Raw genomic sequence first — 144,179 nt, forward strand, 5'->3', positions numbered from 1 at the left:
TTAGTGAAGAATTCATTGATTCATCAGAAGATTCGTCGCTGAAAAATAGTTTTAATCGTAAAGAGATATAGAAATTCTGGCTCTCAGTTGATGATAACTATCCTTGCATGTTTGATGAAGCTATGAAATTCTTCCTCCTCTGTATTTGCTCATATCTATGGGAAAACGGATTTTCGGTTATAGTTTACTTTAAAACTAAGCTCAGAAATAAATTATATGTCAAACTCACTCCGATTAAAAGTAAATAAAGTTAAAGTTGATATTGTAACTGTAACGAAGAAAAGTCGGGAACAGATACATCTTTCCCATTGAAATAAAAAATATTAAGTCGTGTTTCAAATTACACTTTGGAATTTGAGCATTATCAATATTAATGTTCACGACCCCGACCCAGTCAATATTCTACCTTTCAGAAAATGTACTTTATTTTATGACTCTAAAATTTTCAAAAGAATTTATGGTTATTGGAAGTCCGTTCAGCCTCTTACCCACTGCTCGTCAGCATTACAAATCGGTACCTGTGAGGTTTCTTTTTTGGACAAAAAGTGTTGATTTATCTTTTCTTTTTCAGTTCCGTTCTATTCTAGTGAGGACACTTGCTGCTGATGTCATTTTATCCTTTTTAATAGACCGTATATGTCTCGCTCTCTGTGGAGAGGGTAGACCGAAACTTTAGTTGATGATCTCCGTGTGGAAGCTGGTTTAGCTTGTCATTGTTTCAATCAGTATTTTTTTGACTTGAATAAATTTCTGCTATTTATGTGTTTGATTCTTGTCAGTCTTTTATTTGATGTTAGCCCTTAAAGGTAGTAAAGTCAGTTTAATATAGAATCACTGTACATAAGTATAAACATTTTATGGGTGCTCCTGGCTTCCTATCAAAAATATTGAAAAATCCAAAGCATAAAATAAAACTTTGTTTTTAGGAAATGATTATAGAATGTTTTTATGTTTGATAGTTTTATTTTATTCTTGTTGCTGAAGTTGCAACTACTATTTCAAATTTTTGCTGGTTTTTTAAGGTTGTATTTTGAAACAAATAGTAAATTTTATAACCCAGTAAAACTGCTGTTAATACATGCTGCAACAATTTGGGTCGGGGGAAACATTCCTATAGCGACTATTGGCTCTAAAATGTAGAGCCAATAGTAGAGTAGAGTCTACATTTTAACTTTTTCTATAATAAGTAGTGGTATCTTATTCATACTCTGGGAATATACTCCAGTCGAGTACATAGTACATAATTTGCACTCGCGTACAGTTTCCGACATCAAGTTTGAGCTCCAGATTTGGTATTCAAAAACCATTGCTTGTATGAACAAATATAATCGTTTATCACTAGTGAAACTGTACTCGGCCTGCTGCAACCGCTTCGTTTTATTTTTACCGTTTTAGTTTTGCAGAATTTGAATGCTTCAGATGTAACAGTAAAACTGGTCTTGTTGCACAAGGACTTGTCTGAGTCTGCTATTTCAAAGTTTCTACCATTTCATGGTCTTATCCGATGTTTCTATTCTAGTTTATTGTTGTTGTTTTTGTCTCTTTTCTTTTTTTGTCACCACTTTGCTTATGTCTTGTTGTTTATAGTGGGTTAAAAATAAATTATTATTACTATAGTACTCCATTTCTGGCCGCATGTTTGGAAAGTAGATTTGAAATTAATATAAAATGATGCGAATTATCAATGGGGACATATTGACCTTACTTAGTACTAAATGAAAAACCAAGTATTTTTAACTGAAAGTAAGGAGCAACATTAAAACTTAAAACGAACAGAAACTATTCCGTATGTGAAAGGGGCTGCTCCCTCCTCAACGCCCTGCTCTTTGCGCTAAAGTTTAAACTCTTGCTCTCAAATCTACTTTTTAAAATAACTCCTTACTGTCGCTGTTTTTTTAAAACTCCTTACTGTCGCTTGTCTCCCAATCGAAGATTTCAATACGTCATTTTCACTCGTGATTCGTTGTCATGCTTGTCGTTGCGTGTCTTGTAACAGCAGTTTTCTTTGTGGTTCATTTTTGTTTATCAGGATTTTTAAATTAATGTATATTCAGGAGCAAAGTGTTGATAAGTTCTTCGTATATATATATATATATATATATATATATATATATATATATATATATATATATATATATATATAGAGTGTGTTGGAAAATATGGGGAAACACCCCCTAAAAGTCATTTAACGAAAATCACACAATCACATTCAGCGTATCAGAGAACCCTACTGTAGAATTTTCAAGCTCCTATCTACAAAAATGTGGAATTTCGTATTTTTTACCAGAAGACCAATCACGGGTGCTTGTTTATTTGTTTGTTTTTTTCCCAGGGGTGATCTTATCGATCCAGTGGTCCTAGAATGTTGCGAGAGGGCTCATTCTAACGGAAATTAAAAGTTCTAGTGCCCTTTTTAAGTGACTAAAAAATTGGAGGGCACCTAGACCCCCTCCTACATACTAAGTTATGATATCACTTAGTTATGATATTACTAAAGTCGGGGCACATCCTAGAAGACTCGTGATAGGAAGAAGAATATGAGACGGGCTACAATCGCGCCATCTATATAACAAGAGGTTTAGAAAATCACCATCATCAGCTTCGTTGTGTATGACAACATTGGGATTTTCCACCATATTTGTCAATAAATTGCTGAGTAATTATTTGTAAATTTAACAAAGGATTTCTTGAGTTTGGTAAGGCTTTCATTTTTGAGTTTCTTTACATATCAGTGAAGTATTTCTTGTGACATTTTGAATTTATTTTAGTAGCCTACTGTAGGCCTAGGCTATCCTGAATCATTGGATCGAATTTCATAGAACCCCTGGCTAATGCAGGATGTATAGGTTTTCACACAGCTAAAACAACTACTTAAACCAAAAAAAATTCCCACTTCGTAGTATTAACTGAATCTATAGCACTGTATCATAATGTGCACTGTGTATAACCCAATAGGCTATCTGATATAGCCTACAATAGATATGAAATAGCTTTGAATAGAAATCACTAACAAAGAAAACTAATTATCAACCAAAGCAAAACAATAAAGATAGGCTATTTAGGATATTAATCAGGGCTGTAGCCTGCTTAGGACAAATGAAGAGTGGTTGCATAGTGGGTAAATAATAATATATATAGCCTATATATAAATAATAATAATAGTGGGTAGTAATAAATAATAAGTGGGTAAATATATAAGACCTACAATTCTATTACTGACTTGGGGCAAGGTAGACTGACTATGTGATGATTTATGATGACTTTCCAAGTATAATAATCATTATGATGCCTTTTTATGCTCTTTCCAAATATATTCTCAAATGCCTAAATGTGTATAACAAAGATTTTAACCTCAATCATCTTAATTTGTACTTTGTAGCTAAATAAGGTCTAATGCTATAAACTCAGCCAGAGTTGACCCAGCTCTGAATGGGTACCTAGAGTAAACAGGAAGGGTGCACAAAAGCACAGGATGGTTGGTTCCTACCCCCCCCCCCCCCATTGCACCTCCTTGCTGAAGAGTCAAGAAATAGAGGTCAGGACCACTGGTAGAGACTATAAAGTCCTATGCTGTATTCTTTAACTTTTCTAAGTTATGTGTAGAACTGGTAAAGCTCTAGTTTAGCTACTTTTCAATATCTTGGAAAGGGATGGGGTTAGAAAATAAAACTTTCAGGGATGGGTCTGCAGACTAAAGTATGTTCTGGGAATGTATTTTGAACTACCCACCTCACCTCCTTTTCTCTCTAAAGGGCAGTGACTTTTAATGACTTTAAGATCTTTATGTTTCAAAAGTGAAACCTTACAAAACAAATCTTCTACATAAATGAAGTAATATAGACCTTTTTTCCATTTCACAACTTTGGTCAATCCCAATTTATGTGGTTTCAAAGATATGGAAATACATTTCCTAGATTTAGACAAAACAATTTTGATATAGCTTAAAATTTTGCTCAAATAACAGGAATTACATTTTCAGAACTAAAACCAGAGGAAAAAGAAACTGATAAATAAAAATTGATAGCAAAAAGTAGCTGGACTAGAATTTTACAGTAGGACCATCAAGAGAGAGTGCATTTGTAAGTAAAATGGGCTGATTATCATATTTTGAAAGAATATTGAAAAGGCATAAGATAGTGTTAGCACCTTGTCTCTATATCATCAAGTATCCAACAAGCAACATGGCTTTCTCACAGGAAAACTTGTAGAAACCCAGCCTCTAAATATTTAAAAAGGATTACCTAACTACTAGAAAAAGGCCTTCCTGTTGATTTGATTCCATTAGGCCTACACCAGTGGTTCTCAACCAGGGTCCACATGGACCCTAGGGGTGCATGTAATATTTCCAGGGGGTCCACAGCAAAACACAACAAATTGGGGGTCAACAATGATATTTTTGGGATCCATGAAGAAAACCAACTCAGAACACTCTTTATTTTTAAGAATTCAATTTCTACTGTAATTTACATTATTTTGAATTGGTTTAGTGACCTACTTGGAATGGATATACAGATTTTGGTTTCAATTCCTTTCAAAGTTAATGTTGCCAAAATAGAATTATATTTGCAAGAGCCCCTCATCAAATTACAGTGATGAAATAATGCATGCGAAATTCAAAGACAGAAAGTACAATATATGGAAAACAAATGATGTTGCTACAAAGTACCCTTTACTCTGGGATAAAGTGCAGTTTTACGTTATTGCTTTTCCTACATCTTATCTTGTTGAAGCAGGATTTAGTCATGTTTCTAAAATTTTATCAAAAGCTTGCAATAGACTTGACATTGTGAAAGGGGGTGGTCTTTGACTATCATTAACATCCATTGAACCAAATATAAAGAAACTTGTCAAGAAGCATCAACCAATCTCATTGAATAAACATGCTTTTTCCTTTTTTTAATCACACACTTGATTTCAACTGCTTTTTTTATCCAGTTTATATAAATAATGTTGCAGTGAATTAAACAGCTTGAGGAGCTCTACTCTCCATGAGCTTTAGTTGCTTGCCAATAGAAGAAAATTGTAATATTGTAGTTACTATCACAATAATAGTAATAATAATTATTATTATATTAGAATATTTTATTTGTATTAAATTAGTTTTCATTTAAAAATAAAGCTTAATTGTATGCTATTTGTTTGATAATTAAAACCTTAAAATATATATTAGTGAAGAATAAAAAATTGTTCTTATGTCCAATAGCTATGAAGGGGTCCACCAAGATAAAAAGAAGGGAAAAGGGATCCATGGGGAAAAAAAGGTTAAGAACCTCTGGCCTAGACAAAGCATTTGACAAGGTCCCATGCAGTTGGCTTTGTTCTACAGGAACCAAATAAGAATTAGTAGATTGGGTACTGAACTTCCTGGCTGATAGATCTCAGACAGTTCAGCTCTTCACAACAGATGGTGAATATACTTGCTTGTAACCTTGCAAAGTCCTAAGTGGCTTTCCCCAAGGAATTGTTCTTGGACCTACAGTGTTTCTTCTTTATATTAATGACATGGTATTCAAAGTCATCAACCACCTAGTGTTCTAATCTGATGATTCAAAACTATTGTGTGTATCAAATGAATCATCAATCAGACCTTGATTGCATACATACATTGGCAGACAGGTGGCTCCTCTCTTAATATATCCAAATGTGTCACCATTTATTTCAGTCACAATATAATCCTCTACATCTATACACTATGATAAATAACCTAGATATCATCCCTTTTCTATATGCAATTTGTACCAGCAGTTAAGACAGTTGTCTCATCTATTGCTGTCATTTCTTTGGTGATTTCATTTTATTTTCTCCAGTTCAGACAGTCATTAATTAATTTTCATGTCTTTCTTTGCAACCCTTCCATCTCCAGGAATGCTTCTTTGTAAAAGTTCTGCTTCAATGCTCTAATTAATTTTGTTAATATATTTTTATGATTCTTAAAATTTTGCTCATTTTCTTCAGTCAAATTTGTAAGTTTTTTCCAATACAGCTTATTCTTTACATTTATAGACTAGAGTATACCTGATGTAATCCAAGGTTTAATAGGCTGTTTAAGTCTTCTATTTGTAATATAATGGCAATGGCATGCCTGGTCAAGGGCATTATTAAAGATTTCCAAAAAACCTTACAGCCTCATCCTGGTCTTTGGACTTGTAAAAGGGTAAAGAATCACAATTCCACAGTAATTTCTTTAATTTAATGGTGTCATAATTCTTACTTTTCACTGTTGCATGGTAACAGCTGGCATAGCACTGATAAATAGATCACACACCACATAAAATGAATAATGTGCTGTCTATGATGACCTTACATGTTCTAACTTAAATATATGTACAAATTTTTGTCAATAAGATACTGGAAAGTTTTGGTAACTCTAGTTGGTATATGACATGGAGGGAGACATCTAGCAGTTAAAAAAGTAGACAGTATTTCCAATGCTATGTCATAAGTGTGTAAATTACTCATGCAATGGTTACACAGTAGAGATACAACAATATTAAAATTGTCCATAATAACAGATTTATGGTATTAACCAACAATATATCAAGACATTCCTCTAAAATTTCAGTATACCTTTTTGTGCTTCCACTTGGAGGAAGATAATGATCATAACAAACTATTGGCTCTTGGTCAACCTAAGTTTCTACTGCCAATATCAGCTATGGTCAGAACCCCAGAAAAATTGTGTACCTTATTTGCATAATCTATGTTACATTCAACCTGAGAATTGTTTGTGCCCTTGAATGATTGAACAAAAAAAGTGTTTTTTTTGTTTTTTTTTTACTGAGAGTAAGGATCAACAGTAAAACTTAAACAAATAGAAATTATTATGAGATGGGGAGGATACTGCCTCCACAATACCTCAGTCTACATGCTAGCATTATTTAAAACATTCCAAAAGCTATTTTATTCAAATTTAACAAACATTGTATTGCATCTTTTTGTTTGTAAAGGATTGGGATACAAAATCATACTTTAGTATAAAGAGCAAAGTATTTGAGAAGAGGCATCCCACCACAGGAAATTTGCCTCCTGAAAAATAATTTTTTTACTTCCCAATAACAAATGCTATGTGTAAGCAATAGGCAATAGGGTTTTCTTTTTGAATTAAATGAAAAAACAAATTTTTTAACTGAAATTGAAATTCCTCTTTACTCTAAAGCTGTTAACGCTTTTAAAAAAGCTTCTTATTCTAATTATTCTATTTATATCTAAAAAGCCCCTGTTTTTCAGTGAATGCTCTAAAAAAATTAGTACAAACAGTTAAACTTTGCATAAAGAGCAAAGTATTAAGGGGTAGGACACTTTTCATATATGGAGGAAATCTCCTTTGGTGAAACCACAATACTTTGGAGGTGACACTGATGTTTTCCATAATTTAAAATTTGTTATTAAAGTATTTATAATATTTAATGTCACTAATACTACTACTACTAACAATTCTTCACAACACCTATGACTGTCTGAGGCCATTGGCAAATTTGGGCTATATATTTGCATATTAGAGGGGGGGGGGTAAATTATAGTCATACTAATGTTATCTTGATTTTTCAAGAAACTTCTTATTCTAATTCAATGAGCCTTGTGTATCACTTGTTGGTTTAAAAGGATTGGGATATAAAGTTGTTATGAAAATATTTTTAATGTTCAATACAGTAGCATTTTTATGAAATTATTAAGTTATGAAATTCATGAGAAAAGACATTTTTTAGCTAAAAGTAAGCACCCATATTAAAACTTTAAATAAATAAAATTTGTCCATATATGAAGAGGCTTTGCCTTCCCAAGCCCCTCTTTCTTTACACTAAATTTTGACTTTTTTCTCTCAATTCTTTAAGAAAGACCGTTTTGTAAAAGCAATAGAGACTTTAGTTTAAAGAGCAAGGGATTTAGAAGGTTGTACCTATACCAAAAGATATGCAATAGTCTTTGTCCCATTCTAAGTTTTGATGTTGCTCCTTAGCCTACTTTCAATTTAAAAAAATGATTTCTAGTCATTCTCAAATAATACTAGGAAATCCGGCTCTCCTCCATGGGAAATTCTTTCTTCTGTGAAAAAATTCCACCATGGAAAGCTCTTTTGATACCCCCCCCTCCAGGGAAATTTTTTCTAGACAATTCCATTCTAGCTGAAAATTTTACCCCAGAAACTGTCTTGATGACAATCTCAGATGAAAAATGTTTCTTGCACACTTACATTCAAAAAAGACTTTAATTTCTGATTGTTTTTAAAATCATACCAGTAATCCCAACAAAAAGCCAGCAAAAAGTGTTTTCCAATAAAGTTTTTATTCTTTTTTTTTGGGGGGGGGGGGGGGTATAAAAGAAAATTTAAAAACCTATCAAAATGTGAAATTGATATCTACTCCCTTGTGATTTCTGGGTATATTTCTGGTGTTTGCTGTTATTATGTAGAAAGTAAAAAAGCTGTTGTTATTGTAGAAAGTAAAAAATAACATAAAACCCCAAAATGAGCACAATTTATTCTGTACTGGGGGGGGGGGGGGTATTTTCTGTGTACAAGGAAAAAAGGACTGCTAATACCTTTAGATGTGTCAAATGCTGGACTCTTATTACATTTGGTTTTCTTTTTTGTGTGGGAGGGAGAGGGGGATAAATTGTTTCTGGCTTTCTTAAAAATATATTGTTTCTAGTTTTCTTATCTCTTTTTTCACTGTTCATGTTGTTCCATTCCTGCAATTTGTTTTGCTTTTGTTTTTGTTCTTTTGTTGTACTAAAATAAATGAATAAATAAATCTTAAAACAAGCTCAGCTAAAAACTGAATATGCAAATCAAGCTTACAACAAACAAAAATATGAAATAGAATCAAAAGTATATAGAATTATATAAAAGGGGTCTCTACTCAAGAGGGATCCACTTAACATGTCTGAGGATGCCATCCTACCCAAAATCTGGACAAAATCTTTATGGTTTTCCAAAACAAATTGGCATAAATAATATTTTACTATTGCAGCATAAATGAAAGAGTAACCAAACAGAAACTAAATAAACAGTCATAGAAAACAAACATGCAACATTTACTAACAAATGAATAAATAAGCCTTAAAACAAATAGATGTTTAACTAAATATGCAAATCAAGATTGAAACTGACAAAAATCAATTCAAAAGAGAGTATGGGTACTGTCTCCTTCCCTAACTGTGAAGGCCTACTACAATTGTTTTAGTAGTATTCCTGACAATTTCATCTCTTAACTTACTCATTGTTCTATTGATAATGGTGGACTCGGGTTTTAGTGTTCTAGAAGCTTCATTTTGCACTACCTGTGCATAACTTCTATATGCCACTGTGACTCTACTATATCCCACCTGATACTTTTCTATTACCATTAATATTTCCCTGTTTTCCCTTCTAACAGGACATGCTGAGGATTTAGTTGAATGTCCTCCCTTGCAATTAGCACAACAGTACTGCCTTTCTGGATCATTAATTTCTTTGTCTTTCAATGAGCATTCTTTTGAAAAATGATTGCCTGAGCATCTCAGGCAGGTAAATTCTTTTGCTCTGCAGTCTTTCTGTAAGTGTCCATAACGTTGGCATTTATAGCATTGCAACACCCTTCAATTGTATATAAAAACTTTTTTTTCTTCCTGAACACCACACATTTGGGGGAAGAAATGGGCTCTCAAATTCCACCAATATAGAATAGCTGTTCTCCAGCTTTTTATCTTCACGATTATATCTTTTTTGGTGCAACACTTCAATTATTGGGAATGGTGAGTCAAGGCTCTCTTTAATTTGTTCATCAGTCAGGTATAAAAGAATTCCTTTGATGATGCGCCTGCATGTTTTTGGCTTTCTTGCTGCCCTAACAGATACATTTGCAACTCTATCTATCTGCATACATTCCTTGGCATCTTCATCATTTTGTAGGAACATAATCATTTTTGTTCTATCATGATTTACCTCAAATTCAAATTTTTTGATCTTTGTCTTTTCCTTCAGAAACTTGGAAATCTCAAAATCGCTGCTAAATTTTTCATTGACATTGTTCACTTAAAGCATGACTTGATTGTTAAAGATTTCATGTTCTGGAATTTCCACCTGTGCTTTAGTATGAGCTCTGATCTCTTGCTTTTTAGACTGTCTTTCATCTGAAATACCTGGTGATGCATTACACTGCTTTCATTTTTGTGTCTGGCTTGAAATGTCCATAAGGCCCTCAGCCTCAGCTGGATTTATAACTTCATTAAGGTCACTTTTGCATTCATTCAGTGGATCCTCATCTTGAGGAAGAACCTCAAATTTGTTATGAGTTGGTATATTTGCATATACATTAGGAAGTTGTGGCATTTGCTTTGGGACTTTTAGCATGGTTATTGTTTGATTGTCCTGTTGGTTAATATTTTGCAGGTTGGGAATCATTCTAAGCATCTGTCCCTGGTTTGTAGTACTTGTTGCATATTGAATGCTTGTTCTTGGGGCAGCTTGATTACTCGTTGACTGATTAGTCATATAAACTGGAAAAGGATAAACTGGGACTTGTATGTTATGATTAACAAACTGACTTACTGGTAGTGTTACAGGAATAGGTGATAGATTGTTCTGATACATGCTCACTGGCAATGTCCCATGGTTTGATGGTATACTGTTCTGAAGTATAGGCTGCATGACATTCTGTTGGTTCATGAGAACAGAAGGGCTTAATGCTTCAAGTTCACTAGGTCCATTCACATTCATGGATGGTGAGAGAAGAAATTGTCCAGGATCCATATCAGACCCTTTTTAGGTGCCTTAGTACCTGTTCCTCATCACTTTGTTAGCTCACTAGTACTCTTCTAATACACCACACAATCTATTTTCTCAAATTCTCACTAAACAAAATAAGTTCATAAAATATTTTTAATACCACCTCAGCAACTTTTCATATTTCCAAATAGGATAATTCTTCAAAGTTAAAAGAAAGCATTCACGCATTTGAAATTTGAAAAATCCGCAAAGGATTTTGGAAGTACCAAGGTACCAGAGGTGAGGACTATCCGCGATCTTGGCATAGTATTTGATCTGTTAATAAAATTTGATGAGCATATGAGGTTTTCTTGGGTAGAGCATGGTTTACATTGTCTTAATTTGAATTTTTTTTTAACTATACAAGTCAAAGGTTCACCCTATCATTGACTATTGTTCTCCAGTAGGCTACCCTATAAATAAAGATGATAGCAAGAAAAATTGAATCGGTACTAAGATATACTACAAAGCTAATTCTCTACCTGAGGCATTTGTTGTATTCAAAACGTTTAGAGGCGTTAGGATTACCAAGTCTTCAGTTCTGTCGGAAGCGCTCTAATCTTCTCAGTATCTACAGTATTGTAAATTTGGATTCTGAAAATTTCATTCAGAGAAGCCATTACACATCAACCAGGCAAAACACATTGAAATTTTATTCCTCCCCCCACCCCTACACCAAAATCCAAAATAGGTGAGATGTCTTTTATAAACAGATCAATAAAACTTTGGAACTCCTTACCTGATAGTTGTGTCCCTGCTTGTACTGTTCCTAGTTTTAAGACTGAGTTAGTAAACACCTCTCTTTACAGTGATGTATATTGTCAACCAAAAGTCTACCATTAATTTTTGTTAAATATTCCAGTAGTTGGCACTTTTTGATTTTCATTTTGGATGTTATGGTTACAAGCTATTGGATGAACAAATAAATAAATAAAAGTAATTGGTTAAGAAATTGTTGAGAATTTTCTAGTGAAGCAGGTAGTGATAATCATAGCTAGGAGAGGCATGAACATCTATATATATATATATATATTATATATATATATATATATATATACTAGCTGTTGGTGGGGCGTTATATATATATAACACCTAGCGTTATATATATATAACACCTAGTTGGTGGGGCGCTTCGCGCCCCCCCAAGCCCCCCCGCGCGCGTAAGTCGTTACGCGCCATATTAGTTACGCGCCATTGTAGTTGTGTCCCTGTGTCCCACCTGTGAATATAGATAGATTTATATATGTGTTTCAAACTACGTAAAAATTGCGAATATACAACTTTTTGGCTTTCCCACTACTGGAAGCTTTCCGTTTCCAATTGCCAGCAATTGATCTGAAAATGTTTGACCAGAATCATCGTTTTGCAATCGGACACGCATATTTGTAGTTAATTTTAATATTTTTACGTGTGCCCATAAATTAGAATTTTTCAGGCAAGCATTCATTTCTTCTGCAGGAGTTAAACTACGTAAAAATTGCGAATATACAACATTCTTGGCTTTCCCATTGTCTGTGCATATACAAAGCCGTATGCACTAATAATGACGTCATATGCAAACGCTCTTTTTACAAACAAACAAACATGCATACACACAACTCGTTTTTATATAGATAGATAGATAGATGGATACAATACAAATTAACTGCGTAAAACTTGCGAATATACAACATTCTTCGCTGTCCAATTGTCGCTGCATATAAATAGATTGTCAGGTTTACCGACCCTCGAACATGCAACGTACAATTGTCCATGGGAAAAACAATCAGTATTAAGATCTATACCACATTTTTCTAATGATTAACCTTGAGCTTTGTTAATGGTGATTGCAAATGCTAATCGAATTGGGAATTGCAATTTTTTAAATTGAAAAGGCAGATCCGTTGGAATCATGGGAATGCGAGGAATAAGAACAGCCTTACCCTCAAAATGCCCTGTCAAGATTGTCGCCTTTATTAGGCTTTCCATTGTTTTTTTTACGGCAAGTCGCGTGCCATTGCAAAGCTTTGGTGGGTCGCCTATTTTTAGTTGTAGCACGTGTGGTGGAAACCCTGAAAGATATATGGAATTTAAAAATTCAGATGGATAATTAACCGCTTCATTTGGTTCCAAAACTGTGTCGACTGACTTGCAAAGGACTGCCTGGTCTCGAATCTTGGTCAAAACAATATTGTTGATTTCGTGGACGTCTATATTTTTGGGTGCGAGAATCGCTCTTTCACTTAGCCATTTATTATTTTTATAATTTTTTAGAATATTCGGAAATACTTTTTCAATCAATTCATTTTTTGACGTCACTAAACTACAGAAATCAGCAGGTAGTTGTATACGTCCTGAAATTGAGTCTATCGTATCATAAATGTCTTTTTGTTCCGACGTTAACTTGTAAATGTTATTTTGTACATACGACAATAGATCACTCGTACTGTAACTTTGTTCACGATCCAATTCTACACATGTCGAAACAGCAGCGATACGGTTAGGTGAAGGCATTCCCAAATCCTGAAGAGGTTTGTTTGCCATACGTACGCACAAATCTTCTATAATAACTAAAAGCCATTTATTATTTTTATAATTTTTTAGAATATTCGGAAATACTTTTTCAATCAATTCATTTTTGGACGTCACTAAACTACAGAAATCAGCAGGTAGTTGTATACGTCCTGAAATTGAGTCTATCGTATCATAAATGTCTTTTTGTTCCGACGTTAACTTGTAAATGTTATTTTGTACATACGACAATAGATCACTCGTACTGTAACTTTGTTCACGATCCAATTCTACACATGTCGAAACAGCAGCGATACGGTTAGGTGAAGGCATTCCCAAATCCTGAAGAGGTTTGTTTGCCATACGTACGCACAAATCTTCTATAATAACTAAAGTGTCGTTATAAATTTCTGATGTAAAATCAAAAGTCATTTCTGACGTCTCTAACTGTTTTCGATGGAGTATATCTTCGAACATTTTTGACTTATATTTTTCCCATAACTCTGTAGGAGCTGATGGAGAGCAAGTGTACGAATTTGACTTGGGGTTGACGTTTCGCACGCGTCATTGATGCAGTTATCCCAGTGTTGGTCATTCTCCAATAAATTCAGAGCTTGGCATGCACTACGGTAAGTGTCATGTATAGTACCGTTTACAGTTCTCAAATACTCAAAGGATGTCGGACCGGGTACATTCACCAAAAGCAGGCGTAGAAAGAAGCATTCATGTTGATTGGGGTGTTATATGGTTACATGATTACATGTTGATCATGTTGATATATGGTTTTAACTACGTAAAACTTGCGAATATACAACATTCTTTGCTGTCCCATTGTCTTTGCATATAAATAGATTGTCAGGTTTACCGACTCTTGAACATGCAACATATAATGGTCCATGGGAAAACAATCTGTATTCAGATCTATACCTCATGATTCTAATGATTGCCCTTGAGCTTTGTTGATGGTGATTGCTAATCGACCATTCCCTGTCCCGGTGTCCCGGTCGTCATTTATATCCCCCTGTTTCCCCCGGTGTCCCCGTTGTAGTTGTGTCCCTGTGTCCCGGTCGTCATTTATATTCCCTGTGTCCCGGTCGTCATTTGTATCCCGGTGTCCCGGTCTGTATATACATTCGTTTTTTAGTTTTGTTTTTCTCCTTTATTTTTTTCCTTTTTTTTCTTTTTTAGCTTATTTAGATTTTTAGATTTTTTAGTTTTTTTATTAGTTTTTAGTTTTTTTTTCTTTTTAGTTTTTTTGTCCCGGTCGTCATTTATATCCCCCTGTTTCCCCCGGTGTCCCCGTTGTAGTTGTGTCCCTGTGTCCCGGTCGTCATTTATATTCCCTGTGTCCCGGTCGTCATTTGTATCCCGGTGTACCGGTCTGTATATACATTCGTTTTTTAGTTTTGTTTTTCTCCTTTATTTTTTTCCTTTTTTTTTCTTTTTTAGTTTATTTAGATTTTTAGATTTTTTAGTTTTTTTATTAGTTTTTAGTTTTTTTTTCTTTTTAGTTTTTTTGTAGTTTTTACCATCTTTTTAGTTTTGTTAGTTTTTTTTTTTTACTTATGTCCTGGTCGTCATTTATACTCCCTGTGTCCCGGTGCTTTGTTGATTGCTAATCGAACATTCCTTTTGTCCTGGTCGCTTTCTCTTTGAGTGTCGTCATTTATTTTTTTCTTTTTTAGTTCTTTTAGTTTTTACCTTTTTTAGCTTTTTTAGTTTTTTAGATGAAATTTTTTTTAGTTTTTTCCTTTTTTTCTTTTTAGTTTTTTATTGGTTTTTACCTTTATTTTAGCTTATTTTTCAGTTTTTTCCTTTTTTTTTAGTTTTTTTTTATTTTTTATTTTTTTTAGTTTTTTACCTTTTTTTAGTTTTTTTAGTTTTTTAGCTTTTTTACTTTTTTTATTAGTTTTTAGTTTTTTTGTAGTTTTTGCCTTTTTTTAGTTTTTTCAGTTTTTTTTTTAGTTTTTTATTGGTTTTTACCTTTATTTTAGCTTATTTTTCAGTTTTTTCCTTTTTTTTTAGTTTTTTTTAGTTTTTAGTTTTTTTAGTTTTTTACCTTTTTTTAGTTTTTTTAGTTTTTTAGCTTTTTTATTTTTTTTATTAGTTTTTAGTTTTTTTTGTAGTTTTTGCCTTTTTTTTAGTTTTTTTTTAGTTTTTTAGCTTTTTTATTAGTTTTTAGTTTTTTTTTGTAGTTTTTGCCTTTTTTTAGTTTTTCAGCTTTTTTAGTTTTTTTATTAGTTTTTAGTTTTTTTTGTAGTTTTTGCCTTTTTTTAGTTTTTTCAGTTTTGACGTCACCTGATCAAGTTTTTTCAGGTGACGTCACCTGATCCACGATCCACAGATCCACAGACAACTTATTTTTATATATATAGATAGTTTTTTTTTTACTTATGTCCTGGTCGTCATTTATACTCCCTGTGTCCCGGTGCTTTGTTGATTGCTAATCGAACATTCCTTTTGTCCTGGTCGCTTTCTCTTTGAGTGTCGTCATTTATTTTTTTCTTTTTTAGTTCTTTTAGTTTTTACCTTTTTTAGTTTTTTTTAGTTTTTTAGATGAAAATTTTTTTTAGTTTTTTCCTTTTTTTCTTTTTAGTTTTTTATTGATTTTTACCTTTATTTTAGCTTATTTTTCAGTTTTTTCCTTTTTTTTATTTTTTTTTTATTTTTTATTTTTTTTAGTTTTTTACCTTTTTTTAGTTTTTTTAGTTTTTTAGTTTTTTAGCTTTTTTACTTTTTTTATTAGTTTTTAGTTTTTTTTGTAGTTTTTGCCTTTTTTTAGTTTTTTCAGTTTTTTTTTTTAGTTTTTTATTGGTTTTTACCTTTATTTTAGCTTATTTTTCAGTTTTTTCCTTTTTTTTAGTTTTTTTTAGTTTTTAGTTTTTTTTAGTTTTTTACCTTTTTTTAGTTTTTTTAGTTTTTTTTAGTTTTTTAGCTTTTTTATTTTTTTTATTAGTTTTTAGTTTTTTTTGTAGTTGTTGCCTTTTTTTAGTTTTTTTAGTTTTTTAGCTTTTTTATTAGTTTTTAGTTTTTTTGTAGTTTTTGCCTTTTTTTAGTTTTTTTAGTTTTTTAGGTGACGTCACCTGATCCATCCACAGATCCACACACAGACAACTTATTTTTATGTATATAGATATAATCTGGCGTAACGGACAGACAACTTATTTTTATATATATAGATATATATATATATATAGCTTTTTATACTTTATTCACTAGCCTTTTTACTGTATGCTGCAACAACCAGCTTCCTGCAACAATTTTTGTTTTAATGAATCAAATCAATTTTGTTCTAATCAATCCCCTCTTAACACTTGCACTCAGAATTGGTCACACTTGTACTCAGAAATCCCCTGAAGTAAAAAAAAAATGGATTGTATGCAACTGTTGAATCAACTGTTGAATCTGTTGTATTGCATCTAATCAATATATATATATATATATATATATATATATATATATATATATATATATTTTCTTTTTATGTGTGCATGGTTTTTAGATCTGTAACATTCGAATCAGACTTTCAAAAAAATGATATTTTTCATTTAACAGTAAAATAGGAATAGGAGTAGAGTCACATAATTATTAATATTTAAGTATAGAACAAGTATTAGAATAACTCAAATTCCAACTATTCCACAGGAAAACCAAATATTGCTTACTTGTTAGAATTTTATTTTTATTTACCAGTTTTTTTTCATTATATTTTTTGTGTCTTCTAGATTATGCACTTTTTTGTCTTGTAAGAATTTGTACAATTGGAGTGTTTGAATCGAAATAAGGCTGGTTGTGAATGATGAAATTTAGCCAAAGTTTATGTATTCGACATCTTAGTCTTGAGTATATATGCAATAGAACTTTCGAAAAGCGATTTACTGACTACATTTGTGCATGCATTGTATGTTGAATGTTCATTTTTCTTTAGTTTTTAACTTGGGATTATTTTACAGTTGCCAAAGATGGAGCAGGAATCTAATCAAATGCAGTCTCAGCCAACCTTGTGCAGGTCTGGCTGTGGATTTTATGGCAATCCTGGAACTGAAGGAATGTGTTCTATTTGTTTTAAGGAGGTAAGAGCACGTTTTGAGAGATGTTACACTTACAGAATGAGAATAAGGAGCAACATGGGTTAAAATTTATTGATTGCTATATTCATTTTGTAAGTATAAGCTGAATCTGCAGCACATTAAAATAATTGAAAACTCCAGAAGATGCAATAAAAAAGTACTAGCTAAATTCTGTTCTAGATTTTGTGATTAGGCAGCTCTGTTTGCAACTGTTATTTATTTTGTTTTGCCTCGTAAATCTGAGATGTTAAGGTGCTGCCTTTAAGACATTGCAGGCTTTCCTTGTACATGCCTTGCAGATACAGCAATAGGGATATCATGGGGGTTTGATGCTCCTTACTTCATATGTTTCTTGCCAGGAGAAGTGTCAAGCTCTGATAATAGGTAATGATTATGCTGCTGTGGATTTAACTGGCAAATTATCCAGATAGCCACCATATAAAGTCATTTTTTCTTTCTTTTTGGGTTAATTTGTTTTTACTGTAAATATATATATATATATATATATAAAACAGATCTGCCTTTTATTATGGTAAATCTAATGGTTTATTACTGCAAGTATTATGAACATGCATTTTGAAAAAAAGGAGAAGTACCTAGAAATTCAAGGAACAATCTAATTAAACCCCTCTATAAAAAAGCAATAAGAAGGGCTCTACAGATGAAGGTTGGCAAAGACCATCCTTTTGGCCAACCATTTGGGGCTGAAAGAACAGTATATTTTTCTTGAATTGGGTGGGAGAAAATCATAACGAAGGATTTAAGGGAAATCAGAACTTTTAAGGAGGGTGTGAAGAGGGAGGTTTTAAATAGATTGGGATAGAGGAGGAGCGTGAGTGACTATTTTGGCCTCAAGTGACTTGGTGGTGCAATGAGCTGTTAGTATTAAATCTGAATGTATAAAATTAATTAAGTTTAAATATATCTTTCAAAAGTTTCTAACATAAGATAACTTGCATGACTTTAGAAAGAAGTAAACATCTCCTTAAAGGAGAGACTTTCTCCACCTGATTGAAACTGCATCACCAAATTCAGCACGTCAAAGAAACTTATCTCTGGGGTTTCAAGTTTATGTAAACAATAGCACAAAATTTTACAATTTTTCTAAGAAATTTTATAATGGAAGCATGTTTATTTGCTGTTGTCAATTGGAAGAAAATGTATGGACCAAACATGTAATATTGATGGTGAGAGGAAGGAGAGTTTATTGTATAAATATTTTTAGTTAGAATCAATAGAATACATTTATGTGATACTGTTAGAAAGCTGGAATTTTTTTTAGAGTATTTATGAAACATGTTGAAAATTGTAGGATATTATAGGAGCTGGATCTGGTTTGCTTTTGCAGCTAGAGTATTTGCCCATTATTTTCATCTAATTCCTTGATGGCCAGGAGAGCTTGAACAGTTAGACCAAAATCATTTTGTCCCTGATCGGTTTGAAACTTATAACCGTAAACAATTGGCCAAGAGAGAATGTACAAAAATATTTCTTTTGGGGCGCAGCCCCCCTCTAAATAAATATTAAGGAAAAAAAGAAAATTTGGCAATGACAAAGGCCCAAAAACTTTCCAATCGACATAAAGCTTGTATATTTAAGGGGACTCTAACGCAAAAGAAAAAAAAAGTATTGGTTCGCCCAAAAACAGAATTTTGAAAGGGCCGAAAAAGCTCACCCCCTCCCTGCAATTTGCTATAGCAAAAGATTGTAGAAAGTTAGAGAAAGTGCAGGAACTGGGGTGACTCAATGGGTTAGACATTTAAGTTCTAGTGCCCTTTTTTAGGGCCAAAGTGGCTGGAGGGTAACCAGCCTTTCTTCAGTGCACTTTAAGGCACCCCACCCCACAACTCCCATAGTATCGGACCAAGTTTGAAATTAGTCTTTCCGCTTCCGCTGAAGTTGCCTTTTCGTCGAAAGGTCCAATAAGTAAGCGTTCAAGGTCGATATCACCCACACAGTTTCAGGGATGATGGCTTTAAATTGTGTAAATTACCCAATCTTCACAGATAGGTTTTAGTAGAGAAGACTGTCATGTTTGGTCTTGATGATTCGATCAGCTGGGAGCTCTTCACTAATCGTTCACAAAGAAAAAATTCTCAGTTTCCCAAGTGTATTGTCTGTAAACGACACGCATAACTGAGTAAACCAAAAGACGCTGTGTGCACCAGAATTTTCAAATTATATGCAGCATTTAAATAGTGACTTGAGAGATCAATTTGAAAATTTCACGTGTGTTAGGGATTAGGGGGAGGGATGTTCAAATGGATCTCAAATTTTTGATTGGAGGAGACTGACAGAGTTAAATTGGAAGACACTATATGTTTCTGGGTTATCAAATATAATATTTGTGAAATAACTTGTTAATGGCTTGGGATTGAGTTGAAACTTTCAGGTACTATTGGCGAAAGAAATGAAAATGGTGATGGTGAGGGGAATCCAAGTTTTATTGGGGGGGGGGGAATGGGGATGAAAAATTCATCTACAATCTGGCGAAATATTTTTTCATTTTAAGCTCCAATGGGTTTTATAATCTATGCACGGTGAAATAGCGAGGTAAGTCGAAAGACTATGTTTTGCTTGGTTATCAAATGTGGCACGTCTACCATATATTCGGATTAGCTTGGGGCGTCAAGATGAAAATTTTGGAGAGCGTTGATAGAGGGCACATGTACGTTGAATTATGACTTGGACAGAGGGCAGAGCTAAATCAAAAAGCAAATCATATCTGAAGTATGGGGAACAGATAGGGGATTGAGTTGAAATTTTCAGGAAGTGTTGAGGGAGGGGCAGGTGCTTTCCAAATTTTATGTTGGTGGAAGGGCTAAATAAATTATATTTCTATGATATTTTGACACATTTTGTCTCTATTTGGGGCAGTGGTAAATTTGTAGACTTAACATTCCCTGGTCATCAAAATAGCATCTACAGTGTCTCTGGGAAGTTGAGGGGAAATCTGTTGAAACTTTCAGTTAGTGTGTAGGCGAAAGGGACTCTTAATTGTATGTCGGGAGGGAAGCGGTTAAAAATTTAGGGATGGATGGGCTCATTTATTCTCATTGGCTATGAAGAATAAATTTTCAGCTCAAATTTCTAATAGACAATCGGTAAATAAAACGCTTGCAAGTACTAGCTGGCAATACATTAAATTCATTAATGCTTTCAAAGAAGCGTCAGTAAAACTTTAGCGCCCTGATTGGAGGATTGAGGGAGTAGCAGTCCCTGTAAATGTATAGGATAATTTTTGTTCGTTAAAGTTTTGATCTCTTTTTTTTATTTAAAAACCAGCTTGCCCATTGCGCGTTGCTGCTATCTCAAAAGGAAGAAAATCCTCCCACCCCTTTCGGAAAGTTTTCCCCTTGGAAATCCGCAGGCCCCCCTCCCCCTGTGACAATCCTCCAAAGTAACGGGTCTCCTTCCTTTTTTCGTTACTGTAGTTTTAAGATGTTTTTGGAAGTGCCGTCTAATTGGAATCAAATGTTCTAGTTTTTAATCAGTATATTACTGAATCTTTCTACAAAATCTTCTAGAAATTAACAAAAGGGTGTTGCTTTTCCACACCCTGTATCATATTATTAATGTTAAATCTTAGTTTCAAAATTAAGTTTCCCTAACAATCTTAAAAATTTCCTCTTGTACACTAAAGTGGCTACCTGGAATCCGTGTGAGTAATAGCACATTATTAAGATATTTCCAAACCCATTCGAGTAGCAAGAATTAAACTAAATAAATTTTATGAATTGTTATCTGGCAAAGATATAAATTTTCTTTTAACTATCTATTTTTGCGATTCCCCCACCTCTGTCCCCACTAAAATAAAATCCTACACATGTGTTAACCTATTCTGCCGAGATATTGATAGTATATTTTGCTATCTTGACATTGAGAGAATGCATAAATAGTGCTTTGTAATATCGCTCATAACATAATGCTGGGAAAATGGTTACTTCAATTAATTGCTTGGTACAATTATATTTAAGTGGTCAGATATTGATAAGGAAAGTTAATTGGGAGTAATGACATCCTTGAAAAAATCGTTGTTCAGAACTACATGACCTTTTCAGATACACAAAACCTAAACTTTAAGGTTCATAGGTACCAGACGATTTCCAAGAAGGGAAGAGTTCTCAAAAAGAACTGTTTTTAGCCTAAATTCGTCCTTGATGCCATTCTAATATTAAAGGATACATCCCCCTCTGCTTGTGGAGCTATGAACAACCTTCTGTTTGCATATTGATCAAGATCTATTGGCTGATTTAACTGATTCTTTTCAGGCTTTGAAGAAAAAACAAGCGCCACCAATGAGCTCGAGCAGTGCCGGTAGAACCTCCCCGTCAGTTCTTTTTAGCCAATCTTTATCTTCGTCTTCGCCCACTTCTAGCCAATCAATTGTCAGCCCTGTCGTTACTGCACAACCAACTGTCCCCTCTGTTGAAAATGTTGAAGGTGACTTTCAAATTTCTTAAATTCATTTTTGTCTATTTTTGCTTTTCTATGGATAATTATCATGTTTGCCTAATTTAAAGTTAATTGGAAAGTAATATCAGTTAAAAAACGAAAATACTATTTGCCATCTTGTGTCTTAATGAAGGTGTCTTATTGACCTGTTTTCTTATTTGAGCAAAAATAGCCTGTTATAAATATCTGCAGTAACGTTTTGTAATTCTAATATATGTATGGCATTTATATCGCCACACAAAGTAAAAACACTTCCACGGAAATAACTTCAGTTTACGGATTCTGTATTTTTTTTTTTTTTTTTTTTTTTTTTTTTTTTTTTTTTTTTTTTTTTTTTTTTTTTTTTTTTTTTTTTTTTACAGAAAAAAAATTCAATCTGTCTCCTCACTTAAAGTTTCAATCGTAGACATAAATAATCATTTTACCTTGTCTTAAATGTCAGTTAAATTAAAAAGTCTTATTAGCTGAGTCTTGGTAATGTGAAGAATAAGTACAGAGTTCATGCTCATTGAATTGATTGTGGTTCCTTGTACAACCAAGGCCTTGACCAGATTTTTTTTTTATTGGAGGGGGGCGAGAATTCCTAAAACACGTCGAAAATGTGTTTATATGCATTTTTTTTTACATTTTTACGAGTCGAAATTTTTTTCTAGCTACAAACTTTTGCACCACCATATATATCTTTAGAAAATTAAGGAAAATCAAGAATTAGATTTTTACTGAAAAGGGTCTCCTTTATTCAGTTTGTTAGTAGCAGGTGCCGAATTAAAAAAAAAAACCTTAGTGAAGATGAGCAAAAAAAGCTAAAAACATATGATATTAAACAGTTTAAGATGGTTTTTCCTCTGGAGGTGTAGTTGTCTTCTAGAACTAATAAAGTGTTAATCAAATCAGGAATCCAATTTAAATAATTTTTTTCGTTCATTTTTTCACGGTTCAACGTGGCAACACTGGCAAAATGTGAAACTTTCCATAAAACTTCATGATTTGGAGACAACCAAAAAATCTGAAAAAAAATCGCTAATGAACTGACCTAAGACCGCTCCAGGGGGGAAACGTTTTTATTTTTTATGTCCTTGGTACAGCAACTGGTTAAAATTATCCCATCAATTCATGGAATATTATATTTACGGAAATCTGCATGTTTTTTCTCTAAGGTATTGCTTTCTGCATGTTACTAGTAAAAAATTGCGTATCTTACCAAAATCTATGTTAGTCATTCTTTGAGTAAGATGATGCCAGGAAATATTCTTTGCTAACGGAAAAACTATTACGCAGCACGTGACAAATGCTTCAGTACAGAGAAGTTTCTCTCTGCGTTGTCTATTTGATTGTTGTCGTAGATAACGATATATATAACTGCGCAAGCAAATACACTCTCTTGAAATAATAGGAATGTTTTTGTACTGTTGCTATTAAATAAAATTCGAGCCTTGTGCGCATAATTTATGTTTCTGCCAAGGATTTTGGCACTTAAGCAAGTCTTTTTTCAGGTCACCCCAATTTCCCTGCATTTTTAAAAATTTCCCTATTGAACTCCTCGGGAAGGAGGTGAGTAGTTGCAGGGACTTTGCCTAGTTGTTACGTAAAATCGTTATGGGATCCATGCAAAGATTTAGTCCAATATCATACATTCTTTTTTTATCCAGAAGTAAATGTTATTTTTTAACATGTTGGTGTTATAACTTTCCAGTCTTATTTGGATTCCAACTAGACAAAGGGGTTCTTATTTTCCCTTTTGCCAATTTATTGATTTTTACCACTGTTCCTTTTTTTTACTTTTTGCTTTTTAGAATAGTCATTGTGTTTTGAATGAAAATAGAAAAATTGCTGAGATGATTGTGGTTAAAAAAAAATGTAAGCCAAGTATGTTTGCTTTTCTTTCAGTAGTTTTTTTATTGACATAATAAATCTTTAGATTTCTGTACGTAATCAATCTATCCTGTTTTTTTTAATTACTTGTTTGCTATCCTTATCTTTTTATGAATCACAATCCGTTAGATTTTTCATTTATCTACACATCTTTTCTATTAATGTTCAAACAACTCTTCTAGTGGGCGGAAAACCATGTTTATTTGAATCCGCTATTCTTCTTTTTTTTTAAATAACTAGCTACCAACATAGCAGAAACAATTACTTCTACCTTCCGGGCGGGAACGTGTGTGTGGTGGAAGTAACTCCAAAAATGTGCCCCCCCCCCACAATTTTCTAATTTGCTTCAATTTGTCTGTTTTTGATGTTTCTGATGTTTTGATGTCTTTTGATGTTTTTGATGTTTCTGAATTAAAATTACCCCCTCTTCCAAAGAGCTACGCTCGTCTTCCAGAATCTTATGGATTTTTAAAATTGTTCATTAGTCTCCTGGTTCTTAATTGTACTTCGCCTCATTTTTATGCATTGGAGTTGCGTTTTGATAATTTTTTCATCTTCCCCAATCACTATCCTTTAGTGTACTATCCAAAATTGAGAGTTATATACAAGGAATATTTTTCTGTTTTTTGGTTTGTTAGCTATCAATATTTCATCCTAACCAGGATATTAGACATTGATTTTATGGGTTTGTAAAAGCGCTTATTAAGAAGTTTCTTTTTTTTAGATAGCTTTTTTGCTATCAAGCAAAAAATCTGGGTTTGCATATGGGTTTGTAAAAGCGCTTATTAAGAAGTTTCTTTTTTTAGATAGCTTTTTTGCTATCAAGGGGGATGTACTATTCAGGCTAAGTTTCGGAAATGTATTTAAAGATGCACGAAACTTAGAAACTGGGCATTTTAATGAGTCATGCCTACCTAAAAACTTTTTTTTGTTTGTTTTTTTTCATTAATTTTAAATTCTTTATTATTCTGTAAGTGATGACATTCCATCAGTCTGTTCAGGACTGACAACTAAAACAAGTAGGAACATTGAGAAAACTCCTGAAACTTACTGCTATATTGTAATATTTCGTCAAAAATGTATGCTTCAAAGTCAAATTTCGAAGTAAAAGAAAAAAAATCGTAATATTTTCCACCAAAAAGCGACGGACACAAAATGCTTGGTTTTAATTGCTTGGTAATTAATTTGTTGACGTCCCTATTTGAGATGTAAGAACTAAAAATGAAGGTACATGTTTTTTTTACGAACAAGAGGGCAGTATCTATCAAAGGCATTCATTCAATTATAGACATTTCTTATATAGATTTGGCTTCTCCTTCGACAGCTGCTCTTGCTGCCTCCACAAGTTCCACCTCCCTGGTATCTGCTGTCAGTGATGTCCAATCAGAAACTAGCAGCGTTGCGTCGCTCGAATCTGTCGACGGTGGGGATAAGAAAAAGAAGGGAAATAGGTGTACAATGTGTCGTAAAAAAGTTGGATTAACAGGTAATTTTTTCAATAAGATTTGTAAATGGTCTTGTTTTACTGGCTCATCTGCCACTCTAAATGCAATACGGTAAATTTAATACATAAAAGAGGCTTTCGGTTCTATTATTCAAAGCCAAGTTTGTAATCAATGACATCGAACTATTTAAAGTGTTGGTTGCAAGTTTCTTTTAATTTAAAAAGATATAATTCTAGTAAGCTGTACTTTTTGGTAGGTGTTGTAATTGAAAAGAACTGTGTTTTAAGCTGTTACATTATAAAGGGATTATTGTAGGTATGACTTACACTTCTTTTTAAAAGCGCGCACCGAAGGGGTTTATTGGGCTTTTTTATCCAAATTATGATCATATTTACTTATTTGCTGTTTTGAAAATCTGAATTCCACCTCGGAAGCAGTTCACTGCATTTGCCCCTATTAATGTGACTCTTGTTTTTTTCAAAAACAAGTTTGGTTCTTCACTCAATACTCTTTATCTATATGTCTCGGCCGGCTGGCTGACATTTTTGGGAGGACTGAAATTTATGAATTTTGTTGACTCTCTTCTATGAGTTTGCCTTTTTGTCTCTGTTTATTCTAATGTGTATTATAACTTCTTTTAAAAATTAAAATCTTTTCAAATCTGACTTTGTTCTACACTTGTACGCTAAGCCTCGGCAGGGATTTTATGCAGAGAATGGAATCATACTTGCTTGGTTTCAAGCTGTTGGTACACGTTGTAAAACGTCATAGGTTACCTAGATTTTTACCGAGCATTTCTATGCTGTTGCTACTCTAGGGCGGACACATTGGGTGGTAAACATACTACCGTCACAATGTTAGTCGAACATATTAGACCTAACACGTCATAAATAAATCATAAGCCTTTTTGTATTTTCATTGAAAATAACTTAGAAAAAACGACAAATTCGCCCCCCTCCCCACTCACACTGAAGAAATACATTGTGTATTCCTACAGACGTTGGGAAGGGGGTGGGGAAACTAGAAGCTATTCTCAAAACCAATATCTTAGGTAGAAATTTTCTCAATGTAAATAAATCGAATTTTGTTAAAATACCGTTAAGTTTAGGGCACATAAATTGGATTAACGCTAATTTCTTTTTATTTATGATAAATAGGCTTTGATTTGTTTTGGGTCGAAGGCTGGGGCTAGTTTGGCCCAACTCCCTGACCCTTCAAACTTCCTTGAATTTTTAGGCACTTTTTTTACGATTGTCTTCCCCCTTCCCAGGAAAGAAAGTCATTTATGGCTTCTAGTTTAGTTTTTTCTTTATGACATGGCTTCTGCAAACACACATCAGCAGTCGTCAGTGGTAAAATAAAAACACCAAGTGTGCCCGTTTACTTTTAGTTCCATGGGCCACTATCTCGGCATAGGCGTTAAAATAAACGATTGTTTATTTTGGAGTTTGTGTATTGTAGTGACAATGTACTGCTGCATTGCTTCCGTCGACATTTGTTCTACCAAGAATTTTTTTTTTTTTACTGCCCAATGTGTCCTTTGCAATACCATCCTATACACCTATACAGTTCGTTAAAAAAAAATGCTAGCATGTCTTGGGCCATAGGATTGTTTCGTGTGCTGAAGATAAGCAATTATCTCAGAGTTGCCGACATAGGCAATTATAATGACAAAATTTATTTGTAAGTTCGAATAATTCCAAAATTACTGCGTTTTACGTTTTGAATACTTTACAGAATTTTGTACTCTGGTTTCAAAGATTTTGAAAGATGTGTGGTGTTATGATGAGGATTTGAACCAATACAGGAGATGTCCCATCTTCTGTTTCTTTATATGAACGAATACTAACAACAGAGATTTGCCAGTTTTTCACAGGTTTTTTCATTTGAACTGCTGTAAATGCAATATGTCATTTACGGAACAACTTCAAATTAATTATGTTATCGATACCATTGCTTAACTCTTTCCGAATTATTCGAGATTTCCCTAAATTTTCGCACAAGGGAATCAGTTTTTCCGAAATCTTTCCGAAAATTAGTTAACTTACCGATTTGTACTTAGTGGCAACATTCGTGTATTTACGAACGTTAATTTTCGGAGAGTCGCCACTTTCTTTTCAATTGCCATAAGTACGGCATGCCATTTACAGAACAAATACATTCGATTATGTTTTTGGTACTCGTGCTTTAACTATCCACGAATTATTCGAGGTTTCCTGAATTTACTATTTCCGTAAACGGAAATGGTATATAATATATATATATATATATATATATATATATATATATATATATATATATATATATATATATATATATATATATATATATATATATATTCGTTCGTATATTTACTACTACTAGTAACAACTAACTGCAGCACCAAGCCGCCTGAGGCCAACACAGCTGTTCACACTCCTCCATTTCAAACTATTCGAAGCTTCCCTCTTTATACTCTCTGAAGATATCCTACTTCTTTTAAATCCTTTCTTGTGACCTCTTTCCACTTCATTCTGGGGCGACCTCCTTTTTTATTTGTCCCTAGATGGTTAGCCGAAAAAGACGATCTTTGGCAGTCTGTCATCATTCATCCGCAGAATGTTTCTCAGCCATCTCTAACTTTCTCTCATTGTAGCCGTAGAAAGCGGGACAGAACCACATTTTTCGCACAAGTTACTATTTGAAAGATGGACAGTCAAACGGGTATCCAGAGACAGTTCCTTTGGAAAACGTCTAACAAACCTCTTCTGTCTTTCGAACCGTTTTTATCATTGTCATCTCTGTAGCTTCCAAATATTCTAATCTTGGTTGGTCAGACCTGTCTCCCAGCTGTAAAAAAAAAAAAACAAAAGAAATGGGCCTTGCCTATTCTATTTCAACATTTCAACTGCATCTAAAATCTGTACTAATAATATTACAAATTTAAGTAAGGCTATCCACTTGATTGATCTTTTCGTTGCCTAACATCACCTCTTTAGTCTTCATTTATTCCCAGCCTAGGCAATTTAGTCTTGTTAACATTAATTGCCAAACCTATTTCTGTACCCTGAACTGTCAAAACCTCCAAAACATACATAACCTTATCATAATCTTAAGTCTAGGAGTTTTACTTTCTCATTTGATTCCATAGTATTAGCCATGTTCCTTAGGACAACACAATGATCCCTATAATTGGGGATAGAACGCAACCGTGCTTAGCTCCTGATTCTATACGAAATCAGCTACTAACCTCATTTTCTACCTTATCCGCAGTAATGTTGTCTTAATACACAACACTTACAAACGTTAATTTTGGGGGAGATTTTCAGGGAGAAGTCAGTTTTGTTACAACTGCCATAAGTGCTTAAATTTGATTATGTTATTGATATCAGTGTTTAAATTCTTACGACGTTTCCCTGAAATTTCACAAAAGAAAATTGGGTTTTGAAATCTTTTCAAATGTTAGTTAACTAAACCTAACTATGTGTATTTTGTGGTAATAGGGAGAAGTAAGTTTTCTTTTGGGGAAATGGAGGAAACCCCGAAAGGTTGGAGGCAGTCTTTGCATGGATTGTTACCGAAGACATTTTTCACAATATGATCAAAACCCTGAAAGGAAACTCCTTTCTCTGTTTTTACTTCATAGACTTCATTAATTTCTCTTCTGAATGATTCATTTGAATATTTGAGATATGTTAAGACTGTCTTATTATTTTAGGATTTGAATGCCGATGTGGTGGTATGTATTGCGCTGTTCATCGGTACAGTGATAAACATGATTGCACCTTCGACTACCGTGAACATGGCGCTGAAGAAATTCGTCGAAACAACCCAATTGTTGTTGGTCAGAAGATACAGAAAATTTAAAAAAGAGTGGAACCAAAAACATGATGAAATTAAGTTACAGCACATAACAAATATGCCCCAACATTTATTTTCTGCTGCACGTTTTAGGAAAGAATATATATATATTTAGGTCATCTGCTGAGATTTTGTGTGACTAACTAGTAGGGTATTTTTTTCTTTCCCAGTTGAAACAATTTTTTTTTCATTTAATAGGTGGTGCTCTAATCGATTTTGAGTTCTGCTTTATGTGGAAAGTTTTTTTTTTTGTTCGACTTTTGTTTGTTTATTGAAGAAAGAAAGAAAAAAAAGTTTGCGTAATCGGAAAAGCGTGTTTGTGCTTCTATTATCATTACCTCTAGTATGGTTGCGCTTATTTTTGTTTGCTTGTGTTTTCTTTCTTGTTTGTGTTTGTTGTAGGTTAATTATGACCGTATTTGAATTTCTTTCGTGAGGGAAGGGGATTACAGTATGAAAAACATGTTTGACAAAAAATGAGGCTGTTATTAGACGGCAATACATGGAAAGCTTCCACCTCGTGTGAACTTTCTTTTTATTTTGTGGAATGAAAATAACCGTAAAATCAATTTTAACTAAAGACGAATGTGTACTCGAGCCTAATTTTGGGTATATCGTAAATTGATGTATGCCCGAGTATTCAGGGCTGTATCCAGGATTTTTTTTTTCGGGGGGGGGGTACAAAAAAAGAACAACTAAAAATTGTATCAAAAATTAGTTTATATTCATTTTTGTTACGTTTTTACGAGTCGGACAAACATTTCGGGGTGGGGGGTTAAACCCCTCTCCCCCTGACTACGGCCTTGCCAGTAATGTGTAAATGAAAAATTTTCCGGTACAAAATCTGATAAAGGTAAAAGAAAAAATATTATTAGTTTGGAAATCTTCATATTATTTAAACAGATAGCTTCTCAGTGGCTTAAATTACTTTCTTTTTCTGTCGACCGATTAGAAATATTTTACACATAGACGGCACAGAGAGATATGTTTATCGCATGAAGTGGTTGGTTTGCTGGGAGGGAGGTACAAGCCCTTGAGTTGTGAAGAAGAGTTTGTTTTATCGAATATTTCGGAAAAATAAATCAGTATTTCAGGAAAATCTTGTAGTCAAGTCTTAAAGGGGTGCAAGCTTTTATTAAAATGCAGAGGGGTGCGAACTAAGAAAACGGTCGGAAATTCCAGTCCAGGGTTAGTTCAGTTCCTTTTTAGGGGGGGGGGTAAGGTTGAATTAGCGAGATTAGTTATTTTTGTTACTTTCTTGGCAATAAAAAAATCGCGGAGTTTTGATAAGGTAATATAATGATGTTAAATAATATTAACGAAGCAGAATTGTTTAGGGTATTTTATCGCACTTGATGATTAACCTAGATGAATTTAGAGGGATGTGTTAGTTTCGTGGTCTTTATTGTTTTGTTATTGCTTACGATCCTTGGGTCGTTTTAGTAGAAGTTCTTTATCTTTGTTTCAAATAAATAATTTCTAATTGAGTCGTTCAGAAGCCAAATCGATTTACTCCGCATTTCAATCTATTAGATTTTTAGTGTTAAAATATTTGTTTTACTCCTATCAAGCAAGTACTAGGAGCAGTGGCGGAAAATGACTAAATTTCTTTTTTTAAGAAGTCAGTCGGAAGAACTATCTACTGATACACGTTCACATTTCCCTATATTCAATAAACTCATAAACATACATCAGAAGCATTTTCTCCCCCGTTTCATAGGTATAATATCTTCATCATCTGCGACGCATATACTCTTCTATTCTCCTTTGTTCTGTTGGTTATCTGATTTGGCAGTTGAGCCGCTCAGTTTTTAGAATTACACATCACTTATCTTTGTTTATCTAATTTGAAATGAGTCATTAGATTCGAATTATTAACAGAGAAAATAGTTTTTTGTGATCTTTGGAAATAAACATAGACAAGTCAATCTATTTTTCCCTTTCGTTTTGTTGAATTTGAAGAAGCATATTTAGTAGAGGGATAACTTTTTAATATAGTTTGTTCCTTACTGATCTTTGGTGCTTAAGAACTTCTGCACAGGAGAAACAAGAAGAGGTACAATAATCTCTAAGGTCGTTAAGTAAGGCCTTTCCACCCTAAGCATGTTGGTGTATTAGTTACTTTTTTTTTCTGTAGCTATCTTTAATATTTTTTTTGGCAATCATTTGCTCTTTTTTTCTTAAGCTGGTTGTTAGCAAAAGTTAGAATAATTAGCGTTTTATACTGAAGTTGAACCACCCCTCCCCCTAGGATGACTGAATATGAATGTTTTGCTTAAAATCTTTTTGAACTTCAACAACAGATGTTAAACGCATTTTAAAACTATATTCATTATCTTGAATTTTGTATTAAATAAAAAAAAAATATGTAAGTTGGGATATTGTTGCAATCTGTTTTCGTGTTAATTTGAAGACAATCGTTTACCGTATTTTTTTTCTCTCTTGGCTAATTATCGAATTGGAAATCCCTCTTAGCTGTAAATTTAAAACCCACCTAGGATGACTAAAAAAGTCCCTCCCCCTAGGATGACTGAATATGAATGTTTTGCTTAAAATCTTTTTGAACTTCAACAACAGATGTTAAACGCATTTTAAAACTATATTCATTATCTTGAATTTTGTATTAAATAAAAAAAAAATATGTAAGTTGGGATATTGTTGCAATCTGTTTTCGTGTTAATTTGAAGACAATCGTTTACCGTATTTTTTTTCTCTCTTGGCTAATTATCGAATTGGAAATCCCTCTTAGCTGGAAATTTAAAACCCACTTTTCCAAGTTCAAAATTCCACCTTTATATTATTTGTAAGGGTGTTTCAATACTACTTAAATGTAGTTGAAAGAAACCCAAACAAGTAGAAAAGTCCCTTTTTTAAAAGAGACACTTTCAGCTCGAATGTTTAGATTTTCTATGACTGTGAATTCTGTTTTGTGAAGTTGATCCTAGACGTGATTTGCGCCATTTGTAGATTATTCTCCCATTTCTTCATTGTCAGAATAAAGTTTTATATATTGCGGAAAGTTTATTCCTTATGAAAACAAGATTTACAACTATTTGTAAAACTAAAGTTTGTAAAATTTGCGTCGTCATACTGATTATTGGTCAACGCCATATAACCAACAATGACAGTGTGGGAAAATACGACTGATAGGACTTAATCTGCATTGCTGTGCTGATCTGGAATATGGTCAGTTCATAGTTCACTGACATATGCGATTCTGACCGCTGCTTATTTTAAAAAAAGTCGTTGGTTTTATATTATGCAATTACACGATTCTTTTCTTCGTTTTCCTGGTTCTGGGAGATTTTTTTTCTTTTAAGGTATATATATTTTATTGTGTCTACATTTGGATCATATTAGGTTATATAGCGATACGTGATTTTGCCTTGTAATTTGAAATTTGTTTTTCGAATCATATAAATAAACCGAAAACTATAAAAATTGTGTTTTTTCTTTCTATTTCCTTTAAGTTTCTTAACAAAAGTCGAAGACTATGGTTACTCAAAAGCGTTGGGGGACATTTGTTGCTGATTTCCACCCAAGCATGTACAGGGGATGGGGGCTATTTGGAAACTCCAAGATTATTGTCGTCAGCCATTTGTCATGGAAATTAAGCAACAAGTCATATCCAAAGTCACAATAGTCACAACCAAAGAGTATGGATAACTTACAAGAGCGGAAAATGGCACTTGTGTCGACAAAAAGGCATTAGCACCTTCTAGCGTTTGGCATTTCCTGGTATTATTTCAAGCTTCTTATTTGTTATGTTTTTTTTTTTTGCGATAAGACTTTTAATAGCAAACTGATTTCGCCTTATTACTACACTAAAAAACGCCAAAGATTAGATGGTGTCAGTGAATAATTTTTGACGACACTAGTGCCAGTTACTCTTATAAGTTACCAGTACTCTTTGACCACAACCTACTTAAATGAGATCCACTATCGTTAACCCCCATTTACATTTCACGGACTGCCAATTTATTTTTCACTCATATGAACCCTTTGTAGGTTGTCGGCCATCATTGAAGGGCCTATATAAACTACTTTGGGTATCCAGTGGAGTCTGAAACTCCAAGTAAGGAGTCTCAACTTGAGGTTCATTTTTAATCTTTGTTTAGTCCTTCGGACCAATTTCATGAGGATTCCAAACATTTCAGCTTTATAAATGTTTCCACAAGCGACCTGTCAATGTTATGATAGGACTTAGTTAAAATGACAGAATTTTGCAGGTAAATTGAGTTGGAAATACCTATAGTTGATCGAGGATGATACCCCTTTTCAATGCTTACAATGAGGCTAATTTCTTTGTTTTTCCAAAATTAACTAAAAAGAAAGATGATGAAATCTCAATTCGGCCCCTGAGGAAGGGGGGTGGGATTTCAATGGAAGAATTTAAAACATTTCTAATAATGGACAGAGAGGTTTTTGAAATTGGTTACTTGTTTCGTTATTACATCATTTGATTTTTGTGCACTAATAATGCTTTTTTATTAATTATGTTTTATTTATACCGTTAAGCAGAAATAACTTTTCAACCTTTTTAATGCTTCCACTCGGCACCTATTAGGACAGGAGTTCGCGACCATGTTAGAATTTGAGGGTAGAATGAGTTAAAACTGTGGGATTGGCCAAATGACTTTAGGTTACCCAGGATATGCAAGCAGAAGCCATTTTTAATCAAATAATGTTTCAATTTCGCCACAAAAACTAGTCCAGTTTATATTCACGAAGAGAGTAGGGGTAAAGAAATCCAAAAAGAGGGAAAAAACAGGCCAATGTTATTGAAGAATCTTTTTCGGCTAGATACTTTATCTAAATTGGTAAATTGAAAATGGTACTAGAACTTCTTACGTCATGAGGTTACCATTTAAGGCAGGAAGCATAATAATCTTCATCATTAAAACCCTAGAAGTTGCATCACATTCATATGAAAACTTCGAAATCGATGCTTGATCAAATTTCATCGTAGCCCTTCAATCCCCGATCTTGAAAAGCACAGAAACCCAGCTGCTGTTTTTAATCTTCGTTTTCCTTTTCGCGGTATTATTTCGCGAGCACTACTTTTCCTGTAGTTTTTGTTTTTAAAGATATTTAATAGCTTTAAAGTATATTGAGATTATCTGTCTTGGCTTTTTCTACGATTAGCCATTGCTTAATGCCCACAACTATTCGATTTTAATTCAATTTGAGGAAAACTTTGATCCAAATCCCTTGTTACATTCTACTTAGAAATGACTGATAGAGAATTTTATAGCCGATTCTACTTATATAGAGAATTTATATTTTTCTTGCTGTGCCACTTTTTTGTACAGTACAGTGTATTACAGTTAGCTAAACCGCATCCCCCCATGCCGAAAAACACCGTGTATTTATAAGAGATCTAAGGCCAAAATAACCTACTATGAGAAAACCAAGAAGGAACTGTGAAGAAGGAGCTTGTGGCACGTAGGAAGAAGAAGGGAAATAAAGAATTAAAACTGCATAAAAAAGCGAGGAAAACTCAAAATCAAAGAAAAAAAAGAAACTATCAAACCAAATATATACAATAGCTACTCCATGACAGAAACCCCAAAAGTAAATATACAATAAAAGAGCCAATCCTCTGAAAAAAACAACGCAGAACAGCTGTTATTTTATTATGTACTCTACTTTCATAGTTTGTAACAATGAAATGACGATTGTGTACATTTGAATTGATTGTTTTGTTTTTAACGCTATCCCAAAGAATCCGTAAAACTTTCTCTACTTGTTTTAGCTTTACTCTGTACTTGTAGCAAGACTACGGTGCTGCTTGTTTCTACTACTTTTTAACTAAGCAGGCAATGCTCCACGTTCAAAGGCGTTAGAAGTGCATAATCCTTATTACGCCATGGCGAAACGAAAGATTCTTTTTAGTTAAATTTCAAAGTCAGAATGACAGTATATACAGTGCCAAAGGCGGATTAATCAAAGTTCACTTAGATCACCACCACAATCAAGAATTATTAGGTTGAACATTTACACTTTCCAACATATAAGCAGGTGCATAGCTAAGGGGGGGGAGACCCCCCCCCCCCTGAAAAGCTCAAAGGCAATGGCACAGAGTGCCGACGCCTTGAAACTTTTGGTGTCTTAATTCAACTTATGTACCTGCATTTGTCGGCACACTGGACGATCTTGTCGGCACGTTCTCTATATCCCCCCACTATCCCCAACTCAAAACCCTAGCTTCGGCCCTGCATATAAGGAATTGAAAAGAAATAAAATCTACTTTTAAAGTTTTTCAGTAGTATGTGTCCTTGATGTCAAGAATTTCTGTGAAACTTGTGTAAAATATGTTGACAATGAAGCAGAGGGAGACTAATAAGGATTTAATCCTTATTAATCTAATTAATTAATTTAATCCTTTTAATCTTATTAATCTAATTAAGGAAGGATTAAATTAATACTAAAATGGAGTCATGACAATATAAAAAGCACAGTACCGGTGGGTCTATTTTTTGGGCAACCAGCCCATCAATTCTCTTTGCTCCTGCTCTGTCTCAATTAATGAATACGAACTATTTCTTTCCAAATGCATCGAATATGTATAAAATAAAATCACACAAGAAGATCAAGAAAAGGAAGATAATTGACTTAATTGCTCAACATCTTGAATTAACGTTTGTAGTTCGGGGCTTGAGAATTCACCAAGTTCCGTCTCCTTCTCCAAAGCTAAAAAAAAAAAAAAAAAAAAATATACACAACAAAAACTAGAAATCTGACGTCACATCATGATAAAAATGGTCATTAGTTTTTTTTATTGCCCCTCAAGGAATAATTTCTCTTCGTTTTAAGTTTTAATGACGCCCCTTACTTTCAGTTAAAAGAAAACTTGTTTTTGTTAATTAATTTCTGAACGTTTTTGCGTTAATGCAGGTTTTGAAGATAGCTCACCGTACACGACAATTAAAACAAAATTTGCATAATGATTCTACTTTTTTAATGAATAATAGCCTTATAATTACCTAAGCTTGATTTTTGTTCCAGTTATCTAAGAATGACTCCTGAATCACAAAGGCCGTTTAATTAGAATAATAACCTCTTTTAAAAGTAAAAAAAAAAAAAAAACTTTAGCGTAAGAGCGAGCTATTGAGGAGAGGCAATCCCCCTCATATACGTAATATTTTATGTTCGTTTTAAGTTTTAATGTTGCTCCTTACTTCCAGTTGAAAAACTTGTTTTTTTCTTATTTAATTCCTGATCGGTTTTTAAATAATGCTGGGAAAACCGTCGCCCCCCTTCACGGAAAATTCCCTCCCCAAATGAAAAATTCCTTCATGGAAAGATCCTCCCACGTAACCATCTCTTCCCAACCCCCACTAGGAAAATCCCCCCTGAAAATGTCTGTATGCTTCCCAATAACCGATACTATATGTAAACAATGGGCAAAGTTTGCAGCCCTTCCCCCGGGGACTGTGGGAGATTAAGTCATCCTCAAAGAAATAGTTATTAGATAATTCAACTATGCTGAACAAAATAGTCATCTCAAAATTTTGATCGGGTGACTTGGGGGGAAAAATTAGCATGGGAGGGGGCCTAGTTATCTAAATTTTTTGTCACTTAAAAATTTTTGTCACCAATTTTTTTTGTCACTTAAAAAGGACAATAGAACTTTTAATTTCCGTTCGAATGAGTCATCTCGCGATATTCTAGGAACCTGAAAAAAAAACATGCATCCATGATCTTTCTTCTGGCAAAAAATTCAACATTTTTGCAGATAGGAGCTTGACACCTCTACAGTAGGGTTCTCTGATACGCTGAATCTGATGTTATAATTTTTAATCTAAATTCTATGAATTTTAGGGGATGTTTCCCCCTTTTTTCAGAAATAACGCAAATATTCTAAGTAACTTTTGATGGGCAAGACTAAACTTGATGAAACTTGTATATTTGAAATCAGCATAAAAATTTGATTCTTTTGATGTATCTATTGGTATCAAAATTCTGTTTTTCAGAGTTTCAGTTACTATTGAGCCGGGTCGCTCCTTTCTTACAGTTAGTTACCACGAACTGATTGATACTAGCAAGACGACTTCACCTCAGGTTTGTCAACAAAATACCCATGGAATTTCCATTCATTGGACTAGGTCCAATTTATATAAGTGGATCCGAATTATTTGCACTCACACGCCCTATATTAGTCACTAATTTAGGAAAACAGTTTTCTTTTCTCCTGCTGTCTCTTTCATGTGTTTTATGTTTTTTTTTTGTTTTTTTTTATGTGTTTGTGCTGTTGCATTGGTGATTTCTCTTTTCATGATATATATATATATATATATATATATATATATATATATATATATATATATATATATATATATATATATATATATATATATATATATATATATATACTAGGATAGTTTAATTATAAAAAATAGAAATATATATATATATATATATATATATATATATATATATATATATATATATATATATATATATATATATATATATATAACTAGGATAGTTTAATTATAAAAAATAGAAATATAATTAGGATAGTAGCCCTATTTAATAATATTCAGCAGTGTTTAATTAATAGTAGTAGCAGTAACTATAATTTACCATTTAAAACCCGCTTTGTAACATTTTATAATAACATCTTATATGCGTATCATAAATTATGTTACATTATATTACAGTTATATTACATAATCAATATATATAAAAAATTTAGTGCATAATATACTATTAAATTATGTAATTTATTATACTATTTAAATTATGTATTTTATAATTATACTTACATAACATAAACTATGTTATATCAGCTATTAATATTATAAATTTTAAATTATTTTATAACTATTAAAAGCATATAATAATTTAAGAACACTTAATAGCATTAAGTAGTATTAAATAGTATCTAATAAGAAAACTTACCATCTGCCAGTTTTTCCAGGGCTTCGAGTCGGCTTTCGACTTCTGCATGGGATTCTTCAATATGTGAAACCAAGTTCCCCAAACAATCGTCATTGTTGATTCTGTCTTCTGCTTGTGGTATTCCTAAAAGTAATTCTAATGTAAATATTTTTTTTTTTCAAATACGTCTTTTGGTTTCGCATCGCATAACAAATGATGTTTAATGTATTAAATGTGAGGAAAAGGAAAAGAAAAAATACCAAGCTGTTTTCCTACTTTAGTAATTAAGAAATATAAGCACCTGAACGAGGTCTGGACCTTACTCGTCCATCCAATCAACTAGGACAAAGAGTACAGCTAAACACAATCAACCAAAAAGAAGGGTTCGTTGACATACAACTTCGTCATTAGTAAATTTACGCCATCATAAAAAAAAAAAAAAAAAAAAAAAAAAAAAAAAAAAAAAAAAAAAAAAAAAAAAAAAAAAACACCTCGAATCGAATGAGTTATTCCCAATTGATCATCTTCAATCAGGGCTCCTCAGAGAAATACACACTTGCCTATATGGATGACTCATTTTGGATAACTTTCGAAAATCTTGGGTTGAGGGGAAGGGTGGCGAAAAATCTGAGAGGCAAAAACAACGAAATAGCCCAACAAATTAGTGGAATGGCCGAATTCTAGAAGGACAATATTTTCTATTGATTCAGCATTTTTTGGCTCTTGGACACTCTGGAATGAGAATACTTCTCTCTGAAAATTTTAAATGACCTAGATTCTTAAATGTATTGAAAAAAAAAATACTTTTTCGTTATTTTTCCTTCCTATGCTGTTGATTTCAGTTTACAGCGAGAGAGGGGATACGGTAAAGCCTGTGGAGGTTTTACGCAAAGTGTAGACTTCTGGCCAGATCGCCATTACGCTTTGGCAAGCTGCACAGAATTCTCGCATGTACTTTTAAAGAAATAGCAAACACCTAGCCTTGAGCCAGAGCCTACAAACGCTGCCATCTACCATTAAATTGTATTTTCATTTGTGATTTTGGTTGTATTTGTTTGCCATTTCATTTCCTCCGTTTATGGCCGAGGCAGAGGAATGGTTATCACATATTTCTCCCCAATTTTCATAGTTCTTTAGCATTTAAACGGACGTTACCCTTTACTCGCTTCTTGGTAGCGATACTAGAAGGTTAGCCCGCTACAAGAAAACCAACCGATTGATAGTCTCTGGAGAGCTGATGAAAGTGCATTACATCAATCTTTTTGTACAAACATTCTTTTATAAGTGACAACTCTGAAATATTCAAGGGGCTAGGGGCTAATACTTTGTCGCTATGGTACTTATCGAGACAATAAAATAAAAACTAAGAGGGAAAACATTCTTTTGTAAGAGACAACTTTAAAAGTTTCCAGAAGCTGAAAACTTCGTTGCTTATTTTACCTATCGGGAAAATAAACTGGATAAAGACTAAGCGGGAAAACAAACTGGGTCCTGATTTGCCACAAAAACGAATATCCTGGGGCATATGCTTTTTGCACATATTAATAACATAGGGCACAGCCTAGTTAACCCTCAACTTTGCCAACGACACAACCACACATGAAGCCTTGATGACAAATAAATACCCTATTGATGTTTCCCTTTTTGTATTAAATTTTCTGTATAAGAAAATAGTACTCGGACAATAAACTTTGATGTAGTAAAAACAAAGGAGTTGCTTGTTTCCCAAATGAAGGTCCCATATGGCCATTCTGGCTTCATCTTTAGGAATAAAAAGGTTGTTCAAAAAATTACATATCCTAGGAATTCATTTCTAAGCTGATATTCTTTGGAATGCCCACCTCGAATAGGACCAAAGCTCCTCCACTAGAAAACTGAGAGCGATTTTTCTTCCACAGTTTTTATTCAATGTAACTCAATCGTGTCTTTACATAAACCCTAAATAAGGCATGCTCAAAATGGGATTGCCTGATTTATGCTGGAGGTTTTCAAACCCACTTGATACCCCTCCAAGGGATATATAATCGGGCTGAAAGGGTAGGCTTTACTACCCATAAAGAGCAATTCCTATCTTTAAAGGTAAGGCTCAACGTCTCAAAGACTGACTTCTACATCCGCTCACAATCTCCTCAGAAGCTCTCCCTCCATGTGGAAGTACTTATCAGAACAGCAAAACAAACGAGCATGTACACAGCTTGCATTAACTACCTGAAGCAGGAAAGGCCAACAAGATCTTACAGAAGAATTTTTGTTGATAGGCTACACGCCCCTCTGGAGACATCTTCCCGAGGACGTTATTATCTCACGGCCATCTGCTCATTTCTTTAATCAACAGTGTGTTAGTGTTTAATATATGCGTAAAATGTATTAAGTAAAAGACTAGCATCATGTCGTGACTCGGGCCGAGAACTACTTTCAACAGACCGACATGTTATTATAAAAAGGAAGCTGCAATGGTGTAGTTCGTGACTCAGCATATTTTAGTCCAACACGTATAGTCAAATGGGGGTGTTTCATTTCTATGCCAAGTTATTTGAAGTTTTCTCATTTAACTCTAAGATAAACAATATTCCCTCTAGATTTTGTTCCCACCCATACCATCACGAATAAAACAACACTAACTGCTGGAATTTTCCAATCGCAATTAGAAGAGCGACAAAACACAATATACCTTTCTTGTTCAGATTAACTTAAAGATGTTTTGGCTCTGAAAATTTGGGTTATAAGCTTTAATTTTAGTCCTATACAGACAGCAGTGTCTTATTTCCAAACAAATTAATTCAAATTTACTCTAAAAAATTTCATTAATTCGATTAATCCCCTGAATTAATTCGACTCACGAATCCCTGCAGATCAAATCCTTACAATTCCTTTGCCTTCCCACCAACTGAACTAAATAAATCACAATAATTGCCGCTACAATTTTTTCAATGCAGTTAAAAGAGACGGAAGGAGTTAAAAAAAAACAATAAGGCAGAATACCTTTCTGGTTGAGTTCAACTGACATTTGTTCCAGCTCCGAAGATGTGGGCAGTAAGGCAGAAATATCTGAATTTTCAAAAAATGACGTATCTAAAGCATCATCAGGTAATTCATCCATGAAAAAGTCACCTGATTCCTAAAAATTGACAAAAATATAATTATAAATCGTAATATTATTTTATGGATTAATATTGCTTTAAGAACGAATTTTATTTTGTCTTGTTTGCCCTTGATCCCCACCAAGGATTGATAGACCAAAAGAAAAAAAACATTCCACTTTTTTTACTGTAGTAAAAGGGCTTAATAGCCAAATACGCAGAGCCTCAATGGTCAAACGACTGTGACAGCAAAACAAAAATAGGTTTTGCTCTAAATATTTAAAAAGAAAAAAAAATACCCCAACGTCAAAACTCAATAATCTAGCGTAGTCCACTAAAACCAGATGATGGGAGCCAGGACAAGGTCACCGGCGACCGCACACATTCATTGCTATATCCTTTACAGTAAGAGTATGCACGTAAATACTAGGCTAAAAAATTGACTCACAAAACTACTTTAATCATTTATGAGAAAAACAGTAAAAATGGTGAAGTGCTATCACAGCTGTATCAGCGTCATTTTCATAGATAACGACAGTCGAGCTGTTTCTGTTTCCAACAATCTTCGACAGAGCCAGCGACCCAAAAATCGCAGCATCATTACTAGTGTGCTTTAGTTTAAATCTTGAAAATAACTTTCTAATGCTACTTTTAAAACTTCTGAAGTTTTGCTTCTAACGCAATTAATATCAGTCGTCAGTGGGTATTCAATTATCATGTTATCGAAAAAGTCCAGTTTTCTTTCTGTCGTAATTTAAAAATGTTTAAATCTACAAAAGGCAAATAAGTTTTGAGGGTTAGTAAATACAGAAAATGATTACAGACAATACAAGAGGAAAAATTAAATTGTTTATTACCCTTCCTTCAGCTTACCTTCAAAAATATCATGGATAAAGAAAAAGTAGGTCTCGGTGAAGTATTATGCCATACCCTCTTGTTTGTGGCATCATTTTATTTGTTTTAATCGAGAGGAAAATTTTCAAATGAATGAAAAAGTACGATATAGTGCTAATCTTATTTAAGATCAGTAACAAAATGAAAGACTTGTAATTTTTTTCTGTCATTATAAAGTGATCCGGAAACGAGTCCGTGTTTCTGATCATAATGAACAATGACTTTGCTGCCAAAAATACAGTTTTTTTGCCAAATTTCCATCTTCCTTTAATCCAATCACTTCAAATAGTTTGGCTTGAAGTGAATCACCCTTTCCTAATTCTTATGATAAAAATTAGTACATGGAAGATAAATTGTTCTTCACTTGGCATACCTAATGACCTCTAACACAACAATTTCAATTAGAGTAGACGGTATACACTACTTGTGGCACCAATGTCCAAAATACTAACTAAAAAATCTGCTTTGTTTAAGACTTTGAATAAAAATAATTATTGTTTAATAAACTAAGATACCACACTCGGCTATATTTTGAGCAGCAAAAATGATAAGATCAGGATAATAATGAACATGAAGGTTTGTAAAAAGGTTCTGAAGTTTCTCCTGAGACTTGTCCTCAGTAAATTCATTATTACTGTGAACTTCGTTATTAAATCCAAATTCATATAAAAATTAAATATTATTTTACATTCAGAATTATTTTACTTTAGTAAATTCAACATTGGTGGTATGAGTTTTACCATGTGCAATTTCACAGAGCATCAAGGAAATAGATTAATTTTCTACGAATTTTTTTTTTTCAATTCAATCTCAATAGTCGTTTTCTCACACACGCCAAAATATTTTAACCCATGCAAAACTACGTGTTCTCATAAATACTTTTTGGGAAAATCACCAAATTTACAATTGTAGTAAACTAGGCAGGCACCTTTAAAATTACAGCTCTTACAGGTTTAAAACTTTTCATTGTTTATTTTTCTTGTTTAACTTTTTGTTGTTTAAACCCAAAACCTTTGTATTTGATTTTTGTTGTTTATTTAGTCTTCAGTTACTTCGTTTCCCAAATTTTATTAATTACAGACACAGAAAATCAGGTCACCATCTATGCACTGTGGAACCACAAGGATATTATGTAAGATAATACATGTAAGGCAATACACTACACAAGTGGCTTCTACGCAAGTGGCAAGTGAACGGTAAATGGCTTCTCGTCGAAGTTTTCCATATCTTTGTTATTATTTTTAGTGTGGATTGTATAAATATCAGCTTTAAATTTATAATCGGAATAAGCTAGGCAGGTGTTTTTAAAATTACAGTTCTTTGAGGTTTCAAAATTGAGATTTTGGTTGGTTATTTAATTTTCAATTACATCGTTTCACAATTTTTATAAATTACAGACTTGCAACATTCGGTGACTTTTGTGTATATTATTACCATTCAAAATCATAAAACATTTACTGTAGCAAGTTTCAATGAATTGCAGTTTGAAGTTAAAATCAGTAGAAATAGTTAAAGAAAAGAAAATGTTTAGCATTTTTATGTAAGGCAGTAATTTAAACAAGATGGAAAGCAATTGGGTACATCATAACTAATTTTTTGCATAGTCCATGATTATATAGTAAACCGGATAGGGTTGAAAATCAAGTATCGCTGAAAATAATTTTTGTTCGTTTCCAATTTCAACATCATTCTTTCCTTTCGCAAGAAAGGAAATTTACTATTTTTTTAGGCTAATGTTTGTTCGTTTTATTTTTAAATATGACCCATCAACCTTACAAGAAGATCTTTGTCTCCCTTAAACTTTCCCAAGAGACATGTGTAACTTTATCACATGGATCAAGAGTCTAAGGGGTACATTATCACCGGTTTTTTGAAATGTTGTAGATATAGAATTCAAGTAATTTCTTGAAAATAGAATTATATAAATGAAAGTTTTTGTGCGTTAGTCAGTTCTTTTTTTCAAAACATGTTTTTTAGCTTTCATTTACAAGGGAGACTTGGGGGAGTAAACAAGAGCAGGGGATCGTAAATCTTTAGTTTAGAGTTTTCGACCGTGGATATTACAATCGTACCCTTTGCATGCTTCCCAGCTATTCCACTCCATAAACGGAAAGCGCCATTTTTTTAGCGTCGTACAACACTTTATGATGAAGTTATAAAGACAGGTTTATATACAGCATGTATAAATATGAACAGTAGCTTTTAAATGAACCATTAAGGATCTGTTTATGGATAGCAGTAGCCTAGCACTGGCAAAAAAGTAGACATCAGTTACTTTACTTATTTTTAATACTCAAAAAACTTCTGGTTTGGGGTTATAGATCATGAGAAATCGATCACGGCAATCTTAGAATTTGCGCACCTCGGCATTTTGACTTTCTTTGGGCAAAGTTGATGTTAAGTGGCACTGCTCATTTTTTTTTTTTTGCAGAGAATGCGTTTTTCTTTTGGGCGGCCATTACATAGATTAGAAGTTATAAGTTTTCAACTATAGTGATGTCTTTCTTTAGTAGAGAGAAGAGATCGATGAGCTAGGTAAAGACCAAATATAAAACATAGGAAGAAGCACTCAAAAAACAAATAGCCATAAAGTACAAAATTGGTGAAGAAGAAATAAAGGAAAGTAAAAATGAGAAGAAAGTTCGGTAAAAGAAGAAAAAAAAAAGCCGGACAGTAACTGGAGAGCCCCTAGTAGAGCTTAATAATAACAAATAATGGCAATAAGACTGAGAGTAATAGGATTATTAAATTAGTCTTGAGTGTCCTATTTTTTAATTTGTACAATATTTTCCCTCCATTAGCCCATGTTTATTTTCTATTAAAGGAATTTCGGTACCTTAACAGGAACCTTGACCTTTCCATGACAACAACAGGCAGTCGATACCACGACAGGCCAGAACTCAAGAGTATTAGGAGTATTATCAAGGCTGTATTGAATGGGCATATCATAGAACTAGTCACTTGGAGACTGAATACTAAAATTTCGTAGAGCAACATTCATTTCTCTTATTTGATTTAAACTGGATATATTTAAAGAAAAAGAAAATAATAACAACTGTTCAGTTTCAGAGTTATACGGAAGCTTTTCAAAACGTCAAAGATTTTTTTTAAATTTAATGTTTAATTTGATTAAAAGAAAAATCCATAATTACTTGTTTTGTAATAAATAATCAAATAATAGTGGAAATAATAGCGGTTTTTGCAATGTAATTAGTAATTTAGAAACATTAGAATATCCTATGAGCAATGCACCCTCATTAAAGACAATATAATGAGTAATAAGTGTCGCTAATGAGTGATACAGCCAATATCTTGTACGATTTCAAAACCGTTGCTTTGAAGCCAAAGTTACTGTGAGAGACAAAAATTCTGTACAATATGTGCCTGAAGTTACACTAAATCAAAAGGAGGATATCCAGGACCTCTATAAGTTCTTCAAATCAATCAAGTAACTATAATTAATTGATATTTGGCTTAAAACCACAAAATTAGAGGGAATGTGTTTTTGTTTTGAACAGTGATGTTTTTTGAAAACTCACTTGGGAGGCCATGATAGGCAGATCTTCCAGCCTTTCTTGAGAAGATCCTTCTTTCTGTCCATTTTTGGGGCATTTCTTTCCTGATCCAGCCCACAAATATAGCTTTGGATGATCCTTGTTTCTACAAAAAAAAAAAAAATTATTAGTGATTCTCTAAACGTGTTTTCCTCCGAAATAAATGAACATCATAAATAAATAATTTTTAGTCAATTCTACTAGTCCAAAGAGCCAAATTTATATTTTGATTAAAAAAAAAACAAGCTGCAAAGAGAGGAAAGAAAAGATGAAATAGTACTACTAAAGTAAGAAATAAAAAAGAAATGTCTAAACATGTTGAATAGGAGGAAAAAGAAATGAGAAATTGAAATTAATGAGGCTGGACAACTGGCGGTTCTAGCCTCTTTTGCATCCGGGATGAAATCTTGATTAGCGCCCTTCCCCCTGTCCCCCAGAAATTTTCAGACCAGATCTTAACACAATTTGAATTTATTAACAATAATCGTTATCATTTTATTTTATCAATTAATTAACAATTTAATAATTACTTTCATTTATTACCCGGGCCCAATTCTTTATTTTAGTAAAAATTGACATTTCAGAAGTTATAAAATGATTATAACCGTTAGATCACTTATTTGAAATTTTTCACCCCTAAAATTTCTGCGCCCGGGAAAAATGCTCCATCATACCCCCCCCCCCCCCCTAAAACAACCACTGGGCTGGACTTCCTTTTATCGGCTTGGTCAGAAAAAACTGTAGGGAGAATGAAATACAGACAACAGTGAAATTGCTTGTGAGACGGGGAGAGAGAATACACGGTCTAAATGATACTGATTAATGAGGGAAAATTCTTTCACTTTCTCTACAAATTCCTACTAGAAAATTTTCTCTCGGGTTACTACCGGCTCATTAACGTGCATTATGGTATTGCGTACTACGTACTATGTGTATATATTTACGTGGACTAAGATGATTGTATTGGAATATTTGGGAGCAAAGAAATATTCATAACTAATCATGTTAGTTTAGGTGTTTACTGAATTTATAATTTGGTATTTTTACCATCTGAAACTGTGTTTAGTTCGAAATCATGCACATAATTCATAGGATTTGAGCATGTGTAACATAGGCTTTCTCACCTACACATACCAGCAAGGGCATTTCCACGATTTTTTTTCGGAGAGCGGGGTATTTTTTTAGGGTGGGGGGTTATGATTTTTTTTTAAGCTTACCAAAAATTTATTTGAGCATTCAACGCTGAACTAATTAAAACGAACGCTAAGCAGTCTCCAAAAGCTTAAGGGAAATGTATCCCTGTCATGGAAGCGCCAAAACTATTTTTAGAATAACCGCCAAACATGCATCTACTGCATAAACGAAATTAGAAATAACGGACAAAATTTCTAAGTTACTTGTGTTTTTAAGCTATTTCTCGTAAAGAAGTGCTATACTGCTGCATAAAGGAATAAAAAAAAAAATGATACAAGATTTCCAATCACAGTGGTGATTTCATTCCTAACAATTATTATTCTAAGAAATTTTGCTCTGAGTATGATCTTTACATTCTATTCTTGGTGGGGAAGAATGGTAACCTCTTATTATTTAAAATTACTTTGAGAAACTGATAAAATCAAGGGGTTAGTGAGGTGCGGCTCGAACTCTCGAAGTGTTTAGTCAACTGCCGCTCGAACTCTGTCTCTCAAACGCTTTCTTATCTCAAACTTCTCAAAACTGTTAAACTTATGTTCGCCTTACTTCAAGAGGCGGTATCAGAACGGCGACGGTATCAGAGCGGTATCAGTGCCATCAAGTGACATCGTGTTTCACCCGAAATCATGTAAGGACAAAACCGAAGACAGATAGTCTGAGTGAGGGGCTAGCAGGCAAGAGACCCAACGGCAGTCCATACGAAAAAGCATGTTTGAGAACACAAAAAATGTATGTTACATGTTACAGTGAATGTCCGCAAATTGGTGAATGTCGACATTCACCGCTGAATATCCGAAAGACCTTTTTTTTTTCTTTGGATTTAGTCACTGTTGCCAGTCAACTTTTTCAATTTAGTGCAAGGTTTGATGATGACACAATAGTTTCGGTTAAATTAGGTTTGGTTAAGTGAGGTTAGGTTAGCTTATGTTAGGTTTTAACCCATTTCTGATATTTATAGCCAAATTTAACCTAACTTTAACTTTTACCATCATAGCTTGCATAAGACTGAAAAAGCTGACTCACAAAGCTAATTGAATCAAAGCAGAGAAAAAGGAATTTCGGACATTCACCGGTGAATGTTGACATTAACCAGATTTCGGACATTCACGGTAACATACACGTTATGTGAAAAAAAAAATGTAATTGCAGACAGTTGATAACTTTTGAAGGGGCTTGAATAGTCGAGCACAACTAAAAAGTTGAAACTACTCATTTCAAAAGAGCCAATAGGAAGAAGACTAATAAGGGTGCAAACTAAGCCCCACTTTTACGAGGATAAAAAAAACACTATCAAACGTTTCCTGCAGCCTCCCAAATCTGCCTTTGTTTTTTTACTATTCTCAGTACCAGTAGTAAAGCTGATGCTAATAGGGTTTTTGATTTTTTTTTCTTTCCAAATGCTCATAGGTATGTTTCCTCATTTTAATTTTACCTTGTAACAGCTGCAGCAATCGGTAGTCAAACAACTGCTTTTGGAGCTTCCTTTTACCTTTCTCATTTTTAAATTTCCTTTTTACCTTTTTAATTCTATTTGGTACATTCAGTGCCGCTACTAGTTTTTAATTGCTACTTCACCCATATTAAAACATCAAAGATCCACATCTATTCAGTTTTCTATTTTCATTAGTTTCAAATCCTTTTTAATTAAGACCAGAGCACCCACCAAAAAGATTTTTGGTCAAAATATGCATCATTTCTCTCTTAGAATCTGAATCTACAAAATAGGCAAAAAAACCGCTTTGATTTTAATAAATCTTTTGTTTTCTTTTCTTTTTTTGCGCAATCAAGTTTACAGACAAACCCTATGCATATCACAATTTTCAAGCTGTCATTTTTTTTTTAATCAGTTGGTCAAAGAAGGTTCTTTAAGAATTTGCTTTACTTTTATCCAATTCAACCAGTGAAACTTCCTTTAGGATAAAACTGCAAGCGCAAAAAAAGCCATTAAAGTACACTTAAATGTGAAAAGTTACGGGCTTCAAATTTTTAAGCTTCAGATAAAAACAACTTACTTAGACATGTCAACTTGTTTCGACAATTTGGCCAAAATATTTCCTATTTCTAGCGATTCTCCCAAGGCAGTATGCGTTTTTTGTAAAGTCATTATACGCTTTGGGTTTGCATGCTCATTTCTCTTGTCGACGAAAGCAAGTCTAAAAATATATATACATATATGGTAGATCCTCGCTAACTTAATAATGCTTTCTCTAATGTTAAATCAAACTCATACAGCAAGCCAAACAAAAGGAATGGAAAAAGAAATTACATACCCCTCAGAACTGTTGCCTCTAATATCAAACTTTTAATCTCAAACACTTTTATTATTAAATCAATTTTATATTTAACAATACCAAACAAATAAAATAGCCACTACTTCCCACTAGATACAGGGTGGCTACCCCGTGAAAAAAAATTCCCGGATTCTTGAAAAAATAACCACTAAATCAGCACATTAATCACTAGAAATCCCAAGAAATAACACGAATCATAATACCCTTAATCATTGTTTTGTTTCTCTACCAAACAAATACAAAGTAGAGACAGTAGGGAAAATCTTTTCAAGACAGTGGAAATCAGTTCTGTGGATATTTCGGCCCTATGTCCAAGGGCCGTCTTCAGCACAATACAAGAACAAGAGGGAAACTATATATATAATATATAAATGAATTTACATCAAATTGTGAGGATTAAAACTAAATAATTAAAAACACTTTTTAAAACTTTTTTTCAAAAACAGCCCTAGCATCCTTACTTCAACGAAGTTCAACCAGGACTGGCGAAAAGAATGAAATGAGAATATAAACTCCTTCAAACTAAAGAGAACAAAGTGATTAGATGCAACTTCTTCAACTTCAACTTCGTTGAAGTAAGGATGCTAGGGCTGTTTTTAAAAAAAAGTTTTAAAAAGTGTTTTTAATTATTTAGTTTTAATTCTCACAATTTGATGTAAGTTCATTTATTTATATATATATATATATATATATATATATATATATATATATATATATATATATATATATATATATATATATATATATATATGTATGTATGTATGTATATAGTTGCTCTCTTGTTCTTGTATTGTGCTGAAGACGGCCCTTGGACATAGGGCCGAAAGATTTTCCCTATTGTCTCTACTTTGTATTTGTTTGTTATGGAAAGGCAGTGTGGTCTTCGTCGCTATTTTTGTTTCTCTACCATGTTCTATACAGGCGTACCTACAGGAAGGGGGTAAAATTACCCCCCTGGATGTACAAAAATATCTTAAGATCGATGTTTTGATTTTTATCAAGCCAAAATTAACTTTGAAATTTTGAAAAATGCCTTTTTGCATCTTTATGCAGAGGATAGAACAAAATCCTTGCTTCATCCCTATATTTTCCCGAATTGGTACCCTTGGCTTATGTCCCGATCACTAAAAATTGGTTATCTGTGATCTAATCGAAATATTTGCTTTGTCTTTTTGATTCTTTTTTTCCTTTTCGATTCAAAACCCCATTTTTTCACCCAAAAGTATAGGAACTATTTTTTTTTACTCTAGTTGAGCTAGTATAATTATTGGGACACCAGTGATAATTTTTAAAATGACCATTTTATATTTTCATCGAAAAAATTTGTCCCACCCTTCACAAATTTTGATAAGCATGGATCATATTGCTTCTGAAGCAAAAGAAGAGGTTCTTGTTAATTATACGAAACATATCCAAGAAGTAAAGTTATGTTAATCCTAATGAAATATGCCAAAATGATGAAAATATAATACTTCAGTTTATATAATAATAAAAATTTGGGCTATAAATTTGCACATTAGGGGATGAGGGGGCAGAATAACCTAACTTAACCTAACCTAATATTATCCCCACCCCCCTAATGTGCAAATATATGGCCCAAATTATACTAGTCCAATGCATTATGTCACCCGTTATTTGTCTTTGTGGCTATGAAACTGGTTTTCATAAATCGTAAATAGTCCTTATTATTCTCAGGATACCTTCATCCCCAGACCTATCCTCAGGGCCTGCGTGGGTCATGTTAAATCTAAAGGTATAGTTTTGGAACCTCTCAACTATGCTAAACAAAATGACTATCTCAAACTTTTGATGGAACAATTTTGAGGAAAAAAGGGACGGACGGCTATTAGCCGTCCGATATTTTTGGCAAAATAAAAGGGACACTAGAAATTTAATTTTCGTTCAAATGAGCCCTTCCCGATGTTCTGGGACCGTTGGTTCGATACGATCACCACTGAAAAAAAAACAAATAAACACGCATCCCTGATTTTTCTTCTAGCGACAAAATTCAACACTTTTGCAAATTCTTCGACTTTTAGTGGGTGTTTCCACCCTCTTTCGAAAATCAGGCAAATTTTGGCAGTTTCGTAGCCTTTTATGGGTAAAACTAAGATTAATGAATATTGTATATTAGGAATCAATATAATAAGCCGATGATATATCAATTGATATCAAAATTCCGTTTCTAGAATTTCAGTTACTATTGAGCCGTGTCACTCCATTCTTACAGTTTGTTACCACAAACTATTTAATATGTTAAGGACATAAATTCAAAACTTAAAGAATATGACCATATCTGCGCTTATTAGATGTTTCAATTACAAATAAGAAAATTTGGAGAATTATTGGAATTTCGATTAGAAATCGAAGTCCTATTTTCTTTTTCTATGATTTCTTTTTCTTTTTTCATTAAGAAAATATAATTTAATGTATACCTACCTTCTTATTTTTTAGTGACTCTATTTCTGTTCTATTTGCAGATGTAGAAGGTGGATTCACATCCACCATTCACTTCATTTTTAAAAGTTCTAACAGAAGAAAATATAATTCAGAACTGATAGATCATAGAGAAAAGAACCCACAGATATGAAGACAAAACTCGACCTCTGCAAATGTTATGAAATAGTAAGTGTAGAACATTTTTGTAATTTTTCGATCAACTAAGTTCGCCTATTTCTTGATGATAACGCTCTGGGGCCTATATCTGATATGGACATACAGTAGGAAATGGCAAGCTTCCCAAGGCGGTAAATTGCATAAACCCTAATCTGGAACATATTAGGAACTGTAGTGAATCCTTATTTTAGGTTTTTTTTTTATTAATTTGCTTCTTGTGTGGTTCATTCGATTGAATCATGAATCTACGCGCTATATCGTGAAAAGTCGCTAGATTTAGGAAAAAATCACTGGTTCTAGAAAAAAATCACTATAAATCACTAACTAGAAGAAAATTGCTAGGTAACATAAAAATCACTAGAAATAGTGATAAGTCACTAGGAGTGTCAATCCTGACAAGATGTAGCGTAACTTAATACTCGACACGGTACCAAAAATGTCAAATTCAGCAGTTTTATATCGCTAGATCGACATTTAAAAGTATCGATATTTTCGATACAGGAATATTACCCTTTGTCTGAAACTCGTTTCTACTACTGTGCAAAATGCATCCGTATCATTTGCTACACCACTTTAAAATATTTTTAGCCAGCCACGAAGTCGTCAAATTCACGTCTAGAAAAAGACAACAGAATACTAAAAAGACTTCAAAAGTAATCCCACCAATTATAGGCTTATCAGGATTGTACGCATATTGCATACTTTGCAAAACGGAAATTATGGCCTTTTTTAAATCCCAGTACTTTTGCAAACTCTGCGGTAATATTCTCACTACAACTAAAGAACTAAAAGAAGAAAAACACACCAGGACATCATCAAAACACATCAGAGTAGAGATCAACCGGCAAATTATACACGATAAAATTAAACAGCATTAATAAAATAAAATATATGAGACTAAATAAAAACCCAAGACAGCCGGGGTGTTTTCGTCCACATAAATTAATGGTTGATACGGAAAGCTACTATTCTGAGTTTATATCTCATCTCCTCGACTTTCAAAAACTTGAAAAAAAAACTTTTTCGTATGCTGACCAGCGGTCCGAGCTGCGCAGGTACCAATCTTCTGATTCATTGCCTTCGACTGGGAGTAAATGCAAGGTTAGAGGCAAATAATCCAACACTTTCCGCGCTTTCCCCCCAGATTTCTCTAGGTACCCATTTAAAGTTGAGTCGACTCTGCCTGAGCTTACAGAGTCACAGCGTTGACACTTTCCAAAAAAAAAACTAGTGACACCAGGGCACGAACCCCTGACCTCAGGATTTCAAGTCTAGATCCAACAGTAAGAATTGTTGGTGATGCCAACATCTTCTCGACCTAAAAGTTTATTAATATAATGCAGCTAAACTAACAAGCAGCAGCAACGAAGCAGTAGAAATGTTCTGAGCTAAGGAAAAAACACGGCAAACTGTGCCGCTGCTCGCCCTAACACTAAACGAAACAAGAAAATGCAATGAAGAATAAGGAAAACAAATTACCGAGCAAGCGTTCCATCTTTAAGCCAATTTTCATCGTAAGAAACTCTCATAGATCGCCGTACTTTTTTTGGATTTGAGCAGAAATTACATGTAAATCTATCTGGAACTTCTTCTTCAGCAATGATTCCAAAACAGACACCATGATGCCAGCACAAACATATATCACACTGAATAAGAAACAAATTAATGAAAAAATATCACAGTTAACTAGAATATGATAAATTAAAGGAACATTATATATAGTAAATGGTCCAAAGTTAATAGGTAGTGTAAATTATTAGTGTTACAGCCATCACGGGCAAGTCTTGCAGTTTACAACTTTGTTGAATTTAGTTAAAGGAAGCGCAATATCTTATTCATTACATTTTTCCAAGTCATGTTGAGAAGCCTTAAGAAACTTCAGAAAGCTACGAGAAACAAGTCGATACAGAGAAAAGACAGAGAAATATACAATATTTTACAATAAAAGTTATTACAAAGGGTATACACATCTCCCATACAACTATGGATTACCATTTTTATACAACTATGGAAGTAAATCGAATGTACGTTTTTTTTTAACGGAGTAAATTGTATAACCTGAACTTTTTGTGCTAACAAAAGTAATGATGGTTCAAAACATAATTTCTGCCGCTGTTTTCAAAACCAGAAAAATAAACTTATGATTTGAGCAGACAAATAATAAAACAAAACTGATATAATGAAAAGTTGCAGGACCTGAACAAGTTCTAGCCCTGAACAAATAGAGAAAAACGGTTCTGTTTACCAAAGGTTTAGTTTAGCCATCTAATCATTTTGTAATTTATAGAATTGTAATTTATAGGATTATATCCTTTGGTCTTTCAAAATGTAACAAAACAGTACTTTCTGAAAATCTTTTGTGAAGCCCGCCCTCAAAAAAGGAACTGTATTGTAGGACAAATTTATAACTATTTCCCGCATGTTTTTCGAAAGCAACACCACTGAAAAAGCCAACCGAAGTAAAAAAAAAGACTTACATTTATCGACAATGTGGATTTTTTAATTACCGAATTGGGCAAACAGGAAGAATACTTTTTAAATAAGAAGCAGATTGTTATTTAGTATTGTTAGTTCATACCTTGAAGTGGGTAAGTACATAGAAATTTCTTTCGAGAGAGGGGCAAAATTACAAATAAACAGCAAAAATGGATAACTATTCGAAAATTTTACAATATTATAGGAAACATAAAAAATATTCCTTTTTTGAGAGGATGGGGGGAAGAATAAGAAGTCCTCTATACACTTGCCTTTCTTGGGGTTAATCCCTTTCTTTCAGTTGCGACACTTAGTCTTACATTTGAAAACTAATTTTGTAAAAATAGTGGTTTAGAAATTAGATAATTGCAAATTTTCACAAAATGTTCTTTTTGGCTTACAAAGTTAAAAGGTTCAAAACAAATAAAGGCACCTTTCCTAATCATCACCCCTTTGCTTTTTTTTTTTACAACAATAATCTCCCCGGCACATTTAAAAAAAAAAAATAACCCTGCTACCATACAGCTCTACGAAAACCTGGACAAATGAGTTACCAGATCGGGTTGTTCTATTCGGGTAGTTTCGACGGACCAGTTGGTCAAAACTAATTTGACTTTCTAGTTCTTAACCAGGGTGTTTGATTGGGTACAATAGAACGGTACTGGGTCTTAGATAGTTAAACATTTCAAGTTCATTATCAGAGTTTTGTGTTGAAGCAACGGCAGTCCTAAAATCAAAGTGGAATAAAAAGTCGAAAATATTTTTCTTCGAGAATCTATGAATGTAAGTGAAAATGAGGGGTGCAAAATGAATTGGACTTTACATAACATAGGCATCAAGTTGATGTAGGTCATACATGCATAAATGAAAAAAGCCAATGACTTGAGGAAAACGAGTTAAAATAACCAGATCAAGTTATGTAAAGCCCATTCCTTTTTGCGCCCCTTGATTTCATTCACAATATTATCGAAAATAAAGCTATTTTCTATGTTTTAGTCCATTTTGAAAATGAGTTCAAAATAAATTTTTTTATGTATGAAACTGTAATTATTCTTATGCAAATATTTATACACCTCATATTTCTAACTACTCTGCCCACTCAGTTTCCAATTGGAATAAGTTTGATTTGAATTTCGTTTGGTTTCCTTAAAAATTTGTCTTATGTAAGATTACCATGGCAACAGGCAAGTGTTCTTACCGGCCACAGTCAAAAGTTTTTACCGGACACAGGCAAGCGTTCTTACCAGCCACAGGCATGTGTTCTTACCAGCCACAGGCAAGTGTTCTTACTAGCCACAGGCAAGTATTCTTACCGCTTCGCGCTCAAGTCTTGTATTGTGAAAAACAATAAAAATCACAAAAGTCAGGGAGTTGAAGAGAAAGAGGTATGAAAAAAGTAAGGTCAGATGATTGGAAGATACCTGTATCATTAATCCATCTTCTTCATAGAATCCACATTTGCAGTGAACCAAATCTTCTGACTCTTCAACTGCTTCAACAACCACATTAGAAACGTCTGCTTCTGGTTCTTCTATCACTATCATAGATGACTCTAATAGAAAACAAACATATGAGCAGGCATTAACAGAAGAAAAATGATATCCATCTAGCCATTCTTAATTGCATGCACAAAATACAATGCATTCCATACCCATTAATTTTGTAAATGGCTCTCGTATATATGGAATGGGTTATCTACTAGGAGGCTGCCTAGAATTTTTAAACCTTTTTTTTTACTGTAACAATTTGTATAAATGTAACTGTGCTGCATAGACATAAGCTGCACGGATGTCGAGTCAGCTAAAAATTGTGGGTACCCACGAGAACATGTGTTAGAGTTTGAAGCATAAAGTGACAGTACACGAGTAGAGATTTGAACAATTTATTGCAGATATCATATCGCGTTATGTTTAATTTGTATAAAAAAAAAATCTGTATTTTGAACTTTTTTGTAGTTCCATTCAAAAGCCCGACCTATAGATTGTTTCACTTAATCAATTTACAGAATCAAAAGGTATTTAGTTTTCAGCCACGCGTCTAAATGTTTTTATTGACCTACCAAGTAATACTATCGAAAACATATTTACTGGCAAGGCTGTGCCCAGGTGAGGGGGGAGGATCTAGGGAGTTTGAATCCTTAAAATTTTTTGTCCGACTCGGGAAATGTAACAGAAATGCACACAGACAAATTTTTGATGCGCTATTTTTTTTTTGTAAAATACCCCCCCCCCCCCCCGAAAAAAAATGTGGATACGGCCTTGTTTATTGGCATTTATTGATGACAAGAACTACAGAGAAGAAATTTGCATATAGAAAACATTAAAACATTGTTTATATGCGTTTTGTTACGTTTTTACGAGTTGGACAGAAATTTGGATGGGGGCTCAAATCCTGACTCCCACAGGCTATGGCTTTGGTAGACAGTTATTTATAATTTATAACTGTTGGGCTAGCCAAATTAAAAAAAGGAAAAGATGATATTTCTATTCCTACGATAAAATAAGCTCCTATTGTAACACTTAACTAGGTCTCATTAAGATATCTACAATCCTTTAACAAAAGTAAAACAGAAAACCTTTTCATCTCAAGACTATCGATGCTGATGATATGCTATTGAGCCCTGTATGGGGCCCTCAAGTCAACAACACAAGTTACCTAAGCGATCAACTTGAGTCACCACAAAAAAGAGCCTTTAAAGTTATTCTTTCAGACATATGCAAGTTATGAATCGGAATTATCTGTCCAACAACTCCCGTCCCTTCACGAACATCGTTTGGGTTTGATCTGCAAATTTCTTATTTATTTATTTCTTATTTATTTATCTTATCTATTTATTTATTTATCTTATCTTATTTATTTCTTATTTTTGAATTTATTTATTCAAAATTCTTAGCAGTGAAAAATATAGGAATTATTATTATAAACTATGATTGCTTGTACAGATAAAACTATTCTATTCTATTTGATATTATCGATTACGTTATTAGTGGGCTAGTAATGTTATCTTAGTGGGAAATCAACGTTATCCAATTTAATTATTAGTGGAAAACTAATACTAATACAAATCCAAATGCTGCAAACATCGTAAAGAAAGGTTTAAGGGAAATGAGAACTTCTTGAGAGTGTGGAAAGAGAGAGGCTTTGAATAAATTGGGATGAAGGAGCGCGCGGAACTATGTTGGGCTCAGGCGGCTTGGTGCTGCAGTACCTTATCAGTAGCAGTAGTAGTAATTATTGCTAATTTTGAACCGAAGAGATATATAACACTTGCAGAAAGAAATATTAGATTAGAAAAAAAAAGAATAACAAAAAAATAATAAATGTTGGCAATCAGGGTTCGTCAGGGAGATACCACAAGCCTATATGAGTTTCGATGCTCTAGTTCAGTTTCAGGTGTGGCATAATCTTCAGTCATACAAACTACCATTTTTGAAAAAAGATTACTTTTGATAAATGTTACTACACCCAATGTTTCTTCTTTTTTAGAGCCACTTTAGTCACAAGTCCACAATAGTTGGAAAGCAAATAATGAAAAGTAAAAACAAACCAGATTTTGCAAGAATTTCCTCCCGTTTTGCCAAAAACTGCTGAAACTGTGCTGAAAAAGACATTGCTGTTGATTCTTCCAGGCCTAAAATCGAAAATAAAGCATTAGGTTGATAGACACAGAAAACTTTCATCTTTAAAACATTTTAAGCTATTTTGAAGCTCAAAAATGTGCCATAAGCTGACTTAAATATAAACATGAAAGTTTTTTCTTCCTTTGTCCACTTGATCTGCGATATAAAGATATGGGAATGAATCTTATCTGGCTTACGAATAAACACAGGAATAAGCAATATTCTAATTAAATTTAGAGGGTTGGCATGATTCCTGCATAATTTAGTAATTCTGTAAGATAATAAACATAATTATTTCAAGCAATTTAAACCAGTTATTTTGTTGCAAATACCCAATAAACGCAACTCAGTAATGGCAAATTTAACAATAAAATTAGATTCCATTTTTGGAAGCCAATTGGCCCTTTTAGCTTACACTAATACTTTCAAAATAATGCTCCACGGAATGAGAAGGGAGGGGTCCTAGAGACAATCTTCTCAGCTAAGAAAAGACGTATTACAACCCTTTCATTTAAATTGAGACAAATGCCGCGGCGAATAACTACCATTTAGTTTGAACAACCATAAATAAAGGTGCTGTTTTTATCAAATCTGTGTTTTAAAGTTAGAAATTTTCAAAAAGAAATTGAATAAATCAATAAATTAGTCCTGCTTATAACCAGCATTACAAGCATACTCAAAGAAAACACTGCCTAAAATTCGGCATTTCGAATATCCCGTAAAGCTACCCATATTCAAAATGCCAAAAATGAAAAAGGGAAAAAAAAGAAGCAAAATCCAGGACACATGGGGTCGTTTTTTTTCTTTTTCTTCTTTTTTGCAGCTCATATTAGGAATTATAGCGCTAATCAGAATAAAAAAGGATACAAAATAAAAACTTCAGTCCACAAATAAAGACTATATATGTATTTTGGCTCCTACTTTTTGACACATACAAATGTACATGGCATACATTTCTTTTTTATTTTACTAGCCCAATGTCCCAATTAAAAGATAGTGCTTTGTCCCAAAGCTTTGAATGAATGGGAGGGGATGAGGAGCGTATGCGCAGCTGTGTTGGCCAAAAGCGGCTTGGTACTGCAGGAAGTTAGTAGTAGTAGTAGTGATGTCACATTTTTCCGAAGTACAGAACTTTAAAAAAAAATGTTCATACTGTGGTTTGGCAATTCTAATTATTTTACGATGAATCTTGATGATGCCTGATGAGTCATGATGAAGAAATTAAGATGCAAATTAGAAATTAAGATGAAGAAAATGAGAAAAACACATATTCTTGGATAGTAGAACACAATATGGAATTTAGGTCTAACCATTAATCTGAACGACGGATTAGATTTAAATGATCCAGCCATACGGCTTCTGTGGTATAATCCCTAAAATTATTATGAATCTTTTCTATTACCATCACTAATAGTGATAACCCGTTTTACGTTAACAACAAGCAGAAACAAAAGAATCCAAGAGGAGAATGCTACAACACTAAATGCAAATTCAACATGACATATATAAACTGAAAAATAGCCGAACAAACTAGCAACAAATTTCAATTCATAAACAGGCCATTCAGGAAAGTCATTCATAAAATAGCCTTATCGCTAATTTAGTACATATTTTTCTAGTAAACTGAAATAAAATTAAACTAAAAAAGAAAAATCATAGGGATAGACACAGAATTCAAACTGAATAACAAGCATTAGAACTTATTTCATTATAATAAGACTGAGTACCTGAAGCTTTATTTACCTTTAGTTTTGACCAAGTCCTCATCCCCTGAAGTGCGCGCGTATGCCAAATCTGCCACTTTGGGGAGTTTTATGTCCATGTTCGATATATCTGGATGTTGGTGCTTAATATGCATCTAAATAGAATTATATAAAATAACGATCAAATAACTGATTCAAAAAAAAGGTTACTAAGTTAAAAAAAAATATACCTCTTAAAACTATAAATTCAGAATAACAAAATAAGAAAAGAACGATAAATTTATATCACCATCAGTTGTATTGTTTTTAGAAGAAAAGAAATGAACACTAGTTGCTACTAAAAATAACCATATATCTTGAAATATATTTATAAATACATAAATTTGTTTGCTAGATCCCTCACAATAGAGCATCAAGCAATTAATTTATTCAGTGCTTTCTACTGAAAATTTGAGCAGCATTAAAATTGAAACTGAAAAAGTTACCCAAAATTCGTGAAACGGTGCTACTAGCCACCTAAATTTCTTGCTCCAAGTATTTTTCCAGTACTGTATTTTTACCCCTTAATTTTTTTTTTTTTTTTTTTTTACTGAAATGCTTTGGAAGCAAGTGCTTAATTACTTCTACTTATAGTAGCATTTTACGTATTTAAAGTAACTCTAGTAAAAAAAATTCTTATATTTCATAATGTCTAAAGTTCAACAAGATTGAAATGGCACCTTTGAAAAAAGAAATACCCACAGAGAATAAAAACAATTAATACTAAAAGACTACTATACTCTTTTCTTTCAAGAAAACAAGAGAATTTATAACATTTATTAAAAAGGATTTAACGAATATTCAAAAAACAGTTAGTGAGTCTACTGAAACAAAGTGTCCTTCCCCCTCCCCCATTTCTTTTAGTTAAAGAAAAAATAGCAATAAAAATTCACCTAAAATACCAGTATTTAAAAATGTCCAGCCCTGCCCCTTATACTCATCCACATCAACGAATCTAGTTACACTCGTAAACCACCAAAAGTGGTATAACAAGTACCTCCAAGAGGAGATTACCTGTGATGCAGACTTGAAACAGTTCTGTAAATATTGCCTGAAATATCAAAAAAGCTCTTGCTATGTCACATGTTACCAATACTACAACTACTCACATGCAATAGCAGCGCACTTCTGAACGACTTAGTGCACATCCTTCCAGGGCAGATGAAATCATTAGGTGTAGGCACGAAACTATCATCCCGAGGTATGCTTCTAGATATTACTGGTTTTTCTTGAGGCTTCCTCACTTTTTTAGGAGGATTTCGAACAATTTTTCCAAGTTGCCGCAGAAGGTCAGGTCCCAGTGCAAAATTGAAAGAAGATATGGGAATATTCAAATTTTTGGAAACTAAATAATCAGCAATTGATTTCCTTGAATAAAATCTTGCTCCACATGGTCTGTAAAAGAGACAAAATTAAAGGTTTAAAAGAGGTTAAATAAGGGATCATAAAAATTAAAAAGTTAACAAGAAGTCAAAAAAGTAACGCTCTATCACTAGAACGAACTTGAAAATAGTCAAGCTCAAACAAAAACTTTCCATATATAGAGTGCAACACGTAAATTTTAGAGATAAACAAGAAGCAAGTTTTTATCTTGAATAAGATTCGACTCCACTGGGTCGTTAGAAAAGAATCACGCATAAAAAATTTTAAGAAGAAAATTAATAGATGAAGAGCTATCGTTTGCAGGGATCTAAACTTAAGCTTGAAGTAAATGAAGTTCAAAAAATAATTTTTGGCCTACATGTGCACCTTTACAGAACCAGAAGTCAAATAACCTTTCATGTGACTAGCAATAGGGATTATTTATATAGTGCTCTGCACCGTTATATTTTAAGTGCTCGTTTTTGGATATTTTCAATCTTATAAATATGCTATATATATATATATATATATATATAATATATGCTATTATAAATATATATATATATATATATATATATATATATATATATATATATATATATATATATATATATATATATATATATATATATATATATATCATATCGAGTTACGTCAAACATAATCCATTGTACAAAATACATAAAAAAAAATGAGTCAAAAGTCGAAAAGTCAAAAAGAAAAAATAAATAGACAACAATAAAATTAGTGACTAGTTTTACTGGCTATTATACAGCTCAACAATACTCGGAACAAAACTCTCCCGATATCTTTCATGTTTAGCGGGGATGGGAGTCACTTTGGGGACTTTTTGCGATTTTATACAGGAAGGTCTGTTGCGGGCAGGAAGGTAGGCTTCGGGGATGATGGAACGTAACCGGGGGACAGACAGGGTTTTGGTACCGAAACGAAGGCATAGGAGATTCCTTCTCTTGGCCAACGTGGTGAGCTTGAACTTACCTAGTAGATAATAATATGGAACCTTCCCTTCACGTTTATATAGTGCTCTGCGCCGTTATATTTTAAGTGCTCGTTTTTGGATATTTTCAATCTTATAAATATGCTCTGAAGAAAAACCGAAATGCCACACTGGAAAAGCAAACTCCAGTATTGGCCGAGTAAAAGAACAATGAGGTAGGAGAAGATCCTTAGGGGGCAAGAGAATTTTATCAAAAGTTTTAGAAGAGAAACCGAAGGTGATATTGTCTGAGGATGTTTTAAACATAGGCATACCACTTACATACATCAGTAATTGTCACCCCAAGTAGTTTAATGCATGTGACAGAGATTTTGGGAGAAATAGGGTTTGTGAAAGAAGGGGATGATTTTAAAAAATCATCCCCATTTACATACATTATATACAGGAATGGGGTCTGTGAAAGAAGAGAATGATTTAAAAAAATTAACTGTCGTAACTGACGATTCATTAGCGTTAACGTTCACCTTCGACAAAGAAGCCTCCTGTGCAACGTCGTCATGTAATGTCATAATTGAGCTTTTAATATTTCGTCGACAACCCTCAAGTGCAGACAGGTCGTCCACATACTTCCAACGCTCTGAGTGGTCAGTCATGAGGCTATTAACCATTATAAAGAATAAAGTGGGACCCAAAAGGGTTCCCTGAGTGACCCCCAATAGATAGGAAGTGGATAGAATTGCAAAATTTTATATTTAAGCACTTGAGAACGATTTGTTAAAAAGGAGGCAACGATTTTAACTAGAAAGGGACTCACTTTGAAACTCATCAGCAGTTTATTTACAAGGACAAAGTGGTTAATTAGGTCGAACACTTTCTGGAGATCAATTAATAAAAGATTCAACCAAGTATCAGAGTTTTCAAAGTTTTTAAGAATAGTGTCAAGAAGACTAACAAGGTAGTGTAAAGTAGATGTCTCCTTCAGGTTTCCAAACTGTCCTACGTCAAGAAGTTCAAGAACCTCTGCCTTTAACCAATTAGCTAAGAAACCCTCGTATATTTTATGGAAAACTGGGGTCAAGGTGATTGGTCGTACTCCAGTAAAATCGTTCAGGCTTCCCTTCTTTTGGATTGAAGTATTATAGGCCAACTTCAAGTAAGTCGGGTAACATCCACATTTAAAAATACTAACAAAGGGTGTTGACAGTTTATCAAAGAATGCTTCTATTAGATCAATTGGGATATTAATGGGACAAACACTAGTTTTTTTCAGTTTCTGTGTTTCATTTTTTTTTATTATTTCCTTCGCTGAAACTTCCGGGATTTTATCCTTTGAAGTTTCAGGGATTAGATGGGTGTTCAAAAGATGGGGGAACTTTTGTACAATGCTAGCTAGGTGTTTTTTAAGCTCATTAGCTGCCTGTTCAAGCGGTTCATCCAGATGAAAATCAAGGTTCCTTCACGAGCGACTCCCTGTTTCTTTTACTATCTTAAACCATTGCTGAGGTTTGCTCTCTTTTAAGCAATTTAATTTATTCTTACCATGACGAGAAGCAGCACGACGTATTTCTTTATTTATTTGTTTACGGAGGGTTAAGGCATCATCTTTCTTTCCAAGACAAAAAGTTTTAGTTTCAAATGGACTAGTCCCTTTAGTTTTTCATTAATGTAAGGTTTATCTGAGGAACATACCTTCTTGGCAACCTCTGGAAAACATTTTTGGCAATGTGTCAATAATTTTGTTTCAAACAAACCAACCTTTGAATTAAGATTTACACACAACACAACATTATCCCAAATCTCAGACATAATCCAAGATCCAAAATCAAAAAGACCTTGACTTCTTATTGGACGGTACGGAAATTCAGAGACTGAGTAATTTGTGTTAAAAACTAGCAGTGGTTTCAATTGTAGCTTGAAATGATAGCTACCATCGAGGGGAGGAAGGGTAGTTGGAGTATTGTAAAAGGTTTTAAGGTTGGTAAAAATAACATCCAAACTGGTTCCACCTTTTGTAGTAGGGAAATCAACAATTTGCTTAAGCTTCTGATCTTCGCACAGATAATTAAGACTTAGTTCGTTTGCGTCGCCTGCTATAAAAATGCCGGAGTTGGGATACTTTGTCGTCACAAAGTCAATACTTGCTTGTAGCCTATCATGAAAATTACGACAAGAGCAAGCATTCTGTCTTGGTGAATAACAAAATGAGCAGGTGATTAAATTAGTATAAAGGCCGAGGCAGGCATTTAGGCTTAATAGTATCAAAAGGATTTCATCGCTATCACCTAGTCTTGGCACATGGATAAGGGTAGGAGATACGCAATCCCTTACGAAAATCATTACTCCTCGTCCTTTTTTCCCCAGTGGGTAGTCAACCGGGCGCAGCTTTATAAACTGCTGGAAACTAGTCATTTTAAGGAGATCTGGATTTTGTGCCTGGACTTCAGTAACCACAATTATACCACTATGGTTTAATTTATCTGTTGCTTCTAACTCAACTAACTTTTCAAAATTCAAACTTTCGGCGTTCGTAAGGAGGAAAACAGGGAAATAATAACGTTTTTTTTTTTTTAAATCAAACTCCTTAACAACATATTTGCTCAACAAAGCTTTATTCTGAGGCAACTTTGGCAGGGTGTAAGCATTAAAAGTAATGCTGGGAGTGGGGAGAATATCACCTAACAGTGAAATATTATCATTCGGGGTAAAAGAAGAATTTGAGTCCTTGACAAAAGCATACAACATCTGGCAACTGCCATTTAAAATTGATAAAGGTTTTGGCATAATATCTGTATGATTCTTTCCTACAAGTTGATGTTTACAAGGCTACTTCAAGCGAGTATACTCTCTGCATACCTTGTCAAAGATACTACAACACAAACATACTTCTGAAAACACGAACACCCAACCCAAGCCTTTTTGTCTTTACAGATGGATTATTGAGTGGTCAAAGGCTTTGGACAGTCAACTTCGGTATATCAAAAGCAAAGAAGTTGCTGACTAATCAACAGAGGTGTCAAGCTCACATCCTAACTGCATTTTCACGAATAAAGCTAAACAGAAAATAAGCGAGCTCTGTTTCCTAAGGATGAAATCCAAAAATCGGTTTTGGAACACCCATCACGATCGGATGGAAATTTATTGATAAGGGAGCACCCTTTAAAACAAAAACCTCCCAACCAGTAAAATGCTCCAGCTTCACAAATCTCAAATATGCAAAATGTCAAATATGCATGCTCGTTGTATATTGGTGATCCTTTTAATGTAGCTGGCGCCACTTCAAAACCCCTTTTACAACACGTTTTATGCAGTATCGATTTCAAGTAAATAACTTCACGACCTCCTGACAAGCTAACCCATATTATCCCCCCCCCCTTGTCCAGATGGTAAAGCAGACTTGAACACACACCAGTCAATCGATTAATTTAAGGAGGACAAACCAATTTCTGAGTGATTACCTAACAAACAATTTCGTTCAGCGCACTTCTATTTAGGATTATTTTTTTCTCAGTATTTTTCTTTGAAAACACCCCTGCTAATTTTTCAGAAGAAATCACTATAGTAAATTACAAATTTGAGGTAGAGCGAGTTAAAAAAAAACAAAAAAAAAAAACAACAACAAAAAACAGCAGTTGTAAGTCTAGGTAGAAAATTTTTTACTTGGTAAACTTTAATCATCAGGACCACTGACTTTTGTAGTAAGCCTTTTTACCATAACCAAAATAATTGGAATTCCTCTGAAAATTGTTATAACTTTTTATTTTCCTTGTGCTCTGTCCTTACTTCAATAATCTTATTCTGTTTGCATCCATACCTCGCCGAAGACCACACATTTAAAATTGAAACTATTCAAGAAAAAGACCATAAAATTATGCTCGATTTTTCCTTTACTATCTGCGAGGATAGTTTAAATCGATATTACCTGACTTTTGGTACAATATTTCATTCATTCTTTGCTCTTTTTTTGTATGAATGGTTGTATTAAGCTAACGAACACATACAACTGATAAGAGAGATGAATCCAGTCCACCTCTGAAAAAAAAAATCAAACACCATCTAGCGTAACACCAAAAACCACTGTTCTATCAGAAAAAAAAGAAAAAAAAAAGCAAACTTGAGAGCAAATCAATTTCACGATTACATAGGTTTGATAAAGTTTATAAATTTGCATGCCAAAAATAAAAACCAAAACCAAAAGATAAGCTACATATATTTTCATATCTCTTCTTTTACTTTTTAATATGCATTAGGCCAATGTTTGGCATACTAGCCTATCCTCAACTATACTAATATAAGTAATAACAGCAATTGAAAATACACCCAATAAAGTTTTAAATTAAATAATAATTGAATGCGAATAAACTTACACCTTCAATTGAAACATAAAAAATTTACTTATTTTTTATTTATTCTGCTGGCCAATGCTGCACTATCAATTAAGCTAGTAGTTTTATTTCTAAAAAACCCATGTTAAATTGCCAAATTTCCCCTTTTATCAGTTTCCGTACTTTTGATTCGGATATTGACAAAGGACACCCTTATAAGCAAAGAGAGACCTTTAGTGCTAGGTTTTAGCTACTGAATCGAACGCTAGATTCAGTTTTTAGTATTACAAGAAAATACATTAAAGCCTCAATATTGAAACAGCCACCTTGGGGGACAGCAATATTAAGTTGCAGCCTCCCGATGTCCAAGTGATACTGAAGGATAGCTTAGAACTATAATAGCAGCAACCATATAATTTAACATATTTGGATTCACTAAGTTTTTTTACATTAAATACTGGGTTAATTGAAAAAAAACGTGGTAAAAACAAGAACAACATAACAAAACAGTTAACCCTCCTTAAGCCTTCGCTTATTCAGAGTTTATCAAACCCCTAAACATTTATAATATCATTAAATAAAGAAAAAAACTTAAGAAAGAGAAGAAAAGAAATCACTTACCCAGGTCCAGGTCACAACAACCCTACCTACCAAAAATATACTATCAAAATATACTTACGAAATTAAGGAGACCGACCATTTCTTCGCAAAACTATGACAAGGAAGTATTTTTTTGGCAGCAATTATTCTTTTCATCCACCCCTCAGGCAAAACGGGGTCATGAAGAAATATCTCCCCTAAAAAAAGGAAAAAATCTAAATGATTTACAGGGAAATTCATTTAGCTGAGAAGAGAATAAACGGCATTTTAAAAGAACAATAAGTACCAGGCTACTTTTTTACTATCGGAGTTGCAGAAAAATCTTCTACCCTTGCTTGGATTGTCAGGAGTACTTGCTTCTAATGTAGTGTTACAGTGGACTGATCTAAAGAAAAGCCGCTCCAGATGTGAACAGTTTCTTATTTAGAATCGGTTTTAGAATCGGTTTTATTTGCACAATCTCTCGTAGTCATAAAACTAAATGGCGCTTGTGCTTACAAAAAAAGGATTAAATCAACGACAAAAAAATCAGAAGACGAATTAAGGAGATATTACTGGTATATGGGCTACACTGTTACATCGAGGGCATTGCTGTTACATGGGCTAAAATCAACGATTTCTAAACGCGCGGTTGCTACACAATTGAAATCGTATGAAGTCTGCCTTTTAAAAGTTGAAATTACAAGCGGTAAATAAATCCACCTGTAAAACAAGGCTCATAGTTTATAGAACTGATCTCCAATGCGATTTCTATTTTTTAATTTTGATTTCTTTACACGTGGTAATTTACGTTTGTATTATGTTTGACTACTTATGCGACTTAATTTCTCTAAATCCCTATTTATCCAATGTTTATTCTCAATGTTAAAAAGAAAAATTATCAATTTAAGGGACCAATTTTATATAAAAATAATCTGCAGTGGCAGCCCTGTCAGTCCAGTGTGCGATAAGTACGTGCACAAAATTTTGCAACTGCAAAAAAAATAATCTTTCTTTAGATTGATCTTGAGAAAAAAAAACGATATAATGGAAAGAATATAATAAAACGGGAAAAACGACCATACCTACGCTATATCATGGATCAGTACGAAAGTAAGAAATCCACTTCAATGGCGAATTCAGAAATGAATTAACTATTGAGATGTGAAACTCAATGGATCCAGAAAAAAAAGTCCATGCGGTTTTTGCGTCCATGTGAAAACCACAATCGAACTGGCGGACAGGGAGATAAAGTCAGTGCACCTGTGTCCAAGGTATTTTGTATACCCGCAAAGTTAATTCTACGGTATAAACTGCGAGAAATGCAGGACAGTTCTACTAATAATTAGTCACAATAAAAATTTGTTTCCAGTAAGACTGAGCAATCTTTCAAGACCTCGGATCAGCTGAAAAAGATCTTTGGATGCCAGTTGACCAACCTCAAGATGAATTTAAGTTGGCACGTAATTTCAAGGACCTCAGCCTCCCAAATTTTTCCTTTCGGACAGCCTCAAGTGCAGATTGTCCAGATGGATTTTAAGAAATATTCCTGAACGAAAGGAACCTGCGTCAGAAGAGACCAGAATTGACCATTAGAAGTGTTTAATGAGCTAGAGGAAGTTGCAGAATTGAAGTGTCATAGAAGCCTCATAAGTTCTAACGAAAGCCTGGAGAACAAAATTACAACAGCCATTAATTATGAATACAATGCTTTTACCGACTAAGTAAAGTCTGGTAAAACTCCGCATACACTACTATCTTGAGTAACGATTACAAGGATTTTGAAAATAACTCCCTCAAACACATCCTGGAAAAAACCAAGCAACCATTGATTGTTCGCAGTACTGGGCTACATGGCACGTATGGACGATGACAGGCTCCCATGCAATTTCTGGTGATGGATTCCCCATAGTATTAGAGGATGCGGCAGGCAGAAACTGACGCTTGGCCGATACTTTGAGAAAGATGCTAGACTGGTGGGAACATCTTTGGAAGATCTGTGGCCACAAGCTCTCCAAAAGTCGTCGTGGGGAGGCATCGTTGTCGTTTTATATGAAAGCCGACGTAGGTAATGCTTTATATAAGATTTCCCTAAGATCCTAAGCTCAGGACTTGAACACCAAGATCTTGGAAAAATACAAAGGAGTGGCAACTGCATAAATAAGTGGAATTACAGTTTCTTTCTTAGGCCCCACTTAAATCTCAATGTATAAATTTAGGATCCACTCAACATATAAATATGCATGACGATGGCTATGGCTGTGATTTTCACATGTCTAGTGCCTTATATTTTATTATGACAAGAATCACCGCTGATCGGCATGACCGTGTAAGGCGTTTAATAATAAAAATCTGTTATCTTCTATTTTCCTTTTTTGTGTTCAAAAAAGGAAAAAAAGAGAGACAGAGAGAGAGAGGGAAAGGGAAGAGAGAGGGAAGAGATAGGAAGAGACACAGAGAGAGATGGGCAAAGCAAGAGAAAGGGAGGGGTAAGAAAGATGCAGATATATTTATTTCTTTAAAAAAAAAAACACAATCAGAGATCCCACAAATTTAGGATCCACTCAACATATAAATATGTATGACGATGGCTATGGCTGTGATTTTCATATGTATAGTGCCTTATATTTTATTATGACAAGAATCACCGCTGATCGGCATGACCGTGTAAGGCGTTTAATAATAAAAATCTGTTATCGTTAATTTCAAAATTCTGTGGTCATTTGAAATAAGTGGTCCGAAAGTTCTTATTCGGAGGAGGAACTAAGCTAATTCAGTAAGTAGTCTTTTTCATATTTGCGGCCAGATTTTTTAATGTTTGTTTTGATTAAAAAGGCCATCAAGACTTGTGATAGTTCATTGTATCCTACAAATTATCTTATCTTGTTCAACAATTGTCATAAATAACCTTATCTTGAACAGAAAAACAAAGAAAAACAAACCTGTAGCTGGGCTTACTGGACTGTCAGACCGTGAAACACATTGTACGACTTGTTCATTGAAAACCTTCGCTTGAATGTCCTTATTGATAATTATCTTCTTAGCTATCAGCTTATTAGGTGTAATTCCTTCGCTAGCATTAACTTGATTTAATTCGGCCTCCACTTTCCGAGTGTCCAATTCTTCTATCATTGGAGGTTTATCTTCAGTTTTCAATGCTGCAATTCCGAGATTTGCAAATATCTGTGTTGGCATTTTTGAAGGTTCTACTTTTTTAGCTAAATATTTCTTATCAACTGGGCCAGGCTCATCCTTATGCAGCTTTAATTCTTCTTCAATCGAGAGCGTTTCCTCTGGGCTCTTTTTAGAAATTCCGAACTTCGGGAGTGTCGTGTCTGGAGGCTGCATTTTTGACATCAAGTTTTTCCTATCTAAAAGGCCAGCTTCGACCTTCTTAATTTTAAGTTCATCTGTCTTCAAATACTTTTCGTTGGTGTTGTTTTTTGAAATTGCAAGACTTAGAGACACTTCTTCTTGTACTTTGCGAGGTTGCAGCATTGGCAACAACTGTATCTCATCACTAGTGGGTTCTATAACAGCAATTGGTTTCGTAGCCTTTGTATCTCCAGGCTCAGTCATAGACTTAGAAAGCTCAGTTTGGACATTGCTTCCCCCCTTATTAAAATACTTTTTCTTCGTCTCACCACAATGAAGATCACTAACAATTTCAGGTGTATCACTCTCACTATCAGAGGAAAGTGTGACGCTAGCTATTGCTGCAGACCTCCTCCCACTGGATTTAGGGTTTCCATAAGCAACGGAAGTTTGATCCGGTCGTTGCCTAATTTCCCCAAAACTTGTCTTAGCGTAAGTTCTTGGGTAAGCAGTAGATTCATTCGGCGAGCTTACTCGGCGGAGTGGACTAAATAGTTCTGTAACAGAGAATCTTTTACTTCTCTCCCTTCGCGCGGCTTTTTCAAGAAAGACTGGTGTTAGCGCATCACGAGCGTTCAAATTTGTGGCAACAGGAAATACACAAGACTTATCATCCGATTGAAAAGAAGAAACGCTCGAAAACGAATTGACACTCGATGTTCGTCGTCTTCTTGCAGAATGTGATACCTATAACAGAACAAACGATAAATATGCAACTGATTTAGGAGAAAATTATTTAATACCATAAGCTGAAAAACTGTACGTAATAGTATATTTCATTTTGTTATCTAGATTCAGTTCTATTATACAAAATATATAAAGGATCTGCAAAGAAATCTATACGTGCATTTTTCTTAGCACACCATAAGAGATAGGTAAATTCCTATGCTTTATCAAGCTTAGCTGAAATAAAGATCAGTCTTTGAACATAGCCTATAAGCATCTAAAAGTCAGTTAAGCATTGAAACAACATTCTTAATGCTCCATTGTGTTTCTTTTTATATTTTGTTTATATGTTATACAGAACAATCCTTTTACCACAGTGAGTTCAAGACAAAAAGTACAATCTAGAGAAGAAAAGAACATGCATAAATAAAGTAGAAGAGAAAAATATTCAAAAAAGGAAAAAAGAGAGACAGAAAGAGACAGGGAAAGGGAAGAGAGAGGGAGTAAGAAAGGGGAGAGATAGGAAGAGACACAGAGAGAGATGGGCAAAGCAAGAGAACGGGAGGGGGTAAGAAAGATGCAGATATATTTATTTCTTAAAAAAAAAAACACACAATCAGAGATGCCACAAAGGCTCTATGGCCTGTATAGTAGGAAAATCACGAAACAAAACTTACATATATTAAACTATTAATCGATTAAGCACATAAAATTTAAAAACAAGTACTGAAAAAAAGAATTGATATAAATTGCATACGATGTCATATTTGAGTTACTCATCTTGAGGTCGTCTTTTACTACATCCAGCTACGAGAAAGTTGAGGGCTTATTCCTGTATGAGATATATGATGCAATTTCATTATTTGAATAAATGACAAATAAAACATTTACAATATCAATATAACATCTATACAACACATATAACATCCATAGATATGTTGACTGAAAAAATAATAATACAAGACACAACGGGAGAACTAGATTAGATAACGTTGGATGACAACTAATCAGAAGTAGGCTAAGTAGCTCAAATAATTGAAAAAATGATTAACACAGTATTGAGTCTATCTGCATTGCAAAGGTGAGAAAGTTCAGCTCGCTTTATCTTAAGCATCTGTTTACTTCACAAAAAATATTTGGCACTATTCCAGAGGAGAATTTTCATTTATACAACAAGCTAAAGTAATTAAATAGAAAATCAATACCAAAATCAAGAGCCACCCCGCAGAAACCATCAGTACCCTACATTTTAAACTTGATTATATCCATACTTCACGTCACAACAAAGTCGCTATTTATATGGGACTGAAGGCCAAAGTTAAGCTTTTCAATAAATTGCGCACAAAGATTGGAAAAGCTTAGAAATTATGCATAGAAAATCTACCCTGAGAAAAAATTCAAAGTATAAAAATGAAAAAAAAAAAATAAAAAAGGCTATTTTCTAACTATTTATAAATTAAATATACCCTTTAAAAAACCAACCACTAGACGCTTGAATGTACTAAATGAATGACAGCCCCGAGCAACAGCTGGAAGCATATTCCATACTCTTGAAGAAGTAACCAGAGGCCCAAAATCAGATCGAACACAGGGTGTGGCAACGACACTTATATTATCACTTCATCGCAGGTAATATAAAGAGCTTTCAGATACAAAAATAGGAGGCTAAAACATAAATGGAAGAGTTCCATGTAACCGTGTAAAAGTAAACGAAGCACATGCAAGGAAGTAAACTGAACGGAAATTAAGAGGGGTTTAACAGCAGATAAATTTACAAGCTTTACAACTAGTCTTTACAGCTTTACAATAGGCTTTATCATGAAGATACGCTAAACTCCGCAAATTTGACTGGAAAGTTAGCATCCAAATGACAGTACAATAAAAAATGTATGATTGAATCAAGGTAAAGAAAAAAAACGTAAGATAGATCTAGGAAATGTTTGCTTCAGCTTCCGAAGTCATGATTCCTGACAATCTTAACCTTTAAAGCATTAATGTGGAATTTGAAAGAGAGATTCTCATCAAGAAGGATCCCAAGGAATCAGACAGAGCCACTTTCAGATATAAAGGGAGTACCATGTGACGTGTGTATCACACAAATACTCGGAAACGGTGAAGATATTTTAGAACAAAACAAAAATTTAGACTTGGAAACGCTAACAACCAAATAGTTCACATTAAACCATGAAAGAACTCTCTCAAATAGAGCAAGACGATTTTTTTCCAATGAAACTTGACCAAATCCGACCGTAGCTAACGTACTGTCATCAGCGAAGGCAACTAGGCTGTCATCGGAGTTTGACTGGAATTTGGGCTCACCAACACGACTGGGGTGACAGACTGTAACAAAACTTTTGAACACGAATCTTTAATGCATAAAAAAGATCTCTGATGTAAATAAAAAAAGCATTGGTCCGAGGACAGATCCTTGGGCGACTCCGTTTTCAAACTTAAAGGCATTTATAGGGTTCTCGCCAATAAAAATCTTCCTATTCGACAGATAAGAATTGAGCCAAGAGTAAGCGATTCCACGTACTCCAATATGTCCGAGTTTTACTAGAAGAATGTCATGCGTTATAGCGTCAAACGCCTTCTATACGTCCAAAAAATGAGAAGCTGGGATTAAACCAGACTCTAAGGCTGAGTGAAAGAAACTAAGGAGCGAAGCACGTGCATTCTCAGTCGAGTGACTGGTACGAGACCCAAACTGAAAATTATGAAGAAACAGTTTTGCATCAAGGAAGCTTATGAGTCTAGAAAACATGGCCTTTTAAAAAATCTTGGTGAATACTGACAGGAAAGAGATTGGTCTATAGTTTGAAGGATTACTCTTGAGCCAACTTTAAATAGGACTATTACTCTTGCCCTGTTAAGTGAATATGGGAAAATACCAAAATCAAAAGAAGCTTGATCAAGCTCAGGTAAGGGCGAGACAATTGCTGATAAAATGAACTTGATAACATTAGTAAAAATATCATCTGGATCAGACGACGAAGTACCTTGTAGGGAAGGGACAATCCTACAAATTTCGGATTCACTTATGGGCTCAACCCCCACGGATTTTAGACAAGCCAGGCGTAAATACGACTTGTAATCCAGATCCGAAGTTGCTGGAAAAATAGTTGCTGAAGTGGTTTTCCCAAAAGTTCAGAAATAAGACGTTAGTTGACTTTCAGCACCATTTCTGTCGGATAACAGCTGGCCATTGATCGAAAGACTTTCTGGAAGAGCTGATTTGAGAGGGCCAGGTTTAAGAACCGAATTAATAAGTTTCCAGGTTTTCCTAACATCTTTTCCACAGTCAGAGAACTTCCTAAAATAATTATCAGACTAAGCACGGCGAATAAGTGATTTAAATACGTTCCTGTAACTCTTATATTCATCCAGGTAACGAACTAGAGAAGAAGCTTTCCAATTTTCCAGAGATAATTCTCTCTATTCTCCAGCTCTTGAGTTAACCGGGAGCCACCCGAAGGCTTAAAGGCTCCGATTTTTTTTTTTGGTCAACATCGCAAAGATAAGGGGTTACAGGTTTAAGTATTGCAGAACGAAATATAAAACAAAACAATAAAACAAATCATAAAGCAAAACAAAACGCAAAATATCAAAATCTGGTATACGTTCAGACTTACCCCACACTTGTTGAGACAAACGTAGTTTTAAAATTTGCAGGTTCTTTTCGCAGAAGTGATAAGAAAACTTATTTGGACTGCAGTTCTCGTAGACAGAGACTCAGGAAGGGCTAACTTCGAAAAAATAGGCAAGTGACCTGAAATGCCGCTTACCAAGAGCTACCGGAGCTACTAAGAATTGATAATGAAGAAAAAATATTATCAATTTGAGTGGCTGTTGTTTCAGTTAACACAGAGAAATCATCCAAAAGATTTCAGTTAAAATCACCCATGACGACCCGATCTCATGGCTGATTTGGATTCCTTTGGTTCATTAAGAATTCCTTTGGTTCATTAAGAATATCTAAGAAACTCGGAATAAAACCGCTTGGAGCACGGTAAACCTCACCAATAACAATTTTTTTTATGAGACTGAAGTTTCAACAAACACTGATTCAAAAACTCCTACATTCCTATAAAGATCACTACGAATAGAATATGAAAATTTATCAGACCCAGGAAGAGCAAGACCCCTGTTTCCTATCTGAAACCAGGAAGAGCAAGACCCCTGTTTCCTATCTGAACCTGGTTCAGTCTTTCAGAAAAATAACCAGTTAAATCAAAAACAGAATTATTACGACTATCAAAAAAATATCTCACACAGACCAACAACACGTGGCTGCAAATCATCCATCAGAATTTTAAGTTGACCATAGAAAGAGGTTAGCCAATGGGTATTTAGCTAAAGCACCGAGAGACTCTCACTCCCCTCAGTACACCCAAAATCTGTTACATAATTACTATTTAAACTAGAAAAAGAAGTTAAATCAACCAAATTAACATTAGTCCCAATCGTATTAGTTAATAAGCCATCAATATCAAGCTGATCTATTTCTAGAGAAGAAAATTGGTTTAATGAAACGGTGAAATAGTCTGAACCCCTATAATTAAATATGGGCAACCACAATAACCATAAAACATATTTCATCCCAGCTTAAATGAGAAAATATTTATAAACAAAACTTATTTAACGAAAACAAACAAATTCAAAAACGTTCTGTGGAATGAATGGGTATGATTCTTTAGAAGGGCTAAAAAAGGTAGGGGCAGCTTATATTGACAATTTTACCTGATTATCATGAAAGGTATCTTCTGCCGCTGACTCAAAAGGTTTGTTTTTAAAAAGAGAAGCGACGTCTAATTTTTTGTTCCTAGCTCGTCTTTCTTCTTTTGTACCAAGTCCAGTCGTGTCAAAAACTGACTTAACCAACGGCTCCAATACAGGCTCTGGCGGGGGATCATACATCTAATATACATAAAAAAATTAGTATACTAATATAGAGTAAAACATTTACATATACACCTTGTATAAGAGGGAATTTCGGTATGAATCTTCTTTTACCGCACAAGTCGGAAAATAAGATGTAAGACATAAATTTCGCGATTTTAGACCCTTTCAGATCTGATTATAACATTTATTTCTAGTCTTATCAATCTTCTTTTTTGGCATAAACATTTCTCTATTTATCGAACATTTCTCATAATTCACACTAATTCAAACTAGTTCACCTGAGAAAGCATTTGAGTAAGAGTTCATGAAGAATTACGATGACTACAGACGCACCAGGATCTAACCTTCGAGGGAAGGGGGTAAAAAAAAGTCTTTATTATGGAGAGAAAGCTCAAAAGGCATAAAACCCTTTTCTTGAAGGAGGAGCTTTTGGGAGGTGTTTAAAGAGACCCTATGTCCTCCATTGTGCAGGCATTGCCTTAATATATATAAGATCAATCCATTCCAAAAGGGATGTAAGAATGTACTGGTTTCATGCTTTGACCATAAGAAAATATTCTCAGGAGATATATTCTATAATTACGATACCCTATGATTCAGACTAATCCACTGTGTACGATCAAGTCGTATGTAAAAATGCTTAGGAAATAAATTTGAAACTTAGCATCATTTAATTAAGACAACTCCTAATACATGTAGTAGGTACTTTTACAACCAATTCTGAAGAAATACAACTTATAAATAACAAAAACTGATAACGAGAATTATAAGAAGATTTTTCTAACTGAAGTCAGGATTTAATACACAGTGCTAATGATTACTACAAACAGACACAATAGCCAGCACAAACTATGCAGTCTAATATCAAGGAGCAATTGCTGTATATTTAGAGCCGTAACTTTACACTGAAAAAAGCTGCAAGCAGCATCAGTCCATTCAATAAAGACACTCTTTTTGGCTCATAACTATTCCATCAGCCAGAAACAATCTGATATTAACTGAATTGTTCATGGTAAACAACGGTAAGAAAACAATCACCCTCGTTAATAGAAACTGGAAATCTATAAAATAAAAAGTTGGAAAATAATATTTAAACTGAATCCATTTTTTATGCTGATCTCTATTACACAATGTTCATAAAGTTAAAAACTTACTTAAATACGTTATTGAGGCATTAAGATTTGCATAATTTTTGAAAAGGAACAAATAGAATCAATGCCAGTGAAATCTTGATAACAATCACATCACATAATTCCACATTTCCAAGAACCGTAAAACGAACGTTCCAGTCCTCTATCTACAAAAATCCATAAATTTCGGTTAGTTCTTCCCAATGGCAATGGCATCAAACTGAAGACTTTAGACATTGTTAGAGGGCACATTTTGACAGCAATTTTGAGCTCTAATCGCCATTTTAAGTAACGCCATGAAACGCCAATTTGGGCCCAAGTACGGTCAAAACACAATCCAGCGTAAATTCTAATATAGCCAAATATTTCAACACTATTCAAAAGCGTTATTGCCTCCTAATGACGAGATATCAGAAATATGTTCACTTAAGTAAGGAGAGGGGGAAATATGCACATTTTTAGATTTTACACAATTTCCATACTTTTAAGAAACACTTCTATTCATCTTGGAAATATACAGGAATTAAAAACATTAAATAAGATACAAGTTTTTTTGGCATTTGTAGCACCGAAAACAAACAAAAATTACCTTATATGTGGGAGAGGCTATCATACTTTCAATGGTCTTTATTTCAGCTTTATTTAAAAAAAATTATTTCAACTTATTATGTGTCTTTCTTGATAGTAAAACAAAATTTTGAAAACTGACTGTATCAATTGACTGGGCGTGCCCATATTAGGAATACGATATAAGCACCACTAACACAAATGCCACCTAAGAGCTTTTAAAATACAACAGCTGATTTGTTCTAAGAAGATTTAACAAATCACTAGGAAATGTAAAAGTTATGCGCAAGATAGAAAAAGTTATGATACAAATTCATCATCCCTAAACTTGGAAGGAAACTGAATAAAATTTCAGAACTGTTTGCAACTTTATTTAGCGGCACGTAAAATGACAAGCTATAAGTCTTAGAAAAATCAAGTGACCAAACTGATAAAAGTTTTAAAAATTTAGAGTGTCCTTACTCCTGTGTTTAGAAACGACATTTTCAAAATCAAAATAAGCTCATTTTATTAATTAAAACTGCAAAAAAGCCAATTCCAGTCCTTGTGAAAATTAGTTGCACCTCCAGCAGAAAATGTTTCTCTCTGGAGAAAAGAAATTCAACAGCTTGCTTATTTTACTCTATAGCAATGATAATCTAATAATTGTTGACACGGAAAGAAAAAGACAAAAAAATAAATTTAGGTTAATAAAATCAAAACATAAAAGTTATAAATAGTAAGCATATACCAATCTTTCTTTGTCTGCTTCGGTCATCTTTTGTATTCTTGAAGATTTGTAGGTTTTAACAAACCCATCATAAAAGCGAATTTGATACGAATCACCTGCAAAGAATACAGATAGTTAACATTTCAATATGGTAAATAAAATGAGTATTAACGGGGTTGTAACTAAAAAGTCTAGTTCGATAACAGGCCATGAACTAAATATAGTTTCAAAAAACGCGTTAAACTCGACTTTTCAAGGGTGGAGAGGTGCATACAAGTTACCTCATAGGTAGGACAGGGAGAGGTATAAGTACACATTTCATAGGAGGGGAGGTCGAAACCAAATATATAATAAATCTTAGACCCCTCCCTCAATACGTGCAGAAATGAAGAGTAATTTGACTCTCAAATAAGCAAAGAGGAAACAAACAAACCTACATCAATTTATTCTATTTTCCTCTTCACAACTTAAGTCCATTGCACCCAATCCTTGGGCTCGGGCTTAATAGGCAAATTAGTTTAAGTCTTCAAAAACGGAAACAGTTCATTGGTGATTTTTACGTTAATTCTCCCTTTACTTTTTCGGTGCCTCGATTGCTGTTTGGTCTGTGGTCTATAACTGTGATCCTGGCTCCGGTCGACAGTACAGTGCCACCACCGAAAATGGAGAGGAATTAGAGTTTTAGAGCCAAATACTATTCTGATACCATCAAGTATTGCAGTTTATGATCGAGATCAAATATGACATCTACCTCGTTAATAATTTTCTCGTGTTTATATAAACTTGCTGAAACTGTAATTTCCAGTAGAATAAATTTCTTAGCAACTGCCCTCGACGGTTTTTCAACCCGTTATCATTCCTTGGAGTTTCGGATTCACTGAGGGAGATTTTCCCCTGGAGCCCCCTGTCTCTTTATATTCATTAATGACAAGAACAAAAAATAGTACTTTCGACTTATCAGAATGGCCAGCACTAAGAGTACCCGTCCGAATAAAATCAACTACTCAAGTTTTGACAACAGTGAATGAAGAACCATACTCAATAGCGTTTTAAGATATCATAGTCAAAATAGTCAAAGGTATAGCTTGTTGTTTATAGCGGAAATGACATAATTACTTTCTTGTAATCCGGTTAGAGAATGGTGTTTATTTATCTACAATAAAACCAGTTCAAGCTCTTTCGGCTCTTCAGTGAAAATATTAGAAGTTTCCTTGGGCTTTCACAGAACTTTACACAATTTAGATAAAAATGAAACAAAACAATGGACACTGCAGCAAATACAGTATATCAATCGTAAAATTTCATCATGCTTATTTTTATCTCTATTTATAGCAGAACTTTTCAAGTGCCAAACCTTACCACGAAAAAGAAGCCGTAAGTTTGACTTCTCAAAGAGAGAAATTCCGCCCATACTAAGGAATAACCTTAGAAGAACAGTGCACTCGGTAACTTTCTCTACCAAACAAAAGTCCTTTTGTACATGCTAAAGGCAAGTTGCTATGTGCAGAACATCTTAACATGTCCAGACCCCCATCTTTTTATGCTATTACGACAGAAGGCGGGGAACTTAAATTATATACATCTGTTGTCGTTAATTTTTTCTCTTAAGTTATTTTCTTTTCTTTACTTACTTCATTAGGCTAATTTATTTTTCTAGTATTTTCAGCAGTATTTCATGGCTTTCCTTTTTTTGCGCGTACCCGGGTGGGTGTTATTTTCTATTGATTGTGAACTCATTGTTTTTACCATAGGGTTCACAAAACAACTTCACAGTCAGGCTTTGGCTTTGTTTCTAGGGTTACATTTCGTATAGTCCTTAAGCTGGTTACATCTGGATAAAAAAATGGGGCATGTGTAATATAGACAATAACTTATGATTAGATTTCAGCAAAACTATATTATTTTTGTAAACTAGAATGAAACTGGTTTGTTTCACTCCGTTGTTGACGAGAAAAACTTTTGGGCGGGACGATTAGCTTCCAATTTCACAGGATTTTCCTACAGGAGTATAATTGCTTATAATATATTTTCCGTTCATGTGTTTAATCTTCCATTGTTGCCATTAAAGAGACAAAAATCCTCTCCTTTGAACTAAAGAGCGTTTAATCAAAAGTGTTTTCTTACAGGATTATGATTATTTAGAGATATATTTTTTGTTCGTGTGTTTAGTCTTCTATAGTTGCCACGAAAGAGACAAATGCTCTCCTTGACTCTAAAGAGCGTTTAATCAAAATCTACTGAATAAATTTAAGAGATATAGGTACTTTCACTGGAGGGATAAAGGATATTACATATGGTGAGCAGTTTTTCTTGATTCTTTCGATGTTGAGAGACTTATTCTCGGAAATTCAAGAAATACAATTTTTGTACCAAGAGCCTGACATTCTGGTGCAAAGTATATTAGACCTAAAGGAATGGCAATCTTGGGCATTTGAACTTGGGTTTAATAGGAATTATGGAGATATACTAATGCCATTGACACTGCAACAAACAAAAAGGTTAAATTTTAATTGCTGAAAATTTGGAATCCAATAATGATGTATTCTTATTTTGATCAAATCTAAAGTTTTATGAAAGTAAGTAGATTCATTGGTTTAATAACTATTTTTCAGGGTGGCAAACAGGGCTCACCAGTCTCATTTACGTAACATATCAATCTCACTATTTTCGATCTAGCAGTCCCAACAAAATGGCACCAAAGCCACTAGTTTTAGAAACTGGACTGCGAGCCTCAAAACCAAGCCGAAGATCCGAAATTTCGACCTTTTGGGGTAAAAGATCGTATTTTTCTCATTTTTCTTCTGCTAGTTCTTTATATTTTTCGATGTCGACTTGCTTCCAGATAGAATGGAAGCATAGTTTTTGTTGACATACTTATTTTGGCTATAGATGTAGCCATTTGGAATTTGGACTACCCGAAAGAGGCAAAATTGGCATATGTAATAGGAAGAAGGAATAAAAAAAAGAAAGTACTTATTTAATAGGTTGAATTGGTCAACGGAGATGCTACTAATTCAAGTGTGAGTAATTTAATTCAAAATTTCAGTTGATACTTCACAGTACGGGTAGATTATAAGGTAGGTAATCATTTTCTGTACGCATTTTGTTAACACTCAAATGAAGAAAGATCAAGGCGAATAAATCTTTCAGAAATTTTCAAGGGTTAATTTTTGGATTGACTTCTAGAGGTATTATTTATATAGCTCTAACACTTTCTTTGAAATATGAAAAAAACTCTTCATTGTTTCAGAGAAGCTTTCTATCAATACGAGCAAATTAATGCAAAATTTCAAGAGAGGAATTCCTAGTGGCCTTTTGACGTTCATCAAAATACTGAATGTTGGTACAGTTTCTAAAAGTAGTGGTTTCGGAGCCATTTCTTTGAGACCTGTGGTCCAAAATGGCGAAAATTGTGTGTTCCATTTTTAAAATGACCCAAGCCCTGGTGAACAATCTTCACCATCCTGTTTCATTGACCAAAACACAGACTGGTTCGAAATATTCTTTTTTTTCGGGGGGGGGGGATATAAAGATGGTGTTGGTTCGTTTTGTCTCAAAGAAAATTTTCGGCTCCTTTTCTTATCAGCTTCCATGCTTATTATTCTAGTGATTTAACAAATTATTTTCTATCATGATTTGGATTAGTCATCGTTTTGCAGAGAAAAGAAACAAAGGTTAAGAGACAAATGCTGTTGCAAAGAATACCGTGCTTGGTTCAGTTATTTATACACGAAAAAAAAGACTAAGATATATTTTTATTTCTGAATATGTTTGAAAAGCGATACATGTTTCGAGCAAAACTTCTTCAAGTGATGATCTCACAAGTAATAACAGAAAAAAAGGAAAAGATAACCGCTCATTTAACTGAAATCAGGAAAAAGAATTTTGGGCCAGTGATTTTTGGATCTGAATCCAATACAACCACATCAAAAAATCACAAGTTTCTATTGCTTGATCTATTTAAGTAAGCTGTCACATAATGAAGTACATGGTGGATTCTTCCCACATCTCTAATTTCTGATAATTTCATCCACAGTCTGTCATGTTTTGATATAATACACCAGCTTCTGCTTTTTTCAAATTCAGGAACAACCTTGGCAACCTAAGACGTGCTTCCAGCACAAAAATAAAATGATTTTTCTGTATTATTGTATTAATTTAATGAAGTGAATTCTTTTGTTTATTTGTTTTAAATTTAGAGTGTTATTTAGCCTCCATATAATGGGCCATGGAGCCTTATGGAGGCCATTGGTATAGTGTTCTTGTATATATTTGTTATAATAATAAAAGTAACTGAACTGATCATTCATATAGCCACTTTCAGCCAGTCTCAGTTAAAGGCTTGATGGTAAATATTTTTCATAAAGTATGCATGAGATCAAACATCCCACACCTCGTTTATTGCCCGATAAAAGTTTTCAGAGGAATCACCAGAGACATAATCCAGATTAGGACTTTTTTTTTTTAGAAAATCACAAGATTTAGAAGAACTTACTTTCTACATCATACGCAAGAATTTGAGCTGGGAAAGGTTTTGGTTGATTTTTCCATTTAGCCATCACTTGCTCACCCACTTTAAAGTTCTGTGGGGTTTTAGGCTTCTCCATAGGTAATCTTAAAAAAGGAAAACAAAATAATAATAAAAAAAATAGTTGTAACTGCAGTTGAACTTTAATACCAAGAATATTAAAATTACTAAAGATGTGTACACCTAGTATATAAATATAATAGGTTTAAATAGGTCCAATCACTAGTATGATGCACACATACCACTGAACCCCATGGTGTTTGGCCCATGAAAGACGGGGAAAGACTCACAAGTTAATTAAACACTATACGCACTAAATCAGAGAGAAAAATAAATAAAAATAAGTCAAGAGAACTTCAACTTTTTTAAACTAGCTAAATGAGTGACACTACCAAGCTGATTCAGGTATCATTTTCCATACTATATCACTAAAGGTCTCACTGATTGAAGCAGGATCTCATGGATAAACTGAATAGAATCTGAATACGATTTATATTACCAAGATGATAATTATTTGGATAACTGGTAAAAGATGGCGGAATATTAAGACGCCAAGGGAGGTGGTCTTGGAGTTGAGATAAGGCAAAACCCGCACTTGAAAGAATGTAAAGTGATTCGAGATTAAGTAAATGAAAAGCTCTTGAAGGACTAGTCAACTGAATGAGGCCTCAATAATGTGGATATCAACGAAGACATACAGATAATTGGACAGTAAGAAACATGAGATTAGATCAAGCAACGGAATAGGACTTTCAAAAGTGATCCAGGAAAAAGTATGCTAAAGCTTTCTCAAAATATCAACACTCATGCATATGTTCATCTTAATCAAATTAATGTTCATAAATCTCGAAAGATTTATCTTTGCCATAAAGAACACCCAAGAATCAAACACACTGATCTTTAGATCTACTAATGATGCCATTTGACAGATACATTTCAGATGATTGAGGAAAAACCTGAAAGACACGCGAGAAAATAAAATCTCTCAAATCACTTTATAACTTGGAAAAATTAGGGCAAAATAGCCAGCATCAAACCACAGAAGCACAATCTCAAACAAATTTATTAGATTTAAATGAAGTTCTTATTAATTTCTCCCATAAGTGTAAAGGGTCTTGTCGTCAAAGAATGAAACAAGAACATCCAAAGATGGTCCTATTATTGACATGATAACGTTTAGGATAACTAAGTCTATAGCAACTTACAGATTTAAACTTTAAACACATACAAAAGATCATTTACATAAACTAAAAATACCACAGGGCTTAAAACTGATCCCTAATGGACACCGTGATTCACTTCTGAGGGTGAGCAGAAAAGCCGAACAACTGAAATTATTCTACCATTCAAATAAGACTTAGACCAAGAAAATACATAGCACAATATGATAAAATGAAGCAACTTTGCCAACAGAATTTCATGGATTGTGGAGCCAAATACCTTACGAGCACCCAGGAATATAGGAGCAAGACTAAATCCAGATTCTCACGCAGTATGTAAAAAAATTCAAAAAGTCACAAACGCAGTCTCTGTCGAGTGTTTCATTCGGAAACTGAACTGAAAATCATGAACAATATGTTTAGAAGATTTTCGAAGATTTTACTTATTATAGATAGCATGGAAATTGGCCGATAGTTTGTTGGGTCTTTGCTTAGCTCACTATTATATGAAATTAAATTTCAAAAAGCGGTTTTTTCAACCGAAAGTAAGGAGCAACATTAAAACTTAAAAGAAACAGAGATTATTCCGTATACGAAGGGGGCTGCTTTTTCCTGAATGCTCTCTTCACGCTAAAGTTTTTAAGCACTTTTAAAAATGTTACTTATTCTAAATAGTCCATGTGTTTCAGGAGTCGTTCTTTAATAATTGGAACAAAAGGTCTAGCTTTTAGCGTAAAAAGCGGGGCATTGAGGACGAGGCGGTCCCCCTCACATACTGGATAATTTCTGTTCGTTTTTAGTTTTAACGTTACTCCTTACTTTCAGTTAGAAAAATTTATTTCTATTCCGTTTCTGATCATTTTTCAAATAATGCCGGGAAACCAGCCTACCCATCCATGGAAATTCCTCCACTAATGAAAAGTTCTATTGCTAAAAATGGTCTCCTATGAAATTACTCGGGGTCAATTCCAGCCTTGCAGCAAATTCCCCCAGAAAATTTCTTGCAGACGATTGCTCCAGAAAAATTCTCCTTAGCATGCTGTCATTCGCAAAAACACTTCTTTTATTTTATTTACCTTTTGGTCGTTTTTATATTTATACTGGAAATCCACCCTATGTTGAAAATTTTTACCGGACCCCCCATCCCCCCAATGGAAATTTTCTCTCACGGAAAATCCTCCAGAGAATTCCAAGCCCACAGGAAATTTCCCCCACAAATTCGCGCATGTAACATTAAGCTGCCACAAAGAAAAATAAAACAAATTTTGCGTATGAATTCTGGCATATTCCCCTCGTTTAAAATTTTCCTTGAAGGCCCATCCCCAACAACTTCCCTTCCAACGGTGGAAAATTTTCCACCCCTCGAAAAATGTATCTATACTTTTCAATAACAAATACTATATTTGAACATTGGGCAAATTTCACAGTTTGCAGCTGTCCCTCCAAGATCTGGGGGATCATTTAATCCCCGAAGACATAGCTCTCGTACCTTTCAACTTTTCTGAACAAAATGGCCAGCTCAAAATCAGCCGAATTTGGGGGGAAAGGGGCGTGGGAGGAGGGTTAGATACCCTCCAATCTTTTTTGTCACTTAAAACGGGCACTAGAACTTTTAATTTCCTTTTAAACAAGCCCTCTCTCTATCTTCAAGGATCATTGGTTTCCTGTACGACAATCCCTGGGAAGAACAAAAAATTCAAACAAACAAACACGCATCCGTGATCTTTCTTCTAGAAAAAAAAAATATAAAATTATATATTTTTGCAGAAGGGAGCTTGAAACTTCTACAATACGGTTCTCTGATGCACTGAATCTGAATTTACAATTTTCAAAAAGAGTCCATAGCTTTTGGGAGATGTTTCTCCTTTTTCGAAAATAATACAAACTTTCTCATGCTCGTAACTTTTAATGAGTAACATGAAACGTAATGAATCTTTTATATTTAGAATCAGCATACAAAGCTAATTCTTTTGATGCATCTACTGTTATCAAATTCCGTTATTTTTAGTTTCGGTTACCACTGGCCCGAGTCACTCCTTACTTACAGTTCGTTACCGAGAACTGTTTGACAATAACTCAAGCACGCTTGTGAGTATCAGGAAAAACACTGAGCTGGAATAAAAGATTGAAATCAGGCCCCAATGACGACAATTTTTTTTAAATCATTAACACATCTTAGTAATTCCCCAGTTTGATACCAGCTCTAGAAACATAGACTTAAAGTGGGGTGGCCTTTCGATGCCAAATCAACTTCAGACCGGGACGGAATAACATTAGAAGCCATATTCTTACCGATATTAGCAAAAAGTGAAATGAATATCTCTAGGACATTAAGCTCACCTTCCACAGATTTCTCTTCATAGAAACGGAATTAGGCAGAAAAACGGGCTTTGGACAGGATTTATTACATCAAAGTTTTGCTAATATCATTGCCTCACTCAGAAAATACTTCATCAAATACTTTTGCACAAGAAATTATATAGAGTCCTGTAAATTTTGAATCATGACAGACAAAAAACACTCACTGAGAGCGTATCGAACCATCCAGAGTTTATTTTTCCTTCTTCAGATTTGAGAAGTCTCAATGCCATTCATGGGTACAATCTTTTAGAAAAAATGATTTTAGACTTACGAATGAAAAGCGGAACCTAACAAAAATCGAGACTAGCCACTTTTACGCCCCCCCCCCCAAAAAAAAAAACAACAACAGCCAATTAAACAAGAAAAACTATTTTCATCGGCAAAATTCTCAACCGATTTTGACCCAAGGAGAGATAATTCCTTCACACCAAATCTTACAGAACAAGAATCAGACACTTCCATTCTCTTACTCTTCTTATGCTTAGAATAAATCAAAATACAGTGGAAAACGATCCGAAATGCTGGTAGCTAAAATTGAGCTCTAAACCAAAATCCCATTATGATTAACTGACAAGAAGTTTCAAGATTAAATCAAGTAGGCTTACTCCATCAAGAATTTGAAGAAACAACTAGACAGGAGAACCAAGAGAACGACAAAATAACCTATTATGAAATCAGTACAAGATTTAATTTCAATAAACAGTGACTCAATTACACCTTCATGATTTCTTAACAAGCATCCAACTTCAAACTTTATTAATGCTAAATAATCGATTACATGCTTTTTTTTTAACACCCCCCACAAAAAGCTCCATGGCCTTTGAACGTAGGGAAAAACATTACAATCATATCTATCAAGATTCATAATACAATATAAGTGAAATAAACACGGAGAGGAAAAAAATAACAAAAGAGAACAGCAGAAAAATGCAAATAGTTTTATACAGAAACGGTTTTATAAACTTCCATATTAAGTGAAATGAACCTTTTTATTCTGATATGACCTTGTGGTAACCAGTTCTATTTCAGTTTGTGAATGAAAAAAACAATTGAAGTTGAAATTCCGTTGAAACTATGCTTACGCTGATAATTATTGAAAGGTTTCAGAATTTTTTAAGCACTCCTTCACTGTTTAGGTATGAATGGGTTAAGTTAGTAGAGATAAAAACTTATCGATCGGATAGGATTTTCAACCATTAAAACCTTTTTTTTTTTGCTTATATTGAACATTGAATGGACTTTTTTTCACCTCACTTTAAAGAAGGGAGTCATTTTCGTCACATTATGCTTTGATGTTCATTTAATTTGAAATGGCTTCATAACTAAAATGGCACCACACTCATGGCAGTTCCTTACTATGCAAAAGAAGAATATAGATTGCACACATCAAATATACCTAAAGTCTATGTCAATGGTACTATTGGCACTCTCAAAATTACGCAATTTGTGATTGTAAATTTTATCTTTAGGGATACTCTTGGTCAAATAAAAAGAAATGGGCCTCGAAGGGACAGGGGTTCTCACCCTGCAAACAACATGAATAGAATAGTCTTAAATTCCGGTGCGGGGATGATTTATAGATTGCTTCGTTTTCCGCACTCAACTTTAGTATACTATTTACACTTTTTATAATTGAAAGTACCCCCTACCAGAACCATCATGTTCCCAAACACATCCAAACAAAATTTAGAGATGGCAAATTTGTTCAGCGTAGTTAAAAAGTCTGGAAATTATATCTTTTGAGGATTACACCCCCTCTCCCCGGCCATGAGGGAAAGGGTTGTAAGTTATGCCCTTAGAGAATATAAAGTTTTTATGGAAAGAGTGGCTGTATAAACTACGGATGGACTAATTGGATTGAAAATAGAGTTTCTAGTGCACTTTTTAAGAGTAGAAGTAATCGGAGGACAGTCACCCCCACCCCCACGCTGTGTTTTTCCAAATAAATCTAATATAAATTTTGACATCTCATTTGTTCAGAAATAGTCAATATTTCTTAAAACAATGCCTCTGGTGTTGTCGAATCAGAGGCCTTCAAGAGGTGAATCATGGGTTGTAAGTTATGCTTCAGGGGTACATAAGGTTCTTATGGAAGGGGTAGTCGTGTAAACTTTAGAAAATGCACACTTGATTGAAAATATATTTCTTGAGTTCTCTTTAAAGAATAAAAAGTGATGAATACCAACAAGCCCCCCCTCCCTGACTTCCTCTGAATAAATTTGCTCCAAATATCAACAAATAAGCGGGAAATAATTAATTTTCCGAAACAAAATGCATCAGGAATTTCCATCAGCTGAGGCAATGTATTCTAATTATGGTGACTGAACATTGAGACTATCATTTTATTTAACGCAAGACGAAGGAAAACGAAAAAAATGTATTTAAAATTCCAGAACCATTTTCTATAGATTATACACTCAGCTCTCTCATATGCTTAGGATTTTAAGCACAATTCTTCCATAATATTTCAAATATATGTGTTTATAAAAAAATTAATCTTTTCAATAGGGCCCAATGATCAATTTTACTTGTCGCTGTATTTTCAAAACAACAAAAATAATATGGTTTTTGCTTTAAACTGCCTAATGCACGATATATGAAAGAGCCCGAAAGAAGATACTTTCCAATGTGTGGACAGGCGTCTGCCCGAGCGCAGTCCCCCAAGATTTTCCGCAGTCCCAAAAACTATGCTGTTGAGTTACCTTCCTTGGGGGTATTCAAAGGGGTCAGTGCTTTCTATGTACCTTTCTATGCGCCCTTGAACTATCTCCTTCATACTTAAGGACTACCAAGTTATGTAAGCATTATTTATACAAATATAGCATTTTACTAAAATCTATCGCCATAAATTGGATTGCCTTAATTGCGAATCAGAAACTCTAATTGGTGAAATATATACAGGTATATTCAACCTCTTCACATTAATGAACCAAGTCTTTTAATCGTTTTTGAAATTTCCAAAACCACATGCCGTATCATCTTTCAATGGAAACATCTTAATATTTTGAATGCGCATTTACCTTTCTCAGAAAAGAAAAAAGAGGTTTCACCCCGTTCTTGGTTGACCCCCCCCCCCCCAATAAAAAGTTTGTCCGTCTCGTAAAACCTTAGCAACAATCATATAGTTTTTTATACAAATTTAAAAGTTATTTGTAACCCCGACTCCTTTGACAAAATAACATGTAAGTCCCTGGGAGGGAAAGTATTTTTCAGAATACAGGGAGGTCTCATGGTCTAAGAAACTATTTATTTGCACATATAAGATTTTGGCATATATAGCCAGGAAATAAAATCTAACCACTTCAGAGACAAACCGAATCTAGAATGACATATGACATCTCATTCTGTAAAAATGAGTCTTTATGGTGGAGCTTCGACTACTAACAAGGTAAGCTTTGGAAAATTTTTATTGCTAAATAAATTTTATATAAAGAAAACAAACACAGATAAAATAAAACTAAATTGCCAAGCTATTTGTCAAGGATGTAACCACTTTCTCAAGAGCGCTGTTATCCCACTTTCTCTGGCATTTTGTATTTTCACTCAATTGGGAAATTTTCTTATCCAAATTTAATAGCCGGTGTATTTCTTGCAAGTAATTTTTGTCTCGATTAATCACATATATGGCAGCCAGACGTAATTCTCTTATCATTATAGATTTGAGGAACGTCTCAATTGCATTTTCTTTTATACTCTCGATCTTGTCTAATTTATTTGAAATATTTTCCAGTGTTTTTTCGAGATTCAAAATTTTTTCAATTGTGCTTTCTTTCAAACTTTCACGACTCCAACAGTAACTCCACACTTCTTGCATATTTTGTATATCAAGATCCTTGTCTGTCTGAGCTTTAACAACTCTAAAAGGTGACCACAATTGGAAATTGCTAATACTCTTTTTAGATATTAGAGACCTTAATCTATCTTTGAGTGAACTTTTCTCAGATAATTCTGATTTTTCTTGTCTTATTTGTTGGTCTAAATGATATAGCATTTTCAAACGTTCTAAGCAGATTGGATCATTCTCCGACAAATATAGGCCAGCCAAAAGGGATATCTGCAACTGAATTGTCTCAAGGATGTTGTCAATAGCGATAATTTTGTCTTTATCAATTACATCCAGCTCACTGGAAAGAGTTTCTAGTATTTGAGCAATATCTAATTGATTTCGTTTCGAAATATTATGTTTTGATAGATAATGACATATTTGTTCTTGTATCTTGTACATTTCACAACAATCATCTTGCATATCAAATGTTTCTAATTTCTGTTGGCACATCTTACACCTGTCTTTATCTTTGTTTTTCTCTTCATTGCTACATTTATCTAACTGTCTTGGCGGCGTTATCTTATGTTTCATGTTGATTCTGCAATCAGTTTTTTCTTGATCTGGCAACTTTGTTTCAGCATTTCTTTTTCCTCCTTCTATTTCCTCAAACTTTTGGATCAGCGTTTCAGATATCTCGTCAATTGTTGCTTTCTCCTCGTAAGTATTATAACAGCCAATTTTTTTTTCTTCTTTGATGGAACGGTTGATTTTTTCTCGGTTTATTAGCTTTGTTTCAGGATTTGTTTTTCCTCGTGCGTTCTTCTCAAATGTCTGCAATATTTTGCCACCTGGTAGTGCTTCAATTACGTTGCCGGTGCTGCAATTCTTGGTCATTTGGGTGGAGTTTCTGATTTTGTTTTGAACAGGTGCTCCTGTTCCATTTTCTCTACCCTCAAACTTTTGATCCGGTGCTGCTGCATCAACTGATGGATTTGCTGCTTCTTTGTTGTCAAAAATGTGTTTCAATTTTTCAACCGATGCCCATTTTTGATCACTTTCCTTGAAGCATTTCTGTTTCATATGCGAGTTTTGGAGTTTCTGAACCATCTTATGTTTCACGTTGATTGTGCAATCAGTTTTTTCTTGATCTGGCAACTTTGTTTCAGCATTTCTTTTTCCTCCTTCTATTTCCTCAAACTTTTGGGTCAGCGTTTCAGATATCTCGTCAATTGTTGCTTCCTCCTCGTAAGTATTATAACAGCCAATTTTTTTTTCTGCTTTGATGGAACGGTTGATTTTTTCTCGGTTTATTAGCTTTGTTTCAGGATTTGTTTTTCCTCGTGCGTTCTTCTCAAATGTCTGCAATATTTTGCCACCTGGTAGTGCTTCAATTACGTTGCCGGTGCTGCAATTCTTGGTCATTTGGGTGGAGTTTCTGATTTTGTTTTGAACAGGTGCTCCTGTTCCATTTTCTCTACCCTCAAACTTTTGATCCAGTGCTGCTGCATCAACTGATGGATTTGCTGCTTCTTTGTTGTCAAAAATGTGTTTCAATTTTTCAACCGATGCCCATTTTTGGTCACTTTCATTGAAGCATTTCTGTTTCATATGCGAGTTTTGGAGTTGCTGAATCATTCTCCATACACGGCCCTTTTGGACTTTTTTCCGCGCATACAAATGTCTAAATCCTTCGGGATACATCTTGGGTGTAATGCTTGTAATCAACTAAATGATGAACTTCAACTACATATTCTTATATAGATATGTTGACGTCACTTGGTGTGAAGTATTAATGACGTCACTTTCAGACATTGCATGACCTGCAATGATACACATAGATATGCTGACGTCATCTGGTGTGTAAAGTGCTAATGACGTCACTTTCAGACATTGCATCACCTTTAAATGAATTCATAAAATAGAATGCAAATTAAAGAATTTTTAAACTTATGTTTTAGTTACGTTGTAAAAAAATATGCTAATTTTTCAAATCATCGTATGTGTTTCATAAAAGGATAGAGTTTAAAATTTCAGTTGAAAAATGGTAGTCTTTTTTAAAAATTACCATCATTAAAAGCCATATATATATTTTTCTGATAAATTAACCCAGAATAAAAGCCAATCGTTGTACCTTAAATAAAAGTATACGAAGAAAATTGCATCAGTCAATAACCGTTAATATTTCTTCTTTTCCTCTATCGAATATACTGCGCTAGGATATTATCATTTCTTCTTTCTAAGAATCCGAGCATTAAAATCACCTTATAAAATAATTATGTTTCTACCTAGGGATCCTATCTATTTGTTCATGAAGCAGCCATATCCTATTTATCTATATGTTCATGGATCCTATCTATTTTTCTTTGGAGTCACTACAATTACCATCCGTCGGTTTTAGGGGAAATATACCAATAGCTGTATACTCAACCTTTTTTTGACGGGGAGGGAGGGGTTACAAAGGGATTTTTTCTTGGGGAGCTTTATAAACAAAACTAAAAAGAACGCATAAAAAATTGTTTATATCCATTTTTGTTAGTGAGTAAGATAAATATTTCAGGAGATAGGGAGTGGGGGGGGGGGGGGCGGATTAAAATTAAGCAAAAAAGTTGCAATTAAGCAAAAGTTGATTATTTTTTCAGTACAGATATTAAATACCGTATGTTATTGAGAAAGATTTCATTTAAGCGTTAGAATATAAATATTAGGTTCAGAAAGCATTCTACATGGTGCGGTTTGAATTACCGTAGTTTAATGTGAAGAATACGTGTAAAGTTCTAATCTTTCTAAATAGGGCAGAGACTTATAACTTTGCAAATGAAGAGAGCCAACATGGTAATTTAAATTAATTCAAAGACTTTTAAGTTTTTTTTAGGGAGAAGAGGGATGGGGGACTAAATCAATACGAGGAAGCCTTAAGAGCTACTCTTTTCCTTTTTCATTATTTTTTTATTGATAAACAACTCTAGCAACAACAAAAAACGATCACATACAAAAAGGAAAAAGAGAAAAATATCAGAAAAAGGAAAATCAGAAAAATAAACAATATTTGAGTAAAAAAGGACAACCAACGAGGAGAAAATTACTTGGTCAAATTACGCTCAAAAAAATGAATAGAGTCAAACAATTAGTTGTAACAAAGTAATGACCAAAACTTCGAAAAAACAGAATGTGTTACAAATAGATAAATCAAAAGAATTAGATTTTTGTGCTGATTTCACATGCATAAGTTTCATCAAGTTTAGTCTTACCCATAGAAAGTTACGACCCCGAGAAAATTTGCCTTATTCTCAAAAAAGGGCAAAAACCCATAAAAATCAGAGATTCTTAATGAAAGTTACACAATCAGATTCAGCGTATCAGAGAACCCTAGTGTAGAGGTTTCAAGCTCCTATCTGCGAAAATGTGGAAATTAGTGTTTTTTTTGCCAAGAGAAAAATCCCGGATGCGTATTTATTCGTTTATTTGTTTTTTTTTTCCTAGGGGTGATCGTATTGATCCAATGGTCCTAAAATGTTACAAGAGAGCTCATTCAAACGGAAATTAAAAGTTCTAGTGCCCATTTTCAGCGACCAAAAAATTCAGGGATTTTGTTACATGGGAGTATATTCTCTGAGGCCACCCTGACTTTTAGGCATAATAATGGTAGATAGTAATAAGCTTATCTAAGCTATGGATGTCAGGTGATAGATTTTCTTCAAACAGTAATTTTAACAGGACCTGTGCCTCTCATCATCAAGTTCAAATTCAAATCTCTTGCCAGAAAATACAATCACTAAATAAATAAAACTAAAATCACTGAAAAACACTAATAATGAGCCGAACATAGGAATCATTGTTGTGATAAGGCCCGAATTTTGGTGGAGGCATTGATTGCCGCTATCCTAATAGATCTTAAAGAGGTTGGGCCTATAGGAGAGGGGTGGAGTTTTTTGTGAGTTTTCAGTCTATGGGTAATGGGTTCCCAAATTTCGCTATGTGGAACTCACCATTGTCTTTATTGATGGCTGGTTTGTTTTGGTCATTTTCTCTGTGCTAGTCCCAAGCACCGATATCCTTCTACTCCTTGCTGCCAACTTAGTAATTAACACCAGGAAGAGGAACAAATTAGTGCCATTACCTTTCAGAACTAACTATTAATAAATCATTCGTGCCATTTTTATTAGTACCTTTGATAAACAATCCTAGGGTAAAAACAGTGCTATTTAGTTTGCGATATTTGCTGTCAAGTATTATGAAAGCTGTTTTGAAATAGCTGATTCTGATAATATGTGATGTTCACAAGTTTCTTTACCGCTTAAGGCAATAAGGCTGTGATCCTTATTCCATTTACACAAGAAGTAACACAAAAAAAACAGTCAAAATGAGTTTCAGAAATTACAATATGTTATCCTACTGTAAATCATTGGTACATCTCGTGGATTTCATATACTCAGTAAGTTTGTCTTTTTCCTCCTCTCTCTCTCTCTCTCTCTCTCTCTCTCTCTCTCTCTCTCTCTCTCTCCTCTCTCTCTCTCTCTCTCTCTCTCTCTCTCTCTCTCTCTCTCTCTCTCTCTCTCTCTCTCTCCTCTCTCCTCTCTCTCTCTCTCCTCTCTCTCTCTCTCGCTCTCTCTCTCTCTCTCTCTCTCTCTCCTCTCTCTCTCTTCTCTCTCCTCTCCTCTCTCTCTCTCTCCTCTCTCTCTCTCTCTCTCTCCTCTCTCTCTCTCCTCCCCTACTCTCTCGAAAAACACGAATATTGAAATCGATATCGAAAGTAAAAATTTCAATATATCGCTTAATCTAATTATAGCCAAACACTACAAAGATTCTGTAAAGTTCTTCGGAAGGGCAGTTCATATTCTTCTATAATATTTTTTTTTGTATTTCCTTCTTGAAAATTTTGAAATGGAAACTTTGAAAATGGAATGTTATTTTCTCTTTGCAGGAGGGAAGACATGGGCTGTTCTATCATTTCCTTTGGCTAATTGATTTGTGACAAGGTTTGTGGAATTTTTAGACAGGTTTCACCCTACTTTTGTTTAAATTCGATAACACTTTATTGCCTAATAAAAACATAGGTAAATAATTATAGAAGCTATTTTTTAGTTTATTTTTAGATATGTGATTATAAGATAATTTATATATTATTCTTTGGGTAACAACCCCACTCCTTCCTTCTGATTGGTTGGACATAATATCAGGTTTTACACAAAACATGGTCTTTTTATATAAGATTATTTTCTGGGTGATAACCAAGGCCAAATCAAAGCATTCAAGAGGGAGTGGGTAGTTATTTGAACCGGAATTTTTGATTTTATGCTAGACTTTTTCCATGTATCATGGTCACTCTTGATTGACCTCCCCCCCAATCTTGGGGGGTCACCCCCCTCCCCATCTGAAGTCCCTTATATAACTGTAAAAACAATTTTCATTGTTGTGTCAAATATTGTGATGACATTCTTTCTTGATATATTCTTTAGTGTTCTTTCATATTGTACAGTAAGAATTTTATTGGTTGGGTTTTATCTTTAATATATCCCTTCCGTGCTATATCCTGAATCATGAGGAGGGTTGGTGTATGATATTTGAAAATAGTATAAAATAAAGAATTTAATGGTACTGCTTTTGTTTGTTCAGCATGCCTTTTTCTGAAAAGGACAATCACTAAATATTTGCCTTTAGGAAAAGACAGCTTGACCAGTGTCCATTTTAATAAAGAAGATGAACAGCCTTATAACTGTATAGGGTAGGATTAGAGTTTACTTAAAAACTAATGCATAGGGACAAGGCAGGCTGGGATGAGGCCCCGACCTCCTGAAAACGTGAATTTCTTCAAATTTTTCTGTACTTCTTTATTAAATCATAGTTTTTTCCTTATCATCCCTGTTAATTTTTTGAATAGATCATTTCCAGTTTGTTTTATTAACTTAATGATTTTTTTGTTCCGTCTTCCATTAATTTTTTTCTTTCATAATTTTTTTTAATTTGTGAACTATTTTTCAATAAATTCCGAATGTTCAGTTATTTCTCACTTTTATCAGTATAGCATAACGGTGAGAGTACCTCTTGAGGCTGTATTAACTTGGTTGTAATCTTGGATGAGACATGATATTCTTTGTTTTTTATTGGAAAATTAAAAATTTGAAAATATTTTTTTCTAGAATCTGTAAATATAAGTGATAAAAACGGGCAAAAAAAACGATCAGTGTTTCCCTAATTTCATCCTTTTTTACTTTTTTTCCTCAGCTCATGAACTTTTTTTGTTTATGCATATAAAACCTAGATAAATTCGGTGTTTATGTTGCGTAAAACTCAATGCCTTTGTGCCCCTCGTATTCACTTATATTCATATATTCTTGAGAAAAAAAAATCCTTTACTTTTTTGTTCATTTTAAAAATGAGTTTAACTTTTTTTTTATTGACAGACCTCCTCCTCTAGAAATTCTTTGTACATGCCTTGACTCGTGAGACCCATCAAAAGAGCTTTAGGCTTAAATTCTTGGGGTTGAATTGTGTGATCTCTTCTTTTTTTCTTGCTTTCTTTGATTGGGAGTTAGGATTCAAATTACAAACGGGAAAAAAATTATGGAAAATATTTGCTGTTTCGTATAGGAACTGAAGACAACGATTGAAATTTTTTTTGTTTGATAAACTAAAAACAAATTCAAAACTCTGTCACTTTAAATTACTCAAATCTCCATTTTGGAGCGGTGCAAATTTGGAACTGGAGGAGGTGAGACTGAAACCGAGTCAATCTAAAATATTAGACGGGAAGGGGGCGATTAAAATAATTTTTTTTTGGTCTTTTTAAGAAGCTGGATTTATTAAGATCATTTTTATTGGAATTTAACAATAAAAAAATAGAGTTGGTTGTCTTCTTTTCTGAAAAAAGTCACTCAAGAACTCAATTTACTTTGCTGGAAGCAAAGTAAATAAAACAGTTCAGGAACAAAATTTGATCTCTTAAAGACCAAAGCAAGCATCAAACTTGGGAGGGATGATGCACTATAGTTGTGGGGAAATTAAAGACAGGAGATGTCAAGCCTTTGAATGATTCCGCCATGTTTTTGGCAGTGGGGATGCAGAAATCAAATAAATAGATTAGTTGTTTTGGTACGACGATTTGTGAGTCACCGAGTATATTTCCTTCTTTATATGTATTTCTTTTGCCTAATTTAGTATATTTTCTATCTTTTTCATAGCTCATATCCTAATAAAATGGTAACGCTTTAGGATAGTAAACGCTTTTTACTTTTCCACTTGTAATAACAAAAAGAACAAAACTTAAATTAAAATTTATATATATATATATATATATATATATATATATATCTATATATATAAAAATAAGTTGTCTGTGGATGGATGGATGGATGTGTCAGGTGACGTCACCTGAAAAAACTGGATCAGGTGACGTCAAAACTGAAAAAACTAAAAAAAGGCAAAAACTACAAAAAAAACTAAAAACTAATAAAAAAAATAAAAAAGCTAAAAAACTAAAAAAACTATAAAGGTAAAAACCAATAAAAAACTAAAAAAAAAACTGAAAAAACTAAAAAAAGGCAAAAACTACAAAAAAAACTAAAAACTAATAAAAAAAGTAAAAAAGCTAAAAAACTAAAAAAACTAAAAAAAGGTAAAAAACTAAAAAAAATAAAAAATAAAAAAAACTAAAAAAAAGGAAAAAACTGAAAAATAAGCTAAAATAAAGGTAAAAACCAATAAAAAACTAAAAAAAAAAAGGAAAAAACTAATAAATGACGACACTCAAAGAGAAAAAAAAGGCAAAAACTACAAAAAAAACTAAAAACTAATAAAAAAAATAAAAAAGCTAAAAAACTAAAAAAACTAAAAAAAGGCAAAAACTACAAAAAAAACTAAAAACTAATAAAAAAGCTAAAAAACTAAAAAAACTAAAAAAAAGGCAAAAACTACAAAAAAACTAAAAAAAACTAAAAAAACTAAAAAAAGGTAAAAAACTAAAAAAACTAAAAACTAAAAAAAACTAAAAAAGGTAAAAACTAAAAGAACTAAAAAAGAAAAAAATAAATGACGACACTCAAAGAGAAAGCGACCAGGACAAAAGGAATGTTCGATTAGCAATCAACAAAGCACCGGGACACAGGGAGTATAAATGACGACCCGGGGGAAACAGGGGGATATAAATGACGACCGGGACAAAAAAACTAAAAAGAAAAAAAAACTAAAAACTAATAAAAAAACTAAAAAATCTAAAAATCTAAATAAGCTAAAAAAGAAAAAAAAAGGAAAAAAATAAAGGAGAAAAACAAAACTAAAAAACGAATGTATATACAGACCGGGACACCGGGATACAAATGACGACCGGGACCCGGGACACAGGGAATATAAATGACGACCGGGACACAGGGACACAACTCCGGTACACCGGGATACAAATGACGACCGGGACACAGGGAATATAAATGACGACCGGGACACAGGGACACAACTACAACGGGGACACCGGGGGAAACAGGGGGATATAAATGACGACCGGGACAAAAAACTAAAAAGAAAAAAAAACTAAAAACTAATAAAAAAACTAAAAAATCTAAAAATCTAAATAAGCTAAAAAAGAAAAAAAAAGGAAAAAAATAAAGGAGAAAAACAAAACTAAAAAACGAATGTATATACAGACCGGGACACCGGGATACAAATGACGACCGGGACCCGGGACACAGGGAATATAAATGACGACCGGGACACAGGGACACAACTACAACGGGGACACCGGGGGAAACAGGGGGATGTAAATGACGACCGGGACACCGGGACAGGGAATGGTCGATTAGCAATCACCATCAACAAAGCTCAAGGGCAATCATTAGAATCATGAGGTATAGATCTGAATACAGATTGTTTTCCCATGGACCATTATATGTTGCATGTTCAAGAGTCGGTAAACCTGACAATCTATTTATATGCAAAGACAATGGGACAGCAAAGAATGTTGTATATTCGCAAGTTTTACGTAGTTAAAACCATATATATATATCTATCTATATTCACAGGTGGGACATAGGGACACAACTACAATGGCGCGTAACTATTATGGCGCGTAACGACTTACGCGCGCGGGGGGGCTTGGGGGGGGCGCTGGATCAGGTGACGTCAAAACTGAAAAAACTAAAAAAAGGCAAAAACTACAAAAAAAACTAAAAACTAATAAAAAAGCTAAAAAACTAAAAAAACTAAAAAAAAGGCAAAAACTACAAAAAAACTAAAAACTAATAAAAAAAATAAAAAAGCTAAAAAACTAAAAAAACTAAAAAAACTAAAAAAAGGTAAAAAACTAAAAAAACTAAAAACTAAAAAAAAACGGGACACAGGGACACAACTACAATGGGGACACCGGGGGAAACAGGGGGATATAAATGACGACCGGGACAAAAAAACTAAAAAGAAATAAAAACTAAAAACTAATAAAAAAAACTAAAAAATCTAAAAATCTAAATAAGCTAAAAAAGAAAAAAAAAGGAAAAAAATAAAGGAGAAAAACAAAACTAAAAAACGAATGTATATACAGACCGGGACACCGGGATACAAATGATGACCGGGACCCAGGACACAGGGAATATAAATGACGACCGGGACACAGGGACACAACTACAACGGGGACACCGGGGGAAACAGGGGGATGTAAATGACGACCGGGACACCGGGACAGGGAATGGTCGATTAGCAATCACCATCAACAAAGCTCAAGGGCAATCATTAGAATCATGAGGTATAGATCTGAATACAGATTGTTTTCCCATGGACCATTATATGTTGCATGTTCAAGAGTCGGTAAACCTGACAATCTATTTATATGCAAAGACAATGGGACAGCAAAGAATGTTGTATATTCGCAAGTTTTACGTAGTTAAAACCATATATATATATATATATATATCTATATTCACAGGTGGGACATAGGGACACAACTACAATGGCACGTAACTATTATGGCGCGTAACGACTTACGCGCGCGGGGGGGGCTTGGGGGGGGCGCGAAGCGCCCCCACCAACTAGGTGTTGGGGTGGCGCGAAGCGCCACCCCAACAGCTAGTATATATATATATATATATATATATATATATATATATATATATATATATATATATATATATATATATATATATATATATATTTAATTTTGACCAATCAATTGTTTCTTTTTTAATTGTTTATCAAGAAAAAATTATATTTTGGATGTTATGTCAGGTGTTTAACATATCACAACCGGACCTAATTATTTGAGAGTATCCAGCCCCTTGTACTCTTTTGACATTTAGAGCAAGACAATTTGCTTCAAACCACTCGTAAGCTCTGTCCATCAGCATCTAAAGCTTTATTACCAAATTATTTTGATCCCGCTCAGCACAAACAAGCGTACTATCATCACCAAATGCAAATAAATCAACATTGTGCTCAATTATATTGAATTAGGATACGGCATTTCATCTAGGTGACACATATTGCAACAAACGGACCTTGGAGCATCTTTTGGAGCAATCCCATACACAATATTGCAAATTACCCGATATATACATAGCGAGACCATCTTTAGCCATTTTGCATAGATTTAATCGTTCCATACAATAACCCTGAATATCCAATAGCATTTCAATAGCAGAAGCCAATAATATTACCCCACAATATTAGGTTGCTCACCAAAAAAAAATATGTTTTCAATGATTTACTGACAAGGACAAACTCTGAGCGCTAAGTCAAAGTGCCATAAGATAATAATCTCCTTGGGCTGACCTCCTTCAAAACTTGAAACATGCTTAGTGTTATCAAGGGTATTTACACCAAGCGGTTATTGTGACCAAGGGAACTATTTATAATAATTATAGCATCAAAAGGATAAGTGTTTAAATTCAGAAGGTCGCCTCCCATGGGATAAATAGTCCCCACAATTGAAACTTAATTGGAGCCTATCTAGGTTAGTTGAGAAACATTAGGATTCTTGCTAAAACAATGTTAAAATATAATAAAGAAACCTGAATGAGATGCATAACATCTAAATATTATAGTTGAGGTAGCGATTTCATGAGTAGAGACACTGCAACAAGCATGAACTAACTTGTAATGGCACTATATAAGAACTCGCAGAAAAGGCTTTGGATTTGGTAAATCATCATATTCTATTAGAACCTCTTTATCAAGGACGCATCTAGGGGGAGGGTTTAGACCCTCTCCCCTCCAAAAAAGGTTGCACGTTCCTCCTCCATCCCAATCTATTCAATGCCCCTCTCTTTACACCCTCCCAGAAAGTTCCCATCTCCCTTAAATCTTTCTTATGACATCCTCCCACCCCAACCACAGAAGATTTGTTTTCGGTTTAGCCCTAGACGGTTGGCCGAAAAGGACGATCTTCGACAATCTGTCATCCTTCATCTGCAGGACGTGCCCTAGCCATCTCAACCTTTCTCTCATTATACCCATAGAAAGCGGGACTGAACCACACTTTTCGTCAAGCCTACCGTTTAAAATACAGTCAGTCAGCCGGGTACCTAAAGCAATCTGTAGGCAATTTCTCTGGAAAGCATCTAGCAAATATTCATCCGCTTTTCGGAGCACCCATGTTTCAGAGCCATATTTGACCACTGTCATCACTGCAGCTTCCAATATTCTAACATTGGTTTGCAGACTTATCTTCCTATCCTTTCAAATTGTTTTCACCTTTGAAAAAATACACCCTGAGCCTTGCCTATTCCAGTATTAACATCTTCACTGCTCCCACCATCTTTACTAATAATACTACCAAGGTAAGTGAGGCTGTCCACCTGATCAATCTTATCGTTTCGCAACGTTACCTTTTCATCTTCACTAATTCCAAGCCTTAGCCACTTAGTCTTCTTAATAATGATTTTTAAACCTATTCTAGCACCCTGAACTCGCAAAACCTCTAAAAGCTCATTCATTTTGCTCACACTTCCATCTAAGATGCTTAAATCATCAGCATAATCTATGTACAGGAAAGATTTTCTGTGCTCCTTCAGACAAAATCCATCAAAATGACTCATATAAAGGGGGATAAAACACAGGGTAAATTGAAAATATTTAAAAGAAATATGGATATTACATATTTCACAAGTTAGTTTTTTCTCCTCAATTCTTACTGTCTAGATTGGACTGTTAAAGTAATTCTCCTGAAAAATAGTAGCTACAACCACATTCCTAGTGAAAGTGGGACAAATTCATTTTAGCACAGCAAAATGACGAATCCTTGACTTTCTATTTTAGCATAATATACACTTATTCACCAAATACAGAACAGTTGTTTGCATTTGTTCTGAGACAACACAATTTACAGATAAAAAAGTTAAAATTAATCACATCAGGTACAAAAAATTAAAACATACCATTGATATCATAGCTACACTAAGCCTTTCAGTAGAAGGGGGGGGGGCTATCGAAGAATATCAGATAATTTTTTTCTGGATATGGCTCTGATGCTTATTATGCCTCAATCCCAGAGTTTCTGTACATTTTAGCTAATTTACTCAAAAACAGATTAGAGAAATTTACTCATGAATACAGGTTATGCACTACTTTTTATATATTAGTTGGGGAGGTTAGTAAAGCCTAGATCTGGAATACGCTTTGAAGTCAAGAGTCATTCAGCAACAGAAATTCTCTTCTCTATCAGGCATGTTAGAAAAGACTATCTGTAAAAAACAATAATTTTTATTATTAATTTCATAATATTCACTCTGTCTTTTCTTCTCTTCAGCTCTAAAGAAAAGTGACTTCGTAAGAGGGAAGGGGTGATTATTTTGTTGTAAAGATATTGTTTAATCTGAAAACTAAACCAATACATCTCAAAGCACCATAAGTTCATAGATACCCCCTAGCTATGTATCACCCAAATTGTAGTAGGCCTACATCTTAAATAATTCTCGATAGCCGAATGTTGGGGTACCTAACATCAGAAAATCATCAAAACCACAGAGTGAGAGAAGGAGGGGGAATGCATATTTCAACCTTCCCTAACTTAGAGAGGAATAAGAAATTAGAGATAAACATTTTTCAAGGAAAACTACAAAAAATCATTTTCATTTTTAACTTTCTCTTATAAAGTCTATAAATTACTGACTTTAGAACTTTTCACCAACTCACATATTGTTTTAACTGCAATTTGCAAATGAAAAAAAAACCTTTTAGTGGGACACAAGCGTTGTCTTGTAATGTCATCAGATAAAAGAACCAATACAACTTTGCAAAGTTACAAAAATTTAAGAATAAAATATAATATTGTTCTACATCAAACGGTTAGTAGCATTAAACTGAAACCTTGTTAGATGAAAAAGCAACAGTGCCTATGCTTACCTATTCAGCTTTCTTACACACTTAAAATTGATCCATTCCTCCCATATGACACTTGGACCTTTTAATCTAACAAGGACCTCATTATCATCCAAATCAATTTGTAGTACCTGACCTTGACACCTAGTTAAGAAAGGTTGAGTTATTTCAAGGGTCAAGTAGGAATTTACATGGAGAATTAAACAGAACTTTCATTTTTCCTACGTTGTAAATAATGCACCATATACCATCTACCATACCATAATATATACCATACCGTACATACCATATACCATATACCATCTGTAGATGGTAAAAAAAAAACTAAATGCTTTACTTTTTTTGTCTCCACAAGAGAGGTCAAGGCCCGCGTCAATTCAACTTAACCAAGATGGTAAATATCAAGCTGGGATGGTAATATTGAACCATAAAAAGGCATTGATAAAATATACATTTTACATTTCTTTTTATCTCTGCAAGTAAGGGACAAAGACCTTGTCAATTAAAAAGAGCCCAGAAGGTAAATAAAAAGTATGGGCAGAGGAGGTGGATTAAGCCATGATACGAAATGAAGTCCCATCACTAAAGAAGAAGAACAGTCCTTATATCCAATCCTTTTCCAGTGTCTTTTTCTTCCCTTATGATTTTTAGAAGGTTTTAATTTTCCAAAAATGAACTATTTCACTTTCTCTTGCCAGCAATTGTGTTTATTCTCATAAGAAGTTATGTCCTGGACCACAAATTCTTCTTAGTTCTACATTCAAGGTTTCTTTAGTCTTTTACGACCAAAATTTTACTGTCAAACAATGAATAGCTCTCAAATGTATACTTTATGAAAAAAAAAAGTTAAATAAAAAGTAAATGAACAAACAAAGGTCATTAAGAAAAGAAGACGCGGAGATCTCAGCCGCTGACATATTACATTTTAGAGCTAGACTAAAATTGATAATACATAAAAAAAATTACTTAGGAAAAGGTGACAAAAAGAGGGACTATTAATTTTGATCGCATTTACTGAATTACCTGATGGAAAACAATAGTATGGCACATTATCATATAAACAGTGGCCCTGTTTCACTATTTGATCTTTTTTGAGGGGTGGATACTTCATTTTGAATCTGTTGAATATATCAATTTGATTTATTAATACACTTCTTACTCTTTAATCTAATAAGTTAGTTCAACTCCTTGAACCAATTCATAATATCAATTTACTTGAATTACGTATCATTTACAATAAAAGCTGAATAGTCATTTTTTCCCAGAAAAATAGTCTTATCAAATCTCATCCTTTCTCATTAACTTTTTGGACAACTATATTTAATTTTTTCTAAGAAATGATATTATTTACACCAATAAGGTTACCATGGACATGTGCAGGAGTTCATTTTAGGAGTTTGTAAGGGGACACAAATTAAAAAAGAACAATTAACAGAAAAATCAAATAAAAAAGATTCAAAATGGCAAGAGCAGTTAAAATCATAGATTTGAGGTGGTGGGCCCAAAAAGCTTCCTTCTTCTGCATACCTACCAAATCCTTGGCTGATACCATAATTTTTTTTTACGGACAAAATTTTTAAAAATAAATTTGAAGAAATAAATTTGGAATAGGGTACAATACAAATTAATGTAAGATAAAACAATACCATTGGAGGGCTTTGTCAGCCCAATAAGCAGAAATATGCTCAGAAGCAATTCGTCTTGGGGGTGGAGGGGGTTTAAAACTTTGCAAAGCAGGGAGATTACACTAGAACTATATTAATTTACAAACCTCTAGTCTATCATAATATTTATGGAAATTATAATTTTGCAGGGCTGGGCCTATACAATGTATCCTAGTACATGCATGCCTGTATACCCCATAAGCTGAAATCTGTTTAGATATAATTCATTTTGGGAGTGGGGGGAGGAGGATTGTGAAACAGCAAAGCAGAAAGACAACACAAGAACTATATGAGATTTACAGACCTCTATACAAATATTTATGAAAATTATAATTTTGTGGGGCTGGAGGCTGCAAAATGTGCCCTTGTACATCCATGCCTGTGTGCAATCATGAATGACAACCTCTTGGAAATCATAGCACTTCGCCACAATCCAAAACTAACATTGTTGACTATAGCCTACAAGCTTGATATAATGGAATTATCATCCTTACAGTTGAACCATGATCTTTATATCTTTCTTGGATATACACAGTACCAGCATTCGAGAAGAAACCAACACTTGGCTGTGTTTAATCCTTTAGATCTTTTATTAAATAAATGTAAAACTGAAAGTAAGGAGCAGCATCAAAATTTCAAACAACCATGAATTATTATGTATATGAAGGGGGTTGCCCCCTCCTTCAAGACCTTGATTTTTATGCTACAGTTTTTTTTAGAATTTTAAGAAGGCTTATTGTTCTAATTAAATGCCCTTGTGTTTCAGGAGTAGTTCTTAAAAAATTGGGACAAAAAGTCAGATTTTAGCCTGAATAGTGAGATCTTGAGGATGGGGCAATCCCCCAAAACATACGAATTAATTTTTGTTAGTTTTAAGTGTTGATGTTGCTCCTAACTTTCAGTTGAAAAAAAATATTTAATTTTTGACTGTTTTTAAATTATGCTGGAAAATTCCTTACCTCCCATTGAAAGTTTTTCCCATGTTAAATACTGCCCCCCCCCTGCCCGGGAAATTCCCCCTGGAGAATTCCATTTTAGCTAAAATTTCCCCTTGCAGACAATTTATTTATAGGAGTTTTACATTATTGTGCCCAAGCTAAAAAAAAGCAATGAGATATATTGAATGTCATATGCATTTCGTCAACCTATACTTAAATATGGTCACAATCAGACTGTAATTATCATTCCTTATCAGCAAATACGAAATATTTCTCCATAATTTCAAAGATAGTAGAGATATTTAGTGTAATATTATTTCAAAACCTACCTCTGTTTGTAAATGTTATTCTTCTAACATTGAATTTGTCTTAGTAGTCTAGTAAAAATGGGGTTTGACCACAAACAAATTGCTATACAAATGATTATTTCACTTTCTGACTAAAAAATATGTACTGATTCTGAATCTGAGAAGTTTACTGCTCTAGCCCTTTCACAAATTTGGGTTTTTGAGGCTGAATTTGAGGTTGAGACATAAAATGTTGATTGTGTAGATACCAGACAATGTAATTAGATATGTCATTTCTACCCTCTTTTTTTGCTGATAAACATGAAACTAAATGTTTAAAGTCAAAAGAATTGTTCGGGGCTTCAAGCTTTGAGAGAGTTAGGTTGGGAGAGAGGTTTTAGGAAAATAGAGAAAAAAACAGGTCAACGTCAAACAAATTGCTATACAAACGATTCTTTCACTATCTGACTATAAAATATGTGCCGATTCCAAGTCCACAAAGTTTGTCACTCTAGCTCTTTCACAAATTTGAGTTTTTTTATGTTGAGGGTGATTTTTTAATGTAAAGAATGTCATTCTGAAAAAATAATTCCAAATTTAGAAAGTGGTTAAGGGGTGTGATTTAACATCCCTAATACATCAGATCATTACAGCAACTTGGATTGAAGATGAAGAGGGTGTGGTAGTCTCTGAGGTAGATTTAAGGTACATAAAAGTCTGAATTTTTTAAACACCGTCATCATCCACGAGTTTCAAAGGATTTTTGCGTCTCACATTCTTTGTCTGAAAATTCAACTTTCTAACTGATGCTGGTAAAGGTTTGCAGTAGATACAGAGGTAGATTTCAGGTACAAGAATTAACAAAAAATCTGATTTGTCAATTGAAACTAGAATAATTCCTGAAAATTTTAACAGAATTGCTAAAGTCATTATCTAGACTACAAAAATATTTATGGTGTCTGAATGATAATTTTTTCATTCAAACTAGAAAATACTTGAAAATTTAAAAATTAGTTTAGTTTTCCTTTCGCTTAAAGTGACTCATTACGTCACTTTATGGGGTGTAACTCTAGTCTAAAATGATGATTTGTTTAATCTGTAAGAAATAAATGCTCAAATTGGACGAAAAAGTTGTTGTTATTGAATTAGGAACAAGATCCATAAACAAATCAAGTAAATAAGGGAAAACAAACTGATGTGACAGCTGTTGTGGGGAATTGTTTTCACAAGTCATGACAAAGTTCTTACACAAATGCAATGGCTATTGAACAGCCCTTAAAATTCTTAGTCAAGTAAAATGAGTCCCAAAGGAGGAGTTCAAATCACCTAATAGAACAATTCGATTTCAAAACAGATTGTTCATTGTGTTCGAGCAGAGTGGTTTTTGAGACTCACAAGAAGGAAAACAGCTTTCACAGCAGCACAACAGAGTTCGGTGAGACACTGGTGGGACTCTGTCAAAAGCAGAATGATCCCTGGTCTGAGAAAGTTCACTGCCACATTCTAGCAGTAAATTTGGACCTTCATGCAGCAGATGTTGTATACCACTGTAACTTTGTATCTGGCAAGAACCTCCCTTTGAAAAATCCAGGAAATCCAACTGACATACTCGAAAAAAATAAACTAGGAAAGTAAACATGAATCAAAAGCAAGTATATAAAGAGGTGATGCAGCTCTTTGAAGTGAATGATGATGAGCAGTTAACAGTGCATGATTTGGTCAACATGATGAGTGAGTTTCTTAGTGATTCGGAAGAGCCTTTGAATAGCCTATTTTACATGAAGAAACATGTCAAGGAGAGGTTTGATGATGGAGTAGTGATTGCAGAGACCAACAGTAAGGCTAGTGTTGTCAGGTTATGACCCACAGCTCATACTATACTGCAAAACTTCTACGCACAACCAAACAATAGTGACGAAAACCAGAAGAAAATGAACATTATTAGTGTAGCTGCTGAGTTGTTGAATAAGCAACATAAAATGTATCACTCAAGATATGACTAAGTATGGTATGTTAAGATGGGCCACCTGAAAAATCTCAGAGACAACTTTAACTACCTGCCACAGACTCTGAAGTTCTTTCTGGAGAACTTGTTCATTGGCAAAGATACTATGCTGAAAATAGCTGCCATTGAGATTAACCTACTTAACATTGAATATATTGGTGTTATTGCTAATTAAAAACTGTCATATTTACTTTCGGTCAAGTAACCATAAATTAAGACTGATTAACAGTTCATGAATCTTATAAATGTCAGAATGTCTTGTCTTGTCAGAATAAATGTAGGGGAAAAAAAGAACATAAGGCTACCACCCGAGAAGGATACTCCCACTGAAACCCTTGGCCAGGTTCCATTCCAACCCATCTCTAAAACTCTTCCTAGAGCCCCCCCCCCCCTCCTCAAACTATGTGGTCCAAAACTGTTAGCCACTTGTCAGGAATTAAGGCCTTAGCTGCAACTAACTCTCATGAAAGAGGTGAGACACCTGGCAAAAAGACGAAAAAGGATGAAACCGTTTGGGGCAACACTTATCCTTCAGTTACCAATTGATAAAAATCTATCCAAAACCATGGCGTCAAAGCAGTTTTTTGGTGGCCCTGACTATATCCCACCCAGGACTTATACTCTGATTTCTGTATTATCCCTTTTGAACAAATCATCAAAAAATTAAATCTATCCCTTGCATACTCTGCTTACCATAAACATTTTCCTCTCCAATTATTATCTTATTTTAATTGTAATAATTCTGAAGGCCTCTGTCTCTGTTCATCCAACCGCTCCTTCATTGTCCCCAAGTGTGTCTCTAGTTCTGCCCAGTGATCCCCCATTTATAAATCTATACTTCAATAGAATATAATACCCTTGAATGCCAAGCTATACACAAGTTTTTGCATACTGTATAACAATGTACTAAAATTTTGATATTATAATTCTTTAAATTTTTATTCAATTTGCTTTATTTACCCATGTTTTTTCTTTCTTTCTTTTCTCTCTTCTTCATTTTCAATCTTTTGTTGTTATGGTCCTCAACAAGTTTGCTTTCAGGATCTTTATTATTATTGGTGTTATTTTTATCTTTTATTTGAATAAATTGAATTGAATTGGCCAAAGCATCATGCAAGCCACTTGACCTATAGCCATTAAATCTCCTCTTCAAGTAAAAATCACAGTAAAGGTTCATCATCAGCAAGAATGTTGTAGTCTAGATGATACTCTCAGTGCTATGGGCTTCTGTCCATCTTACTACAAGACTAGTTTATTTGAGCAAAATACTTCAGTGTCTGCAAACACCAAAATACAGGGGTTGCAAGGCAAGTTCTGTATTCATCACGTTGCTGATAATGCAGATTACAATGTAAGAATGATCAATGGACAGAACACAACCCATGCTATGGGACTGTTAGTTGAAGTTACACCATGTGTTCAGTCATCACAAGTGCTCAAATGACAAAAACAAAATGTCACTGTCACAGACATCTTGGACTTCAAAGCTCTGAATTGATGCTTATCTGAATGCTGTTGATTTAGTGAAAGTCTGAAAGTCTTCAATTCTGGCAGAAAGAACAGGCAACTGGGACCTTCACTTCTAAACTGGTGAACAGATGATTTGCTCCTTTGCATCTTTCAACCATCCCTTGCACAAAAAGTCCTACATAATTTATGTCAAGCAAATGGCCAACCTTGTTTTGGGCTGGTCTTTCCCCTGACCTGGTCATAGAACAAGTATTAATACACTTTCTAAAAAAAAACAATGGAAGTATGACATGTAGACACAGTATGAGCAAGTTGGAGGAGCTAACATGGCTTTTATCAACTCCTGTATAAGCTGCTGTCAGCTAAGTACTCCAAGAACTCACAGGCGTAGCATTTGAGAATAGTGAGCAGCACAAAGACGCTGGGGCAACCAGAATAGAACATGAATATAATGATGTTGAAAAAGTTGTCCACTTTCTCCTGGATTTTTCACCTTTCCCAAAGGAGCCATTTCTCAGGAATATAGTAACTGGCAAGATTGCAAGTGAGCAGGTGGACATAGATGACACTATATCAATAGGTGGGAAAATCCTGAATGATATGACTAGAAAAGACACAAACATTTACACTTTCAAGAACAAAGCAACTACTATTACTATGAGAGTGTAAAGTAACCTGAAGTCTGCAGAAGAACTGCCTACCATTGACCCTGCTTTGATGTTTCAAAGGTTGGTCACTGTTGCAAAGAGTTCAGATGAAGAACTTCAGACGTTTTTCAAGTATGAACTCTGCTTCCTACCACCTTTGTTATTTGAGCCAAATGATCTACATTGGTTGGTAAACAAACCAGCACTTGCTAATGCAATATGGCACAAAGTTGAAGGTCAGCAACCAAAGAACAGATTGCATGCTTAAAAATTTGGATGAACTTCAGTATGTACTAGATGGTGGGGCCCTTCTACATTGTTTGCCTTTGGGAGAAATGCAGCACGTGTGCGGATATCTGCACCAAATACGTTGACTATGTGAAGCAAAGATATGGATGGACTTTCACAGTGTTTGACAGACATCCTGAACAGGTCATCTGGACCCTTAATCAAATATTTGATACATGGGAGGAGGAGCAGGTCCAAAGGCTGTCCTAAGATCAGCATTTAGCTGCAGATGCCATGCTTATTAAAAAAAAAAAGATGATTTCCTTAGCAACACAGAAAACAAGCAGGTAATCATCAGCATTCTGTCTGGCTACCTTAATAATACAGGATGTAAAGTGTACCAGTCGCCAGCTGATGCTGACCTGCTGAGTATGATGACTCCAATCAAGTCATCAGAATGCCAATCCACTGTCTTAATAGGAAAAGACACGAATTTACTAGTCCTTTCATTGTACAACACAAAGCAAGAGTGTGAACCAATATTCTTCCATTCTGAGTCAAATTCACAGAAAACTGGAGGCCATCTGAGGGATATATTGGCAGCTAAACTGAAACTTGATGACACCCTTTGTGACCAAATTCTTTTCTCAGTGACTTTCTCAGATACAGTTTGACACAAATTCATGGCATAGGAAAATCTACACCACTGAAACATGCCAATAAGAAGAAAACTTCCAGGATATTGCCAGACTATTCCTAGATTCAGCTTCTATAAAAGACAACATTAGAAAAGATGAATAGAAGGTCATGCTTATCTTATTTAAGGCTGCAGAAAATGAAAATGAAGTCTTGACCTGGTCCACTACAGGAAATTCCTCAAAAAAGTTAGAACTTTTGGGAAGTATGCAGAGGCAAAAACGTTCCCACCAACAAGCAATGTTTGCAAGTATCATTTGCTTTGAGCATACTTACAAGTACAAGCATGGAAAAATGTTGAGTGTTGATTGGATCCTTTGGAGCATGGTTGGATTGTGCAGGAAGAAGAATTACAACCTGTGCATGCACATACTTCACCAGAAGTGCCTTCCCTTCTCTCAGCGCTTCACTGTAATTGCAAAAGTGATTATTTGATTTTGCAATGTCCTTGCAAAAAGCATGGCTTAAAATGTACCTGGGGTTGTAGCAATTTTAAAGAAACAAGCTGTTCTAACTGCAAAACAGTTGGTGTTGGAAACCTTGAAGATGATGGTAGCAAAGAAGAGGACAAGTTTTTTGAATAGCTTTGCCAAGCTTTAAGCCCAAAAAAGCTTTTTGACTTTAAATATTTAGTTTTTGCCTCAACATCAAATTCAACCACAAAAAAATCAAAGTTGTGAAAGAGCTAGAGCAGCAAACTTTTTGGATTTAGAATCAGCACAAATTTTTTGGTTAGGTAGTGAAAGAATCATTTGTATAGTAATATGTTTGAGGTTGACCCCTTGATTTTTACAATTTTCCTATACCCCCCCCCCCTATTCTCTCTTAAATCTTTAAGCCCCAAACAATTCATTTGACCTTAAACATTTAGTTTCATGTTTATCAGCAAAAAAAAGTGCAGACATGGCATGTGGTTTTACATATTGTATTCAAAACAAACATAATACTTATTTCTGACAGAAAAAGTTAATAAAAATGACCAGCCAGTCGATAAAATATCTTGCTCCCCCCAAACATTTTGGCTAGTAGCCACCCTGGTTGCCAGTGCCCACCAAACTCTTGGTTTAATAAAAATAATGTTCTGAAGCAGATCTTCAGCTGTGATCACTAAACTCTTAAAAACCTGATGAGACCAAATTTAGAATTCATAATGTGTATTGCTACTCTAGTCAGTAAGGGTGATATTTCAATTTTGGAATTAGTACAGCAATGTGCAACTAAATTTCAACATCTTCCTACCTGATTACATAAGCTCAAGTTACTGTCTCTCCAGTTTGCCATGTACTAGAGGCCATTCTATGAAGCATTACAAAAATCCTGCTAACACCAGATGCAAACAAATTCTTTACCAATTGTGGAGTTGGCCATGATTAAATATTTTGCAGTTCATTTTATTGACTTATAAATAAAGTGAACATGCCACTAGATGCCATTTTTTATGCTCTTTCTGAATACAATAATCAATTTTTTCACAAATGAAATTTACAACCCTTTTACAACCCTTGAAAACAGTAATACCACTCTATTTTTTATATAGCCTAAGCCTAAAAATGGGTTATAACATTTTTTAGTAAAATTCTAGTTTCGTGACTTTTGGCTATCTGGGAAAGGGGTTAGGTTAGGAAAATGAAATTTTCAGGGATGGGTTTAAAGGCTAAACTATGTCCCTGGAAAGTATTTTGAAGTACTTACATCCACTCCCTCTCCCTCTAGAGGGTCCAAACCTTTAAAAATATGTGTGTTATAAAAGTGAAACCTTACAAAATAAATCCTCTGCTTAAATGAAGTACAACATAATTGTTTTCAGCTTCACAACTTTGCTCAATCCCAATTTATAAGGTTTTAAAGATATGCAAATACATTTCCTAAATTTGAAAAAAAAAACATTGATGTGGCTCAGAATTTTGCTCAAATAACACAAATTGCATTTTCAGAACTAAAGGCAGAGAAAAAGCAACTGGTAACTGAAAATTAAGGTAAAATATTGTTTTTTCAAAATTTCAGGCAAATTTCAGGGCCCTCTAGAGGGAGAAGGAGTGGAGGTGGGTACTTTAAAATACCTTCCCAGGATATACTTTAACCTTTAGGATATACTTTAGCTTAACCCATCCCTGAAAGTTTCATTTTCCTAACCTAACCCCTTTCCAAGATAGCCAAAAGTCACTAAACTAGAATTTTACCTTAAATCACAGTTTGGAGTGAAATAAGGACTTTTTATCCTGTTGAATCACTCCTTGTGATGACAGTTGCATACATGGTTGATTAGATTCTGGTGCATCCCAGTCAAATCTCCGCCATTTGTCACTCCACTCAGCATCCAGATGGCGTTTGAATACATCTGTTGATTTAGCAGAAACAGTGTTCTCCTTGAGGTTGTTCCAGAGGTTCACAATCTGGTTCAGAAGAAGCTCCATCTTGCTCCAGTCCTTGCATGAAGTTTGCAGATTTGTTTTGAGTGTCCTCAAGTTATGTGGGAGGGGTCAATCTCCAAGAGCTCATTTTCTTGATTGGTAGAGAGGAGTTTGTGCCTGGATCATATCCCCACGTTTCCACCCGTAGACTAAAGAGGGAAAGGCTGAGTTCCCTCAGCTGTTCACTGTAGGGCTTGTTTTCCATACCAGCAATCACCTTAGTGGTCCTTTGTTGGATTTGCTCAAGCACTACCTTGTCCTTTTTGAATCAAGGGGTGGCCAGGATGGTCCCCACCTCCAAACATGGTCTTACCAGTCCTTTGAAGAGCTTGGTGATTACATGTCTACTTCTGCTGGTAATGCTATGTTTAATGATGCCTAGGGCTCTGCTAGCATTGGCTGAGATCTTCTGTGAGTGGGAGCTGAATTTCAACTGGGAGTCTACAATACTTCCAAGGTCTCTCTCCTCTTGAACATGCTCCAGTATGTGGTGACTCCCAGGGTTTTGGGTCATTAGGTATTGTTGTTTGGGGTTGTTGTGTCCAAAGTGTATGACCTTGCATTTTTCAGCATTGAATTCCAGCAACCATCTTTTGACCCAGGAGCACATGTGGTTAAGATCAGTTTGGAGGGATTGGCAGGCACAAGGGGTATTGGCAGGACCTATGAGTTTTGAATCATCCACATAGAGAGTAGATTTGTTACTGGTGATAAGGGCTAGCTCATTTACATATATATTGAACAGGGTAGGGCCCAGGACACTACCCTGGGGAACCTTGCAGATGACTTTGACTTCATCAGAGAGTGCGTGACTGTTTGGTCCTGTGGTCACTTTCACTTGCTGTGTTCTGTCCCTCAGAAAATCCTTGATCTAACTGATCACTTTTGGACTAAGAGAGAGGGTGCATAGCCTGTGAATGAGGTAGCTGTGAAAAACTTTGTTGAAAGCTTTGGCTAGATCTAGCAGAATTATATCCACTGGTGCTCCTTTTTCTAGTAGGTCAGTTACAAGACTGTAAGACTCAAGAAGGTTTGTATCCACTGATCTCTTAGAACAAAAACCATGCTGGCTGCTGCTGATGAGCAAGTTAGCCTCAAGATGGTTGTTGATGTATTTGTTGACAATTCTCTCAATGTCCTTGCATGCCACACAGGTAAGGCTGATAGGTCTATAGTTTGCTGCTGAAGTTTTGCTACCCTTCTTATGAATTGGGATAACTATTGTCTTTTTCCAATCCCTTGGAAGCTTTCCTTGTGTTAGTGACAAGTTAAATAATTTTACCAGGGGCACTGAAATAGCAGGGATTAGTTCCTTCAGCAGTCATGGATCAGACCATTGTGTCCAGTTGATTTGTTTGCATCATGCTCCTTAAGCTGTTTGGTTACTTCTTTGAATGTGATCAGTGAGTGCAACATTGAGAAGGGAGCATGAGCCTGTTCTGCTGGTGGGGGGGTTGATTGGAGTCCATCCTTAGAAAACACTGAGGCAAACTGCTGATTCAGAAGGTTAGCTTTTTTGGAGGTGCAGGAAGAGAATGAACTGTTATTATTCTCCAGGTCTGGTACTGAGTGTCTGCCTGGTTTATGCAGGGAGATATTTTTCCAGATTAACTTAGGGTTTTCCTTGACATTTTTGGCCAGATGTTCTTTGTAGTTTACAGTGAGTTTCTGCATTTCTTTTCTGAGGAGATTTTGTACTTTTTGTATACTGTTGTTGTTTTTTGTTTCATAAACTTCTCCCAAAGTTTTTTTCTTTCTTCCTATTGCACAGTTTCTTGATTTTTGGGATGAGGAAAGGTAGAGTTTATGGTTTCTTTTTCCATGTCATGCTGGTATGTTTGGCTTGGCTCTCTAGTAGGGTATTTTTTAGGATTAGCAACAAAGCTTCCACATCATCTGAGATCAGAGTTTCCAGATTGGCATCTATCAGCTCTTCCACCATCATCTTGTAATTAGTAAAGGATTGCTTAGTATATTTTTTGATGGTTTGGAGTTGAGTTGTATAGATGAGAGGACTGGCATGTGGTCACTTGAGTAAATCAGACTAAGAGTCTGTGTCCTGATCACCTTTTCTGGGTCATTGGTTATGACTAGGTCAAGTGTTGAAGGATTTTGTCCTGGATGTATTCTTGTGGGCACGGTTACTGTTTAGTACAGAAAATTATCAGCAAAGACTTGAGTTATTGAGTTTTATTCAAGGCAGGACCTGGTCATACCTTGGCCATCTATCCAGAACACACTTGGGAGGTTAAAGTCCCCTGTCATGAGCAAAGTTGCCTTTGGGAAGTTGCACAGTATGAATTTGCATCATTTCAGCAATTGCTCTTTGAGAGGACAGCTAGCAAGGACTACTGGGGCTCCTGTAAATTGAGCTTAGGACAAACATTTTTACCTAACATTTGTTTCAATCTTGCTGCTTCATTGAAAATCCATTTTGTAAAAGTTGTATAGTTCACATAGATTGGTCAATATTATATTCATATAAAAATCTGTCTTGTTTTCTACTTATTTTATTAGGCTACTTAATTCTTAAAAAAAAAGTTTTAGAATCAAATAGTAAGCTAAAACCAATGTTTTAAGCCTTCATAACACCCAAAACCAGAAATGTTTGGATCATTGTCAACAGTTCAAAAAGGCTTAATTTTCAATTTTCAACTCATCTTTACTAGGCTAGCCTATAGCCTATTGAAGAAACTTTATCTGTTGAAACTTTATCTATTGAAGAAACTTATTAAACAATTAACAATTGTTTACCCTACACCTCCTTCAAATATTAAGATATCTTTTGTACTGTAACCTCCTGAAAATATAATTTTACATACCATTGTTGATTGGCACTTTTAGCTTCAACAGTTTCCCCCAATTTAAACAGCATGATTATTTTAATACAAATTTCGTTGGCAATGCATTCTACAAAATTAAGTAATTCTCTATCCAGGTAGGTACCTGATATAAATCTATTTCATTAAATATAGATCTAGAGTGCGTTCGGATCGTTAAGTCAGACCTCGCTATCTATTCCTGTTGCTGGATCTTCTATTGAATTAAATATAAAAAAACAAGCTTTTTAACTGCATGTAAGGAGCGACATTAAAACTTAAAACGAACAGAAATTATTTCATATATGAATGGAGTTTGTCTCCTCCTCAGCGCCTGGCTCTTAAAGTTAAAGTTTGACTATATCTCATAAATCTACTTTTTAAAACAATAATAAAATGTAACGTAAAGAGCGAGGCGTTGAGGAGGGGACATCCCCTTTCATATACAGAATAATTTCTGTTTGTTTTAATATCACTCCTTATTTGCAGTTACAAAAAACTACAAGCAAAAATCTTTTTTATTTAATTTCTGAACGTTTTTGAATTAATGCATGTTTTGATTTTGGCTCACCGCACATGAATAATTAAAACGAAATTTGCATGTCAATTTTTTTCTGTTAAATGGCTTTCTCATTGTTTTGATCAAACGATTTTGATAAAAAAAAGGGGGTGGGGTAAGAGGCCTAGTTTCCCTACAATTTTCTGTTATTTAAAAATGCAACTAGAACTTTTTTTTCACGAACGTTTTACTACTAATAAATATACGTGACTCACAAATTAACTTACTTAGCATATTTTTGTATATTTTTATTGCGTATACGAGGGGGTTCTCCCCCTTGTCAATACCTCATTCTTTACACTAAAGCTTGAATTTTGTCTCAATTCTTTAAGAATGACCCCTGAATCACAAAGGCCGTAGAATAACTAGTTGAAAATACAGAAAATGCTTTAGCGTAAAGAGCGAGGTATTGTGGAGAAGATGAACTTCCTTATTTAAGTAATCATTCCTGTTTTTTTTAGATTTTAATGCTGCTCCTTACTTACAGCTGATTTTGTTTTCATTTTCTAATTGTTTTTTTTTAATAATGCTAGAAAATCCTGCAGCCCCGTCATGAAAATTCTCCATGAAGATCCTGTGACTTCGACAAAAAGTGAGCGTGGGAGGGGGCCTAGGTGCCTTCGATTTTTTCAGTTAAAAAGGGCACTAGAATTTTTAATTTCTGTTAGAATGGGTCCTCTGGCGATATTTTAGGACCACTATGTCGATACAATCACCCCTGGAAAAAAAACACACACCCGTGACCTGTCTTCTGGCAAAAAATACAAATTCCAAATTTTTGTAGATAAGAGCTTGAAACTTCTACAGTAAGGTTCACTGATACGATGAATTTAACGGTGTGATTTTCATTAAGATTCAATGACTTTTAGGAGGTGTTTTCTCCCATTTTCCAAAATGAGGCAAATTTTCTCAGGCTAGTAATTTTTGATACGTAAGACTAAACTTGATGAAGCTTGTATATTTAAAATCAGCAGGGAAATGCAATTCTTTTGATGTAACAATTGGCATTACATTTTCGTTTTTTTAGTTTCGGTTACTATTGAGCCGGGTCGCTCCTTACTACAGTTCGTTACCACGAACTGTTTGATGATAGTTTCCATTTGTTTTATTTTCTAATAATTACTCAGATACTGCTACATCAATATTTGTATATATAGAAACAATGCCAAAACTGGTTATAATTGCATCTTCTGAGATATTTAAGTTTTTGATTTTTCCGACTAAATCTAAAGAATTACATATGCATGATTTTTGAGAATGAAGCAAAAGTCAAAGGCTTTACATAGCCATTTTTCAATAGTGAAGCCGGGGTTTTAGTAAAAGCTCCGATGGGCCTTAAGGGAATGCTTTGCTTATGTAAAAGCCTTTTACTAAAGCCCCCACTTCCAATGTTGAAAAACGGCTTTGTACAGCCTTCAAACCATTGTTTTATTCTCAAAAATCATACATATGTAATTTGGTAGATTTAGTCAAAAAACTCAAAAATGTAAGAGTATCAGAAAATACAATTATAAGATAGATAAATAGATAGTTTATTTTAGCCCACCATCAGAACAACAACATGGTGGTGTATAAAGAAAAAAAATGAAAAGGAAAAAGAAAAAGGCGAAAAACAATACTTCAAGATTAAACGATTAGATTACATTCACTATATACATTCATAGCTCGTATATGACCTGCAACGGCAGGAAATCAAAAAGGTACTCAAGGGCACCTTTTTTAGCAGTTCTGAAATTGTCCTTACATATACAAATATTGATGTAGCATTATTAAATTAATTATTAGAAAACAAAGTAAATGAAAAATATCTTTTAATAGAAGTTTCAAAAATAGGAATAGATTGCGAGGTCTTAATGACCTTGGTTAAACTCTATAACAAGAATTCATTGCATTTCCAATTCCGTATTTCTTTTGACCAGTAAATAAAGGGAATGCCGATAAGAACACCCCTCTCCAGGTTACCGACTTAATATTTATATATAACATATTAATAATTTGGTGTTAAATCATATTTCTTGAAACATACCTTTTGGGGGCGGTACATGGATGACGTAACTTCATTTTGGAATTTTGAAGAAAATGATCATAGGTTTTGTTTTAGATCACCTTAATACATATGATAGAAATTTACAATTTACCTTAGAAATCGATATTTCATATAAAATTTCATTCCTATATGTACTAACTATTCGTAGCATAGACTCAATTTTAATATTTACAGAAAAGCAACTCAAAACAATAGATATTTGCATTTTGAATCAGATCACCCCCCCCCCCCAAGTTGAAAGACCTTTTATAATCCCTCTTGTCAATCGTACCTTAAACATTTGTTCTGATTCTCACATCACAACACAACTAAACTTTATAAGGGACATAATTTGGGTAATGGGCTATCGGGTATCTTATTTTACTTTTTAATAATATGATTAACCGTCGAATGAAAGAGACTCCCGTAAAATCAATAGTAGTTTACCATGCAAGAATTATGATAAACCCTCAAACATAATTTACCTCCCAAACAGCCTAAAAATCACTACGAATCATTACAAAATTTGCACGCAAAATAATCTGTATGTAGTGTTTACAAATATTACAAGATCATAAATTTCCGAAATTGTGGTAAAAATAAATCTCCAGTTACTCACTCAAAAGGAGTCTATCAAATACCAGGTACTAAGGTACAGGCTCAAATACCAAGTACTATGTAGGTAGAACTCACCAGAATCTAGAGAAACGTCTACAACAACATAAAGATGATATAAAAAAAAAACGCTCTAAATTCTAATATTGTTAATATATCTTTTGATTCTGCTTTAAGGAACCATGTTTTTGCAAGTCCTAGCCACAAAACACTTTTTGAAGAATCTGCCCTTATTAGTAATGACCTAAGCATAAAAATGGTAGTTCGAGAATTAATTGAAATAAGACTTAAGACTAATAGGGAATAGTCACCAAATGCTCTATACACAAATTTAATAAAAATTATCATAGAAAATACTTTCAAAAACCAGTAGATATTAACACAGAACCAGTTGCGGAAAGACCTTTTAGGTTAGCTGCCAAAAAGACAAGATTAGGAATAAAAAGGTGTTCTTAATTGTTCTTCTTTCATTTAAATGAATTGCCTTTTCACCTCAATTTATTTATGAGTCTTTGTTGAACTTTTTTAAAGTAAGGATGCTAGGACTGTTTGAAAAAATTGTCAGTCTATTTTTATTGGTTGTATGTTGTCGTAATTCTTTTTTTGTTTTATATGATTATGTTTTGCTGTGGTTGGCCTTTGGAAATAGAACCGAAATATTCATTTAAATTAGAATTCCTCTGTGTTACGAAAAGAATCCCATAATGTCCTTTTTGTTTTTGATATTAGGCTTTATATCTCCACAATTTTAACTAATGACTCTAGGTAACAATAGTTGAACTATACTTTAACGCAAGCAGACTCGATGGTCTTAGAGGTACAATTTGCTTTTTACTCCCTGGTAGAAGTTTCTTAAATTTTATCTTGAAGTGCTCTCTAGAGGGTGATCATATACAATGCTTTGAAACTAAATATTGCAACAAACTCTTAAATTTATTTAGAGTTTCTGTGAAACAATCCATAGACCTTTACCCCCATGGTGAATAGAACACTATTGTAAAACACAATTAATAGCTTCAAAGATGCACGAAGTGTATTTAGGTTGCATTATTTCCTTTGTAATGCTATGAGCATACCTCCAATGGTCACAACTGATAAGGAAGATGCTGGTTTTCTGCATGAGCAAAACAGATTAGAACTACCCATCGAGAGTATCCAATAGTTTTATAGAATATGTACAAATAAGGGGTTTTGATTGGCTATAAAACGCATTAATATAAAAAAATACAGAATATATTAGCAAGATCCAAGCAAACTGATTAAAAAGAAACATAAACACACATAAAAGATAAGCTAGGCCATTAAGAAAATGCAGAACTCCCGATTGGGGCTGCAGTTCTATCAAAATGTTTTGTGTTGTTTCCGAGGAAGTATGGTGAAAAAAACACAGTCTTTATTCTCTTCGACTATTAGGAGTTTTGAAAATTTGGAATTTTTTCAATACTTATGTTTAGTGTGTGTTTAGGTTTTTGTTTACCTGAAGTTTCAAAAAACTAGCTAGAAGCAATGAAAGTAATTTGAGAGCATTTAAAATGTGGTGTTAGCCCTTAAAGGTTTTCTTGACAAAGCCCGTGTGACTGGGTGGTACTAGAACGGGGAAACCCCTTATTTAGAGCATATGTGTTTTGTTACAGCTTTAGTGCTTTCAGTAACAGCGTATTTGGCAAGTTCCCTGGGAAGAAGTAGCCTCACATCAATTTGAGTCTCTCTGCTATTAACGGTGGACCTCTCATTGTAGTGATCTAAGTGAGAGGACTCCGTGCAGAGGGGGATCCAGGATTTTTATTAGCGGGGGGCACACAATAGACAAACCTGCGAACAAACAAATACAAGTAAACCTCAACATTATGCGTCGTAGGTAAGTAGTATGGTCATAAATTTAATCTAAAATCTGGTCTGGGTTAAATTTCCAAAAAATCTATTTACATTAAAATGAGACAATAATATTGATACAAAAATAGTAAGGTATAAGTACCTTCTCGCTATAAAGTAAAATAAAAAAGCTTTTCATCAACTGTCAAACAAAAATATGATCTTTAATATTTTCTACAAAATTCCACATTTAGAAGATTGGAGCTTGAAACCTCTAAGATAGAATTATCTGATAAGATGTATCTAATAAAGGAATTTTCAATAGGATCGCTTGCTTTTTTGAGGGAATTTCCCTTTTCTTCAAAAAACAAGCAAATTTTCTCAAATTTTTGGTTTTGAGTGGTTAACAATAAGCTAAAAGAGTTTTATATATTTAGAAGCAGCCGCTACTGCCGGTTGTCAATACCGTCGGTGTAGCAGTTGTCATGAGAATTCTATTTTTAGCTTTTGGTGAGTATTATCCAAGCCACTTATTGCTTCTAATTTTTTTTCCCAAACTATTTGATTAGATTCTCTAGTGACGAAAATGTTTTTGAACCTGGTCATTTTATTTAATTGAAAAGGACAACAAAAAGAAAGAGGGTCAATTTGACAGCTAGATAGTTAAGTTTCAATTGTGTTTTTCTTTCGCTATTCTATTTTTTTAGTGTCTTGAAATACAAGGGATTTATGTTTCAAGATGAGAATTTTCCTGTTATGAAAGAGGTATATTTTACATGGCCGGTATAAAATCAAAACGTTGTATCTATGCAGGCAGTAGGATTTTTAAGTATCTCTTCTCCTTTTGTAAACTATTTTAAGGCGTAGGATATTGCATAAAGACAAGTCTACATCTATTATTATCTAGAAAAGCAATAAATCTTCCTGTAATTTTGGTTTGAGTCGTTTTTCATAGACTAAATGCTTAACAATTAAATGTATTATTGATTAAATAAATTGACCCCATGTTACAGGAGTCCCTATCGTTTAAAATTTAATGTATTTCATTTAATTTTGCATGAAATTTAATTGTTCTTTTTACTTGAAAGTGTTTTCCTGAAAATATTTAAAAATTAAGCTTATTCCTATAGAAAATATCCTGAAATATATTTCGTCACCCAACCTCCAGTTTTTTTTTATCGGTCTGGCAATTTTTTATTTTATTTTGATGTCTGCCCCTCTCCCCAGGAAATTTTCTTATCGGCGCCCTTTGTTTTTTGTTTTTGGTACATTTTGGTGCACCTGTCACTGCTTTATCTAAGTTAAACCGTCTTTTTTCTCTCTTCAACTCTTTCTTGTAAACAGAAAAGCAATATAGTCAAAGAAATTATTTATTGCTTCTTTTCTCAAATGGAAAGGCATATTTTTGATTGCCTTTAGTTATTCAACTATTGCTGCCAATAAGCCGTCAAAACTGGGGAGGTCAATGGAAGAGAATAGGTGTGTGGGATTATTGCTCTTGCCTGAACTTACTGGGAAGCTAGCAACCGGCTTTAAAAACGCATTCTTGATGAATGTGGAACAAGTGGCAGATATTTCATATTTGAATTAAAAACGGGTTAGTGTTTACTTTTTCATTTTTGCTTATTTATTTGTTAGGATATTTCAGCTGTTTCGATAAGATCATCATTATGTATAAAAAATTGAAAATATTTTTTTTTAAGGTATTAATCAACGGATTCTTTTCTCTTTAGCAGCTCATAATAGTTAGACTAGGCTAGGCCTAGACTTTATTGCCTTTAATTCTAGTTAACACATTCCCTAGGCAGCCCTGCTATACTCCACCCTTAATCCCCCCTAAAGTGTAAATTTATAGCCACCAGCAACAGTAAACTCACAAGATCTTGTACAGTCACAGCAGCAGGGCCTTAATCAAAATACCCAGCTAGACAGATAATAGCCTACTATTTCTAAGAATCTTACACATAGCCTACCTTCCTACCTTAATATTTAAATATCTATGTTGCACACTATGATGCCTGCCTAGTTAAATAAGGATTAAACTTAGTTCACAGCCTGAATATCTAACTAGGTAGATAATAGCAGATCTCAGGCTTTCTTATAGCCTATATATCCATCTAGGCAAATAAGTAATTTCTCAAAGCAACTTGACAATAGTATCCAACTAGCCTAGCCAGAAATTTATTTTTCTTATTTGGGTTGGAGCATGAATATTAAACTAGGCTAGGTAGTTAGCCTAACACTTAGTCCTAGCTTTTTTTATGCTATCCAACTAGAGAGACAAGTAAATTCTCCAAATAATTTGTGGTTGGCCTTATAGTCAACTGGTTAGACAATTATTTCCCTTAGTTGCAGTAGCCTATTAACATCTGACTAGGTGGATAATAGGATACTTTGTTCTAGAATGTCTTATATTATCCAACTAGACTGGTAAATAACTTCTATTTAGATGTGGCCTAGTTGACCTCCAAGTTTTGGTCACTAAAAAGGAAGGGTAAAATTCTAGTTAATTGACTTCTTGCTATCTCAGAAAGGGTTTAGGTTAGAAAAATGAAACTTTCAGGGATGTTTCTACAGACTAAAGTATGGCCTGGGAAGGTATTTTGAAGCAACTAGGCTACCTCCATTCCTTCTCCCTCTAGAGGGCCCTGACCTTTGATGACCTTTAAAAATATGTGTGTTATAAAAGTGAAACCTTGCAAAATGGATCTTCTGCTTAATTAAAGTACAACAAAATTGTTCTAAACTTCTTAACTTTGCTCAATCCCAATTTATAAGGTTTTAAAGATATGCAAATGCATTTCCTGAACTTTGAAAAAAACAGCAACATTGATATGGCTCAGAATTCTACTCAAATAACAGGAATTGCATTTCAGAACTAAAGGCAGAGAAAAAGCAACTAGTAACTCAAAATTAAAGTATAATGTTGTTTTATCAGACCTGTCATGTAGGCAAATTTCAGGGCCCTCTAGAGGGAGAAGGAGTGGAGGTAGTTGCTTCAAAATACTTTCCTGGGACATACTTTAGCCTGTAGAGCCATCCCTGAAAGTTTCATTTTCCTAACCTAAACCCTTTTTGAGATAGCAAGAAGTCAATTAAATAGAATTTTACCATAATATTTACATGTGAATCAGATTGCCAACTACCATCAGTGCCTTTATCCAACACCACTAGTCAAATGAACAAAATAATCATAGACAAATGCCATACTAAAGTGACTTTCAAACCTTGATGCCAACAAATCTGCTGGACCAGACAATATCCATCCAAGGTTACTGAAATAAGTTGCATGCATCATCACTGCACCCCTTACAAACATCTTCCAATCTTCACTTAACTCTAGCACTATTCCATCTGATTGGAAAGAGGCACATGTGGCCCCCATTTTCAAGAAAGGGGATAAATTGAGAGCAGAGAATTACAGACCAATCAGCCGAACATCCATCATTGCTAAGCTTCTTGAGAGAATTGTGAATGATGCAATCCATGACCATCTTACAACCCACATGATACTTTCTAATAACCAACATGTTGGTGGAAACCAATCTACTTGAAACTTATAATATCATCACCAAGCTCCTTGATGCTGGTATACCTGTTGACCTGATTCTCCTTGATTTAGCCAAAGCATTTGACAAGGTCCCCCACAGAAGGCTTTGCACAAAGCTTCTCTCTGCAGGCCTGAACCAGATGATGGTTGATTGGCTTATGTGTTTTCTCACTAAATGCACACAAAGGGTCAGACTGTTTGGATCAGGTGGTCAGAAGATATACTCTAAACCTTGCAATATCATCAGTGGTGTCCCACAAGGTACAGTCTTTGGCCCAACCCTCTTCTTGATTCACATCAATGATTTAGTCACCAGGGTCAGCAATAATATCACACTATTTGCTGATGATTCTAAGCTTTTTGGTCCTGCACACAGTGCAAGCATCCAAGCCAATCTTGACCATATCAACAAGTGGGCTGAAGAGTGGCTATTGTCATTCAACATCAGTAAATGCTGAGTCTTGCACTTTGGACCAAAGAATGAAAACACATTGTACTCAATGTGGGATCCTGAGAAGCAAACAAGGATTGATCTTCAAACCCACAATGAAGAAAGGGACTTTGGTGTACTTGTTGATAATCAGCTCAAGTTCCACTCCCACATAAGGAATGTGGTTTCTAAATCTAATGCAGGACTTGGCCTACTCAAGAGATCTATTGCAAGCAGATCACCCAAAGTCTTTCTTAAACCTTATAATGTCATCATAAGACCAAACCTTGACTTTGGCCACTCCCAATATAAGGGCAACACAAGACTTCTTGAGAGCATGCAGAGGCATGCCACCAAGGTTATAAGTGGGCTGAAAGACCTCTCCTACAATGAAAGACTAAAAAAATTCAAATTACCCACTCTGGTGTACCATCATGATGAGGTGACATGCTGCTTACCCATAAACTCTCTAATGACACATCTAGTCTCCTCAACCTGAATATGTCCTACCTATCCCATACAAGAGGCCATTCAAAGAAACTTCCTATTATAGAATTATTATAGAAACTTCTTATAAAGAAACTTCCTAATAATTATAGGAAAATTATTATTTTGCACAATGCATTGCATGAATATTTACCTAAGTGGATAATGCTTTGCCCTAACCTATCTTTTATTATCCAACTAGGCAGGTAAGTACTTCTCCAAGTAATTTGGTGATAATATCCAACTAGCTAGATAATTCTTTCTCCTAGGTATAGCATGAATATCCAAAAGGGGGATAATGTTTTATGTTAGTCCTTCTGACATATATTCAACTAGGCAGAAAGGTAAATTCTTTAAGCAGATTAGTTATAATATACAATTAGGCAAATAATTATTTGCTTGAGCATTGTATGAACACCTACCTAGGTGGATAATATGTTGTCCTAACCTGTCTTTTATTATCCAACTAGGTAGAGAAGTAACTTCTCTAAGTAATTTAGTGATAATATCCAACTAGCTAGATGATTATTTCTCTTAGGTGTAGCATGAACATCCAACCAGGTGGATAATGCTGTGTCCTAGCCCTTCTAATATATATTCAGCTAGACAAAAACAGGTGTGCGCCCACAGGGGGAGGGGGATAATTAAACTTCTACAAGGGCTGTAGCCCCCCCCCCCAAGAAAAAAATCACATTCAGTTTTTAAATCTTATTTAATCTGCTTGGTTTTATCATTTATTCCTTAGTTCCTACTTACAAATTGCATTCAAAGAGCTAAAACAGACTTAAAGTAATGGCCTAAAATACCATTTTTTTAAAGGAATTTTTCAAGTTTTCCATTGGTTTGGCCAGGGACCCCCAGTCAGCCCTCTCCATTATTATTTTCTGAGTGCACAACTGAGTAGAATAGTAAACTCTCAATTTAATCAGATGACAATATCCAACTAGCCAAATAATTAATTTTCTTAGGCAAATTTTCAAGTTCCTTTCTGAAGGCACCAAAAACACTGCCACACCTGAACTGACCTATTAGAAGAGCTATGAACCATAAGAAGAAGGTTTTTTCAAAGTATAAGGAATGCAAATACACACACCATTAGAATCATTTTGCAAGAGCAAGTAATAAACTAAAGCAACTGACTAGGCTCTTCATAGCTGACTATGAATATAACTTGGCATTGAACATCAAAGACAAACCAAAGAGGTTCTGGAGATACATATCTGCTGAAAATAAGAGTAGATGAACTATTCCATTCCTGCTCAACCCTGAAGGAAAATAAGCTGGACAATCTGGAGGACATTGTAAATTTGCTGAACAATACATTTCTATCCAACTTCTCAGTAGACCCCTCCTGGCAAGCCATCATGTCCCCATTTCTAGACTTCTTAAAAAACTTGCAGATACAGTAGCCAAGCTGCTGTGTTTGATATGCAAGCTGTCTCTTCATACTAGTAGCCTACCTGCAGATTAGCACACAGCCATAATTACTCTGATATTCAAGAAAGGATCTAGAACCAAGCCTGAGAACAACAACTGATTAGCCTGACCTTGGTTGTGGCCACACTTATTGAATGGATAGTCAATAATGCAATCATAGTGCATATTAGAATGGCCTTCTTTTTGGTGGTCAGCATGGCTTCAGGAAAGGTATGTTTATTGACACAAATCTCATACTAACTCATGAATCTATAACTGATCTGCTGGAGCAGGAATTTCCAGTCAATGTGTCTACTGGATCAAGTGAAGCTACCTGATGATCAATATCAGCTACCTGATGATCAAGCTATCAGTATATCAGATAGTCAATGGTGTTGTCCAGTGGATCCACAGGTTCCTATTTGATAGAATCCAGATTGTTGCTGTATATGATGAAAGAGGTGACCTCTACTCTACACCAGCTTACATTAAGAGTGGTGCCTCCCAAGAGACCAAACTAGGCCCAATACTGTTTAACGTGTGTGTAAATGATGCTTTTGAGGTTGTAAAGAATGGCTTGGAACTGTATGTAGATGATTTCAAACTCTCAGGTCTAGCAGCCTCAACAGAAAATTGCCCTTCTCTGCAAGATGATCTCAACAATCTTTGTCTGTGGGCAACTACTTGGATGCTCAAGTTCAACCCATGCAAATGCAAAGTCCTGCATCTCAGTCCAAATAACCCCTGCCATAGTTATCACATGGTTGACTCTGTGATTGCCAATATGCCCATTGAAAGTGCCAATGAAGAGTGTGATCTTGGGGTGACCATTGATGATAAGCTTAAATTTCATAGTCACTATCAAAACCAAGGAGCTAAGGCAAACAAGGTCCTTGATTTGAATAAGCCCTCAGTGACAAGTCACCAACCAAGAGTTATCAAGAAGCTTTAAACAGTCCTTGTTTGTCCCAATCTTGAGTTTGGCATGCTGGTTGCCAACCCACACTTTAAGTATGACATGGAGATACTTGAGAAGGTCCAGTATTGTGCAATCAAGCTCCCTTTTGTCAAACAACAAGTTTCCTATGATTAACAACTAGAAAAATTGACATACCTTCCCAAACATACCATGGAAAGAGAGAAGATATCATCCTTGCATTTAAGATGATGACAAGTGATAGCATTAAGCTTGTTTTTGATTGTAGTGAATCCACCAGAACATGAGGAAATCCTGTAAAACTGTATCAAAAATTTAGCAGAAAGCATGAGATGTTCAATTTCTTCACTAATCACATTGTTCCACTGTGGAGTTCACTCAGCATCTCCACCATGTCAGCTCTGGCATATTGGCTTGATCAGTTGACAGCTTCTAGATTGATGTTGACAATGATTGGAGTAGCAAGTCATTGAAGATGTTGTAGGACAAACCAGTACTATCCAGCAGGATCTATCAGGCTCCATTTGCTCTTTTAGCCCTCAAACATTCCCAAGCTGCTATATATCCAGTGACACCCAACAATGAAACCAAACTGTCCTATTATATCTGTAAATAGTGATGATCCACTCAAGAACTGTGATATGAATATTGAGTCAGTGTTACCTGGCAACACCTACAGGTTCTTCTACCTCGGTTGCTAGAACATGTGATTTAAGATAAAGCATTGACATCTATCTCCCAAGGTTTCAACTCATGTGTTAAAAGAATTTATTATCTGCATAGCCAGGGATAGGCTATCCTTGTTAAGTTGCCTAAATAAAGTTTCTAGCCAGCTAGTTGGATATTGTAAAATAATTGCTAACACAACTAATTGTCCTGTTAGTTGGATATTATCACCTATCAGCTTTAAGGAATTGATTGTTTGCCTAGTTGGATATATATCAGAGGGGTTAAAATAAAGTACTGGTTTGCATGAAAAATTTAATTATTTTGAAGCCATCTTGAATGATCAAAGGGAAAGGACTGTAGGTTATGACATGTGACTGTTGTTTACATATAGTACTCATAATTGGGAAGCACACAGATATTTTTTGGGGTGGAGTGGGGAATTTTTACATGGAGAATTTTTTGTAGGGAGGTCTGTGGGGCTAGCTTTGTAGGGGAAATTTTAAACCCAGGGAATTCACCAGAAATCCTATTCAAAATTGTCTTATTTGGCTTTCTCCTTGTCAACTCAATTTTGTATGTGGATATATTACCTTAAATTGTAACTTGGAGCAATTGAAGGATTTTCCATCCTGTAGCATTGCTCAGCATTTCTTTAAAAATTGCCATGTGGATCAATTCGGAATTGTTTTGAATGTTGAGTTGGTTTTATTGACTAGGGTTTATTTTCTGGTCTGGGACTCCAAGGTGTCCCATTCCAGCTTCCAATCCTTATTGCTCTACTCCTTGTCAAGTGAGACTTTGAATTCTTTGACGGTCTTACTGGATGCAGTATGATTGCTCAGGGAGTTCCACTGGTCTACTACCCAGTTGGTTAGGAAGTGATGACGTTCCCTCCTCTGAGCGTTGACCTTTATAAGCTTCTTAGAATGACCCCTTGTCCACTGTGATGAATTGATGAAGAAGAGACCATGAATTGGATTGTTGTGAATCAATTTGTAAGTGTTAATCATGTCACCCCTTTTTCTTTGGTAAGTCATACTGCATAAGTTCAGAGTTTGCAGTCTCATTGGATAAGGAAGATGTTGGCACCTGTCTACTATCTTTGTTGCTCTCCTCTGTACTTTTTCTATCATGTCCTTGTCCACTTTGTAGAGGGGAGATGCAATTGACATGCCAGTTTCTAGCCTTGGTCTGACAAGACTTTTGTATAGCTTGGTGATTGTTTGTGGAGATCTAGTCGTGAATGTTTGTTTAATTGTCCCTAAAGCGTGGTTTGCACTAGCTACAATCTTTTCAGTATGACTTTGAAACTTTAACTGGCAGTCAACTATGACACCCAAGTCTCTTTCCTCTGTAACTGCAACTAGGGGTTCTCTTTGACCAGTTATTTGGTTTTGCATGATGTAAATATGTTTTTGATTTTTATTGCCAAAACGTAAAACTTTACATTTACTTGAATTAAATTCAAGTATCCATTGTCTAGCCCAGTCATCCAGCTTGTCAAGATTGGCTTGGATTGAGGCAGCCTCCGCCCAAGATGATGCTGCCCTGATGAGCTTAGAATCATCTGCATAGAGTGTGAGAAGGTTTTGGAGTATTTCAGGAGCATCATTGATATATATGTTGAAAATTGATGGCCCAAGCACGGCTCCTTGGGGAACTCTGCTAAGAACAGGTATAGGTGATGATAGTACACGTACTCCTTTATCATTAATAACAGCAACTCTTAGGGTTCATTCTCCCAGGAAGTCTACAATCCATTCAGTGATGTCCAAGTGGATCTGACAAGCTTGAAGCTTTCTTTTCAGCCTTAGGTGTGCGACTTTGTTGAATGCTTTTGCTTGATCCAACAAAATCATGTCCACGGGTGTCCCTTTTTCCAGTAGTTTGGTGACTTCAATGTATGACTGTATTAGGTTTGTGTCTGTGGAATGGCCATTTCGGGAACCATGCTGATTTGGAGACATGATGTTGTTGTATGTCAAGTGTTTAGTGACAGCATCATTTATGATTCCCTCGAGAATCTTTGAAGTTACTGATGTTAGACTTAATGGCCTATAATTTTCAGCTTTGTCTTTGGAGCCTTTCTTGTGTATTGGTATAACAGTAGCTTTTTTCCAGTCAGAGGGGACAACTTTTTCCTTTAGTGATTTCTTGAAGATTTTTGCTAAAGGTGAGGATATTAGTTCAGCAGTCTCTTTGAGTAGTCTCGGGTGTATACTGTCTGGTCCTTTTGACTTCGGTGCATCAAGCTTTTTCAGTTGTTTTTGGACATCTGACTCAAAAATGACAACCATTGGCATTGTTACATTGACAGGATATTTTTGGGTATCTGGGATGTTTCTAGAGTTTTCCACTGGGTAGACTGAGGAATATTGTTTGTTTAAGGTTTCTGCTATCTCTGCATGATCAGTGATTTTGCCAGATGGCGTGGTTAGGTAGGGAATGGAATGTCGTCTTGGCTTTGCTGATGATACATAATTCCAGAACTTCTTTGGATTAGTTTTAGTTTCTGTAGCAATGATATCTTCATGCTTTTTTTATAGAGCATCTTGTAATCTTTCCCAGTTTATTCCTTGCTTTTTTGAATTTATCATATTGTTCTCGAGAATTGGTTTGCCTGTATTTTGCCCAGTATCTGTTCTTTCTTTTCATTTCCCGTTTTATGGACCTTGTCAAGTAAGGTAGGGTGCGTGGTCTCTTGATATATGAGACAGTGGTACATGTCTCCTCATGCTTTAGCATTATTTCCTTGAAGAGATTCCAGCTGTCATTGCTTGACTTGTGCTCAAACAGTGCTTCCCAGTAACCATTTTGCATTCTCCTTAGTTCTTTGCGGATTTTCTCGTAATCAATATATCTTCTGCAAATATGGTTGGAAGAGGGTGGTGACAGTTGGAGAGTTGTTAAGAGACATACATGATCACTTGCACCAATCAGTGGTAAATGATCGATACTTAGAATTCGATCTGGGTCGTCTGATTACTAAGTCAAGTAGCGAGAGTATTTGTCCATCTCTGAACCTTGTTGGTGATTCAACGGATTGATATAGCGTATTTTCTGCTAGGTAAGTGAGGAAAGCAGAATTCATACCATGACCCTCCTAATGCTGGGGGGAATACCCTAAGCCATCAACCCAGCTGACTTGAGGAAGGTTAAAATCTCCTATTATTAAAAGGTTCTTTGGCTTCTTATCTTGTAGCAACTGCAAAGCCTTACAAAGTGCCAGTTCAGACTCTATTAGGTTTGGGCAACTTGGGTTCCAGTAAAAGGTGGCTAAAACTAGACTTTCTTGGGGTAGCACAATCTCTATAGCTAAATATTCAACCCAATCAAAAACTTGATTAAGAGAGATTCTGCTTACCAATAAGGTTGCCTTCACATAGACTGCGATTCCTCTTCTTGGGTCATCTTGTAAGTTTGTAAATAGAAAGTATCCAGCAATTCCAATGTGGGCATTGTCCAAGGGGTTATTTGTATTCTTTGGCTTAATTTCAGCTACGAAAATCACATCATAATCATTTTTTGTTGCTAAGATCCGTAACTCTGTTAGTTTATTTGGCAAGGAGTCTAGGTTTGTGCTCAGCACTTGAAGAAACTTAGAGCAATGACTTTTAATGTTTTGTACTAGATCACTTGGGCTACTATCACTTGTTTCACTAGCTGTTTGGGCATCTTCATAACTCGTGGATACCGTATCCCTTTCCGAATCTGTACATCTATTGTCACTACAGTCTAAATAATTTGAACTATCGGATCTTTTTACATTAGTGGGGAAGGGAAAGTTCCCAACCCTGCTCACTGCTGGTTTTTCGGGACAATGCAACTTTTACGGATAACATGGTCTTTTTCACCATTTTCCAGCCAGTCCTTTAATTCTTTCACAAGCTTCGCTTGCTTCTCTCTGTCCTCTCTGCTTATATCGCTTCGGTACTGAATCGTCTCCTTTTTCAAAAAGGAGATTCTAGTGATTTCCTTTTTTATCATCATGTTGGGGATGGTAAATATCACTGGCGCTATTCTTTGTGGCTGTTGTCCGGCAACAATCTGGTTATTCTTAGGTATCAAGCACTTTACATTTGTGAGATGAAATTCTGGAAGTTTATAGGAGGTTTTTAGGTGCTCGCTGATGAACCTTATATCATCCTGTTCCTTCTCCTGGCTTGTACCCTGCTCTAGCTCGGGAATTCCGTGAGATATGATATTTAGCCTTCGACGCTGCCTATCATGGCCTCTTCTTATTTTGTCTCTCACTTCTTTGCGGGCTTCTGATTTGTGAGCCTTAGTGATGGCCGCGAGCTCAGCATGGAATTCGTTTGTTAGGGTTTCCTTCAACACTTTTAGTTCTTCTCTGACGAGGTATTTGACTTGTGTTTCCATGTCAGCTTTGTTGCACTTTTTTAACAGTTCTATTTCAATTTCTGAAACTCTTTCAGCAACTGAATCAACCATTATAGTCATTTCTGCGAGTACTTCAGTTTTTAGGCAATCAATTTGTTCTTCACAATCGTGTTTACATCTTCAGTGGTAGCACTTTTTCTTGCGGGGTTGGATAAACAAACTGGATATATGTGGAGGTGTTCTTGGGGAATTTTCCAGGAATTTTTTTTTAGCAGGGTTGGAATTGTCTGAAGTATTTTTCTGTGACTGGGCTTGGGGTCTATGGAAGCAAATTTTCCACTGGGGGAGGAGATTTCCAAAAAAATCCATAGAAAGGGTGATTTCCAGTATGATTTGAAAAGCAATTAAAAATAGAAGTCTTTCAAATGGAAGTGTGCCAAGGATAATTTTTCTGATGGAATTGTCCACAAGAAATTTTACAGGGAGAATCTTTAGCAAGGATTGAATTGTCCAGAAGGTGAGGGTATTTTACATGGGAGTAACTTTCTGGGGGAGGGGGGAATTCTCCATTGAGGGAGATCTGGATTTCCTGGCATTGTATGAAAAACAATAAGAAATTAAATATTTAAGAAGAACAAGTTTTTTCAACAGAAAGATCTCCTCCTTAATTCCTCACTTTTTATGCTAAAGTTTGATTTTTTTTTCTTTGTCCTAATGCTTTAAAAACAACTCCTGAAAGGTCATTTAATTAGAATATGACGTTTTTTTTTAGAAGTAGTCTACTAAAAACTGTAGCATGAAGATTGAGGGATTGAGGTTGGTGCAGCCCCCTCACACAGGGGAAGCCTTCCTATTTAAAGACCCACCAGGAAGGGGGTGGAGTGCATGTACAGGCGAAATGATTATTATAATTAGAATTATTATTAGCATAAGGAAAGGAATCTAGGCATGTATAGGTACAATAGACTTTGCTGGAAGTAAAAATTTATTCTGGGTACTGGCATATTTGTTTTTAACTCCTCTGTACATGGATAGATTTCTTAAACAGTTATGCAGAGTATGTGAACTCTTTGCTTCAATTTTTGTCAGATAATTTATCAAAAGAAATATATCTTTCATTAATTGTTGATAGTCCACAGCAGAACCTTAGTACTTGTTGGTTTACTAAGACCAAATGTGAGGCAGATTATATCATTTTGTGTTGTTTCAATTATTTGCATAAGCACATAAACAATAAGCCCATAATCAATATGGGTTCTTATATGTAGTTTGTAAAAATTGAGTAATGAATTCTCATTACAACCCCAGGGTGTGTGATGCTTTTAAGGACTGCAAGAAGAAATTCTTCTTCTTCTTTTATTGTGGTGACAGTGAGCTTTTCAGTCAAGAATATTCAGCCCTTTTCCTTTTGACTCACTTTATGAGATGAGTTGGACTACTGTGAGTGGTTTCTGTTATTTATCTTGGATTGGTTTGGTTTTGCTTGCATATCTTGTAGTAGCTCTTTTGAGTCTAGAAGTTAAAATATCAGGGGGTGTACATTAAGTTCTGTATTCTGAGTGCAAGTTAGGTCAGCTAGACTCTTGGCTGATGGTAATATTTTGCAGTGTTTGAAGAACTTTAACAGTTTATATTGAAGGTCTAGCTTATATGTGTTATATGTAATATATATGTGTTTGCTTATATATGTTATACATAAGTAATATTACATTCAAATAGGCAATGGTAAATTGTTTCTTTTTTAATGTTTGCAAAGAGGGGAAGACAGGGTTAAACTAGTAGAATTTAAGAACTGATAAGAAAAACATGTCAGCCTGAATGGATTCTGTGGTAGAGTTTAAAATGGTTCTTACTGGGGAAAGGAGGTAAGAGTTTTTTCTTTATTATAATTCAAATGTGTCTCCAATAATTTCCATTGATATAAATCTATAAAGGGGATTAGTCTCCCACTTGGCTAGTCAATATTTAGGGACTTTCTTGCAATTTCATCAGCCTGGTGATTGCCTATGATGCCTGAGTGGTTTGAAGCATATTGGAGATAACTTCAGACAAGTTTATCTGTAAGACTAAGACCATTGAGTGTATCTATATCCATCTTTTATTGAGATGTTGTGTGCAGCAGCTCCGGAGTAGATGTAGAGTCAGAACAAACTATAATATTTTGTATATTAGGACTCAATAGTTGATTATTCATAAGATACTCTATCACCATGAATATGGCATTTAACTCTGCTGACATTATAGAAACATAATCAAATAGTCTCTTGCCCATTCTAATATTGAAGGATGGTACACATTCTCCACATGCAACCATCTCATTCATTTTAGGCCCATCAAATTGTTCTTGTTTTTAATTTTATTAATTCCAACAAATTTTTCTGGATAAATTTAATATGGGTTGTTTCTTTTGACCACTTTGGGAACTTAGTATTTACTATGGGGAAAGACCAACTTCATGGAGAGGTTTGGGGGAAAGTTGGGACAATAGACATTGCTGTGATTGGAAATTTCATTTGAGTAATGGCAAGCTTGTGTACAATGCCTCTGTACATGGATAGATTTTTTAACCAGTTATGGAGGGTGTGTGAGCTGTTTGCTTCAGTTTTCTGACAAGTAATTTATTAGAAGAAATCTTCTTCTTTTCTTTATTGTTGATGAGCCGCTCTCATTAACCTGAAACTTAGCAATTGTTGGTTTCCTTAGAGCAAATATCAGGTGAATTATATGATTTTGTGTTGTTTCAATTTTAACACCTGGGTCTTCGCACAAGCACTATAAACTATGAGCCTATAAACAATTTGGGGTCTTATGAGATTTATAAAACTGGAGTAAAGCTTTCTCATTACAACCCCTAGGTGTGGATAGTAGTCTTTTGTATTCTGATTTTCCCATTGAATTTTTTTATTGTAGTTGTAATTTGAAGTTGGGAGTTGAGTTTTTGGTCAAGTAGAAAACCTAGGTAATTTGTGTGATTGTTTTTGGGTATGGCAACACCATTTAGCATTTGTTTTGTATTAATTGTCTTTTGCTCTTGGTGGAATTGGATGATTTTGAACTTGGTAGGTGCAATGGATAAACTAGATTTTTGGGTAATTTTCACAAATGGGGATAGTGTTTTGCACCTTTAAATGTGTAATCTCAAAGGTTGTTGCCAGTAATCCATAATACCAGATCATCAGCATATTGTACACCAGTATGGGAGAGGTTTATGTCCCAGAGAAACAGGGAAAATAAGAGGCAGCTCAGGACTGTACCCTTTGGAAAACCTTTGGTTATTGGGGTTTTGGTGAGGAGGCTGAACTTACACAAACAAGGAAGCATATATTTTATTTATTTATTTATTATTACGAATAGCAATAGGCATCAATGCTTGTCGCAAAAACATAAAATCATAATACTAATCTATAGTAAATTGGCAACGACAAACTAAACAGCAGAAACTTCTAAATAACACGACACTACACAACAAAAGCGTCTAAATAAAAAGGCGTATTTACTAATGCACTCTTAAAAATTCGAACACTCTCTACCTCGACAACCTCCAAAGGCAAATCATTCCATGGTCCGGCAACTCTACTAACGAAAGATAATTGACCAATTTTTTTCAGTGGCTTTGGGGGATATAATTTATAATCATGCTGACAAGTAGAGTGATAAGGGCTAAATTTAAAAAATAAATTTGGATCAACATCATCCACTCCTTTAATTATACGAAATACATTTACAAGATCATTGCGACATCTACGAAACTTCAACGACGGGAGTTGAAGCCTAGAAAGTCTCTGCGGATAGGAAAGGCGCTGAAGGTATGGGACCAATCTAGTGGCCCTTATCTGAACCTTTTCTATCCTATGCTCATCCGTTAAACTTAATGGAAACCAAACAGAAGTATTATACTCAAGAAGAGGGCAGACCATTGATTTGTATAGTAGTAAGAAGTTACGAAGGTTAAACCTCCTAAAGCTTCTCCTTATAGACGATAAACGATAATTTGTATTCTTTACAATTTCCGAAACATGCTTATCAAATTTCAATTGGGTATCAAAGTAAACACCAAGGTCACGCACTATTTGGTTAGAAAGGATTTGTATGCCAGACAGCTGGTAAGTATGCACAGGTGGGAGTTTACGAGCATAGTGTAGAACAACACACTTAGAAGGGTTTATGAACATGGGATTAGATTCGCTCCAATAAGTTAGAGATTCAAGATCCTCCTGTAAAAGTTGCACATCGTTTTGGTCTCGTACTGGTAGATAAAGTTTTACATCATCCGCGAACACCTTTTGATGAAAGACTTTATGAAAGATAATGGCTTTGGGGGTAATCCAACACTTGTAAGTTTGGCAAAAAGGATCACACCTTCAAAGTCTAAAAATGCAACAGCTACGACATCTTTTTTAGATAGCCTAGAGATTCATTTATGGCCTTGTGTAAAGGAGACAAAATCATCTGTAGAGGAATGATGTTTCCTGAAATCAGTAAGAGTATAGAGTGTCATATTACTTTTCTCTACCAACCAAAAAGAGTTGATTGTAAATCATTTTCTTCATTACTTTTTCCATTATAGGAGTAATCATGATAGGCATGTAAGATGTAGGGTCATGTTTGGGTTTATTTTTCTTTAGGATATGTAGGAGAGGTGACCATTTCCAAACATTAGGGAGTATTGATGGATCCCGTGCCTGATTATGGCAGGTTAGGAGCTCCTGTTTGTATGAAGAGGCGAGATTTTTTATCCATGTATGATGTATCTTATTATGTATTATGAATTGTGCATCATTATGAATGATGCAATCATGTATTGCATCATTCAGTTCATGAATTATGAAAGAAAGGGCTATGTGCTCTGAACCTGGGCCATGCTGGTATATGGGGTTGATGATTGTTAGGATGGTGGTACTAATATTATTCGATGTAAGCTTATTGGAGAAGAAAGTTGCAAATAAGCTTACCTTTGTAGTATCATTACTATAACAGGTACCAGTATAAATTTGCTCATAGTAGAGAGGGTTAGAGAGGTTTTTTACTGATATATACAGATATGGGTTATAAATTTATGTATAAAGTTCTCATGTGTTTCTCTGGATAGACTATTCGCAAAGTTATTTGTGAAGTTATATTTAGCATCCTCTTTAAGATTAGCCTCTGTTTGTAATATATATATATATATATATATATATATATATATATATATATATATATATATATATATATATATATATATATATATATATATATATATATATATATATATATATATATATATATATATATATATATATATATATATATATATATATATATATATGCAGATTGTGAAGGTTTCTTCAACAATATCCCCTTTGCTGCCTTTTTTATTCTACATTTATTTTGGCTCTAGTCTCATTTGCTTTAGAGTTTATATGGTTAGGTGTAAGGCTGAACTGTAGCAGGTTCATTTATTGCAGAAACAATTGCAAAGTGATCTGTGAAAAGGTTATTAATTTTTGTTAATTTTGTTTAATATATTTAGTGACATAATTTGTTGGTCAATTGTGGAGAAGTTTCAACTTGTAAGATCAAAGTAAGTATTTAGATTTGGGGAGTAGCAATTGCTAATTTAGTATTATCTGACATAAACCTTTCAATGAACTTTCCTGCTTTATTTGCTGTCTTATCCCCTGGCAAAAGGCTATGAGCATTGAAATCTTGACATATTATTATATTTTGCAACATATTAGAACTATTTATATAACTGAAAAAGTCAAAAGCATCTGCAGTTTGGCCATTGGAATTATAATAGCTATTATATAAGTTTTGGTATTATTCAGCCTAACTTAAATTCTAATTGTAAATATGTTTTTATGAAAAGCTGGAAAATCAATTCCACAAAACTTGATATTATTACCTACAAATATAGCCACACCAACTTTTCTCTCAGATGAGCTATCCTTCCTCAACATAGTATATCCTAGTGTCTCTACTGGTTTATAGTAAGGTGGGTTTCCTGAAGGCAAGCTGTGTCAGTAGTATCTTTATTCATAAAAGATACTGATCATGCAACTTATTTCCTGAATGTGATCTTATATTCCAGTGAGGCATTGAAATGTGTTGTTTTCTTGCTTTAGTGTCCATTTGATCATTTGTCTGTTTAAATTTGCTAGGAGTAAAGCACAATTTTTTTTGCTTGTGTAAGCATGTGATTGGGTAGGTACATGTTTGCCAATTCATTCTTGATTGTTGCTATATGCAGCTGTTTCTTTTTGGATGAGGAGGGTGGGTGACTCAGCATTGGTGGTTCTCTCTGGTTGGTTTGTGAGCTGGGTAGTTTTGTAAGGGGTGCTTCTTACTTTGAGTAGGCTGGGGTTGGGTTTTTATGGCGCTTGGGATCTACCAAGTGACACGTAGCAATTGTAAGTTCTGTCAGTTGGTCTGTCGGTCAGTCAGTCCTGGTTTTGCTAGTTTAGGCACTTCCGGGTAAGCTAGGACAATGAAATTTGGCAGGCCTATCAGGAACCAGGCCAGATTAAGTCGAAAATTTTTCGTTTCCCCAATTTGGCCTTCTGGGGTGGGGGGGGGGGGCAGTTAAATCAGAAAAAAATAAAAAATGAGGTATTTTTAACTTACAAACGGGTGATTGAATCTTAATGAAATTTGATATTTAGAAGCATATCATGTCTCAGAGCTCTTATTCTAAATCCTGACCGGGTCTGGTGACATTGGGGGGAGTTGGGAGGGGACCTAAAATCTTAGAAAACGCTTAGAGTGGAGGGACCGGGATGAAACTTGGTGGGAAAAATAAGCTGAAGTCCTAGATACATGATTGACATATCACCAGAACGGATCCACTCTATTTGTGGGAGTTGGGGGTGGGTTAATTCTGAAAGATTAGAAAAGATGAGGTACTTTTAACTTACGAAGGAGTTATCGGATCTTAATGAAATTTCATATTTAGAAAGAACTCGTAACTCAGATCTCTCATTTTAAATTCTGGCCGGATCCAGCGTCATGGGGGGGGGGACCGGAAATCTTGGAGAACACTTAGAGCAGAGAGATTAGGATGAAACTTGGTGGGAAGAATAAAAACATGTCCAAGATACGTGACTGACAGGGAGTAATTTGAAAAAATTGGAAAAAATGAGGTATTTGTAACTTACAAACGGGTGATCAGATCTTAATGAAATCTGATATTTAGAAGGATCTTGCTCTTTAGAGCTCTTATTTTAAATCCCGACTAGATTCAGTGGCATTGGGGGGGGGGGGGGTGGAGGGGGAAACCGGAATTCTTGGAAAACGTGAAAACTGAGATATCTTTATCTTGCGAATGGGTGATCGGATCTTAATAAAACTTGATATATAGAAGGATCTTATGTCTCAGATTCTCCATTTTCAATTCGAATTGGATCCGGGGACATTGGGGGTTGGAGAGGGGAAACCGGAAATCTTGGAAAATGCTAGAGTGGAGAGATTGGGATGAAACTTGATGGGAAGAATAAGTAGAAGCTCTGGATACATGATTGATATAATTGGAACGGATCTGTTCTCTTTGGAGGAGTGGTGTGTGTGTGTGTGTGTGTGTTAATTTGGAAAAATTAGAAAAATTGAGGTATTTTTAACTTAAGAACGAGTGACCGGATCTTAAGGAAATTTGATATTTAGAAGGAACTCTGGTGTCAGAGCTCTTATTTTGAATCCCGACCAGATCTGTTGACACTGGGGGGAGTTGGAGGGGGAAACCGGAAATTTGGAAAACGCTTAGAGTGGAAAAATCGGGATGAAACTTGGTGGGTACAATAAGCAAATGTCGTTGATACTTGATTGACGTAGTCTTACTGGATCCGCTCTCCTTGGGGGAGTTACGTGATGGGGTTCAGTGCTTTGGCGAGTTTGGTGCTTCTGGACGTGCTAGGACGATGAAAATTGGTAGGCATGTCAGGGACCTGCACAAATTGGCTTAATAACGTCGTTTTCTCCGATTCGACCATCTTGGGAGCTGAATGGAGAGGAAAAATTAGAAAAAATGAGGTATTTACAATTTACAAGTTGATGATCGGATCTTAATGAATTTTGATATTTAGAAGGACCTCGTGACTCAGAGCTCTTATTTTGAATCCCGACCAGCATTAAGCATCTGATTTTCCTTTTAAATCAATCTATTGATTCTTATAATTTTGCTAGAGCTCATACCTTATGAGCTCTTGGCTCTTCCGGCCTTGTCACAAGTACCATATGAGCTCTTAGCTCTTGGCTTTGGGTGACAGTGTTAGGTTGTCTCATGGAAGATTTACTTTTTGGTGATTATGCTGCATTTGCTTCCAGTGCTGCAAATGGTATTGTACAACTTTTTCAGATGCTGTTTGGAGAGTTAGTGCTTGTCTTTTTGTATGCAGGGCATAATGTTTTATCGGAGAAATCATGGGGGCTTTTGCAGTATATGCAAGTTGGCTGATCATTTTCGTTTTTAAATTCTTTGAAATTTAGCATTTCTTTGGGATAAATAAAGGGGAAAATAAAAGAATTTTTTTTTCTCAAAATCCCCAGGATAATTTTTTTTTCAAAATCCCTAGGAAAAAAAAAACTTTTCTCAAAAAGGGGAAAATAAATTCTTTGAGAATTTTTTGGGAAAATAAAGAAATTTAGCATTTCTTTGGGATGGGTATTCTTACATTTACTGCAGTTTTGTAGGATTGCATTACCTGTGCTAATTGAGTGTCCAAGTTTTTGAAATTTTTGGCATTGTAATAATTTTGCTTGTATACTTTGTGTGGTTTCCTTTGTCCAAAGAAAAATATCTTACTTAGGATATTTATTTTATCTTTGAGTGTGAACTTACTTGAACTTGTGAACTTTATCTTTGGAGTGTGTATCTTGCTTGACTTTTGACCATTTGCATCTGGTTTGACTAGCTGTCACTGTTTCATCTTTCATGCTGTTCCAGTTATAAATAATGTACTTCGTGACAAATGTTTGGTGGGTTCTAGTCTTCACTGCGTGCTTTTCTTGCTTATGTGAGTATCCTCTAGTAGGGTGTTGACCTGGATAACAAGTAAAAAGGATTTTGTCTAATTGGTTAGTATGTTTGCATAGCAGCATCATGTCACCTGAGTGATGTCGAAATACGAGTATTGGGATTTTTAGACGCTGTAACCTCTTGCCATACTGCATTATTTATAGACTCATAATGCCTTCGGTGGTATTACATCGAAATCCTTAAATTAGTCTGGAGTTAAGGTTGCAGGAGGGGGGGGGGGTCAGACATGCACCAAAATCCAAACAAGACGTAATGATAACGATTGTAAAATCTCAGAAAGACTGAGTAGGAGCAGCTGGGGATTGTTCATTTTAGCAAACGACGACTTGGGTCAGATTTTGACCACACTTGTTGCCAGTGAGCATGGAACTTCTGCTTCTTGTCAACAAGTACTCTCAAGTCTCTTTCTTCATGGTTTGTTTGAAGTTCCGGTTACACATAGTATACTGGTGCTAAGGATGATCACTGACAAAATGGAGGATGATAAATTTATTAACATTGAAGTCAGACAGCCATTCATCAGTTCATTTTCGGATTATTGGGAAGTCTGATTTAAGGTTTTTCTTGTCAGAAAAGGGTGAAATCTAGAACTGTACCGCGAGGTACTCCATCAGCGACATTACATGGTTTGGAGAATGCTTTTATCACCATGTTTGGTGGAAAGTCAGACATGCTGCTTTTGGTCTGTCAGGATATTTATTGCCCTTTCTTTTCTATCAGTATGGGTTTCAACTGCTTTTTGTCAAGGGCTTTGGCAAGGTCAAGCAAAATCAAGTCAATAAATAATCCCATGACGAGATGGTTTGTGATGATATTGTAAGTTTTAAGCAGGCTAGTCTCCACTTTCTTTTGCCAAGTGAAGGGATGCTGGTGCAATTAAAAAGTTCGTTGTAACAAACTGTCAGTAAGGAGCAACGCTGCTCAGTAGTAACAAAAAACTTAAAAAAAAATGGAATTTGGATCTCAATATATATGTAAAAGGAATCAGCTTACCATGCTGATTCCAAATATTTAAGTTTCATTAAGTTTAATGTTACCCATCAAAGGCTACAAGCCTGAGAAAATTTGCCTGATTTTCGAAAAAGGAAGGTAACTCCCATTAAAGTTGAAGAATCTTAATGAAAATTATACCATCAGATTCAGCATATCAGAGAACCCCATTGTAGAGATTTCAAGTTCCTATCTGCTAAATTGTGGAATTTTGTATTTTTTGCCAGAAGAAAAATCATGGATACAGGTTTATTTGTTTGTTTTCCTCAGGGTGATCATATCGACACATTTGTCCTAGAAAATCGAGAGAAGTCTCATTCGAACGGAAATTGAAAGTTCTAGTGCCATTTTAAAGTGACCAAAAAGATCGAAGGGCAACTAGGCCCCCTCCCATGTACCTTTCCCCCAAAAATTGTCCTATCAGAATTTTGAGATAGTCTTTGTTTAGCATAGTTGAAAGGCTCAATAACTATGCCTATGGAGATAATATGACCCCCCCCCCAAAAAAAAAAGCCTTGGGGAAAGGTCTTTAAGTTATAAAATTTGTCCATTGTTTACATATACTATTTGTTATTGGGAAGTGTGCATACATTTTTTGAGTGGGGGGGGCGATTTTTTGGGGGGGGATTTTCCGTGGGTTAAATTTTCAAGGAGAATCTTACTACGGTGGATTTTCCGGAATTCCTATACCAAATTCTTTGTATATGTCTTGCTTTCTCTTTGCCGACTCAGTTTTACGCGTGGCTATGTTAAAAGTAATTGTCCGGGGTAAATTTTCACCAGGATTGAATTGTCTAGAGAATGTTTTTGTGGGGAGGGGGGATTTTTCTGTAGAGTTGGAGCCAGATTTCCTGGCTTTATGTAGAAAACGTTCAGAAATTAAAATATAAAAAAGGATTTTCAACGGAAAGTAAGAAACAACATTAAAACTTAGAACGAAAAGAAGTTATTATGTATATGAAGTGTGGCTCATCAAGGCCTCGCTCTTTACGCTAAAGTTTGAATTTTTCCCAATTCTTTCAAAATGACTTATGAAACACAAGGTTCGTTTAATTAGAACAATACGAAGGTTTTTTAAAAGTATTACAAGAAACTTTAGCGTGAAGAGCGTTGTGTTGAGGAGGGGGACACCCCCTCATATACGTAATGATTTCTGTTTGTTTTAAGTTTAATGCTGCTTCTTACTTTCAGTTGAAAAAACGTGTTTTTTTTATTATTTAATAGCAG

The 144,179-nt window shown here is 34.5% G+C and overlaps 2 protein-coding genes across 3 annotated transcripts; one reads left to right on the top strand and one right to left on the bottom strand.

The window, feature by feature from the left end:
• Positions 1-2,581: 2,581 nt before the first annotated feature.
• Positions 2,582-32,357, top strand: LOC136037105 (AN1-type zinc finger protein 6-like). Its single transcript, XM_065719566.1, has 5 exons — positions 2,582-2,696; positions 17,188-17,307; positions 21,576-21,747; positions 24,935-25,117; positions 28,774-32,357. Exons 2-5 carry the CDS (start codon positions 17,197-17,199, stop codon positions 28,920-28,922), a joined length of 615 nt encoding a protein of 204 aa, XP_065575638.1. The 5' UTR covers positions 2,582-2,696; positions 17,188-17,196; the 3' UTR covers positions 28,923-32,357.
• A 3,101-nt stretch (positions 32,358-35,458) lies between these two features.
• LOC136037106 (PHD finger protein 20-like) lies at positions 35,459-116,228 on the bottom strand. 2 transcript variants are annotated; one of them, XM_065719567.1, is made up of 17 exons: positions 116,115-116,223; positions 102,971-103,090; positions 82,334-82,452; positions 77,860-77,954; positions 75,271-75,447; positions 69,432-70,551; positions 66,590-66,707; positions 60,378-60,663; positions 59,270-59,384; positions 57,454-57,537; positions 55,328-55,458; positions 52,911-53,077; positions 48,537-48,677; positions 45,316-45,436; positions 40,785-40,920; positions 37,824-37,946; positions 35,459-35,609 (listed from the first exon to the last, which is right to left on the bottom strand). In XM_065719567.1, the coding sequence occupies exons 1-17, from the start codon at positions 116,165-116,167 to the stop codon at positions 35,509-35,511; spliced, it is 3,207 nt and encodes a 1,068-aa protein (XP_065575639.1). In that variant the 5' UTR covers positions 116,168-116,223; the 3' UTR covers positions 35,459-35,508. The 2 variants fall into 2 exon arrangements, with proteins under 2 accessions (XP_065575639.1, XP_065575640.1); XM_065719568.1 differs by lacking the exon at positions 102,971-103,090 and having other exon boundaries at positions 116,115-116,228.
• Positions 116,229-144,179: the final 27,951 nt, after the last annotated feature.

The sequence above is a fragment of the Artemia franciscana genome, chromosome 16 (genome assembly GCF_032884065.1).
Source record: "Artemia franciscana chromosome 16, ASM3288406v1, whole genome shotgun sequence".
NCBI classification, from domain to species: Eukaryota; Metazoa; Arthropoda; class Branchiopoda; order Anostraca; family Artemiidae; genus Artemia; species Artemia franciscana.

What these genes read in the sequence shown, in the direction of transcription:
- LOC136037105 (XM_065719566.1), top strand. Translation starts at nt 17,197, where the DNA reads ATGGAGCAGGAATCTAATCAAATGCAGTCTCAGCCAACCTTGTGCAGG. An exon ending in GTTCTATTTGTTTTAAGGAG is followed by an intron (nt 17,308 to 21,575) that starts GTAAGAGCACGT and finishes GATTCTTTTCAG; the next exon opens with GCTTTGAAGAAAAAACAAGC. An exon ending in CTCTGTTGAAAATGTTGAAG is followed by an intron (nt 21,748 to 24,934) that starts GTGACTTTCAAA and finishes TTTCTTATATAG; the next exon opens with ATTTGGCTTCTCCTTCGACA.
- LOC136037106 (XM_065719567.1), bottom strand. Translation starts at nt 116,167, where the DNA reads ATGCTGTTTAAATTGGGGGAAACTGTTGAAGCTAAAAGTGCCAATCAA. An exon ending in AAGCAGACAAAGAAAGATTG is followed by an intron (nt 75,448 to 77,859) that starts GTATATGCTTAC and finishes TATGTATATTAG; the next exon opens with ATGTATGATCCCCCGCCAGA. An exon ending in TGCCTATCATGGCCTCCCAA is followed by an intron (nt 40,921 to 45,315) that starts GTGAGTTTTCAA and finishes GTCAATTTTTAG; the next exon opens with GAATCAGGTGACTTTTTCAT.